A 144,179-nucleotide genomic window follows, 5' to 3' on the forward strand; every position below is an offset into this window, starting at 1 on the left:
CTTTTTGTGTCTTATATTTTTTATTAAAAAAAGAGTCCTTTAATATGCTGTGACAACCCTAGAAATGAGATGGAAATCAGACTTCCATCACCCCCAGGGATTTTGCTATTGCTTTTTACTATTGTTTCTTTTATTTTGTGACTTTCATTTGTGACCGTCCTGAACTAAATCTGTTAAATCTATATTCTCTTCCATGTTCAACCACTTCAATGTCTACTTGGTTAATTTAGTCATCAGCTAGTGATCGGACAGAGATCTCCTTAAGTAATTTGAACCATAAAAGCCTCTCAGCCTTTGCTGAAGGGCTCTGTTCACATTCGAAAACATCTTTTAACACTTCAGCACACAGTTTACAACTGTACCTTGATCCTCACTTCCTGATTGTGCAGTAGCTGGAAGTCAACCAGATGTGAGAGTTTAGGGCCTTCTCGGGTGTTTCCCTCACATGTTCACAATCCTGAACATGCATGTAGCCTGCTAGGTTCCCAGCCATGTTTATAGCTTTTCAAAGCCTTCTCAATTCCTCTTTCCCTATTTTTTTTTTTTTTTGCCTTTCAGGTTTCTTTTTCAGCCTCTTATTAGTCTTCAAGAGTATCTCACTCAGGAAACTGTGTTTAAACAATTACCAATGATTGTTTTAGACACACACTTGGGATATGGCTGTTCTCACACAGAAAGCTCTAAATCAGGTCAAGTAAAAAATGAGCCCTGAGAACAGAGAATGTCAGGTAGCTCCCACACAGTTCAAGTGTAACAGCAGTGCAGGATGAGGATCTGCGGGAGGTCCAAACTCCTTTCCCCCTCTATAAACTGCCAGGCTGGCACTTTTCACAGCTACTGTGGTTGTGACTATTTTCAAGGCTACCAGGAGGCTGGTGAGAGGGGAATGGGCATGGAACAGTTTTAAACACCACAAACATCACCGTTGTTACCAAGATGCCATGATTTGTCTAAACTAAAATAACCTTAGATTTTTGGAAGCTTTTGGTTAGGTTTCAGAGTTCTAAAAACTTGATTGTAAGTTTTGTAAGTGTTCTCATTGCTTTTATGAAAGAACAGTCTGGAGAGGGTTTTAACCCCTTCATTCTGTGTTTCTCCCTCTTCCTTTTATTTTACAATTATAGCAGATTAGGAAAATATATCCAGTGATTGGTAAAAATGAAAGGCTGAATAATTGGCAGCATTTATATTCAAGAAGATAAAATTCAAGGTGAAAACTGAATGACTAAAATATTTTATTTTATTAAATATGATCTTTAGTTTTGCAAACAACATGCCTTTGAAATATATAGATGGAAAGGGAGAAATAGACAAAGCCACAAGGGTCAAGGTTTAACATAACTGCTTTAAGAAAACATTGTTTATAGCCTAAAACCATACAGTTTTATAGCATTCTATGGTATTCTAACACATCCAGGCTTTAAAACTATTTATATCTATGACAAGAATGATTTACATTGTTTTAAAACTCCCATGGAACAGTTATAAAAATCTCTTCCGATACAAAGAAAATCTCTAAAAATTCTCCAAAGAAAAACTTCTATATATGACATTTTCTGGGCACAATAACTCTAACTTAATAGGTAAAAGACAGGAAAAAAAATATGATAAACCTACCATTTTGAAATAACCACTCTTCTAAATAACTCAGATTACAGAGGAAATCAAAACTGGAAAAAAAAATAGACAGCTATGACTATTTTAACCTTTAAGAAAGCTATCTTTTCAAATAGCAGCTATTATTTTTTTGTGGATACATTAATTTCTTAAAATTCCCTTAGGATGCAAATTTCAAATAAAAAGTTGTTCTCTTTGTGTCTCTGATTTCTTAAAAGCAGATTTTGACAGGGCAAAATACTGTAATAGCCATAATCACATCTCCCAGAGGCAACCAATCTACCACTTCCATTTTGTGGTGTTCTGCTGGTTATCTCTTCAACTCTGAATAAATTAATTATAATTCTATTTTCTAGATTAACAACTTTAGATATTATGTATTGTCTCTTCTGCCGCAGTCTGTCTGGCTGCAGCAAACTAATCGGGGGGGGGTGACGAACAACTTGTGAACGTTGATATAGCAGGAGTAGGAGCCGTTTATTGCAGGACAGGAGCAGTATTTATATATTCCACACAGCTTATCTTATTAGCATAAATTAGATACATCAGTCAACCAATAAGGAATCTCCACACTTAATAGCTCGCTTTTGTTACTTCTCAAACCACTCCCTCTGGCATTTTGCCAGGCACCATCCAGACTTGTTTACGAACTCTAACATTCCCCTGGCAAAATGCCAGGTGTTATTTTTGACTTGTTTACAGACTCTAACATTTCCCCCTTTTGTTTAATTTAAATAACGACCATAGTGGTTTTTACAGAAACACCATAAATAACCTGCTACAAACAGAAAGGGAGGATACAAAATGCCACAATACCAAGCCAATTGATGGCTCCATGCAAGAAGCCCTCGGAAAAATTATACCAGCAATGACACTGTTAGCAAAGATACCGAGTTACAATTTGTTATAGATTACAGTTTGTTGTCTCAGTCCAGGTAAAGCAGTGTCTCAATAGATTACTCACAGTCCAGGTAAATCACAGTCCAGGTAAGTTCTGCAGGCAGCTAGCTTAAATTACAGTCCAGGTAAGTTCTGCAGGCAACTAGCTTGATCTGAAGTCTCGTCCATTTCTCAGCTGAAATCTCAGTTTGGTTCTCAGCAACACGGGAAATTTTTCCACCTTGGTCTTTACTGGCACTGGGACGAAGGCAGGAATTCCGGATGGCTAAAGAAAATCCTGTAGTATTCTACTAAGAAAACAACCTTCTGAACAATTTAGTACATTATCTCAAGGTTTTTTTGCATTTGAAATAAGCATTAATAGTGCTCATTACTCATTAGCTTCCAGGTGTGGGAGAACCATTGTAGTTTAGTTATTGGCATTGAAAATGACCAAACATCAGGGACACCAGTAGCGTCTTCTGCTGGCTGTAGTGCCTGGGCAGCCCCAGATGGCCCTGGGGAGTGTCCCGGACTCAAACTGCTACTGGGCACAGGGAGCAAGAGCCTGCGAGACTGTGCCTCCAGGTCAGGTCTAGATTTGGGCTCGGGCAGTGGAAGAGCCAGCTCCCAGGCCAGGAGGCGGGGAAGGGCCAGTTGCTGCAGCCTCTTGGAAAATCCTTGCTGCGCTGTGACCGGCTTGCACACTCGGCAGCCGCCTCTCCGCTTCACGCACCCTCTGGTAACGAAAAGTATTTAGTAATAGCCTTTTGCTGCAACTTTTTTCCTGATAATCCTTTTTCTTCTGAACTTTCTTTTTCTTTCTGACTAGAGTTCCTGGGCTTCTATCAACACATGCCTTAACTATTCTTGGTTCCACTGGGGTGCCTTCTTCCCTTAGTAATTTACTTCTCACCCCTTCCATATTTTCATCACAAAGACAATACAATACACTGAGACAAAACAAGACACAAACATACTGTATCAATCTTCTCCATTTTCTCGAAATGGCCATTTTTCCTCTCGCCCTATGTGCCTAGGGACGAGCAGATTTGCTCCCGTCCTATCTATGGACGGGCAGCTTTTTTCGTCACTTACCCCCGAGTGTCCCGGGGCTCCCCGTACGGGCCACCATCTGCCATAGTCCGGCTGCAGCAGAATAATCAGGGGGGTGACGAATAACTTGTGAACGTTGATATAGCAGGAGTGGGAGCCGTTTATTGCAGGACAGGAGCAGTATTTATATATTCCACACAGCTTATCTTATTAGCATAAATTAGATACATCAGTCAACCAATAAGGAATCTCCACACTTAATAGCTCGCTTTTGTTACTTCTCAAACCACTCCCTCTGGCATTTTGCCAGGCACCATCCAGACTTGTTTACGAACTCTAACATTCCCCTGGCAAAATGCCAGGTGTTATTTTTGACTTGTTTACAGACTCTAACACTCTTCCCTTTGAATGATCAGGGTTTCTTCACTTTACTCACTATTTCTTCTTGGCTTTGTCATTTTTACATTTGTATTGTATTTTTAACTCTGGTGACTTTAGTAATTTTAAATAATTTTTTAAAGTGATCCTTTCTCATGGTAATAACTTTAGACAAGTATTATAACTACCCAGTATCTACCAGGAAGACAGGATTACCATACCATATCATTTTCTTCTCATCTCAAATTTCCATGTAGATACCTTCATTATTATAATGTCAACAAAAAAATCTACATTTAATGTATCTGTGCTTAGTCAAATGTTTTGCTGGTTCAAATTCAAAACCAACAAACTGTAATTTTTCTTACTGATATTGTTCATTCCCCACCTAAGTAATGTGTTACATTTCCCATTCCTTCTCAATAGGCCCAATGCCATGGTCTTCTGAAATTATCAAGTTCAAACATATTCATTATTATTATACTCTGCTGACCACTCAAAATCATAACACATTTTGCTTTGCTTAATACTAGGACCATTCTTTAATTCTTCAGCTTTTATTGTTTTATTTTTATTTTTTGCATTTCTTATCTTTCTTCTGGTTGTGGTTAACAAATTGTGTGTGTGCGCGCACACGTGTGCTTGTAGATACATTCATTTTCAGAATAAATAGCATATTAAAAACCTCTGACCAAAATAACAAGTCAGTTGTGTTTCCTTTTTTGTGAATTCATTTTTTACAAATGCTTGAGAGTCATTTTCTTCATTATAAATGGAAGACTAATTTGGTTAATATTGACAGATGACACAGAAACTTATAGTCTATGAGTACCTGTTTCCCTAAGTGTCTTTTTTCTTGAAAGAAAAACATTTCACTTTCTGGAATACATGAAAAAGACATATGAATTCATAGGCTTTGTTTTAGAAGATTGATGGGACAAGTAGCACCCAGCATATTACACATACAAAAAAAAAAAAAGAAGAAGGAAGGAAAGAAAGAAAGAAAAAAAAAGAAAAGTTGATTTTCTTTTGCTTGTGGTAGGCTTCTTGGGGGAACTACAATTGACGACCATTAAATGAAATGTTGACTTAAACTTTTCTGAGCCCCCACCTGCATTATGAATTGAAAGTTCTACTTGGAGAACAGCTCTCACTTCTGCTAAAATTTCATTCTGTGTGCTGTCTGGCTTCTAATTTCCCTTTTTGACTTTTAAATTTGTGTCATTTAAAAAAAATGATTCTTACAGAAGGCTAACAATTATTCTTTGTCTCTGATAAGGGAATCTATCTAATCAATATAGGCCTGCACTCAAAAAGTTTAGATGTTGGCATATTTGTGATTTCAAATTCTCAGATTAGGGATGCTCAACTGGTAAATTCTATGCAAATATTCCAAACTGAAAAAATTCTAAACTTTGAACCCTTCTAGCTCTAACATTTCAGAAAAGAGATGCTAAACTTGTAATTATCAGAATATGTTTAAACTTTTTGTTGCCATCTTGTGTTATCATTTCATGGTTCATATTTTTATGTCATTTTGATAAAATTCCTCTATCTTCAACTTGGTTACTTCTTTCTGGTGAATTATAAATTATATATGTTATTTCTGCTATTGTATTTGTTATGCTTGAATTTGAGACAAAGTATCTTAATTCATTTATCCATCAGCATCAATAATTTATCATTTGAGTTCTGATGCATTATAGTTTTCAGTACATTGTGTAACTTCTGTTTTATGAATTTACCTCTAAAAATGATATGTATTTTGGAGTAAAACTTCAATACTTATTTAGAATTAGGTGAACATTTTTCTATGCTGTTTCCTTACCATTGTTTCTTGAATCCAAAATTTTCTTCTTTCTTGGTTTGTAGTGTATTTTTCTCATTTTGCTTTATCATAAGATATCTTTAAGCTAATTCTGTTGGTGCCATTACCAGCAAATATGACCAGATCTACAACTATGCTGAAGTCTTCCTTCTCTTCACTTTCTTTTTCTTCCAGATCTTTCCATAAAGTAATGACTATCCATATATGGGTATTTCAATTTCAATTAGTTAAAATTAAATTAAAATGTCATTCTTCGTTTGCACTGGCCATATTTCAAGTGCCCATTTACCATATAGTGATAGTGACCATGCTCTGGCATGCAAAGTAATGACCTCCTAAAGATATCCACATTCTAATTTCTGGCACCTGTGAGTAAATTACCTTGTATGGCAAAGGGACTGTATATGTGATTAAGGTTGAAGACAGTGAGATGACAAACTTACCTAGATTATCAAGGTGTACCCAATGAGATCAAAAGGTTCTTAAAATGGAAAAAGAAGACAGAAGAAAAGATCAAAATATTAAGCTGTGAGAATGCAACTCACCTGACTGATTTTGAAGATGTAAGAAAGGAACCAGGAACCAAGTAACGCATGTGGTGTCTCCAAGACGGAATAAGCAAAGAAACATTTTCCTCTGGAAAGGAATGTAACCATGCTCACATCTTGATTATAGCCCACTGAGTTGGACTTCTGACCTATAGAAATGTAAGAAAATAAATTTGTATTTTAAGCATCAAATGTAAGATAATTTGTTATGGGAGAAATAGAAAATGAACATAGCTACTATGCTAGATAGTATAGATATAGAATATTTTATCATTTCAGGAATTTCTGTTGTACAGAATTTAATTATAAGGTTTTAAAAAGTTGAGGGTGTAATCAATGGACCTCTCATTCACTTTTGGAAGTATTTTCTTTCTTAGAAATATTCACTTTTGGATGAAATGAAATTGGATGAAATTCATCCAATTTCATAACATTAAATAGACAACCATAAAAGCTATTCATTCCTAAATTTATATCTCCAGTCTGTACCTTTCTTTTGAGCTCCAGATGCACATAGGTGTGTGTGTTTGTGTATATAGTAATTTGACAGTTTCAGTTTAATGTTTTATACATATCTTAAACATACATGTCTAAAACTGAACTCCTGATCTCTTCACTGTGTTCTTGCTTTCAGGTCATAATTCTCATTTTAGTTCATGGTAATTTGATTATTTTTTTAACTTTTCAGGCAAAGATAACCAGTCATCTTTGACTTCCCATTTCTCTCATAGCACTCATAAAATTTACTCAGAAATCTTATTGACTACATAAATGTACACTTTAAGATCAAGCAAATGAAAGAGATGCATAGGACAAGGAAGGGAAGCAGATACAGACCTTCCACGTCCCCTCCAGGTTTGCTGTGTTCCTAGCTCCTTCTTTGATGTGCTCATCAATCCAGAAGCTCTCATAGATGAGAGGTTTCTGTGAATGTTTCATTATGTGGGAATTATTGATTAGATTATTGGCTATTGGTGATTGAACTCAAAGTTTAGACCCTCTCTTATCCACAGAGATCAGGGGGTAGGACTGAAAATTCCAACATTCTAAAGGAATGGTCTCTTTGATGACCAGTCCCCATATTGAAACTATCTAAGTGTCCCCCAAAACTAGTTATCTCATTAGCATACAAAAGACATTCTTGTCACGCAGGAAATCCTGATATCATTAGGAGCTATATGTTGAGACAAAGACCACATGTTTATTACTATGCCACATTCAACCTATAAATAAAACCCTGAATCTAATCACTTTCACACCCTATTCCAAGTCACCATTATCTTTGGTTTAGATTATTTTCATATCCCCCTCTATTAATTGATGTCCAGTGGAACAGCCAGTGGAATAATAGAAACTACTCTGGGAAATTAATAGGAAACAGTTAATTAAAAAAAAAAATAGAATACCTGAAAGGTTAGGAAGAGTTAGAACATTAGCTATCACATGCAGCTACTACCTCTAGAGGTAGCAAGTGTTTTTATGACCCAAGCACCAAGATCCCTCAGTATAAATGTCAACCACAATGGCCTGCCCACTTGGGACTGGTCCATGAACAGAGGCAGTACAACAGAAGCTCAACCACAAAACAGAAAGGGAGCAATACCCTGGTTTTTCCTTTCTTTGTGCCTTGAACTTCATGGTAGTGTATAGACTGGACCTAATAAATCATCAAGGGAGCCTGGGAAATAGTTATACAGGCATTAGATCTCTAAAATAGTTCCAGTCAGAGGAAGGACAGGAAATAAACTTAGAAGAAAACAAGACCAGCCACAATGTCCAGATGGCTCTTCCTTGAAGACACCAGGAATCTTCCTTTCTTTTCTCTTCCCCTGATAACTGCTTGGATTATTTCTTTACTGACTTCCAGAAATGCTCAAAGGTGTGTTTTCAGACTGAAGAATGATCCTTGACATCAATACCAATATGCCTAGAAGAGTTAACAGATGTTGTAATGCAAAATATTTCAAATGGAAGATCTGTTTAGGGCCCACTGTTTTTACTGATGCTGGTAAGCTAACACATTTTAATTGTCTTCTTCTATGATTTGATATTTAATGAAAAACATTACATTATTACCAAAGTGATAACTATAGAAAAAATTGAACAGCCAGAAATGAAAATGCAGATGACACCCCAGAACATTTCTGTTGTTAATGTTGTTCAATACAGTTCATTTCATGGTTCAATTCAGCACAGTATCCTGCTTGAACAAAATAATAAGGAAAAGAATGTAGAATAATAGAAGGAAATGCAGTAGATGAAAACAACAGTTTAGTTATTATACCCCAAACAAGTGCTATCTGAATGAATCATAAAATTGACAGACTTTGATATGAGAAAGTTAATTTAGTAGAACACTCTTGATTCTCTCTCTCTCTCTCTCTCTCTCTCTCTCTCTCTCTCTTTCTCTCTTGTCCTTCGTTTCAAAAAAATTTCTATTAAATGCTGACTGAGGCATAGAATTCCATGATTCTACATTTTGGAAATCTATCTTATTTTCCTCAGTAAAACTGTAACAACAAAATAGTCCATGACTTGTAAGTAAAATCTGATGACAAAACGGAAATCAACATGTAGGTATTTCTCTGCCTCATACTTGCCCCACACTTCATAAGGAATCCTTTACCTAAATGGGATATTAGCTAAGTTATTACTCCCAACCAAGATCAAGAATCCTTTACCTAAATGGGATATTAGCTAAGTTATTACTCCCAATCAAGATCAGGGTTTTTTTTAGGTGTTGTCATGGAATCAGTCTTCCTGACCAAGAGAAATATGGCACATTGCAAAAATGGCCACTATTCTCACTCATTCTTTATCCATGCAGTTTTCAATTGACTGTCATCAAGAAGTAGTCTTTATTTTATCACCTCTGATCTGGGTTGTCCTGGTAAACAAAAAGTGGTAGGAATTCCCTTTCTAGATTTTTTAAATGTTCCCTGTAACACAGTCTTTCAAGGCTCCACCACCTGTGCATAGGCTGATGTAGCCTCTGGGAAATGAGATACCATGTGGGGAGAGAAGAGTTATCCCAGCTGAGGCCATCTTGGTCCAACCAGTGCTCAGCTGATATAGCTGCAGACCCTGCACATGTGATTAGCCCTGAAAAGACACTTGGCTGAGCTCAGTTCATATTGCCAATTTGGAGATATGTGACATAAATGAAGAGTAGTAATTTTAAGCCATTATGTTTTGGGATTGATTGTTAATAACAATTGTTGGATAGCCTCTTCATTTGCTATCCAATAAGAAAAAAAAGCTACCGATTTCAGTTTTAATTACATCTTGAGTTTTAACTGGTGTAAACAGTGGTGGGTTTTTTTTGAGTCAACACATTAGATAAAAGCATTACCTTGTTTGTCCCTGATAGTGTCTCCTCACTGAGTCCCAGTTTTAGGAACAGGTGGCTGGCATCATGGCACCAAGTGGCAGTACAGTGAATTCAGTCCCCTTAGTGAAGGGGACCTATGAGTGCAGAGCTGGCATTGCCAAAGCTGCTCAGAAATCTAGTAGAAAAGCCCCACATTTTATCACTGTCATACAAATATATTCCTTTAGTTGTTAACTGTTGTTGAATTAAATTAGCTTTTTTTGTGAAAAAGGAGGCTAACATTCTTAGGGCATAACATTGACCCATACAAGTTGGAAGATAAAAAATTCATATGCCAAACACCAGAGTTAGGATTTAATTATTTTGGCAGCTTTAAGTAGAGAAAAGAGACAGTTCTCAGCCTGAATATAACTGTTGCTGTAGATACAACTTTCTGAAGAGTAGGAGATAGATGCATTCAGAAAACAGACTGCTAATTCAAACTTCAGCAGGAAGAGCCAATATAAAACATATTTACATCTAATGTATTTCACTTATTACAGGAATGTAAGACATACTGGGAAAATGATAAAGGTATAAAAAGTGAGAAGGTAGAAAAACCTTCCCAACCAAGTATCTCCCATTGTATTTCTAGATTTACCATTAGTGGATATGTAAAGCTACCCAAGTATCTCCCCTACACTGACTAAAAACCTCATTCCACATGTCTTCATAGACACAACTTAAATTATACAAAATATTTTTTAATTGAATCTATCCTTTACTAGTTAACTCATTTACTTATCATTTATTTGTTAAGAATCTTCAATATGCTGGGTCCTATAAAGGGTAGAACAATGACATGTCATTGACACTATGTAACACAATGTGTGGGGGATGTTAGTAAAAGAAAGAGTTAAACATAGCCAATAAAAGGCAGAGAATAGAAAGATATGGTATTAATTTGGAGAAAAGAATAATTTTAGACAATAGATAACTGGAAAAAAAATCCTTGAAGGGGTAGCCATTTGAATTAAACCCCAAGGGTTGGAAGAATTTGGACAGGGAGGACAATGCTATAGAGGACGTGGAACTCTAGGATGAGACAACAACTTATTTTTCTTTGTAAGGGGGAAAAAAGATTGGCTGGACCTAGCCAAAGGCATTATATTAGAGAAGACTTTTAGGAGGCCTTGGCCTCTGATTTTTGTCCTAAGAAGGTAAAAAGAAGGGAAAACTATTGGAATTAAGAATTAATGAAAATTAGGGCCAAATCATGTAATTTTAATTACTTAGGAGTATTATATGCTTAGATAGATTACAATAGGAATACATTCATACATCATGATTTTCCACGTGAACATTCAGAATTTAAAATTTCTTTCAATGGCATTTGAGTCTGATATCCAGATATACAAGCATTAATTTACTTTTATCTGCAAATTTGTCATTTCATTGTAATTTACCTTTAGCAAGTAAATCCTGCCTGATTTTGTTCTGAGGATATTATACTTGGTTGTGAAATATTTTTTAGCAATGTCACTTGATTGTCATAAGAAGCAGAAGATTGGGGTTAAAATTTGACTATAAATAAGCTTTATATACCTTAGTTCAGTTGCCTTATGAATACATTTTTACTTTGCTGAGAAATAATTAATGTTTATTATTTGTTTTGTGTGTCAGAAATTGTGCTGCATAACAGAGAATGTATGAAAAGACCTAAGATACTGATAAGCCTAAGGTATAGCAAAATTTGAAAAATCCAATACAATTAAGCAAAATACCTCATCAAAATGCATGTCATGCTGTTATGGAACAAGAACAACTGTGGTGCCAAAGTGAGGATGGATGTTCTTTCTCAGTGGTTCTTGCGAACACCCCAGAAGGATTTCAGACACATCACTCAGAGTAATAAGCTTGAGTTTGTTAGAAGGGATAGGTAAAGGGAAAAAGAGTACATTGTCAAAGGGAGATGGTGGATTCTCTCAGAGGGGAGAAACTCCTGTCCTCCGGTGTTATTGAGGTTCTCGAGAAAGTTTCCAGGAACTCCTGCCCAGTTCACCTCTTGACTTTTGACTGACAGTAGAATTGCATCCTACTTTTAATTCCCCAAGGCACAAGACCTTACCCCATACAGGGGAGATTTTACTATTATCATGACATGTTAATGATCCAAGGCAACTCTGAGTCCTCTTGGCCCATATTGACTAGTCCTAATTGGAACTTGTTCTTACAGGTTTTAGGGTTAGGGGACTTTGCTTCTAAATATCATGTAAATATCTAGAATCTGGATTATATAAAGGCCACAAAAGACTCCTTCTACCACCCATTAAGGGTAACTTGTGTTTTTCTTATCAGCAGGGAGCAGAGAGACTTTAGGCCTGCATTTCTCCTGTAGATAACAGGTTGTTTGATTGAGAATGAAACATATCTTATTGATTTAAACCAGGCAGGGTTGCAGGTAAATTACTTTTTAAATAAAAGAATGTGGGAATCAGCACAGAAATCCCAGTTTATGAAATTATCCCCTTAAGTTGGTTTTGGTGGGGCACTTATAATTCTAGCAACTCAGGAGCCTGAGAAAGAGGATCACAAGTTCAAGGCTAGCCTCATCATCATCTTCTGCTTCTTCTTCTTCTTCTTCTTTTTTTTTTTTTCAGTTGTGGATGGACACAATACCTTTATTTATTTTATGTGGTGCTCAGACTCGAACCCAGTGCCTCACACATGCTAAGCAAACACTCTGCCACTGAACTACAGTCCCAGCCTTAGCCTCAGCTTCTTAGTGAGACCCTCAGCAACTTAGAACCTGTCTCAAAATTAAAAAATAAATAGGACCGGTGATGTAGCTTGGTGGTAAAGCACACCTGGGTTCAATCCCTAGTACCAATAAAAGAAAGAAAAGTATTTTCGGTTTAACCTCATGTTTCCACCAGTCACATGTCTGTTATATAGGTATATCAATCTGTTATATAGGTATATCAATGCTTTCAAATGCTAAAGAGAGTTTCATATTAACTCTACACAGCTTTATATTTTAGCATAAATCCTATGAACAACAGTGAAGGCAGAACATTTTCAAATAGATTCTATTTTCCTTCTACTGTTTTTCAAGCATAACTACATACAAATTATGGTTCTCCAGGAAAAAAATAATTTTCAGTGAACATGATTGATTTAGGGTAACTTTTTTTCTGATTCTGCAGTGTTTGTATTTTTCTTTGATATTCCCAAAGGCCTCCTTTTCTTTTTTAAAAAATCTACACTTTAGAATTTTGATGTATTGGTACAAGATATTTAGGACATGTATATAACTTAAAATATTATGAGACTTATGGAAGGCTGTGAAAGCCTAAAGCTGACCTAACACATAGTGCTGTGCTCTATGAATTATCAAAGCCCAAAGACTCAAAAAATAAAATTTTAACCACTCGTACCACACTGGCTAAGTTATGTATTCTGTAATATATTTTTCTGTGATAAAAAAGTAGTGGACTTAAGAAGGAATTGGAGAAAAAAAGTACTGATGCCTAAACTCCATCATTAGTAAAAGTTTACCTGTATGAATTAGACTTGAGGATCATAATGTAAATCATTCCCTTGGTGACAGTGGTCATGCACTGTGAGTTAAAAACCGATTTTAAGATTCTGAAAATCCAAGGGATTTCTGAATTCTGTTTTTATTTCATATCCTAAAATGTCATTACACCAAACAGCCATTACTTGTGGGTAGGGAATTGAAAAGAAGACTTTATATTTTTTACCAAAGATACATGGAAAAATTATTTTGAAAAATGGAAATTTATTCATAATTTTTGAGAATTATAAAGTTATGATTTACATAAGTTAGGATGCATTAATCTGGTACTGTGTGATTTGTCTAAATGATCACTACTTATTAGGTATTATATAAAGCATATATCAATTATGCCAAAAAATACATTTAAAATAATAAATCATGCTGGGTGTGGTGGCACATGCCTATAATTCCAGTGGCTCAGGAGGCTGAGGCAGGAAGATTTTGAGTTCAAAGCCAGCCTCATCAACTTATTGGATGCTAAGTAAAGTAGTGAGACCCTGTCTCTAAATAAAATACAAAATAGGGCTGAGGATGGGACTCAGTGGTTGAGTAACCCTTAGTTTAATACCTGGTTCCAAAATAATAATAATAAATAATAATAATAATAATAATAATATCAGTATAACTTGTCCCAAGAATCATTCAGTACCAGAAAATGTATCAAAATAACATTATTAAAGACTAAACTAGAAATATATGTTATTTTAGTTATTTATATGCTGTTATAATTCTTTGCTAGGCTATAAAGCAGTATGTTAAAAACTCTTAGTAACTTTTTAAACTTGTAATAATCATGTAGAAAAAATCTACAGCAAAATCCAGGCATGGTGTTTTGCACCTCGTAGTCCTAGAATTTGGGAGGCTGAGGAGTGAGGGTTACTTGGGCTCAGGAGTTTGAAACCAACCTGGGAAGGATGGAAGGAAGGAAATATATATGCGTTAAACCTTGTTCATAATGGAGAAACTTTGGTTATATTTTTAGGGATCAGTAATAACACAAGAAGGGTCATAGCCACAATAACTCTATAACAAAATCCTTGATGCCCTGTCAAAATCTATGTGGAAAAGAAAATAAATGAGTTATAAAATTTGAAAGAAAAAGAACTGTTATTGTTTTAAAAGAATTGTCATTATTTTAAATTGACACAAAAATCATATCCCCAGAAAATAATAAGAATCAAGAAACAACTGATAAAGTATTGAAATTGAAAGATGAGTACAAGACTTTTACTATACTCAAGATCAATCTGCATAGGAAACTTTCCATAGATGCAATGCATGGGATAACTCCCAAATAAATAAAAAGAAATTACACAGAAATCCACAATGGTCTTTGAGTAAATAATTTTCACTACTTTTTTTAAAAATATTTTTTAGTCACCAATGGACCTTTATTTTAGTTATTTATATGCTGTGCTAAGAATCCAACCCAGTGCTTCATGCATACTAGGCAAGTGCTCCACCACTGGGCTGCAACCCCAGCCTGCATTTCTACTTCTTAAAGAAATAAGAATAAGAAAGATCTGTGCACCAAGCATTAAAGATTACTATGCAGAAATTGAAATGAAAAAAAACTGTAAATAAATGAACAAAGTTATTATTACAATGGGAAACTTAAAGGTTGAAATAAATAGTTGATGAAATAGTCAAATTAAAATTAAATCTAAAAATATAGGATTGATAAATGAGAAGGCTGTACAAGAACTAGGCAAAGAGAAATATAGGAAAGACTATTTTCAGAGTCCCCTGCAGGAACCACTCATTTTTAAATCTGCATTTATGTATGTTATTGCAAAATGGTCAAATGTCAAGGATAAAGAGAGTCATAAAAGCAATTAATGAAAAGAAACATTATCTATGAAGGACGACATCTGACAAGAGCTCTTGTGTGCAGCACAATGTGCTGGAAGTTACACTTTCAAATTTCAGAATTCTGTGCCCTGGAGTGAGGGTGAAATACAAGTATTTCAGATACTCAAAGGTGTCCACTAACTGAAAAATAAAATAGAATTACTGCAGCAAGAAAAGAAAGTGTTATCTCGGATAAGAATATGGTGCGGCCAATTTGGAAAGCAGTATGGAGATTCCTGGGAAAGCTGGGAATGGAACCACCGTTTGACCCAGCTATTGCCCTTCTGGGACTATTCCCTGAAGATCTTAAAAGAGCGTACTACAGGGATACTGCCACATCGATGTTCATAGCAGCACAATTCACAATAGCTAGACTGTGGAACCAACCCAGATGCCCTTCAATAGATGAATGGATAAAACAAATGTGGCATTTATACACAATGGAGTATTACTGTGCACTAAAAAATGACAAAATCATGGAATTTGCAGGGAAATGGATGGCATTAGAGCAGATTATGCTAAGTGAAGCTAGCCAATCCCTAAAAAACAAATGCCAAATGTCTTCTTTGATATAATGAGAGCAACTAAGAACAGAGCAGGGAGGAAGAGCATGAGAAGAAGATTAACATTAAACCGAGACATGAGGTAGGAGGGAAAGAGAGAGAAAAGGGAAATTGCATGGAAATGGAAGGAGACCCTCATTGTTATACAAAATTACATATAAGAGGTTGTGAGGGGAATGGGAAAAAAACAAGGAGAGAAATGAATTACAGTAAATGGGGTAGAGAGAGAAGATGGGAGGGGAGGGGAGGGGGGATAGTAGAGGATAGGAAAGGTAGCAGAATACAACAGTTACTAATATGGCATTATGTAAAAACGTGGATGTGTAACCGATGTGATTCTGCAAGCTGTATTTGGGGTAAAAATGGGAGTTCATAACCCACTTGAATCTAATGTATGAAATATATGTCAAGAGCTTTGTAATGTTTTGAACAACCAATAAAAAAAGAGATTAACTTTCAAAAAAAAAAAGAATATCAAGAAAGAATTGTTTAAAAACAAGCAGCAAAATAGACTGAGTTTTAAATAAGCATTTACTGTAAAATATCTCTATTTTGTGCTTAAAAACAATTTACAACAAATATTCCACCTGGGATTATAGATGATAGACATGTGGCTTATTCAAGAATGCAATATCTCTCTACAATAAAAAAAGAGAATAATTGGATTTTGTACATAAACTTCCAAATTTGGACACACTGTATTTTATATGTGATCAAAAAATATCCAACTGACAAAAATTGAATTGAAAATGGAAATCACTTTCTTGTGACAATTCTAAAACTGTGTATGTGGGGGTGAGTGATTATTTTCATGTAGTCATTCTAAATTATATTAAAATATTATATTTTTTTAAAATCCCTTAAACACCTGCATAAAGAAAGCCACCATAAAATGAGCCCACTGATCTTTGTTTCAAGTCTGACTACATCCCCTCTTTTTATCAAATATTCTCTTTAAGTTAGTGTAAAAATTCTTTATCTAGTAAGTTGCCTGTAAGTTCACCCAGTTCTTACTATCCATTCTGCTGATCAACACTTATCCATTCACAAAAGGTCTCTTTCTTAATAGGAAGACACAGAATCTTTGTCTTTACTTGTACTGACTTTTAAAAATATGCTTGAATTTGAATAAACCATTATGAACTTGGAGATTAGGCAATTCACTCCATTTTGAAGCCATTTTTAAAAAATTAAAACCATGCTAAATTTTCAGGAATAGCCTCATCCTTGACTTTTCAACTTACCCATTCTGTAAATCACTTTTGCTTTTTAAAAATAAGGATTAAAAAACCCACAATTCAAAGTGAAATTCTTGCAAAGACAAGTGTCTCTTAAGAAATAGATGACAATATTTATTCATCATTTTTATTTTTATCTTAATTTAACAGACAAATACTTATTGTTTATATTTTCTGTGATGTACAATGTGCTGTTGTGATATGGATGAGATACATTATCACTTGCCTTTTATTCTATGTACAACTATAGATAAATTCTAATGTTTACCCGTATCTCCACTGAGTACTTTTGAGAGGACAGGTTAGGTCTCCAGGGATGTCAATCTTAGGCAGTTATAGAGAGCTATTATATTGAAGTGTAAAGTATGAAAATGTTTCTCATAATACCATAAAATCATCTCACATATGTCTTTCTAATTTAGCAATACGATAAATTGGACTCTTGCCTTTTAAATTAATTTAGCTCAAAATAAGAATTAGAACCAATGATGAAGCTTAGAATCTTAGAATTCATTTGACTAAACATGAAACTAATCTATAGTGCTTCTTTGAATGCTTTCAGTATTTGCTCACTACCTCTTAGGAGGTTTGGTTTAATGGCTAAAGCCGTTTCACTATTATTAAAACTGATGTCTCTGCCAGAATCTGTGAAATTGCAGCTTCAAGATGGATAAAATCACAGACCCTTCAAGGTTCTTGCTGTAGGACCAGGGAGTGGTTGCCTTTGGGTGCCTGGAAAGGGGCTAAAGGGCATCTTTTATAGCAAAGAAAGTTCTGTTTCTTTTTTGGGGGTGGTATATACAAATGCTAAAGCTAATATTTGAGAATTACACATTTATTGTATGCAAATTATTATTCAGCTTTTTTAAATTCCCAAAAGCCCTTTTTACTAAGTAACATTTTTACTGATTCCTTTTCTCAGAAAATTTAAAAGATTTTTTGGGGGGAATTAGCATTATTGACATACACATGGTAAATGACAAAAAATTAAATATTTACTCATAAATATTTATAAACAGAATGCAGCAGTTACCAAAGGAATTACATGAATGAAAATTCAGAGGACAAAAAGATACAAGATTGATATGAGAGTTTTAAATGATCAAGCCTTTATAAACTTTAATATTTCATTATTTTGGTTTAATGAAATGTATAAAGCTCTAAGCAAGAATTTTTCATTGAACAGTCTCAACATGAGCCTACAGAGAGAATCCTAGACACAATATTGCAGGTTTTCATAGAGAAGAAAAGTAAGTTTGTTTGCAAAATTATCCAAAATTTACCAATGGCAAGCCAAAATTAAATATTTTACTTTAAAAAAAAAGTAAGAAATTTACACTGGAAAGAGCAGAAAAAGTTACAGCTTTTTAAAGTTTTTTTTTTTTTAATTTTTGTTAAACAGCTAATTTCTTTATAATACCACCGCAAATGAATTATAGAACTGTGTGTTAAAAAGATGTTTGTAAGCACTTCAAAAATAAGATGATTCCATAAAATCAATATGTCTTCGTTTAAGACATGTCCAGCCAGTTTTAGTTTCTCTTTAAAAAACTAATCTAAACCAGTGAATTTTAAATTGCAGGTAGCAACCTGTTTACTAGTGTTCTTAAAAAAAATAAAACAGGTGAGAAAATATCAGCCTGTGACGCATGGGATCAAAGAATATGTTATTCTGGGAAGATTCATTTTGTTTATGTTTTATAAAAATGTGTGTATATATGTTCTGCTTTACCATATGAGATATATTTTTTTATTTTGTGTTCAAGGTCAGAAATATTTGAAAACTACTATTCTAAACAGGTTTGTGTATAATATTTGAATTTTTAAAAGAATTTTTTTAAAAAAAAACAGCCAGGCACAGTGGCACACAACTGTAGTCCAAACAGCTCGGGAGGCTGAAGCAGGAGGATTGTGAGTTCAAAGCCAGCCTCTGCAACTTAGTAAGGCCTTAAGCAACACAGCGAAACCCTCTCTCTAAATAAAATCTATTTTTTATAAAGGGCTGGGGATGTGGCTCAGTGGTTAAACACCTCTAGGTTCACTCCCTAGTACCAAAAAAAAAAAAAAAAGAAGACTTTTTAAAAAACAGCCTGATGCAAGATTCCTACTCAACCTAATTTGTTCCACTTACCAGTTTGGATTACAATCTGTCATTTTTTATAAAACCAAATGCCTCGAGGCCTCCAACCAACAATAGGAGTGTCTGATCCCTTCCTATATGCACACAATTCCCTGATAAATAACAGGATTATAGCAAAGTATTTTTCCTTGTTAGCATCATCCCACTAATAGATAATCTGACCAATCTAACCAGTACTGTGCCCGGAAGGAGGCATTCCTCGCATGATTCAGTTTTGTGCTGGAAGCTCAGTGGCATAGTTGTAAGACAAGGGTGATTCCAGTCACCTGTGATGACTGATGCATAAATCACTGCTACTATCCAGTAGCAGCTTCTCAGCTTTTAGAGGGAGGAAAAAGATGCCTCTCTTGCCCAGAGCTACCTTAAACTAAGGTCACTCAGTGCCACCCAAGGTCTGAGCCCCCTCCTCCGGAGCATTCCTTGGTGTGGTGTTTTGCATTTTCTTCTTCTACACAGCCATAAATGGTAAGGAGAACAACAGGAAATTATCTTTCAGTTATTGACAATGAAGAGATCATTAGAGGTTAGCTTGAAAATGTTAAATGGATACAATTGAATTGAAGTGTATTTCATGTTTTTTGAAAGCTCCAAGGAGAATGTGTGTTTTGGAGCTCGAACCAGTGGCTCTTCCCTGTAGTCCCAGCCTCTCAGGAGGCAGAGACAGAGGCTGGAGGATCACTTGAGTTCAGGAGTGGGAGGCCAGTCTAGGCCACAAAGTAAGATCCTGTCTCATTAAAGAAGGACTCGGAGAAGAAGGGGAGAAGGAGGAGAGAGGGAGGAGGAGAAACAGGAGGTATATATTTACAGGGAAAAAAAATAGAATTTACTGTGGTTTGAAGAGTGACAGAAAGAAAACATTTCAATAAAATGACAATTACTATAAATACCAATCTTGGCTCTGATTGTTATATTTCTGCCTGATCCTCTAAAATTGCTTTTCAATTTCCTGAAACAGATGGACATTTTAATTCACCAGGTGAGTTATCACAGCCATAACCTTTCTTGACTTCTTCCCCAAATGTAGAAAAGCTATTTCAAAGCAATGAAGGGGAGCTATACAAACAGTCTGTTGAATTGTATTCTCATGTCTCTCCTAAAAATTCAGTAATGGAGGAAATTATGGTTTTCTCAGTCTAAAGGAAAACAGCAGTAAAATCAGCTTGTTGGCTTTGTTTGCATGATGTGTCTGATGGCAGAAGCCAGAGCCAGCCTCATGCACAAATGAAGTGGCAGCACTGTAGTAACCTTTGCATTAAGATTGGGGGAGCATTTTGAGAAACTACATCCTCCTAACACCATATAATGCAAATTGAATAGTATTAGCTACCTTGGGACCTGTCAAAAAATTCTGGCTCATTTACCTAAGTTTCATGATTTTTTAGAAAAATAGTCACTCCCCTCAATTTTTTTTCCCCAAGTTTACAAATCTCCTTGTCATAGTCTACCTGGGTAGCTGGAAAACTAGTTTTAAAGATTAATTTGTACATTATCAGGATCTTCAGACATTATTAGTTAAAATGTGAACATTTTACATTTTACACTGACCTTTATCATCCTCCTCTGCCGGCATGGCCCTAATGATTATTAGCAATTTAATGGACAAGGAACAAGTAATCGTGGTCGCAGAGGCTAAGTACATCTGGGAGAGACAGCCTGAGTACCCCACATACTTGGTGGAGCAGGTGTAAGGAGAAAAGTTGTATGAATTGGGGAAAAAGACCTCAAAACAAGCTTTTCCCGTCTTGCCTTTCTGTCTGCCTATTGTCCCCAAAGTAAAAACTAGCCTAAGAACATTGTTGTGTACAATAGAATATAATAATTAGAAAGCAAGCTGCTTCAAGGTCCTCAAGAGGACTGGGCTTATAATATTTCAAATATGATTATGTAACAGATTTGTCATTTAAAGGAAGACCTCAAAATCACTAGAGGCAGAAATTCTGCCTTTGTCTGCAGGGTTTCTACCTGAATGAAATGATGTTCTGACTTGTTCCACCTGATCTGCCCAATGGCTCAGGCCGGAGGGAAACTGAGAAACCCCACTACCTTTCCCACAGCGCTGTAACCTGTCGCCTGCTTCCTCAGCAGAGATCTCCCCATTCTGCACCTTCCTGAAAATTCCCTGTCAGTCTCACCCTGACCACTCCCCCAAACTTAAGGATCTCTGGGTTAATATAACTTTCTCAAATAAACTTATCTTCCTGGAAAAATGTTACCTTTGTAATAAAAAATTCTAAGCAGAGCTAACGATACCTAAAATCCAATATGACAAATTTTCCTTCAATACAGTTGGTTCCATTGTGCTCATCCAGGACAGGTTAGTGAAAGAGAATATTAAGGGCCAACTCCTTTCTTACAATATGCACTTTGGAACAACACTTAAGCCATTTATTTCTTTTTACACCCAGGAATCTGTAACTTCCTCCCACATCCATTCTAATCATCATCTGTTTATCAAATTCTGCTTTGTCCAGTCTGATGGCCACTTTGCAGGAACTCTCCTCCCATCCTTCACCCACCTTTAAAGCTCCAGGTTCACAAACCCAGAAGAGCATCATCTGCCTGCAGGGCCTCTACCACAGCCATCTCACAAACCCCAGAGCAGTGACCTGGAAATGAGTTGTTCTTTTTCTGCTTGCTGTAGTCATTTTCTTTAGAGAAATAATGTCTCTGTACCTCAGTTGCTTCATCTTTAAAATGAGTAAAAATACCTTCTCATAACTGTATTGTGAGATTAATGAATTAACATGCAAAGTGGTTTCAAATAAACAATTGAGAAACTATTCTTAAGGGCAATTAGTTCTAACAAGGAATTGAATGAAAAAGATGGTTCCCAGAGTATGGTTTTCACCAATGACAATTTTGGTGATTGTGGCACGTGTTTTGGCATACTTTACAGTCTTTAGATATTTACAGAGTTTTCTGATAAGTTCTTACCATAATCTTAGCATTTTCTCTAGTGCCCAGTGATGGCTCTTTTCTGATTTCCAAGCATGGTCATACCTTTTTTGTCTACTTACTGAAAATTTTCACATCACCATTGCCAATTTATTATGCTTTAGTATGAAAATATCAATACTTAAATACTAGGTTCTGTTTTACACTGGGAGTTCCTCAGGACAAGAATTATAATTTAATCAGCATTGAAAGATAGTGTTCATTTCACTTAGGAGTAAATAGATGTTAACTAGATGCTTACCAAACCAATTTAACATTTTCTTGGATGATTAGAAATAAATAGTCATAATATAAGAATTGTACTACACTTGTAAAAATATGTTTATTGAGTTTTATAAAATTTGAGTGACATAATCTAGTTCTTAATAGAATTCTGTAGACAGATTTCTACCCTGGCTCAACTAATAACCCAGGTTGGTGAGTGGATGTCTATTTATATAAACATCTCTTGAGAGCTTTAAAAGAAAAGATTTTCCTAGTCAGATATAAAGTCTAACATGACTGCAGATAAAGTTTAATTACTGTTTTATTTAATCTTTCATTTTCTAAATTATATTTACATGTTTAATCAGCTGAATTATGGAAAAAACATCTTTTGTCTTCTATGAAAAATTAAAATTTATTAAATTACATTTCTATTTAGTTTTGCTTAATTAGTTTTAATGCCATATTATTTGGTGGTGATAGTTCTCATGGACAATTTTGGATCTTTTTTTCCTACTTAGGTGTTGGGAGTTGAAACACAGCCCCACATGATGGAAAGGGAGAGATTAGGGGAATGTGTTGTTAATGTTTAAATATGAAGTATTTCCTGAAAGTTCATGATTATATCATGACTTGTGGCCTAATCAGTGGATTAATCCATTAGCTGAATTAATAATTTGAAAAGCCTACAGTACTGGGTAATTACTGTAGGCAGATAGGATATGGCTAGAAGTAGGTCACAGGGAGTATGCCTTGTGGTTGATATTTTATTCTTGGCACAGCCTTCTATCTCTGCTTCCCAGATGCCATGAGCTAAGCAGCTATCCTCTGTGGCACCCTACCAGTGTGATGTTCTGCCTTGCCTCAGGCCGGGAGCAATGGAGTCAGCTGACTATGAACTGAGCCTCTGAAACCATGAGCCAAAATAAACTTACCCTCTAAGTTCTTCTTGTTGGGTATTTTGGCCACAGTGATGAAACGCTGACCAAGATTTGTGTGTACATGTGAAGGAATGTCAAACATTTCTGGAAACCAGCAAAACTAGGATGAGGCAAAGAACAGTCCTACCCTTGAGCCTTCAGGAGTAGGGCTCAGCCATCACTTTGATTCAGATTTCCAGCCTTCAGAACTGTGAGAAGGTAGATGTCTGTTGTTTGGAAGCTCCTTAGTTCTTGGTGATTTGTTACGTTTATCCTAGGAAATTAATACATCAGGATTTTAAAATTTCTCTAGGATATATCCAAATATAACTCTGCAGGTATTTATCCTGTTCGACACTATGTAGATACTAAACATAGAGACATATCTTTTTTTACCTCTGGAAACATTCTCCTACTGTGTCTTTGATTAATTCCTTTCTTCTGTCCCCTCTGTTCTCACTTGCACTGCACTGATTCATTCAGTGAACCTGTCACCACTGCAGTGACTGTTGGTCATTCCATATTCATGAGCATGAAAAAGGCCAGGCTGCGGCCTCTGCTGAATGATCCTGCTTGTAGCTCTAGAAGTCCTTCGTGCCTTATGTTTTTATTGATTCTGAACATGGAATTTCTCAGAGGGTTGTGGGATAAACCATCTTTTGCCATCCATCCAATACCTGTCCCACATAGTTTCTGGCTCTAGTTTTCTCTATCCTTGCTTTTCTAACACCTGACCCCATCTAGTTTCCAGGTTCTAAAAAAATTTTTTTTAAACCAATTTCTGGCCTATTCTTGCTTTTTATTTTATTTTTTTTTATATATTTATTTATTTTTTTAGTTTTCAGTGGACACAACATCTTTGTTTGTATGTGGTGCTGAGGATCGAACCCGGGCCGCACGCATGCCAGGCGAGCGTGCTACCGCTTGAGCCACATCCCCAGCCCTGCTTTTTATTCTTTACAGTTGTATTTCCTCTCTGTTACATCCATAGAACTGCTGCAAAGACAGGGAGTGAACGTGTGCACTCAGTCTCATCCTGAGTCAGGCTGTTGATACTTTTAAATCTATATATTTTCCTGAATTAATTTTTTCCCACATCAAGTCTTTCAAACCACCTTGATATTAGACATATTTCTGTATTTATGGCTGTCTCTGAATATGAACAAGATAGTTTTTTCCATCCATGGGAGAATTATTGATTGTTTTTATGCAAGTAGAAATTTTTAAAATCTTTATATCACAAACAGTGGTTGTGTAGTATTTGGATAAGAGATGTTACTTAAGAATAATCCATTAATGGCTTTTAGTGTGCCCCGATTTCAGTTGATTTATGTTTCAAAGTAGTCATGTTTGACTAATTTGTCTTCAGTAGTAGGACTGCTAATTTAGATATTCTTTCAAATGGCCTACATAGTCCAGTTAGATTTATTTTGGTTTCTAGAAATATGTGTGCACATGTATGCGTGCACACAAACACACAAATTGTAATGCTTTCAGTATTCTTTCCTAAGGAAAAGCTAGAACTAGAGAAAAATTCTCAATTTGCACTTATACAGGCAGATAATCTTGTGTGTGTTGTACAGACTCCATGATAATCAGTTTAATAGCAAGCATCAGTTGAAATAAATGTAAAAGGAACATAAAGTTAAGGATTCTAAAATTAAAAAAAGCAGATAATATACAAAAGGAATTAAGAAGGTTTTGCCTTTTGACAAATATTTTCATTTTTTCTTCCTATGCATTTCTCCATTTTTCCTCATTTACCCTCTTCATTCTGTATTTCTTAACTGCAAATTTTTTTCCCTTGACATGTAAAATTTTTTCTTTTAACTGTCTTCATCCTAAGTCATCCAAAGATGTTGGTTTTGTCCCACACCACACTCTAACTAATCTGTTATTATTATCAAGTACTCTGGTTCTTTTATAGCTCTTATAATCAGTAATTAATTAAAATTTCCAACATATTTTACAAACTTTTATGTTCACAGTTTTTTTTCCCCATGCATCCTATTCATTTCTCTGGGTTTTATCTTCTTTGTACAATACATCTTTTAGTATTTAGTTTTTTTTTTTTTTTCTGGAAAAATGTTAGTAGCAAATTCTTTGAATTTTTATGTGTCTGAAAATATATTTTCCTCTTCCTCTTAGCAACAGTTTAATTAGGTAAAGAATCCTAGGTGGAGAATTAGTTTACACTTTAATGGGAAATTATTATCTTCAGGCAGGATTTGTTGCTCTTGAGAAATCTACTTTCAGGCTGTGGCTCCCTTGTGGAAACTTTTCTTCCTTTGCTGGTAGATTTCAGTGCTTTTTTCCCTTTATTTTTAGTGTCCTGAAGTTTTACTAGGGTGGATCTGACTATTGTCTTATTTGTACTTTTTCTTAAGATGAAATGCCAAGATTACAACTCCTAATTTTATTCAAATCTGGAAAATATTTAATAATTATAAGTTTGAACCGTGCTTTTCCCTCCTACAGCTAAAATAAAATACTTCATCATTTAAATTGTAAATATGTTGGCTGTTTTCCTTAAAATTTTCTCACATGGTTAGGAATATTATTTGTACCTTAATATTGACTGGAAATTTCCATTTCTATTCCAGTCTTCTATTCTAGAAGTTTTACAGTTGCTTCCACCTGGCAATACCAGTGATTTGGAGCTCCTGAGTCATAATGTGTATTGTCACCAATCTCTGAGACCAGTCATGTCTCCAACTAGTAGAGACCTTGGCTCAAGTCCCTGTCTGGGAGGTTCCTACTTTCTCCTCTGGGCAGTGCTGCAGGAACAAGTCACAGATACTTGGAGCTTCCTTCCATTTGAATAAGAATTGTAGGTTTCCTGGCAGAGAGCAGGGTTTTGTCCTTATTCCACCTAAAGTAGACTTAGTTCCATTATCTCCTAGAATCAAAATCCCCCAGCAGGATAGACTTGCTCTAGCTCCAGAACCTGTCAAGCTGGCAGCTTCATTTATCACTTTGTGTTTTAGTTCCATCTCTGGTCCACAAAGATCCTTGTCTTGCTTTCAGAAAAGGCTAAGTATTTGTAATTTGCGCTTTTCAGGCTAAATCTATACTTGTTTATGTGCTGGGAGAGGAAGTGGTCCTCAGAATATACACTTACTGTTTTTATCTTAGATGAAGCATTGGAGAAACAATTTTCAAGTTCTACAATTACATTTTAACATATATATCTATGTATATACATAGATATATATGTGTGTGTGTGTGTGTATATATTTGCATGTTCATTTGTGTCTATACATGTGCTTTATATTTTCAAGATTTATAACAAGATCATGAATTAATCTTTTTTTAATTTATCATTTTTTACTCACATTATTTGAAAAACTTATACAAAGCCTGAAGCAACTGTGCTTCTCCATTCTCAAATGAGGGCATCTGTGTTGATTTTATGTCTCTTTGTGTACTTGAATACAAATTGGCTGGGGGAGATACAATAACATGTGAAACATTCCACTCATTTTCACATTCAACAATTAATTGCTTATTTTTTTTTAATTTTTTTTATTGGTTGTTCAAAACATTATAAAGCTCTTGACATATCATATTTCATACATTAGATTCAAGTTGGTTATGAACTCCCAATTTTACCCCAAATACAGCTTGCAGAATCACATCGGTTACACATCCACATTTTTACATAATGCCCTATTAGTAACTGTTGTATTCTGCTACCTTTCCTATCCTCTACCATCCCCCCTCCCTCCCCTCCCATCTTCTCTCTCTACCCCATCCACTGTAATTCATATCTCTCCTTGTTTATTTTCCCATTCCCCTCACAACCTCTTATATGTAATTTTGTATAACAATGAGGGTCTCCCTCCATTACCATGCAATTTCCCTTTTCTCTCCCTTTCCATCCCACCTCATGTATCTGTTTAATGTTAATCTTTTCTTCCTGCTCTTCCTCCCTGCTCTGTTCTTAGTTGCTCTCATTATATCAAAGAAGACATTTGGTATTTGTTTTTTAGGGATTGGCTAGCTTCACTAAGCATAATCTGCTCTAGTGCCATCCATTTCCCTGCAAATTCTATGATTTTGTCATTTTTTAGTGCTGCGTAATACTCCATGGTGTATAAATGCCACATTTTTTTTATCCATTCATCTATTGAAGGGCATCTGGGTTGGTTCCACAGTCTAGCAATTGTGAATTGTGCTGCTATGAACATCGATGTAGCAGTATCCCTGTAGTACGCTCTTTTAAGGTCTTCAGGGAAAAGTCCAAGAAGGGCAATAGCTGGGTCAAATGGTGGTTCCATTCCCAGCTTTCCCAGGAGTCTCCATACTGTTTTCCAGATTGGCCGCACCAGTTTGCAGTCCCACCAGCAGTGTACAAGAGTACCCTTTTCCCCACATCCTCTCCAGCGCTTGTTGTTGTTTGACTTCATAATGGCTGCCAATCTTACTGGAGTGAGATGGTATCTTAGGGTGGTTTTGATTTGCATTTCTCTGACTGCTAGAGATGGTGAGCATTTTTTCATGTACTTGTTGATTGATTGTATGTCCTCCTCTGAGAAGTGTCTGTTCAGGTCTTTGGCCCATTTGTTGATTGGGTTATTTGTTTTCTTATAGGATTCATCCCTGGGATGCAAGGATGGTTCAATATACGGAAATCAATAAATGTTATTCACCACATCAATAGACTTAAAAATAAGAACTATATGATCATCTCAATAGACGCAGAAAAAGCATTCGACAAAGTACAGCATCCCTTTATGTTCAAAACATTAGAAAAACTAGGGATAACAGGAACTTACCTCGACATTGTAAAAGCTGTCTATGCTAAGCCTCAGGCTAGCATCATTCTCAATGGAGAAAAATTGAAGGCATTCCCCCTAAAATCTGGAACAAGACAGGGATGCCCTCTATCACCACTTCTATTCAATATAGTTCTCGAAACACTGGCCAGAGCAATTAGACAGACGAAAGAAATTAAAGGCATAAAAATAGGAAAGGAAGAACTTAATTGCTTATTTTTATGATACACTGAAAATGTACTATTCTCACTGAAATAAATATTGCCATCTACTGGTTGAATTTTTCTCATAGAGACAGCAGTTCCAATTTATTTTTTATTTTTTTATCTGACAAACTTAAAATTCTGAAAATTTCATGTTACTGGAGGACTACATAGTAACTGTGGCATGAACTCAATTTATTTTCTAAATTATCAGCAGATAATATGATATATTATCATATATATATATGGTTTTCTGTGTCTTTTTTAAAAATTTATATATGATAGCAGAATGCATTACAATTCTTATTACACATGTACAGCACAATTTTTCATATCTCTGGTTGTATACAAAGTACATTCACACTAATTCGTGTCTTCATACCTGTACTTTGGATAATAATGATCTTCACATTCCACCATCATTAATAGCCCCATGCCCCCTCCCTTCCCCTCCAACCCCTCTGCCCTCTCTAGAGTTCATCTATTCCTCCCATGCTCCCACTTCCTATCCCACTATGAATCAGCCTCCTTATCTGGGAACTCACATACACCTGATTTGGTTTACCGCCCCATCTCCTTGTGATGACTGAGTGAAAACTGATGTAAAGCAGGTAGCTGTCTCAATTCCATAATGGCACCACCTGTGTAAAGAAATGAAGACTTAGTAACTTAGCCATATTTGCATAAGGAAATAAGAATTGTTTCATAGTACATTAGCTTCCGCCAACTTAAAAAAAATCCTTCAGTTTAAAAACCACATATCAAATTTAATGAAGACACTGAGTAGTCTTAACCTTATTACATAAGAAGAAACACTTTTGCTTCTGGAATAAGATAATAGGGCATGGGATAATCTGCTTCTTCATTAGTACACCCTTTTATTAATGCCTTGTCCTCCAGAAGGGTGGGGCTGTGTACTGTTTGGGGTCTATGTCAGTTTGGGGCTCAGTAGTGAGTAAGAAAAGGCTAAGTAGGATGGCAATGGCATACCCAAATAAAAGCTTAATTTATATGCTAATTACTAGAGCTTCTACATACAATGGTAACTTTCCTATAAAAATCAGGTTGATAATTATTTGCAAAATAATTTTATAATGTCTGATTTGAATTTGAATTTCATCCAGCAATAAAAATCTTTGTGAGGTCTGTAACCCCTAAAGCATTTCTTTTTTGTTGTTGTTCACTGAACCTACGATGACTGAGACCTTAACATTACAGGTCATCAATAAGGTAGTTTCTAGCAGTCGACTCCACTGTACATTCCCCAGATATAATCAACTACAGCTCTTTAGATCTGTAACTGTAAAAGTGATTGGCAACTCATCAAATAAGTCTCAAATTAAAGAATCTCAAGGACCCCAGATTTCTTTTAAGATAGTTCTAAATGTCAGCTATCCATTAAGGCAAAACCTAATTTTATTTTCAAAATAATTCAAGATATCAAAATTATTATTAATATTAAAGAAAAGTTTTAAAACTCCTTTCTCTCAGTTCATGACTATCAATATTTGAGAGTTTACATATAAAATAAAATATTAAAAATATAAATGTTTGAAGAATTGAATCCTGATAACTCTGTATTAAGGACATAAATTAACGTTTGAAAAAGGACATCATTTCATAAATTTGGACTTCTGAAGATGATTATGAAGTCTAGTTTGGAGTATAAATTTGAGTAAAATATGAGATAAACATTAACACATAAAGAGGACAAATATTTAAAGAATTAATGTAATAATTACATTTCTATCAAATGTTCTAGGAAAATTTTATTAAGTGCATGAAGACATAGAAAATGTGGGTCAGAACACTCAAGACTCAATTTTCTCATCCAAGGGGGAAATTTCCCAAGTAGCAGAGGCTTGGTAGTCAACACCATCAACTGGAGCAATGGGATGCATTTGGCTGAGCCCCACACATCTCTGCTTCATGCTTAGATATGTTCTATCCAGGCTAAGGAGCCCCCCTAGAAAACTTGAAATGAAACTTCAGTTCAGAAAAGCTTTCACTCAAGTGATATGAAAGCGCTGCTGTCACCAGTGAAGCTAAGCAATCAGCATAATGATTGTCCAGCTTTTTAATTAAAATAATACAACATTTTCCATGTGGCCACGAGAGATTTTGGCCAGCAGTATGTAATATACCAGTGCTTCTAGAGATCAACATAATGATCATAAACACTATTGGATACTATAAAACAGGAGAGCAAAAGGCCTTTTCTCAGATATTATGTGTAAATGTTTGTGTTAAGTGACAAAAAGCCAATGAGAAATCCCCTTACTTACATTCCAACTTTTTCTCATCAAGTTAAAAAATAAACTGTTAAAGACCTAGTATTTGCTAATGATACAATGAAATAAAACAATAGGGTACAGGTTTTAAATGATATTCCTTTGGAAAACCCAGTAAATGATTGTGAATTAGAGAAACTACTGCTTTGGTGTCTAAGTAATTTTCTTTATTTTGTAGCTACTAAATTCTCACTGATGACCCCTCTTTCTATTCTTTACCCTTGTTATGGACTAAATTATGTAACCCCCGAATTTATATGCATAGCTCCCATTGTGAGTATATTTGGAGATATCACCTTTAAAGAGATAATCAAGGTTAAATGAGATCATAAAGATGGCGCACTAACAAAAGACTGGTATTCTTATAAGGAGAGAAGAGACAAGAGCATTCTCTCTCCACATGTGCACAGAGCAAAGGCTGTGTGGAGAGGCTCCACCAGAAACCAACTCTGCTAACACCTTTACCTTCAACTTGTAGCCCCCAGAACTTGAGGAAACAAATGTCAGTTCCCATATTACGGTTTGGATTTATAATATCTCCCAGGGGCTCAAAGGTTTGGTCCCCAAAGCAGCAATGTTCAGAGATGGGGCTTTGGGGAAGTGATTGAATTATGAGGACTCTAATCTCTCAGTGGATTAATCCATTGGTAGATTCAAAACGGGAAGGCACTACTGGCACGTAGTAGAAACTACAGGAGATGAGGCCTGGTTGGAAGAAGTGGGTCACTGGAGGCATGCCTGGAGGTTATATATTGTCCCTGGCCTTCCTCACTCTCTCTGCCTCTGCTTCCCAGTCACCATGAAGTGAGCCGTTTTGCTCTGCCATTTCCTTCTGCTGTGATGTTCTGCCTCATCACAGAAACACTGGCACCTGCCAACCATGGACTGAAACCTCTGAAGCCATGAGCCAAAACACATTTTCTCAGGTCATTTGTTACAATGATTAAAAGCTCACCCACCCCAAATTCTATATTTATCTAATTACATGTATGTAATACAGAAGGCAATGTATTGGGTGAAAACCATTTGATTATTCAAAAAAGTAACTAACAAATGGCTACTTCTATGTAGTCTCCACTCACTACACCTTTTTCCCTTCCTCCTTCTCTTCATAGGAGAAGTGTTATTGTTACAATTTAATATTTTACATTACTAGAAACTTAATGGTCATATTAACTATATATGCTCACACCTCACAGATAAGAATTTAGACACATAACAGTATGAGAACTAATGTTTTTAAATCATCTATGATGTATTCTCCTATTCTAGGTTTTTTGATACATAATACATTGTTTCCAATTATGAATTGGCATGTTGTTATGTCTATCTTAAATATCAGATGTGAAGAATAAGTTGCCTAAGGCCATATACTGATTACTTGAGGGAGGTGGGAATCTATATAATTGTGGTTTTTTACAGCTTGTACATTACAACATTTTTGCCTCAAGAACACAATTTTCCCAGAGTATTTCCAATTTATATCACAGCCTGGTTTCTGTTTAATATTTCTAATTTAAAAATAAATTCAATTTAAACAAAACAAAAAGTGCATACCATTTCTTGAATATGTAAGTATTCTTATGTCAACACTGCAATATGAAGAAAAAAATCTCTAAGCAAGGTTTCCTTAAATATATAGTGATGTTACTCAAAAATATCAATAATATTTATTTAAATTATGAATTTGTTTACTAATATTTGGTTTGGGGTCCTGTTAGTTCTACATAGTTATCAATATTTCTATAAATTGATATTTTTCTAAAAAATTAGATACTTCTGAAATTCTGTCACTAAATAAAGGTATAAAAAATGGAAACCAATAATACCATGAAAAAAAGTTTTATTGTCCATTGGGAAATTGGGTTCTATAAAATTCTGGTTAATGTGGGTTTTTTTGTTTGTTTGTTCTTGTTTGTTTAATACTTTTATTTGTTTATTATTTTTTTATGTGGTGCTGAAAATCAAACCCAGTGCCTCACTCATGCCAGGCAAGCGCCCTGCCACTGAGCTACAAACCCATCCCTTTATTTGGTTTTTGTTTGGAAAAATGTAAGAGTTATATAAATATAACTTTAAGTAAAATTAATAAACATTCAGATACTTATGTTAAATTAGTTATTATACTTTCAATGCTAAAAATATTTGGAATATATAAACTCTTTCAGGAGAGTTGTGTTGCGGAACAGATTTTTGTGATAATGAATCTTTCTAATATAATGTAGCAATGAGATTCCACTTATTGCTTTACATAATCCTTGTTCATTACTTTTGGGAACACTTCCCATCCTATTATTATTCCTGTTCCTTCTGAGTGATCTTATAGTTGTGCTGGGATAGGCAAGGGCTTGAAAGATGGGGACCACAGTTCTTACTAAATATTTAATTAAAAACATCTAAAGTTATTCTTCAGCAATGAAGAATAAAGTCTCCCAGACAAGCAAAAGCTGAAGGTAATTCATCACTACTAGATCTGCCTTATGAGAAAAGTTTAAAGATCTTCAAACAGAAATGAAGATAACAATTACTATCATGAATACATATGAAAGTATAAAACTTACCAATGTAGGTAACCACACACTGTGGTACTGTAATTGTTGTGGGTAAATAAAACCTGTCTCTAATATATGGGTTAAAAATCAAAATAGTCAAAAATGACAAGGGCAATGATAAGTTGTTAAGAAACACACAATGGCCAGATATAAATTGTGACATCAGAGACATATATTGTGGGAGGACAAAGTGTTTAGAATTTTATATGTGGCAGAAATTATATTGTTACCAGTTTAAATAGTTGACTAAAATGTTTTATGTAAGCCTGACAGTAACTACAAAGTAAAGGAAAATTATAGCATATATACAAATGATAAAGAGAAAGTTTAACCACACAGAAAATTATCAAATCACATAGGTCAACAAGAGAGGAAGAAAGGAAATAAAAAATGAACAGAAAACAAATAACAAAATGGCTTAGTATATGACATAGCATAAGTCCTTAGCTATCAATAATAATCTTGCATATAAATGGATTAAATTTTCTAATCAAAAGAGAGTAGCTGGATGAATTAAAAAAGAAAAAACAAGATCCAACTTCCGCATGATAGAACTTCCATATGACCCAGGTAACATCATTCTGAGTATATACCAAAAAGAAGTGAAATCCACCATCTCAAAAAGATACCTGTCCCATGTTGATTGAGCGTTATTCACAACAGGCAAGATGTGGAAACAATCTAGTGTTTGTAAACAGACAAATGGATAAAGAAATGATCATACACACAGAGAGAGACACATGCATACATAGTGGAATATTATTCAACTCTCAGCCCTCAAAGAAGAACGAGATCTTGCCATTTGGTACAATGTGGATGAGCCTAAAGGAGTTATATGAAATAATCCAGACAGAAAAAGAAAAATATTGTGTAATCACATTTACATGTGTGTGTGTGTGTGTGTGTGTGTGTGTGTGAGAGAGAGAGAGAGAGATAATATAATGGTTATCAGGGGTAGGTGAATGGGCAATGGGCAGATATAGGTCAAAAGATACAAAGTAACAGATGGATAAAATGAACAAGTCCAGAAATTTAATGCAGTGTAAGGATTATACAATTGCATTATATTTAGGATTCCCAATGAGTAGATTTTAGCTACTCTTGCCACAAACACAGAACTAATTGATAATTATATGACGTGATGAATCTGTTAATTTGCTTCCCCATAAAAATCTTTTTTTGCCATCTGTGTATCCCATAATATCATGTTGTATGTCTTAAATGTACACAATAGAGTTTATATAGAAAAAACAAAGAAAGAAAGAAACAGGTAAGTCACTGTACTTTATTTCTGCAACTAAGCAATGCATCAAAACAGGCAGAAAGTTCTTTTGACAATACAGAAAAAGCCCAATCTTGGTCAAATAAATGTAAATCTGAGACATAAATTCAGACTAGATGATATTTAGACTCTTCAGCTATTTTGATGTCAAAACTTAATGTTCTTTAAACAGACTCTTTTGGAGTTGTCATCTTCACGTTCTGGCAGAGTTCACATGTGCCTATGTGAATCAACTAGGTCGAATGGAGAGTTATGAAGCACGAATACAAGATTTAAGATGGATTTGTACCAGAGATGCCCACAGCAACATACAGTTGCGTGAGGTTTTCCCATTCACTCTCTATATTGAGATTTCTAAAACCAAGTTGTTATGCATAAGGCACAATGACCCACTAACCTAGCCACAATACTGAGACCTATCAGTGTGGCATTTAAATAAATCCAGGTCAAAAATCAGGGTGAATATAGTATTATTATTATTATTATTATTATTATTATTATTATTATTATTATTCTCTGGTCAACCGAAAACCGAGAGTTAAAAAGTAATTACTTAGAACAGAGTTTAGAAAACACCTGTAAAAGAATTGCCTCAATGACCCAAGTATTGGTTTTACTTTTAAATATAAGTAGCTTGGGGTAAAATTCTTTTTCTGATAAAAGTTAATAAGTTAATTTGAAGTATAAATGTTTATTATTGTAATAGTAAAAATGGTATAATTCATGATTGTAAACATTGTTAATTATTTACAAAAACCATTTTAAGAACTTTCCAATAGTAAAATAAATCAGGAAGTAGGTTGACCTTTATGAATGGTAAGAGAAAATATACCAAACAGATAATTTTAGGATGAAAATTATGATTTTATAGCCAATGAACTACTTACTATAAATAATTCCAATACTAATAAATTTAGAAGGATACAGACTAGCTCCTGTTATATTTCCAATCTATGTAGAATTGTTTGAGGACTAGCATATATTAAGACAACCTTTAACATTTGTACTGTATTTCACATTTAATTATTTAATTTGCTGTATTTAATATTCAATTATTTAATTCACACTTTTGCAAGAAGTCTTTCAAGGAAAAGATTTATTTGCTTGTATTTATTTATTTATCCTAGTCAGTTATACATGACAACAGAATGCTCTTCGATTCATTGTACAAAAATGGAGCACAATTTTTGACTTTTCTGGTTGTACCCAAAGTAAGGTCACACTATTTGTGCAATCATACATGTACCTAGGGTAATGATGTTCTTCTCATTCCACCATCTATTTACCCCCATTCCTCTCCTCACCTCACCTTTGCCCCATCCAAAGTTCCTCCACTCATCCTATGCCCCCTCAAATATGGATGAGCATCCATTTATCAGAGAAAACATTCTGCCTTTGGTTTTTGAGATTGGCTTACTTTGCTTAGCATGATATTCTCTAACTCCATCCATTTACCTGCAAATGTCATAATTTTGTTCTCTTTTATTGCTGAGTAATAGTCCATTGTGTATATATATACAACAGATTCATTATTCATTCATCTACTGAAGGGCATCTATGTTGGTTCTACAGTTTGACTATTGTGAATTGTACTGCTATGAACATTGTTGTCGCTGCAACACTGTAGAATGCTATTTTTAAATCCTTTGGTTATAGACCAAGGAGTGGGATACCTGGATCAAAAGGTGGTTTTATTTTCTATGGAATCTCCATACTGTTTTCCAGATTGGCTGCACCAATTTGCAGTCCTACCAGCACTGTATGAGTGTACCTTTCTCCCCACATCATCACTAATACTTATTGATTTTTAAAATTTTATTGTGTAAATTTTTTATTTATATATTAAAGCAGAATGCATTACAATTCTTATCACATATATAGAGAACAGTTTTTCATATCTCTGGCTGTATACATAATATATTCACACCAATTTGTGTCTTCATACATGTACTTTGGATAGTAATGATCATCACACTCAACTATCATTAATTACCTCATGCCCACTCCCTTCCCCTCCAACCCCTTTGCAATATCTAGAGTTCGTCTATTCCTCCCATGCTCCCACTCCCTATGCCACTATGAATCAGCCTCCTTATATCAAAGAAAACATTCGGCATTTGGGTTTTGGGAATTAGTTAACTTCGCTTAGCATTATCTTCTCTAACTCCATCCATTTACCTGCAAACGCCATGATTTTATTTTCTTTTATTGTTGAGTAATATTACATTGTGTATAAATGCCACAATTTTATCCATTCTTCTATTGAAGGGCATCTAGGTTGGTTCCACAGGTTAGCTATTGTGAATTGTGCTGCTGTAAACATTGATGTGGCTGTGTCCCTGTACTATGCTGTGTTTAAGTCCTTCGGGTATAGACTGAGGAGAGGGACAGCTGGGTCAAATGGTGGTTCAATTCCCAATTTTCCAAGAAATCTTCATACTGTTTTCCATATTGGCTGCACCAATTTGTAGTCTCACCAGCAGTGTATGAGTGTACCTTTTTCCTCACATCCTCGCCAACAATTATTGTTGTTTGTATGCACAATAGCTGCCATTCTGACTGGAGTGAGATGAAATCTTAGAATGGTTTTGATATGCATTTCTCTAATTGTTAGTGATGATGAACATTTTTTCATGTATTTTGTGACTGATTGTACATCATCTTCTGAGAAATGCCTCTTCAGGTACTTGGCCCATTTATTGATTGGGTTATTTGTTTTTTTGATGTTTAGCTTTTTGAGTTCTTTATATAGTCTAGTGATTAGTGCTCTATCTGATGTGTGAGGGGTAAAGATTTGGTCCCAAGATGTAGGCTCTCTATTCACCTTACAGATTGTTTCTTTTGCTGAAAAGAACTTTTTTAGTTTGAGTCCATCCCATTTATTGATTCTTGATTTTAATTCTTGTGCCACAGGAGTCTTATTAAGGAAGTTGGGGCCTAATCCCACATGATGGAGATTAGGCCCTACTTTATCTTCTATTAGACACAGGGTCTCTGGTTGTATTTCTAAGTCCTTGATCCATTTTGAGTTGAGTTCTGTTTATGGTGAGAGATAGGGGTTTAATTTCATTATGTTGCATTTGGATTTCCAGTTTTCCCAGCACCATTTGTTGAAGAGGCTATCTTTTCTTGGCACCTTTGTCTAATATAAGATAATTGTAGTTTTGTGGGTTAGTCTCTGTGTCCTCTATTCTGTACCATTGGTCTACCAGTCTGTTTTGTTGCCAATACCATGCTGTTTTTGTTACTATTGCTCTGTAGTACAGTTTAAGGTCTGGTATAGTGATGCCACCTGCTTCACTCTTGCTGCTAAGGATTGCTTTAGCTATTCTGGGTCTCTTATTTTTCCAGATGAATTTCATGACTGCTTTTTCTATTTCTATGAGGATGTCATTGGAATTTTGATCGGAATTGCATTTAATCTGTATAGTGCTTTTGGAAGCATGGTCATTTTGATGATATTAATTCTGCCTATCCAAGAGCAAGGTAGATCTTTCCATCTTCTGAGGTCTTCTTTGATTTTTTGGCTATTGAGAATGGGGTAGTTTTCCTCATTTCCCTTTCTAAGGATTTGTCACTGATGTACAGAAATGCCTTTGATTTATGGGTGTTGATTTTATATCCTGCTGTTTTGTTGAATTCATTTACTAGTTCTACAAGTTTTCTGGTGGAATTTTTAGGATCTTCCAGGTATTAAATCATATCATCAGCAAATAGTGCCAATTTGCGTTCTTCTTTTCTTATGTGTATCCCTTTAAATTTCTTTCATCTGTCTAATTGCTCTAGTCAAGTGTTTCAAGAACTATGTTAAATAGAAGTCATAAAAGAGGGCACCCCTGTCTTGTTCCAGTTTTTAGAGGGAATGCCTTCAATTTTTCTCCATTTAGAATGATATTGGCCTGGGCTTAGCATATGTAGCCTTTATGATGTTGAGATATGTTCCTGTTATCCCTAGCTTTTCTAGTGTTTTGAACATAAAGGGGTACTGTATTTTGTCAAATGCTTTTTCTGCATCTATTGAGATGATCATATGATTCTTATCTTTAAGTCTACTGATGTAATGAATTACATTTATTGATTTCCATATGTCGAACCTACTTTGCACCCCTGAATCCTACTTTATCATGGTGCATGATCTTTTTGATATGTTTTTGTATTTGTTTTGCCAGAATTTTATTGAGAATTTTTAGATCTATGTTCATTAGAGACATTGGTCTGAAGTTTTATTTTTTTGATGTGTCTTTTCCTGGGTTTGGAATCAGAGTGATATTGGCCTCATAGAATGAGTTTAGAAGTGCTTCCTCTTTTTCTATTTCCTGAAATAAATTGGAGAGTATTGGTATTAGTTCTTCTTTAAAGGTCTTGTAGAACTCGGCTGTGTATCCATCCATCCCTGGGCTTTTCTTGGTTGGTAGACTTTTGATGGCATCTGCTATTTCGTCACTTGAAATTTATCTGTTTAAATTGTGTATATCACCTTGATTCGATTTGGGCAAATTATATGACTCTAGAAATTTGTCAATGCCTTCTATATTTTCTATTTTATTGGAGTACAGGTTTTCAAAAGAATTTCTAATTATCTTCTGTATCTCTGTAGTGTCTGTTGTGATATTTCCTTTTTCATCACGTATGTTAGTGATTTGAGTTTTCTCTCCCCTTCTCTTTGTTATCATGGCTAAGTGTCTGTCAATTTTATTTATTTTTTCAAAGAACCAACTTTTTGTTCTGTCAATTTTTTCAATTGTTTCTTTTGTTTCAATTTAATTGATTTCAGCTCTAATTTTAATAATTTCCTGTCTTCTACTGCTTTTGGTGTTGATTTGTTCTTCTTTTTCTAGGGCTTTGAGATGTAGTGTTAAGTCATTTATTTGTTGACTTTTTCTTCTTTTAAGGAATGAAATCCATGCAATGAACTTTCCTCTTAGAACTGCTTTCATAGTGTCCCAGAGATTTCAGTATGATATATCTGTGTTCTCATTCACTCAAAAAACTTTTTAATATCCTCCTTGATGTCTTCTGTAACACATTGTTCATTCAGTAGCATATTATTTAGTCTCCAGGTGTTGGAGTGAATTTTATTACTTATTTTATCATTGATTTCTAATTTCATTCCTTTATGATCTGATAGAATGCAGGGTAGTATCTCTACTTTTTTATATTTGCTAAGAGCTGCTTTGTGTATATGGTCTATTTTAGAGAAGGATCCATGTGCTGCTGAGAAGAAAGTATATTCTCTCATTGAAAGTTGGAATATTCTATATATGACAGTTAAGTCTAAGTTATTGATTGTATTATTAAGTTCTATAGTTTTGTTTGGCTTTTGTTTGGAAGATCTGTCTAGTGATGAAAGAGGTGTGTTAAAGTCACCCAAAATTATTGTGTTGTGGTCTATTTGACTCTTGAACTTGAGAAGAGTTTGTTTGATGAACTTATCTTCTCTATTGTTTGGGGCATGTATAGTTATAATTGTTAAGTCTTTTTTAGTGTATGGTTCCCTTGAGTGTCCTTCTTTATCCTTTTTGATTGAGTTTAATTTGAAGTCTAGTTTATTTGATATGATGATGGAAATTCCTGCTTGCTTCCACAGTCCATGTGAGTTGTATGATTTTTCCCAACCCTTCACCTTTAGTCTGTGGATGTCTTTTTCTATTAGATGTGTCTCTTGGAGGCAGCATACTGTTAGCTGTTTTTTTTTTTTTTAATCCAATCTGCTAGTCTATGTCTTTTGATTGGTGAGTTTAGGCATTTAACATTCAAGGTTATTATTGAGACAACATTTGTATTCTCACCACTTTTGTTTACTTTTGATATTTAATGTGACTTGGTTTTTCATCTGATTAGATTTTTCTTTAGTGTAATCCCTCACTCTGCTGTTTTCATCATTGTTTTTCATTTCCCCTTTTTGAAATATTTTGCTTAGGATGTTCTGAAATGTAGGCTTTCTAGTTGTAAATTCTTTTAACTTTCGTTTATCATTGAAGGTTTTTATTTCATCCGCAAGTCTAAAGCTTAGTTTATCTGAATATAAGATTCTTAGTTGGCATATATTTTCTTTCAGAGCTTGGTATATGTTGTTCCATGATCTCCTGATTTTGAGGGTCTGGGTTGAAAAATCTGCTGAGATATGAATTGGTCTCCCCCTATATGTGATCTGATTCCTCTCTCTTGTGGCTTTTAAGATTCTATCCTTATTCTGAATGCTAGGCGTTTTCATTATAATGTGACTTGGTGTAGATCTGTTGTAATTTTGTACATTTGGTGTCCTGTAAACCTCTTGTATTTGGTTTTCCAATTCATTCTTCATGCTTGGAAAATTTTCTGATATTATCTCATTGAAGAGATTGTGCATTCCTTTGATTTGAAACTGTGTGCCTTCCTCTATCCCAAAAACTCTTAGATTCGGTCTTTTAATGCTGTCCCATATTCTTGGATGTTTGGATCATGGTTTCTAACTTTCTTCACTGTGTGTTCAGCTTTATTTTCCAGATAGTATACTTTGTATTCATTATCTGATGTTCTTTCTTCCAAGTGATCTAGTCTGTTGGTTTTGCTTTCTATTGAGTTTTTTATTTGATTTATTGTATCCTTCATTTGAAGGATTTCTGACTGGTATTTTTTCAGGGTCTCTATCTCTTTCTTGAAGTAATCTTTTGCTACTTGTATTTGCTCTCTTATCTCATTGTTGGAGTGATCAAATTTTGCTTGTATTTGTTCATAGATCATTTTAATTATGAACCTTCTGAACTCCTTCTCTGACATTTCATCAACTTTGCTGTCCATAGGTTCTGTTATTATAGTGTCCTGGTTTGTTTGGGGCAATTTCTCCCTTGTTTTTTCATGTTGTCTATGTGTCTTCCTTTCTTGCAGTGTGGATCTGAGATATTACAGTTTCTTCACTATATTCTTGTAGTTCTTGTGCAGATTGTCTATACCTCACCTTGATGTTGGGCTTCCAGACTCTGCTGGTGTCCCTCAATTGATGCTACTTCATCCTGGGTCTGGGACCTGAGTAAGTTGGAGTGGGTGGATCTGGGCCGCTGGGCTCTACCTCCCGTGGAAGTCTGTTAGTAGGAAGGTGGTCCTGCACCAAAGTCTAGGCTCTGGCAGTGTCTGCCCCGCCAGGGTGGGGAGTAAACTGGGCCTACTGAGATCCTGGATTCTGCGTGGGCTGGTGTGCTACTTCTTGTTATTAGTATTCTTGATAATTGCCATTCTGACTGGAGTGAGATTAAATCTTAGAGTAGTTTGTAAGAATACAAAAAATTTTCAACATCTCCAGTAATTAAAGAAATGTATTTCTTTAAATACTAGAGATGTTGAACATTTTTTCATATATTTGTTGATTGTTTATCTTCTGAGAAGTGTCTGTTCAGCTTCTTAGCCCATTTATTAATTGAGTTGTTTGTTTTTTTGGTGTTAAGTTTTTGAATTCTTTATACATACTCAAGATTAGTGCTCTATCTGATGTGCATGTGGCAAAAATTTGCTCCAAAATGTAGCCTCTCTGTTCACCTTATTGATTGTTCTTCTTTCTTTCTTTCTTTTTCTTTTCTGAGAAGAATCTTTTTAGTTTAAATCCATTCCCATTTATTGATGGGATGTAGGTTCTCTGGTCTAATTCCTAGGTCATTGAGACAAAGGCACCCAAAACACACATTGGGGAAAAGATAGCCTGTTGAACAAATGGTGCTGGGAAAACTGGAAATCCATATGCAGCAAAATGAAACTAAACCCCTATCTCTCTATTTTTTGTTTTTTTGTTTTGTTTTATTCTTTAAAAATGTGATTTTTTAAAGATAGGTATCAACTTTGCCTCCTTAGCTCATCACTTGGAACAGGTGGTAATAAAATTGAACACTCTAATTGTTATTAAGTGTTGCTATGTTGAGCTGAATTTTCTTGCTCTGTGGGATCTACTTACATTTTTTATAACATGGATTCATTTCACATACAATTATACAATCAATAATATCTTCCCCATCTTATTATCCCTCTTTTGTATGCTAAGAATCTCAACCTCAGTCCCAATTTCCCCAAGCATATATTATGGGACATGATGTCTATACCTTATAAAACTTCTCAGTTCTTCTCATTAAAGAAAAATATTCATACATATCCAGATATCTAGGAAAAGTTGTTTTCACAATTGAAAACCTGTGTGTTTGAACATAGAGATAAGGATTAATTTGGATCTAAGAAATTTATTTCTGAGATGCAAAAACTTGTTTATTACATAGTTCATGTAAAACCTGACTACATATTACTTTTTAAATTTTATTTTTTTAGTTGTAGATGGACACAACATCTTTATTTTATTTATTTATTTGTTTGTAGGTGGTATTAAGAATCAAACCTAGTGCCTTACATGTGGGAGGCAAGCGCACTGCCACTGAGCTACAACCCCAGCTGCGACATACTTCTCTAGTTGGAATGGTACTGTACAAAGTATGTTCCATGGAAAGTTATAGTTGCTATAGGTATATATAACACACATACATAATTTATTCTTGGTCAATTTAGCTTCAAATGATTCTATTGATTTAAATTTTAGCAAACTTAAATTTAAGAGGTTTTTAAATTGAAGTACTCATCAGAAACTTTGATATGTTATTGTGCCAGATGATACCTCAGGGGATGAATATAGTACAATGTTTTGTTTTACAAATTTGTAATATCAGGACCTTTCAGGACACACTTTGGATTAGAATATTGTTACTCTTTCTTTAAAATATATATATATATATATATATATATATGTTTGTGTGTGTGTGTGTGTGTGTGTGTGTGGTAGATGGACACAATAACTTTATTTTATTTATTTATTATTATGTGGTGCTGAGGATTGAATCCAGTGCCTCACACATGCCAGGCAAGCACTGTAGCACTGAGCCACAACCCCAGCCCCATTATTACCCTTTGGAGTATTAAAAAAATGATTTTTTTTCACGTATTAAAGAAACAATATCATCTGAAATTTGAAATTGAAGTTATTCATGCAACGGAAATCTTTTGATTACTGTGGAAAGTGCATGTTTCTCAGACCTAAATGCTATACAAAACAGAAGTTGATTAGGATATGTGAAAGAAGAGATGTTCATGCAACTAGAAATTGAATTCTGTTGGTGGAGGTGAGCTAAAAATCAGAGGTAACTTTGGTTCCCAGTGATGCAAGTTTGGCCCTACATCCAGGAAAATCTATGAGCCCATTTGGGATAAAAGGCAGTTGTCTTGGGACAACTGTACACCAAGGCTGTTTGGCACTTGAACTCAAATCTTTGAAATGAACTATGTCCTTTAGCAAAATGTTCGTGGGGAAAGGGGGAATCTGTCCTGATCATGTCCTGATAACCCCAAAGGCCTCTATGCTAATGGTGGTGATTGCAAACTTTGTGGTTCTGTGGAATGCTTTAAAAAAGACTACCCTGAAATTCAGAATTCAGAATTCACATCAAAGGGTAAAAATTGATCACTGGGAAAAGGGATGAATGCAGACTATGAAGAAATTTTGAATGAGTCTAAATTAAAGAAACCCAAAACAAAAATACCTAAAGTTGTCAGTTTTTAATAACATTCAGCACTGTTGTTAGTTATTATCACATCATTACTTTCCAAATTAGACTTGTTTTACAAGTTAGGCTTCCTTAGAGTCAAGAACAGTTTACTGCATTCTGTCTATCAAGGAGAATTTCTACTACCCTTTGGAGAAAATCACTGAAGAAAAGCACAAGATGATTAAATTGAATTCTCTAAAAGCACTTTCTTTTTCCAAAATTTTTTTTAATTGTTGATGAACCTTTATTTTATTTCCTTATTTTTATGTGGTGCTAGGAATCCAACCCAGTACCTCATTCATGAGGCAAGCGCTCTACCGCTAAGCTACGACTCCAGCCTCCATAAATTGGACAGAACTTAGACATAACTAAGTTCTACAGTTGATTGTATAGTATGTATGTATATATGTGTATATATATATATATATATATATATATATATATATATATATATATATATATATGATATAGATGATTGTAAACAACCATTTTTTTAAAAGCAAACTGTGGGAGACCAACCTCATACATGACTGAGTTAACTCTCCTGCTGGGCGGTGTGGAATCAGGCACCCATGCTGCTAGACTGCCCTGCTCTTTTAGGGTTTGAGTGACTGTCTTCGTGCCCAGGAGTGTCTTCCTACAGCCCCATGGGTGAAGCTATGCTCACCTGTTCCTTTGTAATATAACCCCTTGCCCTGTTTAGGATAGAATGTTCCATGGAAGTGCCTTGTGTGGGTCCCCTTCTCTTACTGTGTCCTTGGGTGTGGCCTACCCAGGTGTCAGTCAACCTGCTGACAGTGGACATCATGAAGATGGACTCAGCCCCCTGAAACCTGACCCCTTGCCTCATTTGAATAGCTTCTCTTCAATAAAAGGGGTCAGTGCATGCGCTCTCTCTCTCTGTCTCTCTTCCTGCGGACACTTAAGGTCAGAGGAGTCGTCACAGTGGCCCCAAAGAAAAAGGTATTTTGAGTCTCTTGTGTGCTTATTTTGTGCAGCCCAGTTAGCCCAGTTTAACTAGAGTGACCCCTGAGCCTTTTAGTCGTGAACAGAACAGAAACCCGAAAGCAAACTATACATTAAAGTGAATCACTTCTAAACAAAGCATACTGCTTTGCGTTTGTGAATGAATTTTTGGTCATATCGTTTGCTTGGCTTATTAGAATTTAGTAGTATAATAGAAGAGTATAAATTGCCACAAAGTGTGTTTTTAAAATATTGGATTAAAATGCATTTGCTATTTGCTTCTTTTTCCCTGAAAAAAAAAGGTTATAGAGCACTAATCTCACTAATACTATTTATTATGTATAAAATTAAAGTCTATATGTGTGTGGCTGTGTATATATTCATGTGTTTATATATATACATACACACATATATGTACATATACACATGCACATACACACACTCTCACACATTAAATTATTAGTATATCTGTTAATTTAATGTAAGCCCAATGATTTGGAATGGTCTTCATCTCTAGGTTACAAACATATGGAGGCCTGTAAGGCATAGCCAAAATTGCTCAAAGTCGCATAGTGTTGAATCTCATATTTAACCCTGAGTTTTTCTGACACCAAAAATCTTGCAATGATTATCAAATGAGAGTAGGGTTAGCTCTTTGGTATCCAAGTTACTGGACAGAGTATTTTTGGTACCCAAGAAAATCCCTGGGGCTGCCAGGAACCAAGAATCTCTCCATGTCAATTAGACCTTGAGTGTTTTACGGATTAGGCAGTTAGAACCAGAAGTTCAGTCCTAGTGGTCACAATGCTTTATCATAGAATTACTTGCCTATTTTGCTTTTGGATACCTTTGACTATGGCAACTCCTATTCAGTTTGATCTGCCCTCCTCTACTGGGCACCTGCCTCTTACTTTCCTCACCTTCACCAGCTATGTTTTGATCCCCTTTCCTATGACATATCTTGAATCACATGGATAATGATGTGTCCTAGTGCTGTTCACAGAGTTTTGGAAATGAAGATAATTTTATAATATTCCTGTGTATAATGAAGAATTGCTTTAAAAATGTGAATTTAATTCCCACTTTTTTCCCACGGGGGATCTTTTTCCTAGGCACTGTAAATTCAAATCTGGATTCCTAGGCTAAGAGTGGAGATAGAATAACTGGTCTCAACAAAGGAAAATGTATTTTCTAGAATTATTCCTCAATGTCTAGGTTGCCCCATGGAACTTTAAAAACCAAATAATCTGGTGAAATTGAAGTTAGCAAATATCTCTGTTGTTAATGCACAGAAGAGATAATGTATAATAAAGTAGTATAAAAATTTATAATGTAGTATAAAAATCATAAGATATAGTGCTTAGTCTTATTACAGAATAATTTGAATCAAAATACCCATGTTATGCAAGTTGTTACTGTCATTTAAGAAATGAAGGGGATGAAGTGATTCCCTAAAGTTTTTTAAAGCCATAATATTATATAATAATATGATTTCAACTAGCAAAGGGGAGTTATAAGTTTGGAAGTATGAAGGAGTAGAATGATTAACCAGGCGTCCCTTGAAGTGAGTGCACCAAGTTAATAAAATCAGATGTTAAAACTAGATCAATTTTATTTCATCCACCCCTGAAGTTTCAACTTCCTATTCTAAAATTGTTGTGGTACTCTTAATAGCTAAGCATAAAAAATATTGAGAAACACTAGCAAGGCCTTTTAATGCTCTAAGTATTTATAGCAGAAAATAATTTAAGAAAACATTTCAAGGAGTTTTGAACTTAAGTTTAAGAAGTTTGAGATGAAATTTTATCCATTATAAATATAAATTTGGTTGAATAAGTGAAATATTTAATTGAATAAATGAAAATAATTTCTTGAAATAAAAACTATCATAAAACAACTAAATATGGTAAACAAGTGTGTTTTTCAACTCATATAGCAAATACTATACTTTGCAAAAAAAGACAGTGAACAAATATATAATGGTAGCTATATCTACTGTGTTCAAGTTCATTATAAAATAAAAAATGGAAATTTAAAATAAAAACGTATTAAATTTCATTTCTCAGTTTGGAAATAGTTTCTAAACTATGGGAATACCAGGTGTTAGCAGGACGTGGGAAAGTGAACACTTACTTTTATATTCTGTTGAAAGAGATGTCAATTGTTGCCATCTTTCTTGTAGACATTTTGGTAGTCTGCATTACTCTGAATTAGAACACTTATGCATAAATACATATATAATAATATTTATATAAACATTTTTTGCCACATTACTTATAATCTTTTTTATAATTGATGCATTTTTATCATACATATTAGTGGGGTTTGTTGGTATGTATTCATACATGCACATAACTGTTTTAATGCATTTATTTCCCTAGAACCTCAACTTTCCCTCCCATACTATTTATAATCTTAAAAAAGAAAACAAATATCCAAAAACATCGAAACATGCATCGGTTAATATCATGTGATGCAATAGAATACTATGAGCATAGAAAATGTACTTTATATTCACTGAAATTAAACAAATGTTACAAAATATTGCTAAATTAAAAAGGAAGTTATATATATTATATATATAATATACATATAGTATGTATTAGTGTGTTTCTATGCTTGTAATTAAACATAGTTGTAATTTTTTTTATATTCAACAGTAGAATTTTGTGTGTGATCTTTTGTTTTTTCTTCAGTGAAGATATAAGTATGTGAAACAAGGATGCAACAGGGTATGTGATTGATCCATGTTGCCATTTGTGCATTGCCATTCTTTTTGCACTTGAATATTCTCTCAAAGGACTTTGAAACTCCACACAAAATTAGACACTCTTAGTGATATTCCACTGTAATTATAGTGATTAAAAATTAGAGAAAGGTAAATACAACGTTAACTCACACTGCTGTGCCAAAAAGTTAATGGAAAAATGTTTTAGAAGGGGATTTTAGAAAAAGAAAGCCTTTGTGGCATAATCTTCAAATAGTCCCTACTTCTTACCTACTTGCTGAAAAAACAATGATTACAAATAAATAACTTTATAATCATTAACTTTTAATGTTGTAAAGCACTCTAATCAGTTTAACAGATACCTATTAGTCTATTTTCTGTTACTATAACAGAATGCTTGAGACTGAATGATTTATAAAGAAAATTGTTTGGAGTTGCAGTTCTGGAGGCAGGGAAGTCCAAGATCAGACAGCTGCATCTGGTAAGGGCCATGAACTGTTTGGATTCTAGAAGAGAGAAGCAAAAGGTAAGTGCATGTGTTGCAAAAGGAGAGAACATGAAGGATAACTTTGCTGTATAACAACCTGCCCCTGGCATAACTAGTCCTATCTCATAGGAGTGAGAACACACACCTATTGGACAGCATTAATCTATTCATGATATCTATACCCCCAGGACCCAAACGCCTCCCACCAAGTCCAATCCTCCAATACTGACACATTAAGGAAGAAGACAGTATGAACTTTGGTGTAGACAAACCACATTTGTATCATAACAATATTTGAAACAATGATAGGTTTCCCTACCTTCTAAAACAGAAAAGCCATTGTGCTTGTGAATCACATTCATCATTCAATATGAAGCTTAATCCTATCACTGATTCTAATGCTACTCTCAAGTGAATTATTTCTTTGAAGGCTTTTAGATATGGTCTAAATCCTGCAAAATGACTTTCTTTTTGTGACTTTTTTCATAAATTATTTAATTATTCATACCTAAATACTTAACTACATTAAGCTCCCCTAGATTATGAGTTTTGTGAGCACATGGTAAGTAGATGATTAAAAGCATTTATTATCATTGGCAGATATTATTTCTTTATGCTCTTTCCATCAGGATCAAATAAAATATCTGAATGCCTATCATGCAGTAATTGCCCAGTAAATATTAGTTGTTTAATTAGCTTAATCATGGGCAAAATATTGCCTTTAGATTTTTAGTTCTGTTTAACAGCTACAGAAATTTGCTTCTTCAATTAAAAAAAATATATAATATGGTGTCTCCTTTGCAATGTGGGTGTTAGATTCTAGATGTACTCTCATACACCCTAAATAAAAATGTTGCCACCATTCTGTAACACAAAAGAGAACAAATCACGTGGAGTTTGGAGTATTGAAAGTTAGACTAATAAGAAAATATGATCTCATGCTACATTCATTTACTGAACACAATTTTTCTGCTTGATTCCTATCTAAAATACTAGAGTTGTGATCTCAGGGGAATGGAGAGGAAATCAAGAATAGAACATATTTCTGTACCAATTTAAATTTTTTTGTCTTCATTATGTAGCAATGTAGGAGTCTGTAGAAGTCATGGTAAAGAACACTGATGATTCAAATCCAAGTCCTGCATATATGAACTACATGAACTTAAGGTAGCCACTTCATATCATGGAGAGTCAGTGAACAAGAACAAGTATATTTATTTCACAGAGTTGCTTTGGCAAATTTGAATTGAGTGGAGTACAGCACTTGGCCAGTTCCTAATTCAGAGTTAGCAGTCAATAAGTGGCAAGAAATATTCCTGCCATGAATAACTTTGGTAAAGGAAGTCTTGTTAATCTTAGCGCCCCAAACCTTTAAGAAAATATCATGAAATACCAGAATTATGTTCCTCTGTAGTGTACATTATGCATTTGAGGTTGAATCAGCATCCTGGCTCTCCTTCTTCTATTTCTTCCTATTTTTTTTTTCCTGGTAGTCATTCTTTCCCTATACAATAGAACTTCTTTGGGTCAGTCTAACACTATCCAATATGGTGTCTAGCCTTCTCAAACACAGGTGTCTCCTTATAGCAAACCTAATTGACTTGTTTAAAGTGAACAGAAATATACAGTAAGTCCCAGTTTGGAGATCCGATCTTAAATCTGTGGTCTACCATTGTGTGACAATAAAAAGTCATGATCTTTTGTCTTAAGATTCTATATCTATAAAACTGGGGTTATATCCTTCAAGGAATTTAGAGATAATTAAGTAATATACAATGCCTTGCCTACCAGATAGTGATGTGTGATGAATGAAAGTGGTTCCTATCATAGTTGTTGATATAAATATTATAATCATGATTGTCATTATCATTTTTGTAGTCTCAGTTCTTAGCAGGGTCTAGAACAATATCTGCATATGAATGAGTGGATGCAGTTACAGTCTTACTGCTGCTCAAGTGGTGTTGTTTTGTCGATGAGGCACATATGCCTGTGTTTTCTACTGAAAACAAATGTACATATCGCTAGCATCCACAGAACCCACTGGTTCTTGCTAGCATCTGATCACTCTGTGATGTGGCTTTGTGGCTCAAGGTTCAGGTGAGTCCTCAAAAATACAGCTGGCTCAGCCCCTTTAAATAAAAATGACTAGACTAGAGAAAGTGAAAAACAGATTTATTTATAAACCATCCTACACAGACACAAGGTGCAGTTATGTTTTCGTGACACACCAGCAACTCTTTAAATATTTATCTTCAACCTGGGGAATTCATGTGTAGACGGAAGGCATATTTAGCTTTTAATATGGCATCTCAGCAGGGCCTGCTTAAGGCTGCCCATCTGGAAGATGAAACCTTAGAGCCAATTTTAAAACATTTTTTTAAGGACAGATAAAACAGCTTCTAGATGATTTTCAGCAAGACATATGAAAGCAAACCTGGAGCTTTTTATTTGGGAGTTAACATTTAAACCAAAATCAATACTTCTTTTCCAGAACACCTGTAGCAAACTCCTGCATAGTCAAGCCTAATTTAAACTTCATTCTATAAAACCAGCTGGAGAACAGTGGATGAATCATAGTAGAGAGTGATGTTTCCCTTTTAGGGCACTAAAAGAAGTAAAAAAAAATGTAATTATAATGTTATTCCCATCTCTTCAGACTTAATGGAAAGGTATAATGTGTTAAGCCTCTGCTATTTGAATAAAATTCCTCAGAATTCTACCAAGTAAATTTCTAAACATAATGAGGCTATATTATATTTTTCTTTGAAATGATTGCTTGACTGAAGATCTGATGTAAGATGTATATTTAATTTTTTTTTAAACTGATGCAAACATTGTACACCCAAATTAAGGAAAGAATTAAACCACCAAAAATAACAATTGCTTTACCAGTTTGTAAAATGTCTTTAAAAAGTTGGACCAGAGTTGTGGCTCTGTGGTAGAGCATGAGGCACTGGGTTCGATCCCTAGCACCACATTAAAAAAAAATAAAAATAAAAACAAATAAAAATAAAGGCATTGTGTCCATCTACAGCTAATTTTTTTAAAGCTATACTTGTGTTATAGAATCTCAGATGTCAGAACGAGTTTTCAGTTAGTCTCTCGTGAGCACTCCCGTGATTTGAAGAGATGTTCTTCCTTTCCTTCATCTCTCCTTCATTTCCCCTTCCTTTGTTCCTTCATTCTTTCTTTCCCTCCTTTCTTCCTCCTTCCTCCTTCAGTTCTCATGAGCTAGTAAAACTAATGTTCAAGTGTGAACGTATCCAAATACCAGTCCATCACTCCTGGTAGTTCAAATTATTTTCTTCCAGAAACTCGATTCTTTCTCCATAAAATAAAATAATTTAAAAAACTTTGCATCTTACCTAATATGAGATGTGTGGGAATGAGGGTGGACAGGAACGTAGAGAGCCAGGGCAGGAAGAGAACACTCGGAAAGCCACAGTGGAAACACTTAGGACCCAGAAAAACCTCAGTCACGATCAAGGGCAGAATCACAATATTTGCTCTGAATGCTCCCCTGCCATCACAATGGGCCCTGTGAAGACACTAGGAAGCAAAATAAGTTCCTATAAGTTGATATTCTATAATCCAAATTTTACAAAGAAGTTTAACTTGCACCAAAATAATCTTTTTAAGAATTAAAAAGAAGAATGTATATGGTTATCTCTCCTCTCTATCCTTTGAATAGTACTTTTTGAAATTAGTGCTGGAATTGAGTAGCCAATATAGTCAGATAAAATCCATGGCAGGATAACTGAGACTTGTTTACTCAGTTCTCCAGGTTTCATGTATTTGAAAACATTTACCGCCATTAGCAAAATTCTTTGTATCCCTGTATATCAGTTTCTCAAAATTATTTGCAGTTGAAGAAAAATACAACTAATTATCCTTATTGGAGAGCAAATTATTTGTAGAGCCATTTTCAAAGACTTGGCACTACTGGATCCCTCTTTAGCTATGTTTCTTGTATAGAATTAAAAGAAAACGTGCGGGCAGTGTGCCTCAAGTTCTTTTCCTCCACCATTATTTTTATTCTGTTTGTTTCTTTCTTTTAAAGTAAAATATGATGCCCTGTGGTTAAATACAGTATTATCTAATGACATAACTACAACTGTGTCTCTTCATCTTAAAATTGTGAACTAACCATTATGAGCTTTGTAAAAGGATCTCCACTTGGATCCAGGTTCTGATATGTAGGATGATTTATTCATTTTCTGTAGATGTTTCCTTAAAGTTAGTGTATTTTCCTGAGTAGTTCCAGTTTACATATGTAAGGAATGAACTTCTACCACATTTAAGTCACTCTTTTAATGTTTTTTTTTTTTTCTTTAAGCACCTGATCCTAATTCTATCTGATTTCACTTGTTATCCGGAATAGGGACAAACAGTTCGTACCTTCCCAGGGTAGCAAACACGTTGAGTCTGGAACTAGGTCGTTAGCCAGATGGCACATAGATTTGTCAAAAGGAGGTTGTTGTGACTTAGGAAAATGGAGAACAAATGCCCTTTCAGGTGAAGTAAACTCTATGTTCGAATGAACTAAAGTACTCTCACATTTAAATCATTAAGGTTTGCTAAGGAGCTATCTAAGAGGGAAATGTGGTGACATCTCTGTTCTTCCCTATTCTCCATCTTTCACTGTGCCCCAAAGGATGACCTCCATGAACAGGATTAACAAATTCCTACATTTTGCTGAGTTCAGTCAATGGGAAGCACCATCAGAGTGAAGGAAGGGAAGAAGGTCAGAGTATTTATTTCCTCATCTTCTTCCCTCAGGGCCACTCAGAGCTGCCTGTACCTCTCTACAAGGATCACAGCTTCTTCCAGACCCCTTCCTTGGTCCCTTTACATCTACAGGTTGTAACAGCATCTTGCAGATTAGGAATACCAAACCTCTTACTCTTTTACTCACACTCAACATAAAATACTTCTGACACCAAATATCTTTGTTTCCTACTCCAAGGAATTCTGACACTACTACCTGCAGTTAGCCTAGACCCCACAGATTAAGGTTTAGTTCCACAGGGCTGGCCACGACCCAATTTAGTGCCAAGTTCAAGGGTTAGTGTCCTAGTTTAGATAGGAGGTGTCTCCAAAAAGTTCCTCTATTAATGCAGGAATGTTCCAAGGTGAGATGATTGGATTGTGAGAGCTGTAACCTGATCAGTCCATCCTATCTTAAATGGACTGAGTGATTGTTAACTATGGGGCATGGCTAAAGAAAGTGGGTCACTAGGAGCATGTCCTCTGGACCGGAGATCAGGGAGACAAGAGTGAGAAACAGAGTGTTCCACATACTACATCTGCAACCTTGAAGAGTTCATCTTCCCTATGGCCCATCCTCTCTTTCCTCTCTCTGCTGCCTTGTTGCCATGAGGGGAACAGCTTCCTTCTGCCATGCCCTTCCACCATAAAATATTTTGCCTCAGCTTGGGCCCAGAGCAATAGAGTCAGCCTACCATGGACTAAACCTCTGATACTATGACTCAAAATAAACTTTTCATCCTGTATATTGTTCTTGTCAGGTATTTTGGTCACAGCCATGCAAAACCTGATGAAAAGAGAAATTGGTATCAAGAAGTGGGGTCATTGATATGACTAATATGATTATGGGGTTGAGAAAGCTTTGGAACTGGATTGCCAGAGGAACACTTTAGAGAGGAAAACTGAAAAAGCTTTAGAATATTGTAAGTGAAGCTAAATGAGCAATTCTGGTGGGAGTTCAGAAGACCAGAATGCTGATAGAAATTTAGACTGTGCTCATGAGTTTCCAGAAGGAAATAAGGATTCTACTGGGAATTAGAAGCCACTGGAGTTATATCTTGGCAAAGAAATTGTTTATGTTTTTCCCATGTCCTGAGACTTTGTGTGAGGCTAAATTTAAAAGTGATGAACTAATTAATCTAGCAGAGGATATTTCAAGAGAGCACAGCATTCAGTCAGTGGAATTAATATTGTTGGCAGCTTGAAGCCAGATTTAATATGGGAAACAAGAGCAAACACAGTTAAGTAATTTTTAAAACTTGACCAGAAACGTGCCACCCAAAATTGGGGAAGATATACTGTTGAAGAGATTGCAGCCACCAAAGAAGTGCTAGGTACTTCACACAGAAACAATAGGAAAGAGAGCTTGAGAGAATTTCAGGTGTTGTAGATTTAGATATGAGGTGTCCCCCAAATGGTCATGTGTGAGACAATACAAGAAAGTATAGAGGTGAAATGATTGGAATATGAAAGCCTTAACCTTATCAGTGCACTAATCCTCTGGTAGGCATTAACTGGGTGGTAACTGTAGACAGGTATGGTGTGGCTGGAGGAGGTAGATTCCTGGGGTTTGTGTTATATCTTTTGTCCTGAATGAGTGGAGCTCTTTCTCTCTCTCTTTTTCCTTCCTTCCCTCCCTCCTTCTCCTTCCTGGGGGACATGTCTCCAGATGCTTTTGTCTGTCGCACACTTCCACAATGGTGTCCCACCTCACTTCAGGCCCCAAGGAATAGAGCTGGCCATCTATGGATTAAGACCTCTGAAACCATGAGCTCCCCCAAATAAATGTTTTTCTCTTCTAATTGTTCTTTTGAGGTCTTTTGGTCACAGCAGTGAAAAATCTTACTAAAACATCAGGAAGTTTGAAGACTATTCCCAATTTAGGGTCAGAAATGAAAAAAGGAAAATTTCCTTTGAGAACAGATTATAAGGGTGTCCCACTCACACAGGGGGGCCCCTAGAAAGTCGTTTCACTATATTTGGCAATGAAGGTATTCAGAAGCTAATGCAAGCCATGATCCCAGGGAGCTCAGTTACTGTAAGAGCTGGCAACAGACCTTTGGCATCATCCATGTAGTGCTGGTTCTGCAGAAATACAGGACACCAAAGTTAAGGAGTCATGGAGGCTTCCACTGAGATTTCAAAAGAACACCTGAGAGGTATTCACACAAAGTATAAGAAGGTCAGAATTCCTGCAGGCTGCCTCTGAGAGGGTGATGCATGAAGCTGTGAAGGTGAAGCTGAAGTTGGAATGGAGAGCCCTGGAATTAAGGAATTCCAGTATCATGGACTGTCTGCCCAGAAAAGCTGCTGGCAGCACCGAGAGACAGACTAAGAGATTCCATGTGCACTACAACCAGCAAGGCCAAATGGCTGGGGCTGTAAAAGTCCTTTGGAAATAGTATCTTACAGCCATGTTTCCTAGACGGTGCACTAGGAACTATGGGCAGAGTTATAAGACCTGCTTTCGTGGCTGGGTTTCAGTCTAGATTTGGTCCTAAACCTTCTTTCTACACCCTTATTCCTCCCTTTTGGAATGGGAATGTTACTCTGTGACACTGTCTATTGGATATATGAACTTGCTTTTGATTTTCACAGGGTTCACAGCCATGTGTTTGCCTTGAGTTGCAATGGAGACTTTGGACATGAACTTTTGGCCAATTCTGGAACTGATAAGACTATGGGACTGTTGGAGATGGACTAAATGCATTTTACATTGTGAAATGGACATGGAAGAGGTATAATTTTATGTTTTGGATATGAAATATGCTGCCAAATCTCCTGTGATTATGCAGGAATATTTGGAGGTAAACCAATTGGATTGAAAGTAATCCATTCAGTCCATGCTAGCTTGAATGGACTGGTGGTACTATAGGCAGGTGGGTACTGACCGAAGGAGGTGGGTCACTGCAGGAGTACCCTGGAAGTGTTCATCTCCCTTGTGGCTCCTTCTCCCCTCCTTCTCTGTGCTTCCTTGCTGCCATGAAGGGAATAGACACTGTGATCCCATAATGTTTGAGGGAGTTATACACCTTCCTGGCACTTAGAGGCATTATTTTCATCAACCTGGGAGCTCTTCCAATGCTATTCTTGTGTTTTCATGGAGTTTTAATTACATAGCCCATTGGCCACTGATGATCCAGTCAATCTTCAGCCTTTCTCTCCTTCCAAGGAATCAGAGGTAAAGCTCAAATTTCCAGCCTTCTGACCACATGGTCAGTTCATTTGGCAACAAACTTCCCATCCTTAGAGGCTTTCTAGTTAACATAAACCCAGGAGTAGTGGAAAAGGGCTTGTTATGAATAATTAAGGATGCTCCTTTCACCTTTATTGCTCTTGTCATTTAGGAAATTTAAAGAGTTTTAGGAGTTCTAATCAGGAATCTAGGATAAAAACAATACAAATATTTCTTATTATATTGCAATATCATGATAACCAGAGGATCTTCACTGTCTTGTGATTTCTCTTGTTGATACTATTGCAAATGTCCCCTTTAATAAATGCCTCTCAAAGAATCTGATTTTGATATGGTTTTTGTTTCCTGATGGGACTCTGATCTGACAGAGTTCTGGTTGTTTTATTTTGATAATTTAAAGTACCTGTTAAAAAACAGTAGGCATAAGTTACCCAGTTAAAGTATTTATCCCTCAGGATACCTGAAGGGATCTTGGGAAACACAGCTAGAATTTTTAAAGAATGACTGAAACCACCCTCTACTTGAGCAAATTTGTGAGAATCCTTATCCTCTGCATTCTGTCTCTCTTTGTGCACAACAGTGTTCAAATGCATGCTGGCCATGACACAGTGACACTTTGTTATGATAGCAGATGTATTGTTGAGTCCTCACTATTGCTTGTTTTTTTCCAAGAACTAAGTCTCAATCAAATGATTCCTGCAATGATTTAGTTTCCCATTCTTACCATCCCCCAACCATCTGCTCTACAAATTGCTTGCTAAACATATTACTTGTTAACCCCTGAAATGGCTTTTATTCTCCTTGCTCAGAACTATAACTGTGTTTCTGTTTGCCTCCTCTATCATGTTGCTGGAAGGAAAGGAAAGGGTTTCATCTTCTATTTTAGAAAGAAACATTACATCCTTACAATCATTTAAAAATAGGTTTGCAATCACTCAGCAGCCTCATAGTTCCCATGAACGTCATTTGAAGGCTATATCCACTGACAGCAGCAACAGAAGTGATGTAGAATTGGATTATACACATACACAATGACACTGATGCATGAAAGAGAATACCAGTGTCAAACAATGTACTTGCAATTGTTGTGTGTAGCGAAAGACTCAAATAGGGAAGATGAGAAGGAAGAGTTAGGTATATGCACATTCTAGTGTACATATTCACTGACTAAAGTCAGTTAGAAAACCTTCCTGTACAGACAATAGGAACATCACACACAGGACATCCAGATACAGCAATGTAAAAGGCAAAAAAATATATATGAACAAGAATCTAAATAGTTATTGAAATATTAATAACATACTATGTGCCAGAAGTGATGGGAATATTTATGGACTTGAATATTTATGGACTTGTACAACATTGCATTGTTTTTCTAATTCCTTGAACCCACTTGAAAAATCCTTTCCTCCATTATTGCATACTGTTATTTTTTTTCTTCTAATTGTTTCCAGATCATTTTTATTATGTATGCTTTCTTTGGGAAGAGTTAAATCAATATCTCAAGGTTGATTTTTTTTTCCATTTGCTACTCTCATTTAGTCAGCTAGCTCTAATATGATGTAAGGATAGGTATCAAAATACAAAAGAATGCATGTATAATGGCAATGTCCAGATATTAAAGACAGGAGGAAATGAATTCTTGCATGCCTTTTTAAGATCTATGAAATCCTTTCCAGATGATCAGCCCTCTTGTGTCTCATTGGCTCAAATTAGCTTACATAACATTCCTTAACCAATAATTGTCAAAAGGCAATGGAATTACCAAAATTGCCTATGCCAAGTCCTAATTACTCCATAAACATTATTGAGTTATTAAGATTTCTGTCCTGGGCAGGATGCAGCCTTTCCTGAAGCATACTCTCAAGGAAAGAATACTGATATCTAAGTAAAAGAGTTCAGTCAGTAAGAAGAGGAGAGAAATAGCTATTAAGGAGACAATAATAATGGTGGCTGTAGAATATTTATGTCCCACATCAAGGAAGAATTGAATTTATTGAATTTATTTTTTAATTTAGTTTCTTGTCCTGAAAGATATTCTGCAACTCATCTAACCATGGGTCACACTGTAATCCAATTTTCTCATTGAGCTGATTGACGAATTCTTATCTTAACAAGATTAAGACTTTAAAGCAAAAAAACTTCTCTGATGTTTCCAAAGGCAGGAGCTTTTCACTGATTTTCTTGGCCATTTGATCACTACTTGTCTTGGGAAGTTGCCATTTCTGCTTTAAAAATCTTTTATCTTCTCTTAGTTCTCAGTCTTTTTAGTGGCCATGGTGCTTTGTTTGCCCTTTAGCTGAATGAAAGGGTGGGGTGGTCGTCTGAAACATCAGAAACATCTCTAAGATACTTCAAATATTACAAAGAAAATGTATAGTGTAGTGCTGTCCTCACACAGAATCACAGACCCTAAGCCTAAATTCATGAGTACAATACGCTACACTAGAAGTATAGGGAGATATTATATTTGAGTATTAATTTACATGTTCATCCAAAGAAATAAATCTCTAATAAAAGCTGTCTTCCCCTTCATTTTCTTTCAGTGAGTGGCATGTGGGCAGGCTGACCTTCTCAAAGGCTTACCCAAAAGCCTTTTTGGGTGTGTGTGAGTATCAGTCAATTTATAGATCCATCTCCAAATAAGGGAGCCTGGGTTCTCTGGAGAGCTGCCCCAGATCTGGAAGGAAAGCTTAAAGTAGCTTCTCTGCTCATGAATAGAGGTTATCTAATATTAGCTTCTGTGTGATGGAAAACAAATTGCCCTAGCCATTAATCACTGCATAACAGACTGACCTGATGATTCAGAAAGGATTTCAAGTTGAGGGTAGCTTTATTTAGGGGAAATACTCAATTACATTTCATCCAATTTTATCAGATTTTCAATTCTTTTGATTCAATTATTCTTCTCAATTCTTCCAGAAAAAAAATCAAGGTTTCAAATCTTCTGATTCAATTATTAGTTTCAGAAAATGTGAATGATTGAGAGCATGGCGATTAGTTTATTATCAGTAGGAGGTAAAAAATATGAATATTGTGCAAAATATAAGGAAGTGTGTCTAACCAGAAATGAGTATATAGTATAGTGTACTAGAAGTGTAGGGAAATAATGCATGTGAGAATAGTATACTATATAGAGAGAAAGATCCTGTATCTAAGTGTTATCCAATCCTTATAATCAAATATAAATCCTCCTGCCTGAAAGAAAGTATGTTTAAAAAACACAAACAAAAACAAAGCAAAAAGGGCCTGAAAAGATGTTTTATTCTGCTCACTGGGACCTGAAGGATATCAGTGGGAATTTTATAATAATTTGAATAAATGTGTGCCTCTAAGTCAGACCATCTAGATTAAAATGCAAGCTTCATGATTTTTTTTTCTGAATGATTTTGAAATGTTCTTTAAAGTCTCCATGCTCTATACTCTTATCTGTAATGAAGGAATGAACCACTGAGACCATGAAATTAGGTAATAAAAATAAAGTACTTTGGGGAGTACATGGCTAGGTGTAACATAATTTTACTGTCCCTTTGAGTTGAAGAACTTCCTTTAAAAATTAATTTTTATAATTTATAATAGACTTAAAGGCAACCTGATTCTGAGAGTGCTTTTTATGGTATAGCCAGGTAGCTACTGTTTTATAGGAAATAGAAAGCAGTCAATTAATGTCATTCTACAAGTAAAATTTTAGTAAGATCCTGGAATGAAAAAGAGTCTATCTTAGACATTAAGAGGGAGGAAATTATGGAAGACACAAAAGAAAGCCAAAGAATCAAGCACTTTATGTGCAAAGAGTTTATTCTGAAATTTGATCAATACAATCATTACATGAGAACAATCTGCAATATATTAGATTAGAAATTATAAACAAATTATATGTATATCTTGCATGGTACCTCCCTCAGGATCTAATAATTATGTGTTGCTACTCATCTCCTGGTGAAATTAGAAGTTCCTTGAGAGCAGCTTTGAAGTCCTGCTTGTCAGAGGTGTAAGTCTGTGTGCTGCAAGTGCCTGAGAACAAAGAATCTACAGTCATCGGGGAAGTGTTCACAGTTATAGGAGTGGAAAGGATGCTGGAATGAAAGGGAAAGGAGACTATTGGGGTTGGCTCTCCCATGACTTTTCTGTAGATCTCTGTCACAGAGTTGTCACCTATAAAATAAAAGGATTGACCTAGAATCTGAATTAGTAGTATTCCAAACTTTTCACTCTCCATTTATAAATAGGGCAAAAATATTTTTCAAAGAACATCTTACGAGTAAAAACAGACAAGAATGAAGGACAATAGATCAGCCAGGGGCTGCAAAGAGAACACCAGGAGGAATCCTTGCTTTAGCTATGTCTCGAAGGAAGACAGACATGACCCTGGAAAGGATGTGAAAGTAAGAGAAGATAGTTCCAAAGGCTACAAAGAGCAAAGGGTAGAGATTCATTGCTTTTGGTTGAACTCATGGGTGTGAAATGAAAGTGAAAAGTAATGGGGTTTCACAAGTAAACCACAGTGAGATCATAAAGGATCATAGAAACCAGGTTAAGAACTTTGGGATTTTAATGGGCATGGATAGCTACTACAGAGTTTCTGACACAAAAGTGATCTCAATTCTGCTTCTCAGAAAAATCATTCTCGATATCGCACAGAGAGGGGATTTGAGAGGAGCAGGATTAAGGCAAAGATGTCATTTAGGAGATGGGTTACAGTATTTTTAGTAAGAAAAGGTGATAGTTTAATTCAAGAAAGTGACATCAAATCCCTCACTCACTCTCTTGATCCTCTTCTTCCTTCTCATTCTATCTATTACGTTTACACCACGACAGTAGTGAAATCTAATTCTTGGCTAACTCCACATCTGTACTCAAGAAATTAAAAGAAATTGGAGAAAACACACAGCAAAGCTGACTGGTCTCATCCTCAGTTCATGAGAAAAAGCTGCCAGTTGGCCCTTAACATGCCGATGTATAATATCCCTCGTGTTAAATCACTCTCTCATTGCCCCACCATCACCATACACACTCACATACACACACTCACACACAGTATTTCAGGTTTTTTCCCTCTCCCTGGAACCCCTCAATACTTCTTTTTCCAATCTCTCTCTCAGTTCATGACCTTTCTTCTTGCCTCACTAACAAGCTGGAGCAATCCTGAGGAGACTTCCAGAATGCAACCCTGCATCCAACCAGCTGTCCAGCAACACACACACACCCGCTGCTCTATCTCTCTCCAGTCATTGCAGATGAAGTTTCCCCACCTATCCAAAGCCCCTCCTTCTACAGATTCTGTCCCCTCTTGCTGCCTTTGGCTCATCACTCAATACGTGTCCCTTTTCTCTTTCATCAACAACTTTTTTATTCTTACTGGATCATTTTACCATCATGGGAATATAGTGTTGTTTCTCCCATTAAGTGATGTTAGGACAAATGAAAATGTCCCTGGAATGTACACAGAGGAGGGATCTGGGAAGCCTGGGTTCAAGCTCTGACTCCTTTCTAGGCTGTGGCATTAGGCAAGTCGTTGGTGCTAGTTTTCTCCTTTGTGAATGTGAAACACAATCTCCTACCTTCAGAACTGCAGTCATGATTCAATGAGAAGACAAACACCTGAAATATAATGCATAAAATTCTATTAGCAAAATTCTGTTGGGGTATAAATCTCTATGTTAGCATAAAAGATCCCCAAGACCATTTCAAAGGATATTTGTTAATCTTTACAGATACATTCTTGTACATCACAGCATGGACCTGCCCTCTTCCCTTTTATTATTATTTTTTCAAAAATTTCCCCCTTCCCGTTTTACTAAGACATAGATCTGTTATCAGGAAGCATTGGAATATACCAATGTTGAACCACAGGAATGGCTCAAGAATGTTCTGGGTAGTGAGTAAAGTCAGTCTGACATTTAAAACAGTTCAGAGATAACACAAGTATGTATTAGTGAAATTGCCTCATTGGTATTATGTGGATGTGCCTTGCTCATTCTGTAGCTGAAAAAAATATATTCCAAAGGTTGCACCACATGGAATTCAATTTGACATTGTTTAGTATCTTCTAGAGTGAATGGGAAAATTATTGTATCTACTATCTTATCACCGAATGGGAGTGTTTTCCTTTAAGAATTCTCAGGAGGGAGTGATTCTTTGATAATTGAACTCCCTGTAGTTTTGGTCAAGTGGAAACAGTGCACAGAAGCTTCAAAGAAATGAAAGCTGCAAGCAAAGAACAGAAGCTTCCTGACAGTGATGAGAAGTCGTTTCTTTGACCCCTTAAGTATGGAAAGCCAATCGTTTAGAGAGAGCCCAGGCAGAAGTTCCTGAAGAGAGTCTAGGAGAGCAGGATCGAGCCAAGCCCACTGTGGGAGTACTTTCGCTGCAGGTGAAGAACCCTTCTAAGATGCTCTCCACCCTTTTCAGTGCTTTAGTTCATGAGAAATATTAAATAAATCCAAAGTTAGAAGCAAGTAGAGTTAAATCATATAATAAAAATCATCATTCAGCCTGAAAAGACTGCTTCCATTCAGCAAAAAGGAGAGAAAATTAGAAGTATAAATAGATGCTGGTGGGCAATAGAAGTTACCTACAGGAGGACTGATCTTTAGTGTAGAATGGAGTTTCACTGATAAAAAAAAAAAAAAAATCGAACTAAAATCCAAACATAGGTAAGTGAGTGGGTCTAAATAGTTTTGTTGTATCTTTGTCTATTTCTGCCTATAACCAAATTAACCTACCCAGTTCTAAAACAAAATCCAACAGTGTCTACTCAGTGCTGGAATGAAACTAGAGTTAATAAGAGTTCAAGTTTTTCTTCTGCTGAATAAGAATGAGAAAAACTAATATAAATCTCAATGGATTTGTCTACCTGGTATTCTAAATCTATCTCATTTGCACCACAAATTAGGTTTTTCAGAGTAACCTCTTATCCCTAGTACCAAAACATTAATCTTACATTTGTTTCATTATATGTGGGAGAATGCTGAATATTATTAGGAATATTTTCTTAGAAAGATATAGTTTCCATTTTATGGATTTGCTTATATTGTCTCCTTATTTTTTTACATTCTTATTTAAGGAAGAAATAACAGATGCATGCCCATCCATGCCATGTAACACAATATGTTATATTCTTTGAAATTCCATGATCCCAAAGGCAGGCAGTGGTTTGGTGTCCCTGAAGGCATGGTAAGAGCCTACTTGAAGGGCAGTGAACCATGTTTTAGTCTGATTTCTGAAAGAGGATGAAATATATTGAACTGAAATATTTAGCTCTGAAAAGAGCCACTATTCCTAATTACCACAACTCCCAAGAGATATTCAAACCATGCTCTGGGTTCTGTTGTTCAGGAATTTCTCCAGTGTCAGAGAAATATCAATCACAACCAGAAAATAGCTACTGAGTGATGAGACCACATCAGAATCCACAGATATTTTCTTTCTGATCACTAGTACCAGGATACCCTGTTCAGCAACAGGACTACAAAGTGGTTTTACAACCTAATATCCAGTTGCAAAATTCCTGTTTCTAACTCATTTTGATGGTAAAATTCCTGTAGGAAACGTATGACATTTTTTGAGAGGTTTTTCTCTTTCCTCGAACATTTCTAAACTGATCTTATCCAGGCAGCCATCATCACATTTATAGGAAAATTAAGTGGAAAAAAAATGCACTTTCCAAATGCCTTTCCAGGAATGATATTCCAGGAAAGGGAAGTAACAAGTACTGGGACTGAATTAGCCATCTCACCACCTAGACTAGGAATAAATTAAATACCAAGAACTAAAATAGTTGATGGTATTTGCACTGATTGTATTTCTATCACCACAGTACATTTACCTGCAAATAATTAATCATTGTTTAGATGTTATCCTAAATGTACAACTCTCACCACAATGTAAACTGTTCAAAGAAAAGACATTAAAAATTGCACTGGGATTACAAACAGAGATATTTAATCACCCATTTAACATATGCTGGGAATAAGAGGCAGGCTGAACAGTTGTACTGTTCTTTATAATGCAAACTGCAGTACAAAAGCTAATTTTGCCTTTCATCTGGTAGAAACCAATATTATTCTCTTCACGTTCACAAGCACACACTAAGCATCCAAATCAGCAGCCAGCCCCAACATAATATGCAGGGCACAATTTACAGCAGCTTAAAAAAAAAAAAAAAAAAGCCCGCAGCCAAGCCCCTGGCTATCAGACTGGAAAACATGAGTCATGTGCTTTAGGCTACCCCAATCTAGTAATTATTTAACCTTTGCTCTCTGAACCAGATCAACAAAGATTTTCTTGAACTTTAAAGGGAAGAGTGAATTCTGTTGTACTCATTAGTATTCCTTAGTGCTTCAAGATGATGCATAAACAGGCATGATAATAGCTAACCTTTATTGAGCATTTACTGTGTGGGAAGGCACCAATGGAAGCACTTTACATATATTGTTGAAACTTTATCACAAACCTATGAGCTAGGTTATGCTTAAGCATAACCAGCTTGGCTAATTTTCATGAGGTCACATAGTTAATAAGTGATGGAGCTATAAACATAGGCAATGACCAACCTTTTAAACTATGCCTCTTTTACCTCATAAAGCTATTCAGATGAATAGGAAATAAGTCAGTTCCAAATGGAAAAAACAATTCTGCTTTATCTAAGAATTCTACTCCACGACTTGGAGATTCTAGTATTTAGATTAGCTGTGATATTATCCTTACTAAAATTCATACACATACTTGGAATGGATAAAAGCTTGAATCCCTATGTGTGGATGAGCTTCTGCTCTAAGAACCGGTAAATATCTTAAGTAGGAAAGAGCATGGACACCAAGTGTCTTCAGAGGGTCAACTCCTGACAAGGGACATTCAGAAGATAATAGACCTGAATAGAGAACCTGAGCCTTGTGGAGAGCTTCAAGTCCTTGGACGGAAAGAAGAAGCAGGAAATAAGGATAGAGGAGGTGAGAAATGGAAAAAGGAACTACAGTTGGAGCATTGCTAGAGGATGGGAGGTTAAAATCCATCTCAGGTTTTCCCTTAGAATAAGCAGTCTTTGTGGATCACTTAAAGGCATGGTATTACTACATGGTATCTCATTTTGGGGCAAGTCAATAGAATATTTTTTGTATTGAGTGTTAATCCTGTTATTTTCATAATATGAAATCCATACTTGTAACAACATCCACTTTAAAATATAAAAATATTATTCAAGAGAAAAACCATGATAATTGGTAATTACTTATTAAATTGAATTAATGTAAAAATCACTTGTGAATTATGCTAATGCAAATGAAAATTAATCTCATATGTTTTCCCAAAATAAAATACGAAAACAATCTTTTCCATTCATCTCGACTCCTTTGACTCACATGAAGTCAATGAATACTTCTCCTATGGCAGCAATCTATGATCACTTTTTACATAATGAGTAGAGTTGACTGACTTATGGCTCTTTACCACAGTTTTTTTTTTTGCAAATTGGCCTGCTGACCTACACTAATGATAGACTATGAAAAGTGAAATAGCTAGGTCATATTTCTTCTCGTATTAATACAGGTCTCTTTTAAATTTTATTTTTATAAAATAGCTTTTAAGGTAGTTTCTGTTGAAGCACATTCAACTTTTCTTCTTACTTTAATTTTTAACATGAGAAACTATGAATGATTTATGAAATTTTTATAATGATATTGTTCTACAATGGGTTAGATTATACACAGGGAAGCCATTGTGAATGTATTATAATTTTTTTTTCTATTCTGCACACTAAATTTTATCCATTCATGAACCTAAAACCATAATGGCATTTCTACAGAAAAAAAAATGTCAAATATTACCATCTGACATAATGGAAAGAACCTGGAGTTCAATATCACACAAATTTAGGCTTGAAATAAAAGTCTTTCTTAGGTAACAGGCAGCAGTGAAGGAGTGCACATGAATGCAGGTAATAATAAGCAACTGAACATTCCTTCATTGAGCTTCCAAATCCTCTCACTGGGCCAGTTCTTTCCTTGTCCTAGGTTTCCTTCAGCACTTTTAGTTACATGCCGCAGTCCGGCTGCAGCAAAATAACGGGGTGGGGGGGTGGGGGGAGTGACCAGCAACTTGTGTAGATTGATACAGCAGGAGAGGGAGCCATTTATTGTAGAACAGGAGTGGTATTTATACATTCCACACAGCTTATCTAATTAACATAAAATAGATACAGCAGTCAACCAATAAGAAATCTCCACACTTAATGGCTCGCTGGCTCCACCTCACAAACCACTCCCCCTGGCAAAATGCCAGGCGCCATCCAGACTTGTTTACAGACTCTAACATTAACCACTCCCTCTGGCAAAATGCCAGGCGCCATCCAGACTTGTTTACAGACCTTAACAGTTACATGTCACAAAAACAGTGCCATTTCAATAAGAACACATAGCTCCTTAAAATAATGAAAACACCTATATAGCAAAGAACTAATCTTCCCAAAAGAGAGATATAGCCCTTGCCTGGCTCCTGAAAGATAGCCTCTAAACTCCTGAAATTTCTCAAATGACAGGAGTGTCTTTGCTACTAATGGAGGGGCCCTGGACCACACCCCATAGTTTATGCTAAAAAGATGACTCCCAGTAGGGTCAGCCACATCCATAATCTTAAAATGCATCCTGCCCATGCCAGAAAGATAATTTTGTGATTGGACACTTGGAAGTTTGAGACAAGTGATATCAGCTGACTTCCTAAGGGAGGGGGCTGGAGATTCATGTGGACCATGATTCAATCAATCCTGATGACATAATGGGACCTCAGTGGACAGTGAAGTCAACTTTCCTGATTGTCACACATCAATGACACCAGGAGGGTAATGTGTCTCTGAGGACATGCAAGCTTCAAGTTGAGTCCTTCCTTTACCAAAGTCTACATTTTGCATTTTTCTTTGACTTGTTCTATTTTGTATCATTTTCTTATAATAAAACTGTAATTCTAAGAATGGCACTTTTGTGAGTTCTGTGAGTCATTCTAGTGACTAATCAAATTTGAAGAAGACCATAGGGACCCTTGAATTTATAGCCAGAAAGTTAGAAATGATGGTGGTCCGGGGGACCCCTGAAGTAGCCAAGGTGTTTGAAATGAGGGCAGTCTTTTGGGGACTCTTGCCTCTGACTTTTCAGTTGGCAAACTGTTTACTATTGCTGACAGAAGTCCTGGGAAGACATAGCTACCTGGAGGACTATAATTTTTACCTGTTTAGCCTTCAGTGTATTATAACTGCTGGTAATGCCAAATCTTAATCCATTTCAAGGTAGCCATTCCTAGCCAGAAGTGAGACAGTTGGTCCTGGTCCATAGGATGGGCATTCCTGTATATCCTGCCAGCTGTTGGCCCATTTATTAGCTGCAATTTCGAACTTCTCAGTTGTTGTTCTAGAGGAAGAAAGAATTAGTATCTGTTTTACATTTTGTCACCTAACATTGGGTCTTGACAATTCTCGTGATGGCATTCTTTGGCTCATTGACTCTGAATTCTCCTTAGTATCTGGCTTGCTGTGCTACTCTGCTCTTCCAAGTGGCTTTTCTGGGTAGAATCTTCATTTGGCTTAAGGTGAGGGGAAATATATTCCCCAATCCTACCATTTTTTTTTTTTTTCATTAAGAGAATCTTCTTAGCCAAGCATGGTGGCATACACCTGTAATCCCAGTGACTGGAGGGACTGAGGCAGGAGGATTGCACATTCAAAGTCACTCTCAGCAACTTAGTGAGGTCCTAAGCAGTTTAGCAAGATCCTGTCTCAAAATAAAAAAAAAAAAATTAAAAGGGCTGAGAATGTGGTTCAGTGGTTAAGTGCCCATGGATTCAATCCCAAGTTCCAAAAAAGAGCTAGGGATAGAGATCAGTAGTAGAGCATCCCTGGGTTCAATCCCCATTTTACAATCTTTCAGCATATGCGATATGTTGTTTTCCTTGGCCTGAGATGGAATGAGTACTTTTTTTTAACATCTGTTTATGCTGACAAAACATATGCCTTTTTTTTTTTTCCAGTACTGGGGCTTGAAGCCAGGAACATTCCTCTGCCACTGAACTACAACCCCAGCCATTTTTATTATTTTATTTTATTTTTATTAGTTGTAGATGGACCCAATACCTTTATTTTATTTGTTTATTTATTTTTTTAATGGTGCCAGGGATTGAACCCAAGGCTTCATGCATGCTAGGCAAGCGCTCTACCACTGAGCCACAACCCCAGTCCCTATCTTTATTTTTTATTTTGAGAGAGAGTCTCACTAAATTATCCAGGCTGGCCTTGAATTTGAAATCTTCCTGCCTTAGCCTCTCGAGTAGCTGGGATTACAGGCATGCACCACTATGCCTCACAAAACATGACTTTAATCAAGGTATTCAACTTCTCTTTTTCTCAGTCTTAATTTCTTTACCAGCAAAATTAGAATTAAAAATTCCTACCCTATAGGGTATCTATGAGATTAAAGTTAGAAGCTAATAGGGCAGTCTTTGTGATAAACATTAGCATTTTACATTCTTAAGTTTGTTTGTTTTTTCCTTTCTGTCTATATAATGCAGGCACACATACTATTTCCAGTAACCTGCTGACCTACCTAATAAAAAATGCAAATTTAATGAATTTGCAGACTTTGTTGCCTACACATAATATGCATGCATGCATTATAAAGAGACAAAGCAGTAGGATTTTATTTTGAATATCAAAAACATGTATAAAATGTAAAAATAGAGCCCTCAGACTCCCAATTATTTTTCTTCTCTAATCTTTCTTTTATCCTCATGATCAACACTGTGCATTTAAAATTAGGTATTTCAAATTAAGCAATGAAAACAGGTATACAACAGTTTCCCACGTGAATATGAAAACACTGTAATGTGTATATGAGTAAAATGTGACATTTTATTTCTCAGTCTTCATAATTTATCCCAAATACATAAATACGAAAATGGAAAATGCCATTGCTGTATTTGAAAATGGGATTTCTCAAATCCTATCCCTCTGTGGATTTTCTTCTTCTCACTCCCATGTCTGTGGGATCTGAAAGGTTAGTAGTCCTAGTCCCTAAAGGGAGCACATGACACTACTGAGTGCATTGAGAATCCTTTTAACCAGCAGGTAACAGCTGCTGTCTAGGCATTTTGAGTTCCTTGTGCTCAGGGATGAGAAGGCAAGGAAAGAAGTTTCCATCCTGGGAGTGGTAATTGGCCATGATTGTCAAGAGGAGTTAAAGCTATTGTTATGCAGTAGTAGCAGACAGAAATTTGTATGGAACACCTGGGTTCCTCTTGGTACTCCTCCTTTACTACACCTGTCCATTTACTATCACAATCCTGACCCAAGAAGGACACAATGGTCAGGAGCTCTGACCCTTTGGGCATAATAAAACATGATATCAAAATAAGACATTGTCACTCACAACAGAGGTGATTGTGAGAATTAGAGGGAATTAAAGTAAAGGGTAGTACAGAACAATAATATGCATACCAGTTATGCCTCCTGGACCAACTTCATTAGTAAGGTCTATAGTTTTCCCAAATAACCTTCCTCTTCTCAATGTCCCAATAGAATAGAAGCCAACTAGAATTCCAGAAGGATTTGAAATAAAGAAGTATATCAGAATGGTGAAAAGAGTAGGTTATGGTGGACACAGAAACGTGCTGCTCAGATTCCTCTACAAGAAAGAACTTTTGCCCTAGATCTTAGCAGATGCTTTCCAGCTCTCTGTTCCTTCAGCAGCCTCAGAGAACCACCTCTTCATTGGAAGACCGCTTCCTAGAATTGCTCATGTCCAGTGACTACTAAAGATGGAAACGCCATGACCCTGCTGTGTCCATCAAACAAGAACCTGTCAGCATCTGGTGTTCCAGAGACGCCCATGGATTATTGTCAGGCCGACATCATGATTTGAAGTCTCCTTCTGCCCAGTGCTTCTTCCTCTCCTTCCCTTTTTCACAGGTATTTATCTCTAAGAAATGCCTGGCTGATCTCATTTTACCTCAGCATTTATTTCTATAGAACCTCATCTACTATGGGTTTTTTCCCCTCGCAAAAACAGAAAACAACTCAGGTTAATATTGATCAATAAAGAAATTACTGGGAGACTATTAGGAATTCCAGTTTTGATGGAAAGACTGTAGGACAGAAATAAAAACAGACCCATAAAACATGGCTAGGAAGCAGGAACTGCAAGAGCAGCTAAGCAGCAGAAACCAGGGTGGGTGCTGCTGTTAGTGTGATGGTTTGGATACGAGGTGTCCCCCCAAATCTGTGTTAATGCAGAAATAGTTAGAGGTGAGAAGACTGAATTGTGAGAAATGTAAACCAATTAGTCCGTTCTGCTTTGAATGGACTGAATGCATGGTAACTGTAGGCAGGTAGGGTGTGGCTAAAAAACAGTGGCTGACTGGTGGTATGCTTGGAATGGTGCATTTTCTCTTGGACCTTTCCCCTCTTCTCTGTCTCTGCTTCCTGACCCTGTCATGAACTGAGCAGCTTTCTTCCTCTGGGACCTTCCTCTATGATGTGCTGCCTCACCTTGGCCCCAGAACAACGGAGTCAGCAGTCTGTGTACTGAGACTGCTGAAACTGTGAGCCCCAAACAAACTTTCCAGGCATTCACAGCTAAATGATCAGAAACCTTTGGAACTAGATTGTCAGAGGAATTTGGAACAATTTAGAGGTACAGATTGAAAAGCTTTAAAAAACAAAACAATTTTTTTTTAATATTTAAAGGAAATTTTTTATGAAGGAAAATCTTTAAAATATTTTAAGTGGAGCTCAATGGGCTGTTCTGGTGGGAGCGCAGAAGACCAGAATGCTGATAGAAATGCAGACTGTGCTCATGAGGCTTCAGAGGGAAATGGGAACTCTATTGGGAATTAGGCTAGAGGCCACTTGTGTTCTCTTCTGGCAAAAAGATTGTTCACATTTTGCCCATGTCCAGAGACTTTGAGTGAGGCTGAATTTAAAAGTGACAAATTCATTAATCTAGCAGAGGAACTTCCAAGGGAGCACAGCATTCAGCCAGTAGCATTAATATGACTGGCAGCTTTCAGTGAGATTTAATATGAGAAACAAGAGCAGAAAACAGAGCTAAAGAATTTCTAAAACTTGTGGTTTGACCAGAAAAAGGGCATGTAAAACTGAGGCCAAAAAAAGATGTTATTGTTAAAGAGATTTCAGTCATGAAAGAGATGCTAGGCACTTCACACAGAGTTAGTAGGAAAGATGGCGTGTGTGTATCTCAGGAATTTGTGAGACTATACCCACTGCAGGCTCCAGTATGTAGAAGGGAAAATTCCTTTAAGAAGAAATAATGGGGGCATGCTTCTTGCACAGGGGGGCCTACGTTTTTTTGTTGTTGTTGTTGTTGTTGTTGTTGTTGTTGTTTTCAGTACTCAGCCCCACAGGTACTCAGAGGCCAATGCACTGGTGATCCCAGGGAACTCGGCTATTTTAGCATTATCTACATGGTGCTAATTCTGTAGAATTTCAGGATACTAAGGTGTCATGGAAACTTCCACTGAGATTTCAAAAGGAATCCTTGTAGTAGGTTCAGAATCCCTAATAGCTGCCCCTAAAGGGCACAAAACTGTGAAATTGAAGCCAGAATGGAGATCCCTGGAATTAAGAGATGTCAGAAACGTGGACTTTCTTCCAAGAAGAGTTGCTGGCTGTGGAGAAAGCCAGGTTAAAATACAGGCTATGTGCACTATGCACTGCAACTGGCAAAGCCAATGGGGTAGGTCTTCTCAAGCCCTCCAAAGACTACATGCTACAAGCATGGATCCTAGAAGCTGAATGTGGAGCTCATGGATTTGTTTGCCTGACTGGATTTCAGTCTTGATTTGGTCCTATACCTTCTGTCTATGCCCTTATTCCTCCCTTTTAGAATGAACATGTTTACTCTGGGCACTGTGAATTGGATATATGTAACTTGCCAAGAATTTGTCTTTAGTCTCAATGGAGACTTTGGACTTGGACTTTTGGGCAGTTCTGGAACTGTTAGGAGTTTGGGACTCTTAGAGATGAACTATTTGCATTTTTTTATTTTGTTCTGAACTTTAGGGAGTGGGGAGAGAATGTTGTGGTTTGAATGTGAGGTTTGCCCCCCAAAGATCTTGTGATAATGCAGGAATATTCAGAGGTGAGATGGTTTCATCAAGGAGAGATATGACCTAATCAGTCCTTTCTAGTTTGAATGGATTGACTCTGTGTTAATTTAGGTAGGTGGGGCATGACAGACAGAGGAGGTATATCACTGTGGAAGGGTGCATCTTCCCTATGTTCCCCTCCCCTCTCTGTTTCTCTTCTTGCCCACCATGATCTGTGCAGTATTCTTCCACTGGGCCCTTCCTTTATGAGGTGCCACCTTACCTTGGGCTTAGACTAATGGAGTCAGCCATCCACAAACTGAGACCTCTGAAACTGTGAGTATCAATCAAAATTTCCCTCCTCTAAGTTGTTTTTGTCAGGTATTTTGGTCATAGTTATGCAAAAGTTGACTAAAACATTTGGATTAAATGAACTTCAATTATTTTAAATCTATGCACCCTTTTCTCAGTACTCAAATTCCAACACAGGAGTATCCATTTTCCCAATTGAGAATAGAGTACCTGATTATAATCCAAGCAGAGCATATGCAAAGAGAAAGAAATAAATCAGTAAGCCTCTAGAAAGATGTAAAGGTGCTGTTTGAAAAAGATGAAAGCACTATAGACAAGGCAAAATTAATAAATACCTAATGCATTCTTCACCTTTCTGTACTAATACACTCTTCTTCATATATATTTTTCCAAAGTAATAGTTATTTTTAATTATTTAACAACATCATAAGTATATTATTTCAAAATTCAAGGTAAGTAATTTGACAAATAGTTATTGCCACTTACTATATTAACAGATATAGTATTATCTGTTAATAATACCATTATTAATGTTATTAATTAATATTAACAGAGTCCACTTCAGAATGAGAATAACATGTTTTGCCAAGAAATCATCAAGTTATTCGAATCAGTTCCATCTTTACATCTACATCTGTCCTTATTCCCATGAATTAATAGGCCTTAATTGTTACCCTTAGGACTGCAATTAGCACCTTACTTAAAATTTTATAGTTTGGTTTAATAACATTCATTTCATTAGTTTATAGAAATTTTGCTCCAATGTCCTTCTGTAGCCTCCAAAATTCTTTGAGATATTATTGTCATAAACATTATTTTTACTAATGAACTTCTAATAAATTTGCAATTGTTGCTTTATACAATTGTTTTTAAATCAGACAGAAAAAGAAGATAATCACAAACAAAAATACATTTATACTGTCAGTTCTATTTACCTGTGTAGCTACTTTTACTGGTGCTTCTTTATTTTTCCTTTATACTGATTCAAATTTCTGATTAATATCCTTTTATTTCAGTCTGAAGGATTGTTTAGTATTGCTCAATATGCAGACAGATTTACTCTATTGTTCTTAGTATGGAATTGTTTTAATTGCTCTTTTATTTTTGAAAGAGAGTTTTGCTGGACCCAGAATTCCTGTTCGAAAGTCTTTTTGTTTCAATACCAAAGATGTGATCCCACTATTTTCTGGCTTGATCTTGTTGATGATCTTTGGTATATTATAAATTATTTTTGTCTTGATGCTCTTAAGATTCTCTCTTTGCCATTGACCTTCATTGATTTGATGATAGTTTTTCTTGGTGTAGATCCTTTAACATTATCTTGATCATTGATCTTCTTGGATGCGTAATTTGATGTTTTGAATCGAATTTGGGGACTTTTCAGCCTCTAGTTCTTCACATATTTTTTTTTCTTCCTCTTTCTCCTGCTTTCCTCCTTCTGGAACTCCCATTATGGATATGTCAATATGCTCAATGGTGCCGCACAGGTTTCTGAAAATCTTGGTTATCTTCCTCTTTCTTTTGTTCCTTAGGCTGAATAATTTCCCTTGACTTTTGTTAAGATCACAAATTCTTCTTTCATGTCAAATCTATTGTGAGTTCTATTGAATTTTCATTGTTGTGCTTTGTAACACAGGAATTTCTATTTGATTCTTTTTTTAAAATTCTGTATCTTTGTTGGCCTTTTATATTTTGTGGAAGATAGTTGTCATGATGTCTAATTTTTAAATCTTAATTCCTTAGTTCTTGGAACATAGTCATTGGCCTAAAGTCTTTATTTACTAAATACTACAACTTCTGGGATCCCTCAGGAATATTTTCAATTGGTTCCTTTTTTTCCCCAATATGTGTGTTCCATGCATTCCAATCTCTTCACATCTTGTCAATTTTGTTGAAGAGTAGACATTTTAGATACTATATTGTAATCAATATGGTATCATATAGTTCCCTGACAAAATCTGATTTTTGTTGTTTTTGTTTTAGCTGTTGTGGCTGTCATTGGTGTTGATTTCATTATTGCTGTGTTTAATGACTTTTTAAAATGAATTCATTCTTTTTAAAAGAATTCTTTATTTTTGTTTTGTATTGATTTTTGTTTGTTTCGTTTTTTGCAGTTCCTTCAGTGTAGAGCCACAGCCATCGAATTTCTGTTGATGTTTACTTCCTCTTTGTTTCTCAGCCTATCTTTCCTGGGGCATCCCTCTTTAAAAATAACTTAGTTAGAAGCCAATGATCAGAAAATTTCCTTAAATCAGAAAATTTCCTTAAAATGCCTTCATCATTCCATCTTTTGCCAAAGGGATCTGTGTGTGAAGGCATGTTTTCAAACTTCAATCAAAATTGATACTATAAGTTTCTTTTTGTTGTTTTGGTTTTAAATTTTATTCAATTTATTTTACCTATAGGATTTTTTAAATCTCCTTACTGAAAACTCTGACATATGGAGTATAAAATCCTATGGAGGTATTAAACAATTCTAGATACATTTGAATTATTGAACTTCAAGGAGTCCTGACTGTTCCCATCATTGTTTAATAATGGGCAATTGTCACTGCTGGGGAGGCCAGATGACCAATCTGATTTTGAAAAATCCATCTTTGGATTGATTCAAAGTACAAGAATGTGTTGATCTACAAGAATTTAAAGTAAAACACGTGAATAGACAAGGGATACAAAATAAAGAATAATTCAGTCTAACATTTGACCTAAGAAAATCCTTGTTATTTTGTGGGCAGCCATATACATGACATAATAAATTAATCGTATCAAAGTTGAGAAGTCAGATGGTGATTCCATGTCTCACTCTGTCAGAAGCCAACTAAAATATGCTGGCTTCGAAATGAAATTAGAGATTCCTAGAGAGTAGAGCCTTCAAAAGAAGTCTCTGGCATAAATGTCTACTCCCTACATGAAAATGACTATATTCTCACCTTCATTGTGAACTTTCATGCCAATCATGACTCTGGAATGCTCAGTGGATCTCCCTCTTGCACTTTCCCTCTCAGGATTTGATAGGTAATTATGATGGTGTGTTGGGGCCAATGACATTCATCTACCATGCATAAAAATTGCTTCCATTTGTCTCTAAACTCTCTGACCCAGCCACTTATTATTATTATTTTTTAAATTATATTATGTCTATCTCATAGAACAGATGTTATTTGAGCTTTAGCTTTACACCAGTAAAAAAAAAATTCTTTTAGAACTGTCTATCTGTACTTCTAGAATCTTGATAGACCTGCCTTGATATTGACTCCTTAATTGCTTCAGTATTAAATATCACATAGGTGTATGGAATGTTTATTTTTATACCGAGTATACTTAACAGAATTATTATCCTTTGCTTATTGTATTTATTCCTAATGATACAAAAATATATTACACTTTGTATATTTAAGTCCTAACACTCTTGCATGTGATAAAAAATAACCAAAAAGATGAATAGACATCGAATAGTAGTTAAGAAAATTCAGATAAAAGTAATAACAGCTCATCCATCAGACAGCTAGAAATGAAACAGTAATAACACCCACTGCTAGAAGGGATGTAAGAAAAAGGGTGGCAATGTGAAATGTTTTAGGCTTTTTGGAAAACCATCTGGCAATGTCTATTAAAAATTTAAAATGTTCATGTCTTTAAACCCAGCAATATCACTCCTGGGAAATTATCCCACAGAAATAAAAGCATCAGTAAGTAAGGTAATACATACAAGGATGATTATTCTAGATTCTGTCATGGTAAAAACTGAAACAAAGAGAGTGTCATTCAGTAGGAAAATGGCTGAATAGATTGTGACACATTCTTACCCTGGGTATTTTGTATCCATAAAAGAGACTGCATCAGAGCTCCACCAAATGAATCAGAGGGATTTCAATAAAAACATCAAACTTCAGAAGCATGTATATAATATTATCCCACCCTGTGAAACAAATGTAGGCTAAATAAAACCTCATGTTTATGTATAATATCATGAACATGAACATATACATGGAAAGATACACATGAGATTTATATGAGATTCACTATATCTTCTCCCCTAGATATGGGGAAAAAGAGAAAAAAGAAGAAAGGATGTAAGAAATCTTTTAAAATTTAAAAATTGAAGTTTTTATAAAAGTTAGTATATTTGATATGATTTAAATCAATTAATATTATACATACATGTACACATGTGTACGCAAAAAGAGATGCACTAAAGGAAATTGTTACCAAATGGTAAATACAGTATTTTCATGGTAGGTTGATTTGAAATAGTATTTTACATCATGTGTTTTTCACTATTGAATTTTTTAAATGAGTATGAAGAATTTATATAAAATATAATACAAAAAAGCAACTTTCTTGTGAAAAAGAAATGTTATTAATTATTACAAAAAGCACATTTTTATATATTCTGTACAGATGTAATGTTCCCACATCATTTGTAAAATAATCAATGAATCTAAATTGACTACATTATGTTCTGGCTTGTGGACACTCCACACTCTGGTTTTTCAAACAGCGGTACTTATTTATTTCCTAGACCTCTCTGTTCTTGGACCTTTTGTTCTAATTACAGTCCAGTCAGATTGACTCTTCAACTTCCTTGTTCTGACTTTATTATCTATAATGTGGTTCACATAATATAATTTCTAATATAGTATATTCCAACCTACCTTAGCTCTAGTTTTACATGATAATTTAACATTTAGTTTTCATTTTGAATTTCTAGAACAATTTTGTCATAATAAATATCATTCTTTCACTCTCCAATTTGTCTGTCAACTTGGCACAGTCTCATGTTCTCATTTCCTCTTGACACGGACCTTGTGTTCAACTAAGTAAACATGACACACCCAGGAATGAAGAAGAGTCTATAAATGAAAATATACATGCAACAGAAGCAAGATCTGAGAATGCTGGAGTGTGAGAAAGAGAAAGCTTAGGAAGAGCATTCTATATGAACCTAAATATTTAAATGGAAATGACACACAGAACAGAGCCAGTATGGATAGAAGTTATGAAGAGTAGCAGAATCCAATAGAATCTTTCCACAATGAGGAAGAGTTGTCTCAATACAGGAGCTGGTAGTCTGAGGCAGTAGGACATTCACTCTGAAATGAAATGTTCAAATGGAAACATGATTTTCATGTTCAAAGAGGCAGTACAATGACTTGAGTTGAAGATAGATGTTAAATCAGATTACCTTTAATTTCCTTCCCACCTTGGGAATTTGATGAGTTTTATTTACTGACCTTTACATATGGTTATTTATTCAAAAACTTGTTAAATTAACTCATGTCCTTTTTGTAAATATGGGGTTAGAATCAGGTGATACATTTGGGGTCCCAGTACATATGCCCCATCCTCCTCTCTGCTCCTCCATTTTGTGTCTCACCTTTCAAAAGATACTCAAAAGCAAGTTGCCCAGGGCATGTTTTCTGGTGGTCCCTTTTTATTCTTGCTTTGGTATTGTCCCTTGCTGCTGAAGGTCACTTTTGAATATTAGGTTGTAGTGTACAATTCAGGACATACACATTTGAAATGATGAAAAAACCTTTAATTTTTAAACACTTCCCTATCATTTTCTATGCTCAAAATTTGAGCTCAAAGTCTTAGAAGTAAAACCAATTATTTATCTTCATTAATTCTCTTTTGAAAACTTCTCTTGTCTTATTTAGCTTTTCAGAATTAAAATCAGCTCCCAAAACAAAAGCAACATTGGACAAAACATATAGCCCTCAAGTAATTCCTCCAAATATTCCTTTATTAGTTTCTTAAACATGGTCTTTGTTTCTTTCAACATCAGCCCCTCTCATCTCTAAAGTCCTGATGTCTTTGTCTAAGGAAAGTGTAGATAAAGGAAGAGAAAAGATGCTTCCAACACCATCTTCCAAATTTTCCCTTTGAATATTGGGTAAGTTGTTCTGAGTTTTTATAATGATCATCTTCCTTGTCTCTTTCCTCCTTCTTTCTCTCTCTTTCTTCCTCCTTACATCTCTTTTCTTTCTTTGCTTTTACTATCTTTGGGATGTTTAACTTTAAAGTATTTTATATTTGTTCTTCTTCATTCAGTATATCATGGGGTATTTTCTTTTTCATGTTTTTTTTTTAATGTTAACACCTTAATCACAAGGTAAATTCCTTAGAAATTTTCAAGCTTTTTGTAACTGTACAATAGTCTGAGCATAATGTTGTCTAATTAGCAATGACTTACCTGTCTTTATTACCAAATGGTAACCACATTTATTCAGCTATAGAAATGAAATACATCTTTGGTGCTAGTCTGCACCAGCTCCTTTATCCCAGTATATGAATGATTTTAATTCCCTGACTTTTATGTAATCTAAATGTAGAGATGACTCATTAAATTCATCAACATTTAGAAATAATAACAAATAAACTTTTAAAATACTCGCAAATTAGAAGAGAAAAACTTGGCACAGAGATTTCCAATGAAGTGGGAAGCTCATTTCTTAGGAGATCATATCCTAAGATGCACAGTCTAAAGAATCAGAAAAAAGTTGAAATTCTAGATTTAATCAAAACTAAAATTTTATGAGACCCAAGGGCTGAAATATTAATAAAAAGAAGGAATTGTAAGATGTTTTATGCTAAAGATAGTTTAAGGGGTTATGAAAGTGTGATAAGTGTGTCTACCAGGATACTCTTTCTGAGAATGAGGGATCCTATCCCAAATCTACAAATGAGAATTGTCAAATGTGGAGAACTTATAACTTTGTGGGGCGCACTGAGTGTTACTTGCCGATGAGCAGGTACTTCTTACTATAATTTATTATCTTTTGCTTTCATGAAATACTTAGATGTATTTTTATTTTAACTTACAGCAGTATCCAATTATTTCTATTTCTGGAAAAGCACATAGTATGAGACAAAATTTTCAAAGCCAGGAACATGAAATAGACCCTGTTCCACTTAAATGGCTATTTCCCCCTTCATCTCTATAGAGGAAGAAATATATGGATATGTGGAAGAAAGAGAACAGGTATAGAGTGGAGAAAGAAAATGCAATTATATAGTATTCTGGTAAAACTATGTCATTTTAAAAAAATTAATGATTCCAAAAGCTTTTCAGAGGTTAAACACCCTTCATGCCTTTATATCTTTTAAGTTAATTCAGATAAAAAAACTTTAAAGGTACCTTTACCAGACTTTTATAAGGGTGATTATAAATAATATTAGAATGCATCTGTTTGTGAAGTCTTTCAGAAATAAACAAGAGGGTGGAAACCAAGCAAACTTTATAGGAAATAGAATAACTGACTGAGGGCACCTAGTGGTAGTGAAGGGTAGAGCCAAATTCTTCTGTGACAGGCAATCTGTCTTGCAACTTCACAAAAAAGACAGCTGGAAAAGATGGTCAAGTGCCTGCTATCATTTGCAACAGAGCAAAAGATGCTACAGACAGAAAAGTCAATTAACAGATAAAATATTGTTTGATTTTTACATGACAACTTGTTCTAATACCTTGAAAATTTCCAGTATGGATAAGAAACTATAAAATATGTGATTACACAATAAGTGGTCCTATAACAAACAAACAAAACCTGCTTCCTTTTATTGCAAAATTAATTTGAGGTTTTTTTTTTCAAAAATGACAGGTGCATTCAGTAATTGCAGAAAGCAATGTAACTATTTTGTATATTCCTACTGCACACATTTTGAACAAAACACTGTAGGTAGGTATTAGAAGTACAAGAATGAGTGAGACATACCCAGGTCTTTGAAGTTAGAGGAACAAGTGGTAAAAGAACAGGTGCTTGGAAATGCAGGTGCAATGACAGAAGTAAGGACAGAAAGAACACAGAAGGAGGAACCATTGGTTTCACTTGTTAGGGAAGTGAAGTCAAGGAAGTGCTTCACCAGAGGAGGCAGGCTTTGTTTGGGTGTGTCTTAGCGCCATCTGTTGTGTGGTCAGCCTTTATGGATGGCTATTCACTTTATTTTTTTTTTTTTTTTTTTTTTTTAATTTTTTATTGTGGGTTGTTCAAAACATTACAAATTTCTTGACATATCATATTCCACACTTTGATTCTAGTGGGTTATGAACTCCCACCTTCACCCCATATAGGCTATTCACTTTATAGAAGCTAAAAGAAGAAACATGTTGTTGTTCCTCATTCTGGCTGCAGTTAACCTTATTGTCTAACCATGGAGACTTATCCTTAAATATTTCTAGAACTTGTTAAAACTGTTCATCAAACTTTCACTCTATCCCCCAAATATAGGAAGAGTAGATATAATGTATTTTTTAAATACATCTATTTGGAAATAGAAAAAGCAGAAGTATGGTAGCCATACAAATAGGACTCTTGGTGTATCTCTGCTAGTAGCAAGTTGTCATTTTAGTGAAATCATTGAATCATCACCAGCCTCCATTTTATTTTACCTCAAATGAGAGTTTGAGACAGGGTGCTGTCACCATTCCTTCTAATTGTAAGTATTAAATGACACCCACCCATAATGCCTCACTCATCTGTGATAGTTTTCAAGTCTTTTTCAGTCCTTCTCTCTAAATATAGAACCTACTTCCCTTCCCCTTGAGTATGCCCAAAGGATAGAATGAAAATGTGGTGGAGTGACAGTGTTTGACTTCACAGAGTGATTCATGAAAGTCCCTGCAGCTGTCACCTGGCCATGTCTTTTAGATCACTCATTCTGGAAAAACAAACTGTCACATCATGGGGATATTCAAGTAGCTCTGTGGAGAGGCTCATATATCAAGGAGCCAAAGCCTCCAGCCAGCAGCCATGTAATGTGCCATCCTGGAGATCCTCCACCCCAGCAAGCCTGGAGATGATTCCACACCCAGCCAACAATCTGACGGACTGCAGGCTCATTAGAGACCTGAACCAGACCCATCCAGCTAAAGGACAGCAGAATTCTTGACCCATAGCAACTTTGAAATAATTTCATGGTTTTTGTCTTAAGCCTCCACCTGTTGTGGTCACTTGTTATGCTGCAGCAATAGGTTACACAAGTCACCATCACTCAAACCATTGCTTCCTTGGCTCTTAACCCAACCAGGAATTCAGTGAGCAATAGTGGAAATATAGAGTATTGCTATTTAAAATTCTCTTTGAAGACAGAGAGTATCTATTTTTTTTCTACCTTCATCTCTGCCATGAGGTAGCGATCTTAATACTCACTGTCTTTCTAAGTCTTCCTTTGCCTCGTGTTAATTTTAAAAGTTCTTATCTACTATAGTCCATTTTTACAGTTTAAGAAGGCAAATTTGGACAATCACAGAGCATGACCTCCTCACAGTTCTTTAACTTTTTCTTCATCTTTGGTTAAGGTACGTACTCTCCTCCAACCCAGGATAAACTCTCATAATTCCATAGGTGCTTTGGCTTCTTAGAATTCCTGATCAGCAGATCTAACTCAAGAATCCAGAATATATAAGAGAAGAGGCTCAAATTGCTTTTATAGTTTGCCTGGGTAAATATAAACATCAACTTGATTAATGGCCTGGAATTAAAGGGAAGAATGTTACAATACAAACAGTGTCCTGTCGTAGTACTCAGTGGTACTCTGACTGAATGTTAGCACTGCTATTTATTTGCTGTTTGAATGCAACCAATTTATTAAATTAGTCTAAGTTAAACTTTTCCAACCAGAAAATGAGGGTATTGATATCTAATTTATGGAGCTTTTGTAAGAATTTAGAAATATATTGAATGTGAAAAGTCATCATATAATACTTTAAATATTTTATTTAAATACTTTATTATTAATAATAATATCATTATATTAAGCTACTCATGAACAATACAAACCACTTAAAAATTAGTCAGCTTCCCAGGTCTGAGAAACTAGTAACATTGGCTCATTATTTTTCTTTTTAATACTATAAAAGCATGGCATAGGTGTAAAATGAGTCCAGGAAGCTGATTTTCATGGTGGTAACTTAGCTCCATAACCCTGTGCCAGTTGCTTCTCTTCTCAGAGCCAAAGTTTCCTCATCTAGAGAATGGGGCAAAATAAGTATAGAACTTTAACATAACTTCTTATTTGCTAGCAGTTGTTCAATAACACTGTGCTTAAATGGAGGAGGAAAAGTTTAAGACCAAGAAAAGTAATTAGCATAAAATATTTTTACCCTCACATTAAGAGAAAGAATTTCTACTCTGCAGGTCATTTCATTTGGACCAGGAGGTGGGAAATGTTCTTATTTATCTGCTTTAATAAGTAGCCAGATGGTGTCTAAGGATTCCTTTTCTTTGTAGTTTAATGCAATTGAAATGAGTTTACTACTTACCTCTTGAAACATATGAAACTATAAAATCAATCATTCAAAATATGAAGAATCTAGCAAGGCTATTAAACTCTATGACTTTCAAATGTTAAAATCACCAAAGCACCTGGTAATGATATAAACAACCTTTAATACTGCATATTAAGTATCCATATTAAATCATAATAAATATTCATGTCAAACCATAAGCCACCTAACATTACGAATGACCATTTATTTTGTCATTTTATGTACCACTGTCACATCTGATAGGATAATGTTTATAATTTATTAAGCAATATGTCACCAGAAAATGTCCAATATCGCACTATTTCCATAATAGTAGCAATGGATGTTACCAGGGCATGGTGGCATATAAATTATTTCTCAATTTGAACATGATGTTACTGCAATAAAATACCCCATGGCTAAGAAAGTCATTAGCATGCACTATAGAAAAAGCTTGTCTCAGGAAACACACACACACACACACATTTACATACAATTAGAATACTTTGTGTTACAGACAAAAAAGAAAGAAAGAAATCAAAAGATAAAAAGCATTAAAACAGTCCTCTGATTCACAGCAAACACAGCAGGGGTGGATGAGTCTTGCTATGAGATGCATAGGTTATCTCTTTTACAGCAAGCGAAATACTTTTCCCTTATCTCCAAGGGAGTGCAGTTCAAAGCCAGGTCAGCAAGGCAAACTTGGTATGTAAAAGAATTAGAAATGAGAGATTTTGTTCACACAGATGTTGTTTCCAATGGATGGCTATGTTACTAATAAAAGTGGAAGTTCTCATTAATCTTATTTAACTGTTAATCAACAGATGTTATAAGCCATATGGAAAGAAATTTAATGTTTTCAGACCTATAACATGTGTACTTGTGTGCATGGGTGGATGTGTGTATATCTAGAGTACAAAGAGATTCTCATAAAAGGAGCTAGTTGATCAAGTCTTGTTTTAATAGTAGAAAGAGAAGCACGATAATTGTGATAATGTCACCTTAGCATGACATAATAATTTTGAGATTATAACATATTTCAGAGGCCCTGTTTTTAGACTTTCTATAATAGTAGTATTATTTGCATTTTCTTACAGAAGAAACCAAGGTCCAGAGATTTCATGGCCACAAGTCTAGTGAGTGGCAGCACTAAAACTGGAACCCAGAGAATCCAAACTGTTCACCAAAGTTTATTTTAAAAAGTGAAGAAAAAACATATAACTGAACTGGTTTCCCGGATTTGTTTGAAGAATATATTAATTCTCACCACTCCATATGAAAATTATAATCCCATTACCCAAGGTGCTTATTCACTATCCTGACCCTCTATTGTGACCACTGGCAGACTGAAGACAAATTTTTCATTCAACAATTGTTTTAGTACCTACTATATATCTAGAAATTTGTTAGGTGATTTTAACATATCAATGAATAAAACATCACGTCTGAATTTAGGTTGCATTTGTTCATGGACTACATAGAGGAGGGGGTGAAACACACTGGCAGTATAACCCCACGTGGAAGTTCAGAATTGCAAAGGTACAACAGGAGCAGCAGCAAATACACTAAGAAGGCCCTAGTGCCCAGGGATCAAAGAATCTATGATGTGTATGATTGAAAACTCAAAATTTACATGCAGAATTTCATTTACATTTTCTCCTCTTCCTCTCCTTTTACTTTTCTTTCTCTTTTCTCTTCCTAAATATCAACCAACATCACTATTGTAATTTATCTGTCTAAAGTGGATATATATAAATGTGTGTGTGTGTATTTGTTTGTTGTTGTTTTTATTTTTTCATTAATCAGGCACCATGTCCCTCCAAGAAGGTGAAGCTCCTTCTTTGGGAGGTGACTGGTGGTGACACTTGAATCTGCAAGGGATCTTGACTATTGTGGAACAAGTCAAGGTCTGGTATCAGTAAGACTTGAGATTCCTCTCTAAGATCCAACATACATTGTTCAGGAATACCAAACTGTAGAGACAGGTAGAGATACTAGCGCAGAATATGAACTCATACAGTGTGCAAAATCTCAATTTATATTCTCAAAAAAATGTGTTCAACATACTTATTTACAATAATCAATCTGACTACAAAGCTAAGTCTTCACCTGTCCAGGTTGGTTTAATATTTGGCCTTAGTCATTTTAGCGTGATGACCTTCCTGGTCTTATCTGTTAGCAAGGCATTTGGGAAGACCCTTCCAGTTATAAAGCACTGTACTAGTTACCCCAGAAACTCCAATTGTAACACTGTCTCCAACTCCTGTCAACCTGTGATCTCAGTCTGTATAGAGCAAATGAATCTTTGGGCAACCACATAGGCATTCCTCTCAAGCTTCTGATCTCTTTGTAGGTGCTGATATCAAGCAAATGCTTCTCCATTATTCAAGAAGCCCAGAGATTTTGGAATCTTCCAGTCAGAGAATCACTCTTCACCTTACAGAGATTCTCCACTCTTTCCCTTTCTCTTGGAGGTAATTCTCTTTTCTTAACCTTCAGAATATCTAACCATAATCTCCTCCAAGGACTAAGCCTTTAAAATGTAATGTCAAGAAATGATTTTTCTTGCATTCTTGCATTATATATATATATATATATATATATATATATATATATATATATATATATATATTGTTTTCTACTACACTAGTAAACCTCTGTTGGCCAAGCATGTAGTTTGCCAGTTATCTGTAGGCAAGAAATGAGAATAAGGACATATATAAAGAACATAAGTTACCAGGAAAAAATTATCCTACCTTGCCAGTGTTGGGACATATAGAACTGAATAGTCAGAATTTTGCAAATGGCATGGAATGAGCTGGCTCTGGTTTCGATGGGCAAGACCTGTCATCACTTAAATCATAGGCTCATATTTTGCTTGTGGGGGCAAATAGATTGTAGAGCAGTTTCCTTGATGCAGGTGTTTTCCCTTGTATTTTGTTTTCATCCAGAGCTAGGAGCCAAGTTCAGAATGTCATTTGCATCATCTCATGTCAGCAAACAGCCACAGTGAAGAATGGGCTGATACCATGATGAAAGAAGTTATTTGAAGGTATATTAAATGGTTTTACCATGAAGAAATGATTGATGACTGAGGGGATAGATAAGTTTGACCTAATTTAAACATTACACAATGTAGACATATATTTAAACATCATGTGATACACCATTACTACATGAAATTGTTCGTTTTTATGTTACCAGCTAAAAATTTTAATTATATTAAAATTTAAAACTTTAAAAAACAAGATATTTTTTTCGAACCTAGAAGACTTAGAAGATAAAAAAAAATTAAGGTTATAGGCAAGGCATAAGCACACACTTCTGATATCTGGGTTCAGACTTGCAAAATGTCAACATGAACAGGGATAAAAAGCCCTAGGATTCATCTGTAGTTAGAAAAATTATAGGAAAAAAACAGGAATTTGAAAAAGCTGAAATCTCAGCTTTTTGACTTGTTCAAGTAAAAAAAGACTGACTACCAATCTGCAGAATGTGCTCTAAAAAGAGCCTACATTTTTTTCTACAGGTGAAATTTAATCTCAATAAAATGCTTAGACACTGGAGTATATCTCACCATTAAAGCTTAATAGTTCCACAAGGTAATAGTATTGGGATGGTGTTTTACAGAGGAAGTGCTGTGTGTGTGCACATGTGTGTTAATGTTCTAGTTTCTGAGGAAGTCAGCAACATTAAAATTAATTTAAGAGACTTTTGTTCTATAGGAGGAAGTACTTGATTGTAATATGAAGGATGCTTTGTGTAATTAACTTCAGGATGTCAGCAAATTTGACTTTGAATTATCTGTATAATAATGATAAATAACACATTGGTTGAGAACTTGTGCTTAGGAGCCAGAGTACTTTGATTTAAATTCTGCTCTGCTACTTATTGGTTTGTGCAAGCTACTTAACCTCCATATTGTTCAATTTCTCTATTTATTAAGTGCAGGTCATAATAGTAACTAGTGTATAAATTTGAAGTGAAAATTCAGTGATCCAAGCATGGTGGCACACACCTGTAATCCCAGCTAGCTGGGAGACTGAAGTAGGAGAATTGAAAATTTGAGGCCAGCCTGGGCAACATAGCAAGGACTTGTCACAAAATAAAAAATAGAAAGGACTGGTAATGTATCTCAGTGGTATGACACTTGTCTGACATGTGCAAGGCCCTGGGTTCAATTTCCAGTAATGTGGGGGAAAAAGAAGAAAGAAAGAAAAAAGAAAGAGGAGGGGGGGGGAGGGAGGGAGAGAAAGGAAGGAAGGGAGGGAGGGAAAGAGGAAGGGAGGGGGGAAGGAAAAAAGGAAAAAAGGAAGGAAGGAAAGAAGGAAGGAAGGAAGAATTAATTCATTAAGTTTAACATGTAAAATTCCTAAACTGGTGTCTGGTATTACAAGTTCCCTAAATTTTAACTACTGATATTAGTTGACTATCAATCAAACAAAGAATTAATATCTAGTAGAGTGCTATGAGAATTTCAACTGACCCCCTTTGCAGCAAAACAGCTATAATTAATGAAAGTTATTTTTAAAAAATTGGATTATCCTAAGGTAATTTGGTAAATGATGAAACATACATATTTAAAAAATATATCGATTATATTTTCATAAGAACATATTAGACTCCCAAGCCCATATCTTTACATTTGAACCATAAACTCACTTCTTTCCACTTCCAATGAAGTGATAACTCCACTTTGAATAGGCATGGCCAAGAAGATGGGGATTCTCCTCTTCAAACTCACTGATCACTGCTCCAGTGTTTCCCTGGGACAGACAAATCCCCAACATTTCTCATCCCCTGCAGCTCCGCATTACAGAGAATAAATGCAGGTAAATATGGCCAAGAGGTCCAGGTTTCTTTCCACTGTGCAACCCTCACCTGTAGATACAGGAGGCAGAGAATGCTAGTGTTCCAGTTACACTTATCTGAGCAAACAGGTAGAGTGAAAGTTTCACTTCAAGGATGAAGGTCAAGAAGAATTCTACTTAGTAATGGGCTCTTAAAATTGACATGTCATTGTGAAAAAATTTGGTCACTTATCCTGCTCCCACCTCCTGAACAGTAGGAAGAGGAATTGCCCATACTGAAAAACAAGCTATAAAAACAGAGTTCTTAAACTTTTCCTACGAAAATTAAATTTATTTGGAACAGAGTTTCAGGAAGTTTGTGGCTTAAAAGCAAAGAAGATTTTGGTGATGAGCAATTAAGAGGAGAGTGGCAGCTTCGTGAGAACAACAAGTTAAACTCTGGTCCATTGAGAAGTTTGCCAGAGATAACTAAAGAAACAGAGATAAAAAAGAACCTTTTGGGGGTTGGAACAGAACACAAAGACCGATCTTAAAGGCTGCCTGGTGCAAGGACACTGAGTTGAAATGGTTGGAAGTATAAAATAATTTATGCCCAGTGAACAGTCAATCATCAAAAGCAATAGGGAGAGAGAGAGAAAAAAAAAAAAACAGAGCAAGAAGCAAGAAATTAGAGAAGGCTAGCAGTTAAGTGTGATATTAACAGAGACAAATAGCTCAACAACTGTATCAAGAAAAGAGACCAAAGAAACCCTTCTAAAACTACTGTCATCCTAGGATGACTGAGCACTCTCCAAACTGCACACTCTGACTGGCAAAAGCAGAGCATGTAGACTATGTTATAGTAGTCTACACAAGACACTACACTATTAAGCAAGCAAGGGCCTTAGAAGGGAGGGAAAATTTTCCAGACTTACTATAAAATAGTATCTAAAATGTCCAGTTCTCAACAACAACAACAACAACAAAGATGCAGTATGAGGCACGCAATAGAAAAAAACTTCTGAAAGAGCTCAGATGTCCAATTTAGCAGCCAAAGATTTCAAAGCAGCTATTTTAAATATATCCAGAGAATTAAAGGAAACTATACTTATAAGTAAAAGAAGATGTGATAAAAGTACCTCACTGAATAGAGAACATCAATAAAGAGATAAAAATTCTAAAAAGAATGAAATAGTGAGGAGTTGAAAAGTACAATAACTGAAATTAAAAGAAAATGTAATGAAGGGGCACAACAGATTTGAGCCCATGGCGAAAAAGAGTTAGCAAACTTGAAACACCACCTATAAAATAGAGGAGAAAAAAAATGAAATAAAATGAACAGACTCAGAATTAGAAAATATCAAGGAGACAGATGTTTGCATAATGGAAAGTGCCAGGGGGGGAAGAGAATGACAGAAGCAGAAAAGCAACTGAAGAAATAATGACTGAAAAATTCCCTGCTTTGGCTTTTTAAAAAATTACCTTGAACATCCAGGAAGCTCAATGAGTTAAAGCAAGAGATCTATATCATTAAGGGAATGTTGAAGTGCAAAGATAAAGAAAATATCCTAAAAGCAATAACAGAAAAAAGACTCATCACATACAAGGGGACACTTATAAGCTAAAGCTAACTTCCTGTTGCAAAGAATGAGAACTGAAGGATATTATAGTCTAAGATCTAAAAGAAAAAAAAAACAAGATTTTTTTATACATGCAAAATTATCATTCAAATATAAAGGTGAAAGAAAGTCATACCCAGAAGAAAAAAAGCTGAAAGAATTTGGTCCTAGTAGACTTGCCCTAAAAGAACTACCAAAGGAAGTTTTTCAGCTTAAAAAGTACATGACACCAAAGTAATTCAGATCTTTTTATCTATATGTCTAAAGCAAAGAATCACAGTAAAAATAATTATGTAATGGCCAAAAAAATACAGTTGCATATTTATTTTCCTTTCCTCTTAAATGACTTGAAAAGCAATTGCATCAAAATATGTCTATAACTATGTCATTGTACCTATAATAATTGGAAATGTGATGTTTGACAATAATATAAAAGATAAACAAAGTTTTATTGAAGTGAGAAAATTAAACCAGATGATAACATCAATCCATAGGAACAAATGAAGAAAACCACAAATGATAAATAATAAGGTTATTAAACTTTATTAATATACTGCATACCTGCTCTTTTTTTTTCCTTTCAACTTCTTTGAAAGACACAAAATTATGTCAAGAAACACTGTAAGAATGTTTTTAGATCTGTGGCATACATAGACGTAATGTGTGTTGTAGCACAAAAAAGGAAGTGATGCTAGAGTTATGAAAAAAGTAAATTTCTATATCTTGCTGGAATGAGGTTAGTATAAATTTAAACTAGATTCTTGAGCTGGGCATATAGCTCAGTTGGTAGAGTGCTTGCTTCTCATGCACAAGGCCCTAGGTTCAATCCCCAGCACCATACACACACACACACACACACACACACACACACACACACACAAATTAAACTGGATTCTGATAAATCATGATCATATATCATAAGCATCAGAGCAACCTCTAAGATAAAAATTCAAAAGATATATTGAAATTTCATTAATGGGAATAAACTGTTACACTAGATAATGTTCACTTAGCCAAACTAAACAAACAAGCAAACAAAAACAAATCTATGAAGTAGGAACAACAAAACCAAAAGGATAAGAGACATACAGAAAACAAAATGTAAAATAACTCACATACATCCAACTACAAAAATAATTAACTTAAGTGTAATTACATTAAATAATTCAAGCCAAAGTCTGAGATTGCCAGGCTAGATAATGCTAGTTAAAAATGAAAGATCCAATTATATGCTGTCTATAAGAGAAACATTTTAGATTCAAAGATATAAATAGGTTGAAAAGATAAGGATGTAAAAAGATTCAACCATCAAAAATGTAAAGCTGGAAAGTTTATTCTAATTCTAATATGTGACAAAATGGGCTTTAAAATGGAAAAATTTATTGCAAATGAATTGAGATATTTTATAATGACAAAGGAATCTATCCATTGGAAAGACATAATAATTGTAAACATATATACATCTAACAACAGAGCCCCAAATTCATGAGACAAAAATTTCCAGAACTGACTGAAGGAAGACATAGGCAGTTCAACAATGGTAGTTGGAGACTTCAATTCCCTCCTTTCAATAATGAATAGAGCAACCAGGCCAAAGATTAATAAAGAAATAGATTTGGACAACTCTAAACCAATTGGGTCTAACAGACATCTACAGAATATTCCACCCATAATATCATTTTTCTCAAAACATATTCTCTGACTACACTGGTTTAACTTTAATAACTAATGACAAAGAAATTCGGGAAATTCACAAATATGTGTAAATTATACAACACAGTCCTAAATATCTAAGAGGGCAAAGAATAAACCATTACAGAAAATAATTTGAGATGAATAAACATTAAGTATGCAATATGACAAAATTTGTGTGAATCAAATTAAACTGTGATTAGAGAAAAAATATGACTATCAATGTTTATCTTTTAAAAGAGAAAGATACAAAATTAAGACACTAATATTCCACCTGAAGTGTGGAAAAAAATACCTAACTACACATTGGAGAAAACAGAAGAAAGGAAAAAATAAAGATCAGAATGGAAAATAATCAGGTAATAGAATACTGATTTGCCAAAAGTTAATGAAACTGACAAGCCTTTAACAAGTTTGCCTAAAAACATATAAAAACACCAAAAACCAAAACCTAATAACAACAAAAGAACAAAACCCTCAAATTAACAAAATCAGGAATGAAAAATAAGACATTACTCATAAACTTACAGAAATTTAATAATTGCTGTAGAATACTATGAACAATTGTAAGCCATCAACTCAGATGATGTAGATTAAATGGACAAATCCTTAGAAAGGTAAAAATAACCAAAATGGCTGAATAAGAAATTTAAAAAATCTGGTAGCACTAAATTGACTACAGGAACTGAATTAGTAATGAACAAAACAAAACAAAATTTCACATAGAAAAGCCCAAATCCAGGTGGCTTCATTGATTAATTCTATCAAATACTTAAAGAATTCCTCTCGAATTTTTTTACACAATGAAAAGGAAACACTTCTTGACTCATTTTACCATACCAATATTTTTGTTTATTGCATCACAATCTACAGACTATCTCTTATAAGTTTTGACACAATAATTCTTGGCAAAATACCAAACAAAACCAAAACAAAACATCTGCACATCCAACAACATATAAAAAGTGTTCTAAGTTATGAACAAATGGGATTTATTCTAGGAATGAACAGTTAGTTTAGCATTCTGAAGTCAATTACTGTAACATACTGTACCAATAGAATAAAGGACAAAAAAAACATGTGTATTCCAATAGACACAGGAAGGCAATTAGCAAAATTAAATACTCCTTTATAATAAGAGTACTTAAGAAACTAGGAATCACAGTGAACTTCAACTTGATAAAGTCCCATTCCTGCTCCTGGCATCAGCCAGTGTCAACAGTATCATCAGGGTGCCTTGATTCAGTCCTGGATCTTTGTCTCTGTTTCTCATTTTTTACCTCCCTGATGTTGTCCGGCTCTCTCATCATTACCACTACAGTGCATGAAGTGGACTGTAGTTATCCAGTTTCAGGAGGATGACCTAGTAAAAGGATTGCTCTCACTGGCTAGCATGGCATTTTGTCCTGTTATTACACAGTCTGGAGCTGCCAGAATGGCACTGAAGTGCCCATATTGAATGCTTCTCATTAAGAGCAAGCACTTATATAGAACAAGTTCAGGGCTCTAAGCTACAAAGTTCCCCCCTGGCCACAGAGCTTGATCCACACATAAGGTTCCCAAAATTGATTCTTCTGTATTCCTGTATTAAAAAAAAAAAAGTGACATGCTGAGGCTCCTCACATGCCATGAGAATTAGAACTTTAGCCATCTGTGTGGTTAATTGCTCAGATATGGCCTAGACTTTTTAAATAACAAATCTTTTTATAAACTTTTGTAGCTTTTCTATCAAGCAAGGGCTATCTGATGAAAAAAATTATGATGTTTTCTATTTTATTTTATACTTTGAACTCATTAAATGAATAAACGTTACATTACAAATAATAAATTAAAACTACAATCTTAATATGATTATTATATGAGCTATAATAAAAGTTAAACTTTTTCAGAACATTTCAAGTAAAGGAAATCATATTCCAACAAACTTGTATTGAGACAACACTTCATCAGCTACCAAGAAATGGTAGAATTGATGGGACAAATGGAAAAGAAACTGGAATTGAAGAGGACTGTGAAATAAAGACATTTTCTAAAACAAAATCTTCCAAGAGCTCAAAGCATTCAAATAAAACATAAACGTTTTTATTCTAAAAATATAATAGTTCTTAAAGTTCTACAGCACTTTATAGTTTTCATATCACTGTTGTATCAAGAAAAATCACTTAATGCACTTGAGCTTCAGCTTCTTCTCTATAAAATGAGCATAATCACATCTACCTTTCAGAGCTATAAAGGCGATCAAAGACATCGTCAGTAAAGCATTTGACATACTACCTCATACAGGGCTTAATAGATTCTAAGCAAATTAAATGTTAGTGTTTAATGATTTCCTTAACACAGATTGGTAGTGACAAAAGCTTATTCATGCAGATTGTTAGTGACAAAGTCTGAATTAGAATTGCTGATTTAGTATTCTATCATGCAGTGAGTCTAAGTGTTAGGTTCTGGATCTCCTCCCAACTAGTACTGGTTCATGAGGTCCAATGGTATACAATTCTCAAATCTTCATTGGTGACTTCATTTTTCAACATGAAATTGGTCAAGAGGGGATGTTTTTTACACCACAGAAATTTGCAAAAGCTGTCAATCAAGGATTTTATTTCTAGTGAAACCAGTTATTAAATATTTACCAGCGTATTATTAATCTTGGCTTATAGATAGCAAGCCAAGTGCACAGGTAGTATCTATTCAGTTCAATATAATGAATGTGATGTCAACATCATCTCTTTGAGAAGCTACTAAGGATTTCAAGTCACAAGGTTCCATTTATGGTTAATATCATTCCAACATGTACTTAATTACCTTTGGGCAACTTACAAACTGGTTCATTCTATAAGTCACCAGATATCTTCTTAAAAATTTTATAGCATTTTTTTCTGAGTATTGTCTTTCCCTATATTTCTTGAAGGCAGAATAAAAGGACTTCAGAAAAATCAGAGAATTGATTTTTTTTTTTCCCATCTCTTTTATGTCAGCAGTTCAGTGAAGCTTTCCCCCTAGGCAGAATTAATCGTTCAGGCCTCTGTGCTCCCTAGCATTCTGCTCAAACTGTTAATATTGCACTTATCACATTGTGTTACTGTCAGATTTTTTCCTATGTCTTTTCTTGACAGGATCATGAGCTGCTCAAAGGCCTCCTGTTCATCTTTTTACCACCAGCACCTAAAATGCTACCTGGCTCATAGTAGGCATTTAATAACTGTTAAGTTGACGTGAGCTGGATAAGAAAAGAATGGATGCAGCCAGTTTCTTTTTTAAATATATTTTTTAATTATACATGGACACAATATCTTTATTTTGTTTATTTATTTTTATGTGGTGCTGAAGATGGAACCCAGTGCCTCACATGTGCAAAGCAAGCACTTTGCCCCTGAGCCACAACCCCAGCCCAACGATGAGTTTCTTTTGATAGATATTCTACAATTCAAAGAGGACTGCATTTCAAAATACTAAGTTATTTTCTAAATCATAAAAATATTTATATAGCTCTTTCTACAATAAAATTCAAATCACATACTAAATGCAGTGGGGAAAGAAAATACAGAGCAGTGGCATTTTTTATCAAGAAAGCTACAGGGTCAGTGCACCTGAATTATGCATGTTAGAACTTTGAGGGGCTCTAGTATCATAATGAAATCACCTGTTTGTAGGTATAATATACTGGGGAATGAGATTGATTCAATTCGGTTATATGCACATATAAATATGGCATAATAAATCTCACCTTTACCTATAGTTATAATGTACAAATAAAAATAAAGTTTAGACAAAAAGTAAAATTCATGCCATGAACTTTAAAAAAGACTATATAGTCATTTAATAATGTTACTTAAATATGTCATGTAACATCAGTTTTCAACTTTACTAAACTCCAAATCCCCTTTCAGAACAAAGATGTTTTTAAGGCCCCTTAACTATCCTGAAATTAAATTCATAGAGAATATAATCTACTTAAAGAAATTATTTCAGTACATAGATGCTATACCCTAATTGTAACCTAAAGAAGAAATTTAAAGAATTATTCAATGACTAAACTAACCTATTTTTAAATATAAGTACTAGGAAACATATTAAGTGATCAGAGTTTATCTCCAAAAATCATGACCATAAATTAGCCACAGTGTTCACTGATATAGGTAGTTTGTATTGGCTGTTCAAAGAAGATGGTATTGCATCTGGCAACGTGACTTTCAAAATGAACCAAAAATTTCCAAGAGTTTAGAAAAACACAAATAACAAGGTAGCCTGGATTTACGTGGCAGTCAAATTCCAGGAAGTTTAGTATGTATTAAAATGACAAAAATACTTTACATATAAAATAGGGTTAGACTTTAAAGTCGGATAATTATAAAAGATCTATAGATTATAAACATGAGCTGCTGGGAACATGTGAAAAGTCATTCTCACCGTGGGGTACGTTCATCATGTGGGATTTTCCTCTTATTGTACAATGTCTTTCCTACTTGGCACCTTCCCACTGAACTCTGGGTATCCAGCTACCCCCACTCCATCCCTGTAACAACCCAAATTGCCACTGTTTCCCAAATAGTGTTTTACTGTTTTAAAACTTCCAGCCTCAAGAGACACTAATCTTTTGGTAAAATGAATACCAACCTTTCCTAAATCCTAAGGTTGGTATGAAAACTAAATGAGAAAGTTGTTTACTGAAGCTTCAGATAAACCATAAACAAATAAATTAAAAACACTCTGCTTCTTGCCAAGACTCGCTTTGCAACAGATTTGGAAATTTTCTAGAATATCCACATTTCTGAGACCTTTTCACTGCTTCACTATTATCACTAGAAGATTGTCTCCCTCTGCCAACGGTGACACATACCCAGGCTCATCACTGAATGGATTTGTATTCCTATCATCTTTTTTGTGTAAGTATTTTTAAAAAGTTTCAATCAGAAGTGTGACACCCTACTAGTTAGTTAGTACTGCCATCTAGTGACTTACATAAATCAATCTGCTAACTCCATAAAACGTAGCTATCCAGATATTTAAACAAACCCTAAGGGTATAAATACAGAATTTTATCTATCATTTACATGACAGGTTTTTGAGAGAAAGCGATTATTAAAATTTCTTTTAAAAACAGCATGCCACTAGCACTTTGTGCGTAGCTGCTTTGTGGCAGGATAGCAATCATTACTAATTTTGCATGGTGTTTTGACAATTTGTGACAGATACCTAAATCTTGACCTCCTCATCAGTAGCATTTCTTTTTCTGTACTAGGGGAGGAAGGGATGCTCTGGTGCAAGTGACATAAATTTATTCTGGATTTATTCAGATTCAGCCACAGTATGTCTTTGCTCAAGTATCCAAACAACCAAAGTCAGTGAGTATTCAAGCTATTGGAATCTGTGCAAACTGCCACCCATTTTGTGGCATTTTAATTTCTTAGGGAAGTCCACCTCTTGCTAGAGGAACACCATCAGTAGAAACTGAATGGGAATTTGTGCTGTGGCTGTGAAGTGTCATCTAAGCTCAATGTGTCGTCATTGGTTGATGCAGTAATGTCAAGATTCAAGTCTGCACAATGTTGAAGCCCGGGGATGATTCCTGAAAGGGTTAATGAGGAAAAATTCAAACTCCTATTTCACCAAAACACACATAAATCTATAGGCTAAAGATGACACTTTTTAATAACAGTTTTCCTCTTCTATCACACTTTTTACCCAACAGTTTAAGAACATATAGTATATTTTTTCTCTGTAACACTAGTTTTTCTAATTGCAACATTATATTTTTTCCTATATCTAAAGACAATTCAGCAAAAACAAAAACAAAGGTCTGGATTCCCCTGATAGTTAGAGATCATGTTTTGGGTTTTTACTCTGATTCATTGAAGCAAGTCAGAATCCTCACTCTTTTGTGCTTTTAACACACTAACATAATTTCTGGGGGATTTATCCTAATGGTAATTATTTTAGTTAAACATCTTGTGACAATCAGCCTTTCATTGCTTTGACCAAAATATGTGGCACAAACAAATTAAAGGAGGAAAGATTTATTGCTTGCAGTTTCAGAGGTTTTAGTCCATGCTTACCTGGCTCCATTGTATTGCATCTGAGGTGAGGCAGAACATTGGGTGGAAGGGTGTGGCAGAGGAATGATGGGTGCTCAGCTCAAGGAAGTTGGGAAGCAGAGGGGAAGGGATAAAGAGGCCAAGTATAAGATATAGTCCCTGATAGCACACCACCCGTGACCTACTTTCTCCAACCAAGCCCCACCTACCTACAGTTTCCACCACCTTCCAGGAGCCCATTCGAATTATTAATTCATTAAGTAGATTAATCTGTTGTTGAGGTTAGAACACTCATCATTCACTCACTTCCCAAAAGCCAAACCTCAGGACATTGTAAACTGGGGACCACGTCTTCAGTACATTAGCTTTGGGGGAAATGTTCCAGATTCAATCCCTAACACATCTTCAACCATGGTAGAAAGAACATAAAAGGAAAGGAACATGGGTCCAAGCCCTCTGACCTCCCCAGAGCCCAGCACAGTGTCTTCTTGTACAAGTAGGTATTCCAAAGAATGAAAAAATAAGTAAACAAAAGAGTTGCCTTAAAATTATTTTTGCCAGTTATCATTTCTATCTCTCTTTTTAAATGACATACAAAATGTTTCTCACTGTCATTCTTTTCTGGACTTTAGCTTTACTATCACCACTTTTCCATTAATAGACTATTAAAATTGTCCTAGTCTACTGACCTTTTCATTGTTCAACTGCCTTATTTATAAAATCAGACTATTACTGTAAAAGAGTAATAATTTTCTCTCCTTTTATAAATTATGTTTTATGTCTGTCTCATAGCTTATTGCTGTAACTAGGACTTAAAGAACAATATTAAATAATAGTGATGTTAGAAGAATTAGAACTTTGGTTATTTAAGACCTGTATAAAAGGTTATGTGAATACAGAATACCATCACCCATCTGCTTCCAAATATGTGTTATCAGAGTTATTTTTGAAAAGTATCCTCCTAAGGGACCTAAGATCTTTCAAAATCTTGGAGTCTGAGATGAAAATTAAGAAAATTGGTCAGAGAACGAGCACAGTTTTTTTTTTTAAACAAGTTATATTCAGTAGTGAAATCATTTGCATTCTGGCAGCTAGTTGAAGAGGAGAGATGATCACACATCCTCTGAGGTAATAATTTGCAGGAAAGCCCATAGACTCAAAGTTCTAAGTACTCTTTTCTTATTTGATCAATGTAATCTTCTTGTTCATTTTAATGATGATGTTAACATTAGGCTGTCCCAAATCTTTGATTTACTGCTAATTATCTACTTCTAAGCTATGCTTAACAGATTCTCATTCCTGCATTCATAGATATAATTATATGACCCTTCTCTTTAGCAGTCAAGGCCATAGATTTAAGATGTAGGTAAAATAGTAGCTTCACGAAATATATATTTTTTTAAATGCTATGTTAATTTTCATGATTTTAGAAAAGCTACCCAACGAAGAGTAGATAGCCTCTTTGCCTTTGTAAAACCACCCTTAATTTTTTTTTCTCCATGTGCCTTCTGGTATTTTCCAAATTTTTTACAAAGAGCCCATAAAAATTAAAAGAGTCCCCTTTTATCAGTTGCTTCATAAGGGAAGCCACTTCTCAGCAATCTTTTCAGGAAATTAATGAGACTCAATTTCTACATAATCCAACCACTGTGGTTCTTGGCCATGGGCTCATAGAGAAGTTAACCATGGATCAGCAAGGGAGACCAAACTGTCAATAGCAAAGGTTCACACTGAGCCCATGATACAGAGCTATTCACAGGGTGACCAAGAGGCAGAGACAGGGGTGCATTGATTAGCAAGGGCAGCCCCATTTTTTTCTCAGAGAAATGGATGTGTGTTTTCCATCCAAATTTACTTCCTTGCTCATGATGTCTCTGCTTTTATATTTATGAAATTCCTTATTCATCATTGTAGTACCCTGTATAACATAACCTCTGACTAAAATTATTACTTTAACTGAAGGAAGTACAGCAATGTGTCTTACCCAGGAAATTTGCTGCTGTGACCACATTTCCCACTACCCAGAAGATGGTAGTCTGAATATTTTTTTCACCTCTGGGGCTCTAGGTAATGACTCTGTCCCTCAAGATCTTTGTTGGGGCAGCCTGGCCCACTGAAACCAAGGATGTCAGCCCATCCTCTGCAGACAAGAAGGAAATATCTTTGCTTTTGGACCTGTGATGGAAGTGGCAGCACTGATAATCTTCAAATTGCCTTCAGCATTGTTTTCCTGAAAAATAAAGCATACTTGCAGGTGGATGGTTCTATTGTTCCATCCCTTAGAGTCTCAGAAGCTGAAAAACCTTTATTTGGTTCTATTTTATTTTGTCTCATTTGATTCAAACTGGCAGTGTCTCCATCCCTTCTCTTCCTGGTTTCTGTTTAAGGACATATTAAAATTATGGATAATCTCTTTATGGAGGGATTGTCTGGGCTGTTCTCTACAGAACATTACCTCTGCACCCCCCCCCCCCCGCATTCTCCTGTATGAATAGGCTTGATTTTTTTTAATTTAACAGTTTCTTCAATGCATTTCTCTCTTCTTATATTTTATGATAAGTGGTAAGAGAAAACAGGCTCATCTTCAACATCTTTTCTTAGAAATCACCTCAGTAAGATTTTCCATTTCATCACTCACAAGACCAAAGACAAAGCAATTGCCCATAAGCACTTTAGTTGAGTTGATGACGTTATTTTCCATCAGAGTACATATTAATCATTGTCAAACCACATTGTTTGTATAATGGAACTTAACAATTAAGGGTATACATGGCAATGGTGAGAGCCAGGTGCTCAGGATTGGAGTAGGAGTTGGAGATAAGCAATGGGAGAATGTTAGAATGATTCATATAATAATGAATGAGAGTTCTAGGCATCAGTACAAATTCATTTTTAGCTTTCTATAGACATAAAAGTTTACATATAGCAATGTTAATGTCATGTGTAAGTATAGATTACTACATGTACATGTTTTTTGCTCTTTCAAATAAGAGGAACTAAAGGAAATGACTCTTCAGTAGCCTACCTAGTGCCCAAAATATCGATTCCTTGTACTGCTCTTCAATAAAAGGAACCAGAGTTCCCTGAATGAATTACTGATTCTTGGACGGGGCAGAAAATATACAAGATGAGTCAAGAGCTTATTGTAGTTCCCCAAAATACAGAAGTGCTCAAGCATATGCATACACATATGCCTGCATGCGCTTGCACACTTGGATGAGTATATCCAAGGGACACAGAGCCAAATGAATGAACTCCCGATGATCAAATTTGAAACAATTTGAATAATACATAATTAAAATGGTACTGGATTATCATCCAAAGTACAAAATATCCTTGAGTCCATATTGATATAAATAGTGATTAAATAAGTACATAATTAGGGGAGAATAAACAATTCAGTCATGCAGAAGAATTGTAAGTGATTTGTATGTATACTTCACCAGCTACTTCATGGAGGAAAGTATATTCTCCTTTCCTTACATGTATGTTGTGCATGATGACTTTCTTCCAAATATGACTTCCTTTCCAAAATATAGACTGAAAAGAGTTAAACTTACTAACTCTATAGTGAAGAAACTTAACAAACACTCTCCAACCAGGGGATCAAAGTTAACATGATCCATGACCGTGACTAGTCATGGGGTTGTTACTCACCCTCGATAAGATGGTAACTTGAATTCACTTTGTTGTCTTCCTCTCAAAAACCCTTATCCTTAATAGTAAGAAAAACAGGGAAATTCATTCATTCATTCATTCATTCCTCCCATCCTGTTCCAAATATACTTAAAGGGCCTTGCAGCTTTATAGATGACTTAGTGTTTTATGCTGTCAGGAATTGAAATTCCATCTAGCAAAAGTTCAGCGTTTTTAAGGATGTGGAATCATGAATCCATGTGGCTGAGATTTAAGGTACTGATATTTGTAAAAAGTTCACATATGTGTTAATAACACAGATACTATTGAAACAAAGGAGGTGCACCAACGCAAGTCACATGGGTTCTCTTATCTCCACTTACCATGAGGAAACCACTCAAAAACTGATGCACAAATGGATTAACTAAGTATGCTAATCTACAGTAAATTGTTATCCAGCTTTGCAGAGGTTTAAGAGTATGTGATCAGGCAGTGGCAGAATGAGAAACTTCTGGGGGAAAAAAAGTATATTTCTGTAAATCCCTGAATTTTAATGAAAAATTTTAATTATTATTGTCATTAATTTTTGCTATGATCTTTCAAATTTTCTTTTTAAATTTAGACATATTTCCTTTGAAAGAATTGATTTAGAAGCTAGCTTTTTAAAAAATAAACTTTTTAATATAAAATTATCTGCAAATCGTTGAAAAATTGCAGATAGTGTATAGTTACTAAACACTTGATATTCAGTGTTGTATGCTATTAATATCACACATTAGGTCATATGTGATAATTAAACAACCTGTGTGACTTGAGTTGATGCACCTCCTTTGTTTCAATAGTGTCTGTGTTATTAACACACATGTGTGAACTTTTTACAAATATCAGTACCTCAAATCTCAGCCACATGAAGTGGTGACTCTACAATGAATAGAGGAACATGAATTCCATCAGGCCAAAAATGCTTAAAAATGCTAAACTTTTGCTAGATGGAATTTCAATTCCTGACAGCATAAAACACTAAGTCATCTATAAAGCTGGAAGACCCTTTAAATATATTTGGAACAGGGTGGGGGAAATGAATGAATAAACAACCTTTTTTTAATACTCAGAGTATCTCTGGGCACCGGAATAACTTTGAATTGTTAAATAGTCCCACAATTCTTGAAGCTGCTGTCAGTGCACAAAGACTGAGAGAGCTGTCTGATTTTCCCTGAAGATAAAGACCTACTGTTTTGTTCATAATTGTGATCTTTGATTCCATAGAGGAAAGGTTAGCTCTCTTTTGAATTATTGTCTTTTTCCTTCCCAAATGAGCAGGCCAATTAATTATAACTAAGCATTATGAAAAACACCCCTCGTAAATATAAGTAAGCCCATTTTTCAAACTGTCATCTGTGTGTATGTAATTGATAATTGAACATTTATCTTTACTACATGCACATATCATTTTTAAATGATTACTGCAGCTGAGTAAGTCCCATTCTATTTCATATACTATAATGTCATATTATTTCTTTCTTTTGTTCTGCATAATCTTTGCTTAGCTTCTTGCTGATTACATTACTAAAATCATTCTGTCTTCAGCCATTTATTTATTTATTTATTTACTTACTTACTTACTTACTTTCTTATTTTGGCAGCACTGGGGATAGAACCCAAGGGTGCTTTAACACTGAGCTACATTCCCAGCACTTTTTATTTTTATTTTTTTATTTTGAGACAGTGTCTCACTAAATCCCAGGCTGGCTTGGAACTTGCAGTCCTCTGTCCTAGCCTCCAGAGTTGCTATGTGCCACTGTGTCAGCTGTCTTCAGTCATTTTATACTTTTGTTCATCATTTCTTTAGTTATTTAGTGAAATTTGATGAAATACTATATGCATGTGCATAACCAGATAACACGTTTAATCAAAATACATTTTTTTCTAAGAGATTAAAAATCCTAGAAGTAATACTTTGAGCAAGAGATTTTATACTTTGAATGATGATCAATACCATTTTACTTCTTTATTGTGCCATTTGTTTTCTGTACTAGGAATTGAACAAAGGGGTACTTTCCCAGAGTTTTATACCCAGTTCTGTTCATTTTATTTTGAGACAGAGTCTTGCTAAGTTGCTGTGGCTGGCCTCGAACTTGCAATTCTCCTGCCTTGGCCTCCTGAGTGGCTGTGATTATAGGTGTGTACCACCATACTCCACTACTGTACCATCTACTGACCCCTGAAGGATCTAGTTACTTTCTTCTGGCTACTAAACTCTTTAGTGGCCCTGGATGTTATTTTCCTTCTAGTATTTCTTAAGTTATTTCCCTGTTCTGAATCCTAAATCCTACAGAAGAATCAAATCAATTTCAATGTCTTTTTCCAAGAACAAAGTCAAATGGGGATGAAGAGTACAGAATTCAAAAGCTCTGATACAAGAAAGCAATGATTCAGACTATATTTAGCATGATTCCGAGAAAAAGTACAGCATATTTGTAATGTGTAGACAATTAAAATCTAGGCTTCTGGAGAAATTAGAAATTAACATCAGAAAGTCATCACTTTTCCTAGATTAGAGAAATAAAGGGAAGAGCTGGTGTCAGCAGATCCTTCGATCTAGTCAAATGACAGTAACTGGAACCACCGGCAGGCCCGTTCAGGGACGTGGAAACCATGAGAGAAAGCATAGCCACTTCCAGAGAAGCACCTTGAGGCAGAGAGGGAGAATTAAAAAACAGTTCAGTTGCTCCTTCCATGCCTGCCTTCTAGTCACTCACGAACACCTCCTATCAGCCAAACCCAAGCCAGAGGGCAGCTGACACAGCAGTCTGAGAAATGGGCCCCTCAGAGGTCAGTTCCCTGAAAAGTGGACAATAGTGTTCATGTTTGGTCTTTCCCCAAGAATATATATTATATATATAAGAATATATTATACTTTTTCAAAGTATAATCTAAAGTGACTTGAGCCATACCAGGCATTGGGCTAGCACTCGAATAAAGAAATGATCAAACCTAGTCCCTACCATGGAGGCATGATCTTGTTGAAGAGAGAAACAAACATGGGAATAGAAAATTACAATATAGTTCAATAAATAATGCAGTATCTTAATGGTGTAGAGGGAACAGGCTGTAAGATAAACTCAATTTGCAGGGGTAATGATAAAAGAGTTCAATGAAGAGGTATAATGCAAACACAGTTCTTAGGGAGATCTAGAACCTTACTAGGTGAGGACAGGAGCATTAGGCAGAGAAAATGTGTATGGCATATTTAGGAGCAGGGAGAATCAGATGTCTGAAGAGTAGAGCTTGTGTATATTTTGGTGTATGAATGTAGGGGAACATTAAGTCCTTTAGTTCCATTAAACTCAACATATGCAAAATGAAATTCATAATTTATCCACAAAAACCTGCTATTTCTGCTGCATGAATAATTTGGTCTTAGGCATTACCATCCTAAGAGTATCCATTTGTGATTTATAGTTTTGATCATTCTGTTTTCTGTGGCAGTACCAGCTCATTTCCTAAATAATATATATCTTTCCTTCCCTGAGGCCTTGAACTCCTATTTACAATGACCAGTCAAGGCAGTGGTTGAATGATGTTTGAGCATAATAATGATTTTTCACTTTTCCAAGTAGACTGAGAGGAGATGGAAATTTGGAGGGAGTGGGAACCTTTTCAAAGGTGTCGTCCCTGCAAGTAGAAGGAAGTCTCAGTCATTTGCAAGTGCTGTTTTAGAGCCATCAGAGTGCTTATCCAGGCAATGAGTGGTGTTGGGTATGTCTGGGAGTTCACAGTTTCCTGCCTCATTGTTGATAAAGGCAGCAAAACTGTGTTACTCAAACAATCAAATCAATATTTAGGTGAGGCCCCATTTAACAGCTTGAGGGAATTAACATAGAGATATCTAAAAACATCTTCCACAGAAGATTGTGCAACAGCAAAAGTATTTAATCATACTTGATGTGAAAATGTGAACTTCTACAGTTCTCAGTCTCCTTTTCTCCTTTTCACCTCATCTCTTTTTTTTTCCTGTGATATAAACAGCACAAGCTAATACTGATGCACAGGAGAAATCAGCACTATCGTTTATAACAAAGACCTACTTTTATCAATTAATGTCTTATGAGTAAGAACAATAAAGATAGTATCAATAATAGCTAGTATTTTAAAACTTACTTTGTTCAAAGTGCTTACTACAGATTTTTTGGTGGTTGTTTCATTGAGGTAGGTACCATTAGATACCATCATTATATCTATTTTTAGGGGTGAGAAAACTGAGCCACAGAAGATTAAATAAATTGTCCAAGTTCATACAGCTAATAACAGGTAGATTTGGTTCTTGAAACTGAAAGTCTGACTCCAGGGCCTAAAACCTTAAACAGAACACAATAAAACTCTTGGCTGATGTCTGTTTCTCAGAGTCATCCAATAGAACATGGTTAGGACTTTACAGAAGAACACTTTTTAATTGATAAGTAAGTCTTTACTGATAGGATCATATGTGTATCTTCCAATGCCAACATATGTACTGCCTAGATAACCACAAAAAATCACCTCTCAGTATTTCTTCATAGCTTTATAAATTGTCTCAAATACATGAACTCAAGAACTTTTTTATTGAAAATTTTGTGTATGCTATGTTTTTGTACTTAGTCAAAACTGAATACATCGGGTATCTTCTAGAATGACTAAGAAACAAAATCTTAAAATAAATAATTTTTATACTCTTGTTTATAAAATACCATAAACCATATTATTTCTTATCAAACCATAATACTATAAAAGTACAGAAACTCAGATTTGAAAAGCCTCAGGTCTCCTTCATCTTTATCTCCTTGTTGCAATTACTGTCATTATTTTTGGTTAATGATCATAAGTCAATGATAAAATCCCTTAAAATTTTAAGCTTGTAAGAATCTTGGAAATAACTGAATATAATTAAAAATAATATACTTTTTCCACTTTCATTTTCAGTATTCTCTCTTTTCAAAGAGTCTTTTATGCTTTGATGTTAGCTTGCTAGACGTGGAGGTTTTTCAGTGTTTCAAAAATGCAGCATGTCATGGTGACACTTAGTAAATGGCACATTTGCTCCAGTGCCTGTGTTTAGCAAAATGCCTCTTAGTACAGTTCAGGATTCTCACCAGTACAGATAAGGAAGGAGATGCTGTCACCAAAAGGCACTCATTACATTTCAAGAAGGCAATATTAAGTCAAAGAAGGAGTCTGATTTCAGAATGCTTTACACAAAGGAGAATGTCCTTGGAGAGAGAGGGATGACTGAGATCTGTAAAGTGTAGACTATAATTAAAATTGTAACCATGGGTTCACAATTTTCTAGACACCACAAGCTACATTAATTGACTAGGTGGAATTTCAAATTAGCAAAGTACTATAATCAAAATGAGGAGGGTTATAATTAAATATGCTTGCTAGGAAGGGTCACAGAATGAGATAAACCAGATTCTATCTGATGCTACCATGCTTTGAATGATTAAAAATAAAATTTTGATGCAAAAATTTAAACAAAAATATTGTCTTTAGTGATTTATAAGCCAGAATCCTAAAGGCAATAGGATGTGAGGAACACTGCTGAGTGGCTAACACGCTGGGTTTAAAAACCTCTCCTCAAGAAAACAGCAGAGAAGTGGGTCTCTGCCCCAACCTACAGATCCATTGGGGACATTAAATAAGTGGAAAACATCAATGGTCGTGAAGAGGAACATTCTACCTTTTGTCATCTTGTTTGCTTTGTTTATTCCCCATTAGTAGAAGGAGAATATTTTGCAGGAAAGACAAACCTCTCAGAACTATTCATGCTACTTTATTCATACGACTTAATAACTTGAAGTTTGGATTTCTTTTTTTTTTTTTCTGCCCCTTCCAATGCTTTATTCACTCAAGTTACTCCATACAGTTTCACTCTATAGGTTCTTAAGCAAGAAAACACAATCCTTAATGCTGGGCACTGCAATAGACATAATCAATCCACAGCAAACAGTTCTAGATTCATTCTAAGCACTGCAAAACACACTTAATCAGGACAGGCTAGTGACAGACATTCCCTCTGCATGCTAAGTTCAAAGGTCTTAAGTCCTAGGCTTTGAGTCCAGCAGATGCACACTCATTCAGACCTCGGTGATCAGGTCTGGAAACAAGGTAGGCTTTCCCTAGCGTGGAACGTGGAGCGGATGACCGGTTGAGGAGGGGGTCATAGGGAGGAGTTGGGGCTCTCACCAAGGTCCAGATGAGGTGGTAGTGTTTGAGAGTGGTGAGGATCATGCAGAGAATCAGGAATGATGACAAGTGATGGGATGTCAGGTCCTCAGCAGGCTCTCCAGCTCTAGTGCATCCTTGTTTCAGCTGGCTGAATCCCTGTTCATCAGCTCTATCATTTATACTAAATTTGGGGGCTTTTGACCCCCCTTTCAATCCCTACCAGCCACCACTGGATTTCTCGGTGATGTCATTTACCCTGAGGTCAGAAACATGTGGTCTGGTGGTCTCCACCCTGATCTTCTCCCTTTCCCTCTTATCAGGCAAGGACAGCCTGCCAGAGGCTTCACTCTCTTTATCAGAGTGAGGGGAAGGAACTTGTTTGAGGCCTTACTGGAGGGATCTGTGGATGTGCCTGGTGAAACTGCAGGTTAAACTGAAGTTTTTAAAGTGGAGTTGCTTAGGCTCAGGCCTAAGGCCATCCTAATGTAAGGGTCCGGCGAAGCGTCGGAGACATTCTACGAGGCCAACATCACCCTGATACCTAAACCAGACAAAGACACTTCAAAGAAAGAAAACTACAGACCAATATCTCTAATGAACCTAGATGCAAAAATCCTCAATAAAATTCTGGCGAATCGGATACAAAAACATATCAAAAAAATTGTGCACCATGATCAAGTAGGATTCATCCCTGGGATGCAAGGCTGGTTCAATATACGGAAATCAATAAATGTTATTCACCACATCAATAGACTTAAAAATAAGAACCATATGATCATCTCGATAGATGCAGAAAAAGCATTCGACAAAGTACAGCATCCCTTTATGTTCAAAACTCTAGAAAAACTAGGGATAACAGGAACATACCTCAATATTGTAAAAGCAATCTATGCTAAGCCTCAGGCTAGCATCATTCTGAATGGAGAAAAATTGAAGGCATTCCCTCTAAAATCTGGAACAAGACAGGGATGCCCTCTCTCACCACTTCTGTTCAACATAGTTCTCGAAACACTGGCCAGAGCAATTAGACAGACGAAAGAAATTAAAGGCATCAAAATAGGAAAAGAAGAACTTAAATTATCACTATTTGCAGATGACATGATTCTATACCTAGCAGACCCAAAAGGGTCTACAAAGAAACTATTAGAGCTAATAAATGAATTCAGCAAAGTGGCAGGATATAAAATCAACACGCATAAATCAAAGGCATTCCTGTATATCAGCGACAAATCCTCTGAAATGGAAATGAGGACAACCACTCCATTCACAATATCTTCAAAAAAAATAAAATACTTGGGAATCAACCTAACAAAAGAGGTGAAAGACTTATACAATGAAAACTACAGAACCCTAAAGAGAGAAATAGAAGAAGATCTTAGAAGATGGAAAAATATACCCTGTTCATGGATAGGCAGAACTAACATCATCAAAATGGCGATATTACCAAAAGTTCTCTATAGGTTTAATGCAATGCCAATCAAAATCCCAACGGCATTTCTTGTAGAAATAGAGAAAGCAATCATGAAATTCATATGGAAAAATAAAAGACCCAGAATAGCAAAAACAACTCTAAGCAGGAAGTGTGAATCGGGCGGTATAGCGATACCAGACTTCAAACTATACTACAGAGCAATAGTAACAAAAACAGCATGGTACTGGTACCAAAACAGGTGGGTGGACCAATGGTACAGAATAGAGGACACAGAAACCAATCCACAAAACTACAACTACCTTATATTTGATAAAGGGGCTAAAAGCATGCAATGGAGGAAGGATAGCATCTTCAACAAATGGTGCTGGGAAAACTGGAAATCCATATGCAACAAAATGAAACTGAATCCCTTTCTCTCGCCATGCACAAAAGTGAATTCAAAATGGATCAAGGAGCTTGATATCAAATCAGAGACACGCCGTCTGATAGAAGAAAAAGTTGGCTACGATCTACAGTCGGTGGGGTCGGGCTCCAAATTCCTCAATAGGACACCCATAGCACAAAAGTTAATAACTAGAATCAACAAATGGGACTTACTCAAACTAAAAAGTTTTTTCTCAGCAAAAGAAACAATAAGAGAGGTAAATAGAGAGCCTACATCCTGGGAACAAATCTTTACTCCTCACACTTCAGATAGAGCCCTAATATCCAGAGTATACAAAGAACTCAAAAAATTAGACAATAAGAGAACAAACAACCCAATCAACAAATGGGCCAAGGACCTGAATAAAGTTTGGATTTCAAGTAAATCTTTTCCAGAGCCCTCTGCTGGACTCTTCATAGAAATGCTGACTCAAAAGAAGTGGGGAAAGCCTGGTGATAAAAGTGTTTGTGTGGGATCCACAGAGGGGAAGGAAGTGGAGAATAAGAAGAAAAGTTCTCTGTTCCACGGCAAAATAGTTCTACCTCTATGCACAGCAGAAAAGAAGAGTTTCATGGAATGCTTTCCCACTTTTCTTCATATAGCCAGCTTTCTCTTTTCTGTAAAACAATTTCAAGGCCTTTAAATGTTAAACCCTCCTCTTTTTCTCAGCACTTATTACAATTGTTTCACATTTTTCCTTTCTCAAGAATGGAAATTACATGAAGGTATGGGCGACTCACCTTGCTCACCATGGAACTGAACACCTGCAGTACGAGCTTGTGTCAGGAAACTCTCCCCCATTTTCTGTCCCCTCTGCCTCACCTTCATTCCAGCGCAGGATTCCACTAGCTTCCTCATCTGCAATCTGTCAAAGTCTCACATTGGCTAGTGTGAGAACTAGGAAGGCCAGTGGTCCATTTTCAGAATGCAGTATTTAGCTTTAAATGTAAAATGGCTTGGGATGTAAGAAAGGCAGCTGGATAGGAGAGCAGGATGGAAAGTCACAGCAGTGAACATTGGAGTATAAAAATCCACAGTGAGACTCCCACCTCCCTTTGTTCTCTTGTTCGTTCTCTTACCTTATACAAGAGAACAAAGGGAGATGGGGCCAACCAAAGGTACATTTCTTTAAATAATCCAATAGGAGACAGTAAAACTTAGTTGACATTCAAGAAGATCCCATACCTCATAATACTCAGCCAATGAGGAACTGGGAGCGATCTTGTGTTCTAGCAGATTAAACACTGGTAGTACCAAATCCGTGGATCCCTGACCACCAGGCACCTGATCTTGCAAGCAGTCATTAAAATAAAGTCTCACTTTTTGCTGTGCCTTGTGTCTCATTGTCCATTCTTTGGGCTTGTTTCTCACAGCTAGTACTACATATCTTCCTGACACAAGACCTGTCTATATCAAGGTACAATTGGACATATCAGGAAGGAAACTCTGTGATGATTCAGACAAGTTCTCTAAAATGGTTGTGGGTACTACAAGGTGGTCTCCATTGAACACTTCTTATCTTTTTAATTCTACCTCTTACTTCAGCCACCGTTGTGGGGTAACCAGCTCCGTTCAATAGATCAAGTTCATGTAGGTTTAATTTGTCAGTACTTTCATTGGCCAATACTATGTGTTTCTCAATCCCTGCTCCAGGCCTTTCTAAGGTTAGAAAGTGGATTTCTCCAGTAAACCCACCTAAACATGCCCAGCTAAAAAGTGTAAGCAATTTAATACCCATAGGGCTACATTGGCCAATGGAGGAAAAATTTCCACAGTTCAATGTTTTTACCTTTAGTGAATGGAGTGCATAATCCTGAGAAACATTAATAAAGTTCCTCAAGTGGTCCCAGAGAATTAATTATCAGTTACCAGCAATGGTGGCCACTTCAATAATGGACTCTTGTTTTAATCCCTTAATCCTTCATTTCTCTTCTCTACGTTCACTTCTAAATAAATGACTGAATGCATATTGTCATCTCAGACTCTGATTTGGGTCACCCAAAGCTATTAATGAGTTCAGTATGTACTCACCGAATACATAAGTAAGTAAAAGCAAGTAAACAGTGAATATTCTCCAAACTGCCTGATCAGTCCCTCTTCCTTCTTCATTACTCTTTCTCTGCTCAATATTAAATATTGATATCCTCAGACTTCCAAATTTCATTTCTTTTCTTTCACAGGCAAATTACTTTGATTAATCCCATATATATCATGACTGTAACTTTTCTAAATTATTTCTTACCCAGTGCCCTCACCTAAACTCTGGAGCTATGTAAGTGTACATGTGTGTATGTATGTATGTATACATACATACATACACACATGTACACTTACATATACATATATATATGTACATATATATACAGATATAATTCTCTAGCATTGTTCTATTTGAATATTCCAGGAAACTTCAAACTCAATAAATCTAAAGAAGAAGTCACGATCTTCTTGGAATCTAACCTCTTTCCAGGTTTCCTATATTGAGAAATAGCTGCCACATCTTTCAGACCCATAAATCATAAATATGAATATTTCTTGATTCTGATACATCAGTACTCATATCCAATTAATTTCAAACTTCCATTCTACCTCTTAACTACAATGTAAATTCCCAAATAACACACACACTAGTACTTTCTTAGGTTAGAATGTTTATATTGCTGTGGTGACATTATAACTAGTTTCTCCAATTGCATTCCTACTGCTAAATCCTAATGATACAGTGATCTCCTTAAAATTCTTGCAGTTTCCTTGTTGAAATTCCTTACTAGCTCCCTATAGCCTCTAGATTAAGATGAAAATTATTAAATAAAGCTTACAAGGTCTTTCATCACATGGAACCTTACAACTTCTCTCACTCATTATTTTATTGCTCCCCAAGAACTTATTTTCTCAGTAACACAAACTCTCAAACAAGTCATACTCTTTTGTACCTCTGTGTATTTATATATCAGGTTTGTGTTTTCTGAAGTGTCCCTCTCTCTGATCTGTATGTCATTCTTTTAGAAGTAATTCAAGCCAGGCGCAGTAGTGCATGCCTGTAATTCGAACTACTCAGATGCTGAGGCAAGATCTCAAATTCCTGACCAGACTAGATCCTGTCTCAAAATTTAAAAAAAGGGGGGCTGGGGATGTAGCTCCGTGGAAGAACACCCCTGGGTTCTATCCCCAGTTTGTGGAGGGGAGGGATGCAGGGAGTACTGGTGGTAACTCTCATCTTTACTTCCCCTTAAAGGCTTTCACCAATTTCCCTCACATCTTGGCCCCAAGGCTGGAAAGAGTGTTACTCTTTATCACATTCTCTTCAGTTCTGCACCATTCAGTGTCTTCTGATTACTTGAGCACTATTGCACAATATATTATTTATTTTATTTTCATTTTTACAGTATCTGCACCTTTTTTGATATGTCAGAGTGTCTAAATATAATAATTCTTCAATAGATGTTTTTGAATAACAATCAATAACAATAGAAGGTTGTTCATCATATAACATTTTCAGGAGTATAATCTAAACACATTAATTTCCACTATTTTCTGGAAAAGAAAGATAAAAGTTAAGAAAGCAAGACTTCCTGAAATACAGAGCTGGAAATTAACAAAACTATTTGCGAATCTTTGTCTGCCTGACTACAAGGTCCAAATCCGTCTCCATGACACATTTCCTCCCAATAGTCAAATAAATTAGACCAAGAAGAGAGTCAGTATTATGAAAAGCAATTGAGGATAAAAGATAAAATCTAAGTCAGAAAACATAACTCTGTTTCTATTCTTATGATTGTCATTACTTTCTGGTAATGAAAAAAGATTTCTGTCTCTTTTAAGAAATTACATATAAAGGAAAATCTTCCATGCAAAACCCCCCAATTTCCAAGACCTATTTTGCCTTAATTATCGTCATCCAAACTTTGGATGATCACTAATATGAACATGGCTTGATTAGAAAGGCAATTATTTCTTTTTAATATTCACTATTCTTCATAATTTAACAAATCTAAAAAGGCCCAAAACAATTTTCTTACACATAAAAGCAAATAAGATCTCATAAAAATAAAAATAAAAACACATTTCTCATGTCAGAAATCTTCTTTGCTTGTTAAGCTGGTCGATGTAAGTAAAAATAATTTTTTGTTGTTTTTTGTTCTCGTTTTTTTCCTTTAGAAGAGGAATTTTTTCTGGAAAAAAAAAAGTCATTTGTTTTTGTCATTTTCTCCCTTTGTTTCCTAAATATGTAGATTCTTAAAACCCTTTTCCAGGAAATGTAAACAATGAAAATATCACCAGAGAAAATGAAAAGAACAATTTAATACTAATTGACTTACTCTGTGGGTTTCTTGGAAAAGTACTAGAGACAAAAATCTAAAAATAGATGCTAAAGTCTGGATAAGAATTCACATTCTTAAATGTTCAAAAGTAGAGTTTACTAATAAAGGAAATTTCTTTGAGGGCATCAAAAGCATTTCATGGATTGACAGAGGGATGGATAAAAGATGGTTAATTGTTTGATAAAGAATTATAACAAATGTTAATTATAGATTATAGGCAATGGGACCAGGGATGTTTGCTGCATAATTCTTTCAAAATTTCTGTATTTTGATAAAACTATAATAAAATGTTAAAATATATATTTGGTTTTACGTTTGGCCCCAGGACACAGCCAAGCAGCCCTGACCAGCTTTCTGCTGCTCCAGGAGACAAATGAGTTGCCTTACTCACTCATACATGGTCCCAGGAAGCAGAGAAGTTGGCTCTGAGTATTTCATCTAACTGAAGTCCGCAGGAAGTAGATGGGCCACATGCCCTGAGTAGGTTTCCCCCACGGGCTCCATGAGGTCACCTACACAACCCTTGAGCAGTGACAGGTGCCTCCTCTTGGCCCACTGTTTTGTCCCACACACTGTGGCCACCACATACTGATAGTTGACCACTCTACTGTCAGACATTTTATGCCAGAGCCACCCTGCCCTCATGCAATCCACAGAAACGTATAGGTGCCTCATATTTGCATCCAGTCATGCTATTCCTAGAGCTGCTAGCAAACCCACTGTACCTAAGAAAGCTGTATCCTGCCTACTGGTGCAACCCCACAACCCCTGCAGCCTAGGCCACTGAGATAGTCAGAGGCATCACTCTCATTGATTACAACTAAAGAAGCTTACATTGACACTGCACTAAAGTTTCCACGTGGAAACAAACCAGTACAGACTAGCTAACCAACACCCGGAGACACATCATTTAGAGAAAGTCTTTTACTACAGAAGCCACCCTACAATTAGAAGAGAGAACAGCTTTACCACATGTACAGATACCAATGTAGGGACAGGGAAATATGAAAATACAAGGAAACATTATGTTTCCAAAGGAATACAATGATTCTCTAACAAAAGATCCCAAAGAAAAAGGAAATCAAATTGCCTGGCAAATAATTCAAAATGATTTTAAGGAAATTTATGAGATACAAGAAAATATGGACAGACAAGTCAATGAAATTAGTAAGACGGTTCATGAGACAAATGATAAATTCAACAAAGAAAGATTGTAAAATAAAAGTAGTCAGAAATATTAGTGGTAAAGAAATCAACAAATTAAAAATTCAATTGAGTAAGGCATTTTGAAATAATGTATCAAACTGGGGAAAAAGTAAGGATGAGAAAGCTTACAAAATCTCTGGGACATCAGTAAGCAGGCAAACTTTTACTTTATGGATAGCCCAGGAAAAGGAAAACAGAATTTAAAAACCTATTCAATGAAATAATTGCTGAAAACTTTTCAAACCTTGGGAAAGATACAACATTGACATCCAGGAGATTCAAAGAACTTCTAACAAATTCAAACAAAAGATCCTTTCTGAGGCATTTTATACTTAAATCATCAAAAATACAAGACAAAGAGAAAATAATAAAAATTATAAGAGAAAAGTGTCAGGTCAAATGCAAGGAAATCCTCCTTAGACTAACAAAAGATTTCTCAACAGAAACCTTACAGGTCAGGAGAGAATGAGGTAACATATTCCAAGTCCAGAAAGAAAGCAAGCCAACCAGAATTCTATATCCAGCAAATTATCCTACAGAAATGAATGAGGGAGAAATGGGTCTTTCCAAAATAAGCAATAGCATGAAATTCATTCCCACTAGGCCATCCTTGAAAGAAATGCTTAAGAGCGTCTTGAATTAGAAGCAAAGTTTTAACTATATCATGAAATGATGCAAAAGTACAGTACTCACTATTAGAGCAGGTATGTAAAAGAGAAAAAAATTCAAACATTAACATATAAAACCACCATACTACAGTTGAACAATAAAAGAAGAAACAAACAAAGGGTATATACAACAGAAAAAAATAACAAAATAATATAAGTATGAATTTATTTATCAAAAATAACTATGAATGCAAGCAGATTAAATTCCTGAACTAAAATACAGATTAACTAGATGAACTTAAGAAACAAAATCCAATGATATACTTCCCACAAGAAACTCACTTCACTAGTAAATATGCACATAGACTGAAAGCAAAGAGATGAAAAATGATATGCCACACAAATAGAAATCAAAAGCAAACTGAAGTAGCTGTAATAATATCAGATAAAACAGATTTTAAGCCCAGAACTATAAAAAGAGACAAAGAAAGTCACTACATAGTAATTCAGGGATGATTTTAACAAGAATAAATAAATTACAAGTATACATACACCTAATTCTGAAACTTTCAATTATGTAAAGCAAACATAGATCTAAAAGGAAAGGTAGACTTTAATACAATAATACTTATGGACTTTACCACCTCACTTTCATCAGTGGACATAAAATTCAGACAAGGAGTCAACAAAGACACATTGTATTTCAACAATAATAGAGAGCAAATGAACCTAACAGATATTTATAAAATATTTTATGCAACAGCTGAAGAATATATATTCTTATCAGCACAGAGAATACGCTCCAGGATCAAGCATGTACAAACAAACAAACAAAAGTCTCAATTTAAAAAAAATAAATTCATAGCATATATCTTTTCTTATCATAATAAAAAAGTAAAAACCAACAAAACAAACTTTAGAAATGGTACAAATAAATGGAAGTTCACCAACATTCTCTTGAATGACCAAGGGTCAACAGAAATCCAGAGAGATATTTTAAAATTTCTGGGGGAAAAAATAAAATTGAAAACAACATAAAAATTCTCCAAATAAGATGAAATGAAAACACAAAATATAAAAACCTTTGGGATACAGCAAAAGTAGTACTCAGAGGAAAGTTTATTTAGGGTAATCAATGTGTGCAGAAAAAAAACACCAAAAAACAGATACACTCCAAACATAACCTATTATGCAACTGAAGAAATAAAAATCAAAACTAAACTAAAATAAAAATTAGAAGCAGGAAAGAAATTACAAGGATCAGAGCAGAAATAAATAAAATAAAATAAAGAGCTGGAAATGAGAAAGAACAACAAAACAAATAATTGTTTTTCAAAAAGATAAACAAAATTGACAAACAAACTAAGCAAGGAAAAAGAGAGAAGATGCAAATAAATAAAATTAGACATGAAAAAACAAAGGCATAATAACTAATGCCATAATAATACAAAAGATTGTTATGGACTATTATGAACAACACTATCCCAACACATTAGAAAACCTAGAAGAAATGGATAAATATTTGGACACATATAACCTACCAAAAATGAACCATGAAGAGATGGAAAAACTAAAGAAACAAATAAAAAGTAACTAAATTTAATCAGTAATAAAATGTCGCCTATCAAAGAAAACCCCAAGCCCAGTTGACTTTACTGTTTTATTTTACCTGACCTTTAAAGAAGAACTAATGCCAATTATTCTCAAACTATACCAAAGAAGTAAAGAGTAGGTAACCTTTTCAAACCCATTCTATAAGGCCAGAATCACCCCAATACAATCTGATAAGCATAGATGCAAAAACACTTCACAAAATAGTAGCAAATAAAATCCACTACCACATCAAAAAGATTATATAATATGATCAAGTGCAATTATCCTAGGGAGGCAGGATGGCTCATCATACATATATCAATAAATGTAATGCATCACGTCAACAGAATGAAGGATAAATACAGTCATCTTAATAGAGACAGAAAAATCATTCCATAAAATTTAACATACCTATATGATAAAAACCCTCAAAAAGTTAGATATAGAAGGAACATACCTCAACACAATGAAGGCTACATATACAAACCTAAAGGCAACATCATACTAAATGAGGAAATGCTGAACTAATTTCTTCTAACATCAGGAATAAACAAGTATGTTAATTTTCAACACTCTTATTTGATATAATGTAGGAAGTCTTTTCAGAGAAGGAAATAAAGGTCATTCAAATAAAAAAAGAGGAGGTCAAATGATCTCTGTTTGCAAATTACATGATTTTATATATGGAAAAATCTAAAGACTTAAACAAAAAATCTATTGGAACAGATAAATAAATAAGTAAATCTGATAGATATAAAATCAATGTACAAAAATCAGTAGTTTTTAAATATTCTGATAATAAAATTGTGAGAAAGAAACAAAGAAAGCAATTTCATTCACACTAGCTACAATTGTTTTAAACTTGGGAATAAATTTAACAAAGTAAGTGAATTACCATGACAATGAAAATTACAAAAAAACTGAAGAAGAAATTGAGGAAGACAGACAGACAGACACACACACACATACATGGAAGTACATCCCATGTTTATGGGATTGGAAGAATTCATATTATTAAAATGTCCATATGACCCAAAGTAGCCTATAGTTTCTATTGAAATACTAAATGACATTCTTCACAGAAATAGAAAAACACTCCCTAAATTATGATAGAAACATGAAATTCTCAGATAGCCAAACAATCTTGAGCAAAAAGAACAGGCTGAAGGCATGGTAAAACTTAACTTTGAGTCATACCACAAAATGATAGTAATCTCAACTGTATGGGACTCAATCAAAACAAAACATACAAACAAAAAATGATTCACAGACCAGTGGAACAAAATAGAGAACCCAGTAATAAATCCATATACATATAGATAAGTGATTTTCAACAAGGCAGCAAGAACATACACTGGAAAAAGATATCCTCTTCCACAAATGATGCTTGGAAAACTAGATGTATATATTCAAAAGAAAGAAACTGTCTCTCACACTAGTGATGTTGCTCAACAACATCACTAATCTTCAGTGGAATGCAAATTAAACACAATGACGTACCATTTCACCCCAGTTAGAATGGTGATTATTAAAAAGAATTTAAAAATTAAATTCTGCCAAGGATGTAGAGAAAAGGAAATATACTGTTGGTAGGAATGTAAACTAGTATGGATACTCAAAAAAATTAGAATAGACTACCATATGATCCAACAATTTTACTACAGTATATAGACAAATCTTGCTATAGTGTATAGACAAAGGAATTAAAATCATTATGTCAAAGACACATCTGCACTTACATGTTTATTGTAGCACTATCCACAACAGTCAAGATAATGATGAATGAATAAAGAAAATGTGGTATCTATACACGATACAATATTATTCAACCATAATAAAGAATAAAATCTGTTGTTTTCAGCAACATGATGTAACTGGAGGACTGTTGTGGTTTGGATGTGAGGTATCCCCCAAAGCTCACATGTGAGACAAAGCAAGAAGGTTTGAAGGAGAAATGATTGGGGCATACCCCTAACCTAATCAGTGAATTAATCTTAGGTAGGGTGTGGCTGGAGGAAGTGGTGCATTGGGGGCATGGCTTTGAGGTATATATTTGTATCTGGCAAGTAGGACCTCTCTCTCTCTCATTTCTGATCACCATGTAAACTGCTTCCTTCTGCCCCACTCTTCCACCATGATAGTTGCCTTACCCAAGGAATGGAGCCAGCCTTCTATGGACTAAGATCTCTGAAACTGTGAGCCCCCAAATAAACTTTTTGTCCTCTGGATGGGCCTTTTAGTCACAACAGTGAAAAAGCTGAGTAAAACAAAGACAATATTATAAGTGCAATAAGCCAGGCACAGAGATAGAAATTCTGTATGTTCTCACTTACATGGGTAATCTAAACCATTGACCTCATAGAAATAGAGAATAAAATGGTAGTTACCAGCACCTAGGAAGATTATACAGGAAGAGAGGATAGAGAGAGGATGGTTAATAGATGCACAGGTATGATGGAATAAGAGAAGTTTCTAATGTTTTATAGCGTAATTAGATATTTTGAATGTTCCCAACAAAGGTATGATAAATGTCTGATATGGTACATTTATTAATTATCCCACTCCAATCATTGGATTGTATATGTGTATTGAAATGTCACTATATCCCCTGTAAATATGTATACTTACTACATGTCAATTTAACAACTATACATATTTGATCTTGTCCATAATTTTTGAACATAAGCCTATTGTCAGACTTGGAATCACTGACTGAAGGAAATGCTGGGTTTGCATAAAGAAGCACCATGCACAACTATGACAAGTATATTCCCTAGTAATCTCTTCAGTCCTTCCTAAAGAGACCAACAGACTTACTTAATTAATCATACATTGGAACAAAGAGACTAATTACAAATATCTTGAGAGTATCAGTATGCGGAGTCTGTATTGGCATTGATATTTTGGTAAACCTGCTACCATTGTCCCTTAATAGAATGCAAATAAATTTTATCTATGTAGTGAATGCTGTTCTGGAGCAGGTTCAATTCACAGTGACAGGAGGTCACAATAGTTATTTTTCTTCAGTCCTCAAATATATAATTGTACTAACCATAGTTGGTAGTCAATAAAACATTCATGCTGGTTAGTTGACCTGTGGTATAAGAGAGATAATATAGGAAAAGGCCAAGTGGAAACCTCTGAAATTGCCCCTCCACCTCTGGCCACAATACAGAAAATCAAAACCAATAACATCCTACAAAAGGAATCAATGAGATTAGTTCCATACTTAAGACATAAAATGTGGTTAGTTATTTGTCCTCATGACATTTCAGTTCTTAAGTCTGAATCTTGTAAACAATGAAATAAATCTGGAAACCCAACCAAGAAGAAATTCAAATTACAACTTCTATGTCAGACATGTTGTCTATACTAGAGCAAGTTAACATGGACTCCAGTATGTGGTAGGAAGCCAGTGATTTGATGAATGTACTTTTTTCCATGTCTATCAATAAAGAGGATAAGACAGCTCACATTACCACAGAATGGACAATAGTGTACATATTTGATTTTTCCCAAAGAATATATAAAGTCTCCTGGTCTTTTTCAAAGTATAATACAAAGTGACTTGAGCCATATTAACATTCCATAGAACATCACAGTGGCTTAGTACATCAATGATGCTAAGCTAATTGAATTGAAATGCAAAGTGGAGGCTTAGGTAAGATGAATGTGTTTCAAGAGGAAGCACCCCATCAAGGATGGAAGATGCACAGTTTAAGGATTCAAGATCCTGCTTCATCAGTAAAGTTGTTTTTTTGGTTTTGTTTTGTTTTGTTTTGGTATCAGGGATTGAACTCAGGGCCACTTGACCACTGAGCCACATCCCCAGCCCTATTTTGTATTTTATATAGAGACAGGGTCTCACTGATCTGCTTAGGGCCTTGCTAAGTTGCTGAGGCTGGCTTTGAACTGGAGATCCTCCTGCCTTAGCCTCCAGAGCTGCTGGGATTACAGGTGTGCATCACTATGCCCAGCATCAGTGAAGTTTTTATGCACCTAGGAGACTATGGTTAAAACTAAACAGGAAATCGTCAACCCAGACTTGTTTAACTGATACAGATATATTAAAAGGTGGGAAGGAAAGAGAAAACAAAACTTGGAAAAAATCAATGCTTCTCTAATAAGCCTTTACACAACAAAATCTGTGGAATAGTGGAAGGCCAACCCTGCAGCTGGGGCCTGCACCTTCCCCGACAGCTGTGCTGTATAACAGTTGCTGCAGAGGGCTTGACTCTCAAGTGGCAATTCCCATTTCCCTCAACTCCCTGGGATAGACGACCTATTCCAGATGTACTCTCAGCAGGTGAATATCACAGGATCCCACTTTCTGCAGTTTGTTACCACAGACTATCCCAAGCAAGCAGTGGCTGTCAGACAGCAGCCCCCATCTCCCCACCCCCAATTCCTGAAGAATCAGGAGAGGCAGCTGGTGAAGGTTGCAATCCATCCTTTCTGCCCAGTTCTGTGTTGCAAGAAAGTTTCTTTGGTAGGTTTAGCAGTTCCCTTCTCCTCCCTCTTCTTGGAGTGGAAGAACTCTTTCAAGTAGATTCAAGGGACAGTCAACACTGGCAGACCCTTCATCCCTGGCTCTGGGCTATAGAAGACCTGTAACAGGCCATGGCAGCAGCAGTGGTACCCATTTCCGCTCACCTCTTCCTCATGCACATGCAGCTTCTTCAGAGAGATGATAAGAGTGTAGAAGCCAATGAAAAGTGAGTTTTCTGTTCCCAACCCTACATCTCCTGTGCAATGACGCAGAGATCTGCTTAGGGGAGGGCCAGACCAAGCCACAGACACTGGCAATACTCTGCTTCTGCTAAGGGGCTGGATTTCATTTGCTTCAGACTGTGGAACATTTTATGCCTCAAGGACTGTTGGAAACAATAGAGCAATTGGTTTTCAATTAGTGGAGGAAAACAGCAGCCGGTGCTGGCAACAGAGCCAGACCAGAAACATACAGGTAGATGAGAGAAAGAGACAAAGAGAGCCCTGCTAAAACCAATCATCCCCTATGGTCAGGATAACATCATTTGAGAGAACAAAGAAGAATACATCTGAGCTAGGAATCCCTGGCTGAATAGGGGGCAAACTCATAAACTCATAAACTCTTTGAACAGTAAAAGAAATTTCCAAGCCTCATAGAGATCCAACAGTTAAAGGCAAAAAGCCTTACTAAGTCAGGTAACAGGCATAATCTCTGAATGATGAACAGCTATCCAATAAGTAATACTGGCAGAGAAGAAGCTCAGGAGGCTGAGACAGGAGAATCATGAGTTCAAATCCAGCCTCAGCTACTTAGCAAGGCCCTAACCAACTAAGCAAGACCCTGTCTCTAAATAAAATCTAAAAAAGGGCTGGGGATGTGGCTGAGGGTTGAGCACCCCTAGGTTCAATCCCTGGTACCAAAAAAAAAAAAAAAAAAAAAAAGTGGCAGAGGGGCTCTATCCCTGGCCAGCCAGGTTTAAAAATAAAAATGAGGGAAAATTTTTAGTAGGATCATCAGATGCTCCACCTGTGGAAAATCAATGAATTAGTCAAACCAAGTCAATAAGCAAACAAGTGCCAAAGATACAGGGCTCTGTATCTGGAGCTGCTATAATAGATTATCTAAAACATCCACTTGTAATGAAAGTGTGAAACATACAAAGAAATAGGGGGGAAAACCAATAATGAAAGTCACTTTTATTGGTACCCAGCTATTGTATCCAGCAGGCAAAGAAGCAGGCAAAGACTTCAAAGAAAATAGATGCTTAAAAAACGAAAGGAAATATATTTAAAGCAATTAAGAATGGCAGGGTGCTATCTTTTCAAGCAGGTGATGTCAATAAAGAAATAAAAATTATTAAAAAGGAAAATAACCAAAAGCCACATGAAAATGTTGGAGTCAAAAAGAATAATACTGAAATAAAAAATTCACCCGAGAGGTTCAAGAGTATACTTTTGCTGCCAGACCAAAAACTTCAATGAAGTTGAAAAACGAGATTATGAAAATGAAAAGCAGAGACAGTAAAAATATGAAGAAAAATTTGCAGAGCTTCATAGAAATATGACACAATTGAGTACCAACATAGTACAGTGGTACTAGAAGTTGAAGAGAGAAAAAGTAACAAAAATATTTTTAAGATAAAAGCTGAAAACTTCTGAAGTTCAATGAAAAATTGTATACATCTGAGGAGCTCATGAACTCCTATTAGGCCACATATAAAGAAATCTATGCCTAGAGACATCATAGGAAAAACACTGAAAGACAAAGGGAAAATTCTATAAGCATCTGTATATGTTACAAATCTAATAAAATATTATTTTTATAATTTTATTACTTTTAAAGTATCTGAAAGAATAGGTAACAGCAATATATATATATATATATTTGAAAGTTAATTATATAAAACATCTCTTTCTATATATACACACAAATTTATACATAGATTGAAGAGTTAATATGATATTAAAACATAACTGATTCTTAGAGGAGTTAAGTAACTTATTCAAAACTTACTCATCAGGTTAATGGCTGTTTGTCGGGTTTGGTTCTAGATTTGCCCAAATTCCTATGACCTTTCCAATAAAACATTCTATATTTTTTCCACTAAAGTACTGCTTCCCTGAAGACAATTTGACTTTGGAAGACTCTGGTCTTATCAATGTTTGTGATCTTTCTGAAGAAAGACTACATTAACAGAGGAACCTGGGTAGAATATATGAATCTCAGAAAATTTGTGTTGAGAGAGACAACATGAACTCAATCATGTATTTATTCCTTTGTCTTCAGGATATGGAAATATGATATCTAGTATGCAAGAGTTTTTCATTCCCTTATTGTTCTCATTGTTTTGCTTTGTGTGTTTCATTTTGGGTTGTGTAAGTACTGACTTAACAGTTCCTGGACAAAATGTCCCTATAAAACTACCTCACAGCATTTCATAATTCTTTGTTTATCATGAAATCAGATTTTCCTAGATACCTTGAAGTCAGGAAAGATGTGCTATAGACAAAGGAAATGAATGTTCTAGTCACTGAACAGTACACAGTCGTTATAAATGAGGAATTTGGATTCTATTTTAGTCATCAATGTGTCCTGAGTTTATTTGGTGAGATTTCTAAGGGATCCAATCCTCTGCTGTAGTTTGGATATTAAATATCTCCCAAAGTCTCACATTAAAGGTTAGGCCCTCAAACTGTGATGCCATTAGGAGGTTGTAGAACCTTTATAAGGTGTGGCTTAATTGAAGGAAGTTAGATCACTGGGGACATACCCTTGATGTGGGGGATATAGGGACATTCACCCCTTGATATTTCTCTGGTTCCTAGCTACCATAAGGTGAGCAGATCAACTACTACATGCTCCCACTATGATATATGGACTCATCACAGGCCCAAAGTAACAGAGCCAAGATCCAAGAAATCTCTGAAATCATGAGCCAAACTAAACCTTTTCTACTTTAAGTGGTTTATGTCAAGTACTTTGTTTCAGGAATGGAAAACTAACTAACACATCTTCTGATACTACATTGATAACACAGAGTTTCTACACTTAGAACACTGAGGACAAGCCTCTAGGTAACAGATTCAATGTAAACATGGCTCCCTTGCTGAAATTTTCTATGACATCTCTACTTTAGCTGGGAACTATAGCTTATTCTTTCCCTGGATCAGGTTAAATCTTTTATTTTATTGATGTTTTGCTTAATTTTCCTCTATTCATAAGGTCATAAATTTTCCCCAAAATATTAGTGTTTGGCACCTAGATCAATTAAGCATGAATCCTATCTCTACTAAAGTGAGTATGATTCAAATGAAACAAATCAAAAACACTTATCATTAAGGTTTTGTATTTCAGGACATCAACTAAGGTTTTTCATACATTATCCAAATCAATGGAAAAATAGAAAAAGAGAGTTTTGCTGTATTTTTTTTATTGTTGAAAAATACTGAAATACTATTTGATAAGGTCAGGATGGAGAAAGACAGTGAACAGGACTGAATTATAAAGAGGAATCACAGTATGTTAACAAACACATTAGAAATAATCATCTCAAGGAATACATCACTCTTAGTTGATGTGTAAGAATAAATAGAATCAGAAACAAAGTCAGCCTTATCAAAATTACTGGTGCTATATCTGGAATTTCTAGTACCTAAATTGACAAGGAAAATCACAGGGCACCAGAGGCAAGCCCTGGTTTGGTACATGATCATTAGCCATGTGACCTTGATTGTGTAGTTCAACACACCTCAGGGTCAGATTTTTAAACTCCAAGTGAGGATAGAGCACTCTCAGGGGTTGATAAGGATTAAAGATTATCCATATGTCTTTATTACAGTTACATTTCCTCTTAGAAACACATCTAAAGTCTATGTTGCAGCCATACCTACAGTTAGTTAGATCTCAGGATTGAACCTGGGGCAATGGACAGTTGGTGAAAATAATGTTTGCTTTTCCAGTAGAGGCTCCTAATGTGTCCTTCACAGTCCTCTGAGTTCTGCCTCCCACTTTCTGGCTAGATGATTTTTGGAATTTGAACAGCAAGAAGTATTCATCAGACCTCATACAGACCATCAGTAGTAATCATAGAGTAAATTTGGTGGTAGTTATTGTTGTACAAAAGTTAGCTTACACTGTCAACCACTGCAGAAATGTCGCTGCTGTTTACTTTTTCCATTTTTGAATAGTAGTTTCTGAAGAACACAAGTCAAGTGTCAATCAATATGGTTTAATTAACATTAATTAACTTATTTATCAACATGCATTGAACCTTTATATGCAGAGGACTATTGCAAACACTGAGAATAGAATGATAAATTAAAAAAAAAAAACCCAACTCTCATGAAGCAAATATTCTAGTGAATGAAACAGACAATAAAAAAGTTATTTACACACACACACACACACACACACACACACACACTCCAGATAGTAAGTTCTATGAGAAAAAGATTTAACAGAATAAGGGAATATAATAAGGGACCATTTCAAAGAAGAGATTTGGGAAAGTCTTCTTAGGAGGTCATCTGAGCTGAAGTATGAGTTTAGTAAAAGAAGGAAATTCTCTAGTCCAAGAAGAAATTACAAAAAATAACTGCAAAAACCTGAGACAGGAACAGGAACGTCTTTGGCAGGTTTGAGGAATATCATGGAGGTAAAGGCAATCAGAGGCAGAGAGCAGGGTGTTATTTAGACCTATCTGAGTGAACCTGTATATGATAAGTCTTTCCCAATAATCCTCAATACAAGTGTAAATCTGAGAACTGATGATTGCTAATGGAGCATTTGAAAATGTGCTCCACAAACGTCTCCACCACTCAAGCCGTGGAGCTAACCTAGATAGCCCTCCTTAGGAAGGAGAAATGCCTGCACATTAAACACACCAATGCAGGACTCCCTCTGAGCCAGAGGATACACAACTACTCCACAATATTAAATACCTGACTTAAATGCCACTGGAAGAGAAAGCCACATGAGAAGTAGGTTTCCTATCAGGGAAAGAAAAATGTCAGTGTGGATAGGGTGAGCCTTAAAGGGTAAACTTCTTTAACCATCAAATGTCTCCTTGAAAAAAAAATGTCTACTAATTTGAAAATAAAATTTTTATTTCTATTTCTCATGTTTTTACATTCTTAGGTAAAGAATTTTGAATATTAAACTTTCTTGAAAAGCCAGTGTTATTACTATAACCATAAATTATGGTAGTGTAACAATGTTATTCTCTACACTTTTTTGTCAGTCTTCTTGACTGTTGCAAACACTACCTACAATTGGCTGAGATGTCAAATAATCAGTTCTGTCAGATTGTGTGTAAGATGGAATCAAGAGGAGCTAAATAATGCTCTGATGCTCATTTATTTCTTGATAATCAAATCAAGTTCAATAACCTTAACATCCTATGTGTACACACACACACACACATGCATCTCTCTGTGTATAACAATAAGTTTAGCTCATCAGAAATTTAGTTAATATTAGTCTTTTCCATATTTTACACCATGATGCGGGTAGGATTGCAGGGTTATTTAAAAGAATCTAGTGTGACTATAGATTATTATGCTTTACACATAGAGATACTACTAGTTTTAAATGTTTACACTAATAAAATGCAAGATGATTTAAAGTTTCTGAAATCATATTAGTGCTTCATTAGTATGTATTTTCTCAATAAATGCATACTAGATATATAATTCCTATCAAAGAGAGATGATTTTTTTATTTTTTGGAGAGTCATGAAGCTAAGAAATGTTAGAAGTTATGGTGCCACAGGATAGAATTTCCAAGAAATGTTACTTATGAGTAATTCATTGACAAATAAAAATGAAGAAGCTAAATTAAACTTCTCTGTTGAAAATTAAGGGAAGAGATTTACCTCCCCTCCTGTTTCTTAGGGTATTTACTTTAGAAAACATATAATTGTGAGTGCTTTCATCTTTATCTGAATTGTATATGAATCTTTCTGAAAACTAGATAAGTCTGACTTCTGCATAAAGCCCAATAAAGAGGGTCACCCAACTTCCAGGTGAATCTAGAATGAACCCTGTGTCACCAACAGTGCTGTCATGGGCTCTTACTTGAGGATTAGCTGTCATTTATCTTGAAAACTTGTGCATAATATATTGTATCTGCTAGACTCTATAAAAGGATAAGATTACTTTTTATCTTTGCAAGCTCTTCATGGACTGCCTATGACATGCATTACATTCTGGTTTGATGCTCATTCAATAATGAAATTGTTTTCTTTTGCTATTAGCTTATAGAAAATGTTTCATTTTTAGTTTTATTTTCCCTACAACACAGAAACGAAATTACTCCCTAAATGGACACAACATTTATCAGGATGGTACTAGGATGAGCAGTATCAATGGGACCCATTTCAGAATTTCCACCACTCTTCCCTTGTCTCTGAAGTACCTTAAATAAAATGTGATCCCCATAATCACTGTCAGATGTGTAATGGAGAGTTTTGTGCTTACTTGTATACTTTGTCTAATCTCCTCTTCTGATTACGATGATGCTATGATTATTCTTTCATTTTCCTTTCATTTGACCATTAAATGTTGGCTATTGTCCTTGGGCTTTACCCTATTAAAAACTGGCTTCAGTCTGAGCATTCATGCTAAGCAGCTACCTTCAGCTCCTACCTGGCCCTTATCTTATTTTAGAAATCCCCAATTATATCCTTGTCACAGAAATTCTCACCTTCATTCTTCAGAATTAACTTCATTTTAAGTAGCTCTTCCCTTACCTCAGTTTGAGATTAAGACTAGCTTACACATTGAACAAGTTGCTATACATGTTTTCTTTCCCAAGGAAGTAGAAGGTCCGAGGTAATTCCACTATGCCTCTGGCAATTTTTTTTTTTATCAACAAATCAGGACTATATTTCACCTGGCAATTATCAACATGTCAGCTGATTTAGTCCCTTGAGTTTTAGCATCCTGTTTCCAAACTGTCACCAGCGCCCTGATATCTCAGGTTTGAAATGTCAGTAACGCTGATAGAAAGAGTTTACTTGGCACACAGTATGGTAGGTGATATTCATTAGTGATGACCTTGTACTTGTTTCCCCAAACTGACTCCCAGACATAAGAAACATCCAGAACATTAGTTCCTCTAATTGGACAGTTGCGTTAGGAGGTGACTCAATCACTGAGGGATGAAGGAATATGTACTGTTTCATAACTCACTGGCTTCTGAGTCTTGCCACTCCACAGTGATTTAAATGATGCCCAGGGCTGCTTTTGTGTTCAAGAAATAACTCTTCATTTTGATGGAGGCCCCAGTACACAGGCTCAATGGGGATTTCTACATGGCCTTTTTCTGCTGTTAGCAACAATATTAACAGAGTTCCCTGACAAATAAATTGTTTTGCTTTAAGACATCACATTTAAAGGCAAGGTTTCTCTATTACTTTTACAAAACACAGAAAAAAATTCCATAAACAAATCATCATAACATTTTTGAATTTTTAGCAGTGATTTTTTTGGACTAGTGATTATAGTTCCACAGCATTGGGAAATACACTCAGGTGTAGAGCGAAGGAAAAGTATAACGTACATTTTTTCTAACTTTGAGATTTTTAGGACAATCATACCATTAGGATAAATGTCCAAGTCCCTAACAATGATGTAAAACAATCAATATCTGGGTTTACTATGCCATTTTGAAGTCAACACAAATGAAGGTTATCTCACACCTTTAAGAATGATTCCTAAAATAATTAAGAATAGAATTGCCACATGATTCATCAATCCCACTTCTGGGTATATTTACAAAAATATGAAGTCAATATGTCAAAGAGGTCCCTGAACTCTCATATCCACTTCAGCAATCTGAGTGTCCCTCAGCAGATGAAAAGATAAAGAAAAGGGAATATATACCAACAAAGAGAAGTTATTCAGCCTTAAAAAGAAGAAAATCCTGTTCTGTGGTCTAAATATTTGTGTCCCCCCTTCCTCCAAATTAATGTGTTGAAACCTCATCTGGAATGTGGTAATATTAAGGGGAGGGGCTTTGAGGAAATGTTAAGGTCATGAGGGATCCACCTCAAAAACAAGATTACTGTCCTTATTGAAAAACTCAGAGAGGGGGTTTGTTCACCTCTTCTGTCATGTGAGGACCCAGCTAGCTAGGCATCATCTTTGAAATAGATCAAGCCTCCACCAGACACTGTGCTTCTGGCACCTCCGCTGGATCTTGGTTGGACTTCACCACCTCCAGAACTGTGAGCAAAACAAATCTTCTGTCTATAAATTATCCAGTCTAAGATTCTTTATAACAGTGAAAATGAACCAAGGTACCCCATCAGAAGCAATACCATAAATGAATCTTGAGTATCTTGTGCTAAATGAAATAAGCCAGTCACAGGACAAATGTTGCATAATTCCACTTATATGGTATATCTAATGTGTTTAAATCATTTCAACAGAAAGTGGAATGGTGATTGCCAGGGGTGGTGAGAGGGGAGGAAATGTGGAGTTTCTGTTCAATGAGTGAATGTTTTACTCATGTAAGAAAAGGTTCGGGAGACTTGCCGTATAGAATGTTGCTGGTATTTACCAATACATAATGAGCACTAAAATAATATATACTTAAAACTTTATTAAGACAGACTCCATATTATATGTTTTCACTGCAATTAAAATAAAAAGGAAATCTTTCTTGTGACCCTACATTCTTCCATCATAATGAGTTATGGGTTATGATTTCTATTCCCCACACAAAAAAATATGTAATAATAATGACCACATTTTCACCTTCTGTCTACCTCCATTAACACCAGTTTATAAAGTATGAATAAAAGAAAAATAGAAAAATTAAAACTCTCTAATACTCATTTTTCTATATTTTAAAATGGATAATAAGACTTACTTTATAGATTTATTGAGCACAGTACATGTCATATATTTAAAGCCTAAATTTCTGGTGTACAGTGGGCATATAAGAAATGGTAACCATAACACTAAATAACTACTTTCAAGAGGGCACTTCTGTTTTGATAGATTTATAAGCTCAATTTTGAGCAGATAATTTTAATTGGATTTTTGTGTGAGGAGGTGATTCAATTATCAAGGGAAAAATAATATGGAGATTTACACAGTAGGTAGACAGCTGTTTCTGTAAGAGGTATTAGCAGTTTCTTGTTCATTTAAAATAAAGTTGTGTTCATTTGTACTGATTTGCTTTATTTTCAAAATAATCAGCAGATTGATTTTCTGAAAAAAAAAAACATACATTTTCAAATGCCAGTGTATGTATAAGTTGTACCAAAGTTTGGCATCAACCAGGGCATTAGCAAAATATGGTGTCACTCTGGCTTTAGCTGACAAATTGAATGCCATTCAAATTCAATGCAGCATCTATGAACCTATGTGTGATCAGTGGATAAATGATAATGTAGGTAATCTTCTTAAATGCTCATTTTAATATCATTGAAAATGTCAGTTAAGGTGCAGTGGACACTGGTACACTCCTGAATTATCCACTCAGTCTTGCTGCAGCTAGGAATGTTTTCTGCTGAAACTTTGTCCTTCCCCATTAGTGGCCTTACACTACAGGAGCTATATTATCCAAGGTTATATATCTCCCTGTGGGCTGGTCAAAGTGGAATTACAAGGGCTTTGGACTCTTGACTCAGTTGGTATTTGAAAGACTCTTTTTGGGCTGGGGTTGTAGCTCAGTGTTAGAGTGCTTACCTTGCATGCGTGAGGCCGTGGGTTCGATCCTCAGCCCCACATAAAAATAAAAAAATAAAAATAAAGACATTGTGTCCATCTGCAACTTAAAGAACATTAAGAAAGAAAGAAAAAGAGTCTTTCTGGCTTGTGAATACCCTTAGAATCAGCTGAGGCCTCTTTTGCAATGGCATCATACTTTAACTTTGCCCTGTGCCAATCTTTTCTTTTCCCTCCCCTCAAGTGTACCATATCTAAACACTTCCACTGAATTACTGTTTGCAAATCTCAGTTTCTCTTTTTAGATATCCTGAATTACAATTTAAATCATGTTGTTTAGATTTATTATCATTTTCTCTAACATTTTCTTGTGTGAATTTTTAAGGGGAGAAAAGTTGAAAAATCTTTACAGGACTCCATGTAACTATCACCAATATTCTACCCATCTGTATTTTACTATACTTTTTTCATTTACCCATCTTGGATTTGCTATTTTTGTTTTCATTTAAATAATAGGAAATTTATTTTTCCCATACCAAAAAAATCAGTAAGTCGACAGTCTAAGAGACAAGTAATTCATTCAATTAGGTTATCAAGGGTCTCTTCTCTGTATTGCCTGTCTTCCCTCTCAGAATTAGTGTTTCCAACCTTTATGGTTCCAAACAAAGGCTGAAGTTCCATAGACTGCTGTATTTGCTGATTAAGAAGATGTTTCTTTGAACAAGTGTTTCTCCATGTGCTATATGTTTTCAGGAAATTTCAAGTAACTAAATAATTGTCCGTTTGTTGTTGTTTTTTTATTTTTATCAGTTGTTGTATTGGGAGAGTAACATTTAATTTAAAATTGACAATCACCATAAAATGTAAAATTATAATAAAACCTAACATCTACTAAAAACAGGAGATGCTCACTCTCAGAATATTTTGAGGAGCTGGGAGTTCAGCTCAGTGGTAGAACAATTGCCTAGCAGACTGGAGGCCCTGTTTTGATCCCCAGCACCACAAAAACAAACAAACAAAACAAGATATTTTGAACTACTCTATCTTATAAATTATTTAACCAACATAGAATGAATGTTATTACATGTCATATTATATTATATTACTCAGCTTTTTGCCTCCATGCAAAATATTTGAGAAAATCAACCTAAAATGGGGAAAAATTTATTTTGGTTTACAGTTTTGGAGTTTTCTGTCCATGGTCACTTGGCCATTGCCTTGTGTCTGTGGCAAGGCAGAACATCATGATGGTGAGGAGCACGTGTGGAGCAAAGCTGTTCATCTCATGGTGTCCATGAAGAAAAAAGGGAAGTAGGAGCCAGGATTCCAATAACCCCTTCCAGGGCAGACCCCAAATACCTCACTTCCTTCCACTAGGCCCCACCTCCTGGGTTTCCACCATCTCTAGTACTGTCCACAGGCTGCCACCAAGACGTTAACACATGAGAATTTGGGAGACACTCCAGAACCAAACTATACACATGTCCAAAAGCTGTTTGAAAATAAGAAAGCAAGCTTTATTACACATTTTGCAGATAACACCAACCTTTCTGGACATATCAATAAACAATGGTTGCTTTCTAAGCTTTACTTATGCAGAACTGGTTGAACAAATCAAACCAGTACATCTTGAGATAAGAGGCTTTCTTACATGACATTTTCTGTAAATATCATTCCCCTCTGGAAAGTTGCTGGAATGCCATGCTTGCCAAGGAAAGACAGACAAAAATCTGTGTGGTAGCTAAAAAATTCAAAAGCAATTTTTTCATCCTGAAAGCCAATTTTATTATTCTATTGAAAAATTCTAATGCAAGTTTTAAGAACTTTTTTTTCAAGTGATAAGTGAAGTAGCAAATTCATGTACAAATATTAGATGTGAAATCGAAGCATGGTGGCACATGCCTATAATCCCAGAAATTCAGGAGGATTGCAAGTTCAAGGCCAGTTTGGGCAATTTAGTGAGACCAAGTCTCAAAAACAAAAAGGCTTAGGTATGTAATTCAGTGATAGAGACCTGCTTGGTTGTATTCCCATGACCACACACATATACCCAACAAAATAGATATAAAATATGAGTAAAAGCCAAAACTATAAGACAACTTCTGATAATATCCTGAATGCATCTACTTTTGAGGGGACAGAGAACTTTAGTTTGTGGTGCCCACATCATTTGCATCACCTTATCATCACCAAACAGCCCAGGAGCCAAACAGGAAGGAAACTTGGTTAGAATTGGAGAGATGGGGAGCTTTGATAAAGTAGCCACATTGTTACGTCAGCTGTGTCCCCGGCTGTAGGAAAACATAAGAATTTGCTCTCTTCCAACCTCCTGTAAATGATTATCTAGTCTCACCAGTGTGCAGTATAATTAGCATAAGAGCAGTCTACTAGGGGTTAAGACTGAAGAAAGGCTTCTGTGAAACAGTCAATCTTTAAAATGCAATCTTTTTTTAAGTTTTATTAAATATTTTTAAGTTATAGTTGGACACAATACGTTTATTTTATTTATTTTATTTTTTTATGTGGTTCTGAGGAATCACAAACCCAGAGCCTTGCACATGCTAGGCAGGCACTCTACCACTGAGCCACAACCCCAGCTGAACAAAATCTTAATAATTAAATTTGTGTGATAGTATTTTGGGTTTAGCTTTGTATTTGATGTGTTTTCCTATGTAATGATATCCACCTTGGCCAATCATTGATTTTGACTTTCAAACCCTCAGGTTCAGCCAACTGTGCATTCAGTAGAATCAGTGAATTTCATGAAGACTTAATAGGTACTCAGTGAATTTGATGAAGACTTGTCATTGTTAAGATGCCAGGACATCCTGTACTAAAAAATTATACCCCGTATTTTTATGTTTAAACACCCTGTAAGATTACTAAAGACTAGTAAGGACCTTCATGCACTTTTTAAAAGCACTATTGAGATTCATTTGCCAAATTATCCCTTTTGGAGTTACTATAAACTTCCATAAGATCTATATATAATGATTTATCTTTTTATTTGGAATATGCACACTGATTCAGAACTTGGATGGAGTAAATCTTTGGTTTTCAAATGTTTATCCATATAATATTTTCCATTAGGCTGCTTGATTTGTATTTAGTTCTATTCTTGTTCATAGAGACAGTAAGCCAAAAATTAGGTTTTGAACGAATGGCTTTCCTAAATAAACGTTCAGGCACCTGCCCAATGTGGACAAAAGAGAAATAATTAACCAACAAGTACTTGTGAGAGATATGGAATGTTTGTGCAAAGGGCAGGCTGCTACTGTGGGAAGCATTTACACAATGAGCCCGAGCTCAGTCACGGATTACAAGCAGGTACAGACTTAGGCAGTAGCTAATGCCTGTTCTCAAGGATGTTATTAGAAACATCTGGAAAAATGTTTCATGAACCTTAGGAAAGAAACTTGGAGAGAAGACCAGATGGAAATAAATAACATGAAGGGCAAAGGGTATTAGACTAAAGTATGAACATGGGGAAATTTGCCAGTTGAAACAGGAAACAGAAAGAGAATGGAAAGGGAAAACTTCCTGAGAAAAAGAAAGACTCTGGTGTCCAAAATAATATTCTCCCAAGTGAAAATGTGACTAGCAGATAAACAGTAGATGACCCTATATGTAACAGTTTTGCTTATTTGTACTTTTAAAACAGATTGACAAACAAAATTTGTATATGTTTATTATGTACATTCTGAAGATCTGCAATATGCTTACATTGTGGAATGGTAACTCAAGCCAATTTATGTATTAGCTCATATATTTATTTTTTTGTCATAAGAACACTTAAAATCTACTCTCTCCATGATTTCCAAGAAAATATAATAGTTATTAACTGTAGTCACCATGCTGTAAGATAGAGCTCTAGAACTTATTCCTGCTAACTGAAATTTTGTATCCTTTGACCAATATTTTCTCAATATTCCTGCCCCCACTGTAACCCTGTTCTGTTTTCTGCTTCTGTGTTTAATTCTTTTAGATTCTGTATGTAAATGAGATTTTACAATGTTTGCTGTCTGTACCCAGCTTATTTCACTTAACATGTCTTCCATGATTATTTAGGTTGTTGACATGATAGAATTTCCCTTTTTCCCCCCAAGCTCAATGTGTATTTTCTTCCTCCACTGATGAACATTCAGGCTGTAGCAGTGTTTTGACTAATGCTGCAGTGAGCATGGGAGAGCAGGTGTCCCTAGGACAACTTAAACATTACTATCTGGATATATACCTAGTACTAGTGGGATTTCTGAATTACATGGTAGTTTAAGTTGGAATTTTTGAGGACCCTTGATACCATTTTCCATAATGGCTGTATTAAGCAACATTTCCATCAAAAAATGTACAAGTATTTCCTTTTCTCCACATCTTTGTCAACACTTATCTTTCATTAATGATTCTATTCTGACAGAATATCTCATTGTGCTTTTCTTTCATTTGCCTAATGATTACTGATGTGGAACAGTTTTTCATATACATGTTGACCATTCATATGCCTTCTTTTTTAAAAATATTTTTAGTTATAGATGGATAGAATACCTTTATAGATTTATTTATGTGGTTCTGAGGATCAAACTCAGTGCCTCATGCATGCTAGGCGAGAGCTCTACCACTGAGCCACAACCCCAGACCCCACCATATGCCTTCTTTTTAGAAATGCCTATTCTGTTGGTTTCCCTGCTATTAAATTAAGTTCAGTATATAGTTTCCACATTAATTCCTTATATACAGTTTGGAAATATATTTTCCAATTTTGTAGGTTGTTTGTTCATTCTATTGCTTGTTTTGTAGAAACTTTTTAGCTGGATGTAATTTTGCTTGTCAATTTTTGCTTTTAATGCCTATGCTTTTGGAGCTGAATCCAAAAAAGTCATTTTCCAGATCAATCTCAAAAGAGCTTTTATCCTGTGTATTCCCTTCATAGTTTTCAGTTTTAAATGTTATGTTTAACAGGTTGGTCCATTTTCAGTCAATTTATTTATGGTATGAGATGAGTATCTAATTCTGTTCTTCTGCCTGTGGATATATAGTTATTCCCATACCATTTATTTAAGGGGCTATGCTTTTTCTACTGTGTTCTTGACAACTTTATTTATTTTTTTTTTAATTTTTTATTGTTGGCTGTTCAAAACATTACATAGTTCTTGATATATCATATTTCACACTTTGATTCAAGTGGGTTATGAGCTCCCATTTTTACCCCATATACAGATTGCAGAGTTACATCAGTTACACATCCATTGATTTACATATTGCCATACTAGTGTCTGTTGTGTTCTGCTGCCTTTCCTATCCTCTACTATCCCCCCTCCCCTCCCCTCCCCTCCCCTTTTCTCTCTCTGCCCCCTCTACTGGCATTCATTTGTCCCCCTTGTATTATTTTTCCCTTTCCCCTCACTTCCTCTTGTATGTACTTTTGTATAACTCTGAGGGTCTCCTTCCATTTCCATGCAATTTCCCTTCTCTCTCCCTTTCCCTCCCACCTCTCATCCCTGTTTAATGTTAATCTTCTTCTCATGCTCTTCGACCCTACTCTGTTCTTAGTTACTCTCCTTATATCAAAGAAGACATTTGGCATTTGTTTTTTAGGGATTGGCTAGCTTCACTTAGCATAATCTGCTCTAATGCCATCCATTTCCCTGCAAATTCTATGATTTTGTCATTTTTTAATGCAGAGTAATACTCCATTGTGTATAAATGCCACATTTTTTTTATCCATTCGTCTATTGAAGGGCATCTAGGTTGGTTCCACAGTCTTGCTATTGTGAATTGTGCTGCTATGAACATCGATGTAGCAGTTTCCCTGTAGCATGCTCTTTTTAGGTCTTTAGGGAATAGACCAAGAAGGGGAATAGCTGGGTCAAATGGTGGCTCCATTCCCAGCTTTCCAAGAAATCTCCATACTGCTTTCCAAATTGGCTGCACCAATTTGCAGTCCCACCAGCAATGTACAAGTGTACCCTTTTCTCCACATCCTCGCCAGCACTTGTTGTTGTTTGACTTCCTAATGGCTGCCAATCTTACTGGAGTGAGATGGTATCTTAGGGTGGTTTTGATTTGCATTTCTCTGACTGCTAGAGATGGTGAGCATTTTTTCATGTACTTGTTGATTGATTGTATGTCCTCCTCTGAGAAGTGTCTGTTCAGGTCCTTGGCCCATTTGTTGATTGGGTTGTTTGTTCTCTTATTGTCTAATTTTTTGAGTTCTTTGTATACTCTGGATATTAGGGCTCTATCTGAAGTGTGAGGAGTAAAGATTTGTTCCCAGGATGTAGGCTGTCTATTTACCTCTCTTATTGTTTCTTTTGCTGAGAAAAAACTTTTTAGTTTGAGTAAGTCCCATTTGTTGATTCTAGTTATTAACTTTTGTGCTATGGGTGTCCTATTGAGGAATTTGGAGCCCGACCTCTAACGTTGAGTTGACCTGCATTGCTTGTGGTCCTTTCTTTCCTTGTCTCTTCATACTGTTCGCGTTACTTTCTACTTGGTGAAACTGTTGTGCTATTGAATTTTCCCCCTATATATTTATATTGGTCTTGTATAGTTGCAAAGTCTCCCTCGCAGGTGCGGGCGGCGGCTCTGCCCCTCCTACAATTGGGGCAATGTGCCTACCACGCCGGCAGGCCACTGCCGGTCGGTAGCAGGTCCGCCTACCTTGCAGGCGCGGGCGGCGGCTCTGTCCCTCTGCGGGCCGCTAGGATTGTTCTGTCGGTGGTCGCAGTTCTGCCTACTTTGCAGGCGCAGGCAGCGGCACTGCCCCTCTGCAGGCCTCTGGGGCTGTTCTGCCAGTGGGTTGCAGGTCCACCTACCTTGCAGGCGCGGGGGGCGGTGTGGCTCTACCCTTCCTTAGGCCGCTGGGCCTGTTCTGTCTGTTGGTTGCAGGTCTGGCCTGTTCTGATGGTGGTCACAGTTCCGTCTACCTTGCAGGCGCGGGGGAGGGGGCGGCTCTGCCTCTTAGCAGGCCGCTGCTCCTCTTCTGCCGGTGGGTTGCAGGCCCGCCTACCTTGCAGGAGTGATTGGAAGCTCTGCCCCTCCGCGGGCCACTGGGCCTTTTCTGTCGGTGGTCACAGTTCCGCCTACCTGGCAGGCGCGGGGGGTGGGGGGCGGCTCTGCCCCCCAGCAGGCCGCTGGGCCTGTTCTGTGGGTGGTCACAGTTCCGTCTAACTTGCCGGCACAGGGGGAGGGGTCGACACTGCCTCTCCGCAGGCCACTGCTCCTCTTCTGCCGGTGGGTCGCAGGCCCGCCTACCTTGCAGGAGTGATTGGAAGCTCTGTCCCGCCGCAGGCCACTGGGCCTTTTCTGTTGGTGGTCACAGTTCCGCCTACCTGGCAGGCGCGGGGGGTGGGGGGCGGCTCTGCCCCTCAGCAGGCCGCTGGGCCTGCTCTGTGGGTGGTCACAGTTCCCTCTACCTTGCCGGCGCAGGGGGAGGGGGCGGCTCTGCCTCTCAGCAGGCCGCTGCTCCTCTTCTGCTGGTGGGTCGCAGGCCCGCCTACCTTGCAGGAGTGATTGGAAGCTCTGTCCAGCCGCGGGCCACTGGGCCTTTTCTGTCTGTGGTCACAGTTCTGCCTACCTGGCAGGCGTGGGGGGTGGGGGGCCTAACAACTTTATTTTTAAAATGAGTTGACCATAAATGTGGGGATTCACTTCTGAGCTCCCTATTCTGGTCCCATAGCCTGTGTGTCTGTTTTTATGCTAGTACCGTGCAGTTTTGATTACTATAGTATATTTTGAAGTCAGGTATTATGATGCCTCCAGCTTTGTTCTTTTTGCTGAAAAGTCCTTTTGGATATTCTATTTGGATATTCTGGGTCTTTTGTGGCTTTACATGAATTTTAAGATTATATTAAGCATTTTCACAATATTCTTCTAATATGATCATGAACTTCCTTTCCTTTCATTTGGGACTTTTAAAATTTCTTTCACTGATGTTTTACAACTTCCAGTTGACACGTTTTTCATCTCCTTGGTTAAGGTTATTCCCAAGTATTTTATTTTCAGTGACTCCTCTAAATGGGATAGTTTTCTTAATTTCTTTCTTTGGATAGTTTGTTCTTTTATTAAAATGTTACTGATTTTGTATGTTGATTTTTGTATCCTGCAACTTGACTGAATTCATTTATTAGTCCTTTGATGGACTTTTGTGTTTTCCACATGTAAAATTATGTTATCTACAAACAGGAATGATTTCACTTCTTTTTCCAGTTGGATGCCTTTTGTTTCTTTAGGTTTTGCTTGAATAGATGATCTGGTGAGGATGGGCATCTTTGTCTTCTTTCTGATCATAGAGGAAAATCTTCCAACTTTTTATATTGAGTATGATGTTGAGCTTGGAGATTATCCAATACGATCTTGTATTATGTCAAGGTATATTTCTTGCATGTCTAATTTGTTGAGAGGTTTTAATCATAAAGTAATGTTCAATTTTTAAGTGCTTTTTCCGCATCTATTGAGATGATCATATGTGTTTTATCCCTCATTCTGTGGTATTTCACTTTTAAAGATTTGCATATGTTGAACCATTCTTGCAACTCTGATCACAATGAAAAAAATCCTTTTTAATGCACTGTTGAATTCAGATTGCTAGTGTTTCATTAAGGATTTTTGCATACCTGTCCATTAGGGATATTAGCTGCTAATTTTCATTTTTTGTCATGTCTTTTTCTGGCTTTGGTATCTGATCATTAGATGCCTATTAAGATGAGTTTGAAAGTATTCCTTCTTTACATTTGAAGAAATAGGGACTTATTCTAGACTTTGAAGATTGGCTTTGTCTGGGAGAACCTTTCACCAGTCAACCTATCCAGAGATACTGGGCAGGCTCTCTGGTGTGATCTGTGGGTAAAGTTGTTGCTAAAGTCCTTAAGCAGGCTGGCCTTGTGTCTGGATCAGCAAGTGGGTCTGGCACCTGAGTCCTCAGTGTTAGATCTGGAATCTAGACCTACTGGAGAGAACTTGTTGAATAGGTCTTTGGAGGCAGGCTTGGAACTTGCATCTGAGTGTATCATCATGAAACCCTAATCCATAGGGGCTGATTTGTTGCTGGGGTTAGTCTTGAGCCAGAATCTTCAAAAGCCATTGAAGCATTAGAGTAGGCTATGTACTTGGGTCTACGGAGACAGGTCTGGAGGTTGAGTTCACAGAGATGTGCATGGATCTTGAGTCCACAGAGGTTCCTGGAGGCTGCACTGTAAGAGTGGTCCTGAAGCATTGGTCTGTAAAGCTCAGCTTGATTATAGGGTACACTGGTGTCAGCCTTGACCCTAGGTTTTATGAAGAAGACATGGACCCTGTATTAACTAGATCCTAGGGCCACAGGAAATAACCTGGAGCATGGAGATGCTTGGAGATGGTATTGAGGCTGTTGGGGAGCCTTGATCTGTGGGAGGAAGTCTGGAGCCTAGAGTTGTAGATACTAGGTCTGTGTTGGTCAACCTAGTATTACAATCATTCTGAAACCAAGGTCTGGAAGCAGAACAAACCTAGGACTTCTGAATCAGTCTAGAGAATAAATCTGCACAGCAAGTCCAAAACCTAGAGCCACTAGGGCCAGCTTGGCAGTACGGCCAGCTCGGTAGAAACTGAGCTGAGGGTACTAGCATGTGGTCAGAGTCTAGGAAAACATGCCCAGTAAGGGGTTTGCTGGGGTAGGACCAGTATTGGGGTCTGAGGCAGAGCCTCGGGCTCACTCCCTTTTTCCTTTCTCCAGGTAGAGGCTATCTAACTCCATGCTGTGCTGTCAGTGGTTAGGAGAAGTGCTGACTCAGGTAATATGGAACTGTTTTTCTAACCCTCTCCAGTGTGTTTCTTCTTATTTCTGTGCTATATCTATGAATTGTAATCTCCCACCTGGTTTTCTTAGCTCTTGTGGAGGTGTTTTCTCGGGTGAATAGTTTTTCAAATTGAAGTTCTGTGGAAAGGGACAAGCACTGGAAAGTCCTACTCTGCCAACTTGCTGACTTCACCTGAAAGATCTAAAGGTACAATGATCCAGAAGGAGATCACAAATTCCAATCGCCCTGTAAGTTGATTTTCAAACCAGCTGCTCATTCTGAAGACTCTAAGCACGGCTTAAAGAGAGTACTTTCATTTCATCATAGTGTGAGCAACACAAACAATTACATATGCAAAAAACCTTTTGTTTTTAGTAGCTAGTAACAGGAAGACTATTCAGTCTTGTCTTGGCCATTAAATAAAGACATCACTCTCTTTTATGTAAGGTATATTGGCTCTTTTGAAAATATATAGAAAAGCTGAGCCTGGTGGTGCACAGTTGTAATCCCAGAGGCTTGGGAGGCTAAAGCAAGATGATCACAAGTTCAAAGTCAGCCTCAGCAACTTAGCAAAAATAAAAAGGGCTGGGAATGTGGCTCAATGATTAAGCTGCCCTGGGTTCAATTGCTGGTACCAAAAATATATATATATGTGTGTGTGTATATATATATATATATATATATATATATATATATATATATATTTGGTACCGGGGATTGAAAAAAATATATATATATGAATTATTTATACTTTGTTAAAAAGAAACCTAAGCTTTAATTTCTAGTTAAGAGCCAAACAATAAGTGGAATGACCTCAAATTTGAGTCCTACATTGTTGTAAATTACACTTTCTCTAGCAGCTCTGTTTATAGTAAATATTTGTTCACAATTCATTTTAGACATGATACTTACTTCAGTTGAAGCTTCACCAATCACCTTGCTGAGCTACATGGCTGAAACATGGAGAGCCAGGGCATTGCTGGCAGATGTTGGACATGAGTATCTCCTCTATGTAGCACACACCTGACCTCATCCCTGAAACCCAAGAAGAAATTCTTTCTTCTACACAGGAAATAGTCACATTCTCAGAGCAGACACTATTGTAAATTCAAAGCACATCTAGTCTCATAGACTTTGGCTTTCATGGACAAAATATAGTTTAATTCTTGTTGATTCCAAATTTTGACAGTTTTCCCCCAATTTTGCAAGAGTCACTTTAATCTCTTCACTTTTCAAATGTTATGCCTGTCTGTGTCACCACATTTATTGTATGTAAATAAAGACAGCATATGACAAAATAAATGCAAACAGACAAAATAAATGCGAACTTCCTAAGAAGTGTTGGATCCAGGAATGAGTACTAGATTAGCTACCACCTGTACAAGTGGTATAAGTTAGGAGACAGTAACAAAACTTGCCCCAAACCCCAGTTACCATTATCTGGGGTAGCAGCTTTATCATCTGGAATTCTACCCCTAAGGATTCATTCAATGGGAGAGTACAAGGCAGAACAAATCTTCTCTTGCAGAGAACTGTACATCTGGAAGGCTCCTGCAGAGCTTCCTAAAGAATTCACATGTGTACCTCATAAGAGAATCATTATTTAGTCATCTTTCCCTTAGAGCTCATCACTGGGGGAACTGTTGAAATAAAGAGAGGGAAAGAGTACCCCAAATGATGAGCCATTTGACTTACCTTGTCCTTACATCTCACTTCTTTGTCATCAAAGCATTAGCAAAAAAGAGCTGCAAAAGAGTAAGGATGGGAAGAGTCCCTGCAACAGACCCTGCTACTTCCCAATTCCAAGTCCTCTGAACCAAATATCTTGTTGCCAATGGAAGGAAAAGAAAGACTTAAATTAGATATAAGCTGACCAGAAAGCAATGAACAAGCTGTGGGAATATCCCCCAAGATTTCAGTAAGGAATAGGAATGGAAATTCCAAAGGTTGAATGATATGATTTAAAAAAAAATATGTTAACAACATTATATCTGTGTCTCCTCAAATTCATATTACTCGTAAATCTGGCTATGTGTTGTTATAAGTAATTCATGTTTAAATTGTTTTTCTAATCCTTTTCTTAAGCACTTAGTAATCTCACATTAAATCACAGAGAGAATAGGAGTGCTGATAAGGGAAAGAAATAGAAATAATCCTGAAGTAGGAATGTAGTTTTAGTGGCATGTGGATCAGCCCCAGTGATAATAATCTTAAGAGTCAGAGCTATGTGTCAAGCATTCCGTAGCATCTTTTGAGAATTATTACAACTTTGTAAAGAAATACTATTCATTCCAACTTGCAGATTAGAAAAAGACATTAGAGAAAGCAGGTGAACCACCTGAAGAAACTGGCACACCTAAAGACAGAGGGTGCAATTACAAGGTCTAGCTGCAGCCATTACATAGCCCATGTGACACTGGAGGAAAAAGGGCATGGGTATTTTGGTGGTGATGGTAACTGAGAAAGAAGGAAAGGCAGGAAAAATAAAAAGAAAGAAAGAAAGAGAGAGAGAGAGAGAAAGAAAGAAAGAAAGAAAAAGAAAGAAAGAAAGAAAGATGGATGGATGCTAGGAAAAAACTGACTCTTAAACTACAATTATGGCTAGAGTGGACCACAATGGTAAAACTCATGGAAAATCAAAGCCTTGACCTTAAAATACGTAATTTCTGTGTCCCTTGCCCTTACTAACCTACTTTTGGTTGTATGTAAACCAAGAAATTAAATTGCATGAAACTAACATTTAACCAAAAAGTTTGTACCAAGAAAGATTAGTGTTTTTGTTGAAAATAAGCTGTTTATTTCCGTGTTTGGAATAACCTAAGCCAAGAAACAGAATGGAAAATGGAATGAATCCCTAATCTTTCCTGTGTTTTACGTTCATGGCAAGGACTTCCTCATGCTGAAAAACATCAGCCATAACAATATTCAAATACACCCACATAAATAAATCATTCAACAAAAATACTCTAAAAAAATATATGCCATTATGAAAAAATAACTTCTGTTTTCTTTCCTTAATGTGAGTTTGTGAAAACTCTGAATCATTCATATGAACAAAATATGAAAATATAGAAATAACATTATTCCTTCTCCATTGCCTAAACTTTCCCCCACATATCTATATGCAAACATAAAATTAAAAATAGATTTGCTTATCAGTGAATTTATTTTATATTTTCCAGTCCAAAGATCTTTGTATGTATGTATGTGTATGTGTACATATTTATATGTGCATTTGCATGAGCAAAAGATTCTGAATCAATAGTGGAATATATCTAGATTTCAGAATTTACTGAGTTACACCAATACAATCCAGAAGCCATTGTGTAAGCAACGTTGGCTACTTTACAATAATACTTCATATATTTTCCATAATTGAAACATGAAAACATTCACTGCTTCTATGTCTGAAACCCAAAATGACTCAAGGTGAACCTTCAGAAAATCCATAAATTTGTAATAATTAAACCAAGTGTTTAAAATATAGTTGTTATGCTCTGTTCATAATGTTTTTCTATTTGCTTTTAAAAAAATGCTAAGTATACTCTTTGTATCTTCTGTTCATCCTAAAGTTATTTGTTTTTCTACTCTGGGGACCTGAGGAAATGAGCAGTAGAGGAAATCTGGAGGACAAGGGTGTGGCATGATGAACTTTGGGCAGAGGAAATATGTATTTTCAAGCCAATTCAGTATAATATACAGAGATTATTTCAAGCATTGTAATATACATACTTTTTCCTAACTAAAATATACTAACTTATACTTACTCCTGGATCATCATTTTCCCTCTTACTGGAAATCTGCAGACAATCAGTGACTTATTTGAAGCAATGATACGTCTGGGAATCCAACACAATTCACTGAATGTTGCCTATTGCTCTTATATAGAAAGTTTCAACAAAATAGCAAAATGGGAAATAGTCCAATATGTTTGGTGGATGTGAGAGAATAATTGATTATAGAAGTTTAATCATCATGGAATTAATTGTGCATATAGCAAAATGTTGAAGATATACCAAAAACTGGTACTACTGTTAAAGAAATCCAGCAAAGGGAGAAGCTCCTTCTAGATGTCTGCTCTGCTGTCCTTAACATGTCAATTTCCCCTCATAGTTATATGATGAGCTTTATCTTCAAGTACATTATCATTATTCCAGGCAGGAAGAGGTTAAA

The sequence above is a fragment of the Marmota monax genome, unplaced genomic scaffold (genome assembly GCF_021218885.2).
Source record: "Marmota monax isolate L192 unplaced genomic scaffold, Marmota_monax_Labrador192_F-V1.1 WCK01_AAM20220418_F8-fsc00002, whole genome shotgun sequence".
NCBI classification, from domain to species: domain Eukaryota; kingdom Metazoa; phylum Chordata; class Mammalia; order Rodentia; family Sciuridae; genus Marmota; species Marmota monax.